Genomic DNA, 139286 nt, shown 5'->3' on the forward strand with positions numbered 1-139286 from the left:
CCCCACACACACATACCAGTCAGGGGACTATTATTCTATATCTGACTACAGTGGGGGTTATAAGAATTACTACTGCCTGGCTCTGGTGGCTCACACATGTAATCCTAGTTACTCAGAAGGCTGAGACCTGAGGATCACAGTTGAAAGCCGGACAGGGCAGAAAAGTCTCATGAGATTCTTATGTCCAACTAATCACTCAAAAACTGGAAGTGGAGCTGTGGCTCAAAGTGGTAGAGGCATAGTCTTGAGAAGGAACAGTGCTCAGGCTCTGAGTTCAAGTCTTACAACAGAAAAAAAAAGCCAAGGAACAGCTTATGTTTTTTCTGGTCATGAAGTGAAGATGAGGAGGATCTTATAAAATGTTCAATATTCATGAGACCATGTCTCAAGCAATAGGGTATGGTGGTATATACCTGTCATTCCAGATACTCTGGGAACCATCGGCAGAAAAATTGGGGTATAAGGGCAGCTAGACAAAACACAAGAAAAGCCGGAGCCAATGGCGCAGGCTTATAATCATAGCTACTCAGGAGGCTGAGATCTGTGGGTGGTAGTTCAAAGCCAGCCTAGGCAGGAAAATCTGTGAGACTCTTCAATTAACCACCAGAAAACTGGAAATGGCAGTGTGGCTCAAATGGTAGAGCACTAGCCTTGAGTTGAACAGCTCAGGGACAGCACCCAGGCCCTGACTTCAAGCCCATGACTGACCAAAAAAAAAAAAACCCCAAACAAACAAGAAAATTAAAAAATTAAAATAAACTGGAAAAAAATTCTAGGAGTATAGTTCAAGTACTAGCCAGTTGAAAGTCCTGCGTTCAAACCCTAGTGCCACCACAGAAAAGAAAAAGCTCTGCCTACACTGAGGTCTGAGTCCTCCATGGGTCACATCCAGGAGCAGTAGCAAGGTGATAGGCATGCTCCCATAGCCCCAGCACACAGGAGGGAGGCTGGAGGAGGCTGAGAGAATGAGAAAAGAGAGGGGAAGAGAGTGGAGGGAAGGACAGGCAGATGGGTGGATATCTGAGGATAGGCTACGTATCCAAGCTCAGAGCCCTGCTCCAGAGCCAGACAGCCTGCTTCAAAGCCTGATCCAGTTTCCCCCAGGGGCTTGGATCTGAGCATGTTAGTTCATCTCATTGTCATCTATGAAAAGTAGATGACCAGGGCTGCGGATGTGGCTTAGTGGTAGAGTGCTCGCCTAGCATGCATGAAGCCCTGGGTTCCATTCCTCAGCACCACATAAGCAGAAAAAGCTGAAAGTGGCGCTGTGGCTCAAGTGGTAGAGTGCTAGCCTTGAGCAAAAGAAGCCAGGGACAGTGCTCAGGCCCTGAGTCCAAGGCCCAGAACTGGCAAAAAAAAAAAAAAAAGTAGATGGTCAAAGCACTGTGACCAGTGAGGAGAGGCCTGCACTGTCCCAGTATACTCTAAATACCCATAATGTACTACATTATTGTTTGCAATAAAGAGATTGATGTGAAAAGAGGCTTAGTTGGGGCTGTGGGACTTTTAGCCCCAACATTTCTTTCTTTCTTCTTTTTCTTTTTTCCAATCCTAGAGCTTGAACTCAGGGCCTGGGCACTGTCCCTCACCATCTTTTGCTCAAAGCTAGCACTCTACCACCTGAGCCACAGCACCACTTCCAGCTCTTTCTGTGTATGTGGTCCTGAGGAATGGAACCCAGGGCCTCATGCATGCTAGGCAAGCACTCTACCACTAAGCCACCTTCCCAGCCCAGCCTCAACATTTCATTATGAACATTTTCAGTCAGAGCAACTTGAATAGTCAGCTGTAACAATGGTGTTGGTGATGGGGCTGGGAATATGGCCTAGTGGCAAGAGCGCTTGCCTCCTACACATGAAGCTCTCCGTTACATTCCCCAGCACCACATATATGGAAAACGGACAGAAGGGGCGCTGTGGCTCAGGTGGCAGCAGAGTGCTAGCCTTGAGCGGGAAGAAGCCAGGGACAGTGCTCAGGCCCTGAGTCCAAGGCCCAGGACTGGCCAAAAAAAAAAAACCAAAAACAAAAACAATGGTGTTGGTGAGATGTAGGCCGCTTGCTCTTTCTGTCTGCATATCTATAGTTTCTATTTCCCTTCCTTTCTTTTTTTTGCTAGAACTGGGATTCGAATTCAAGATCTCTCATTTGCTCAGCTGGTACTCGACTACTTGAGCCATGCTTCTAGCTTTGCCTTTTGAAGGTTACTTTGAGATGGATTCTTGTGAACTTGTCTGCACAAGCTGGCCTCTAACTATGATCCTCTGGGTTTCAACCTCTTCTTGAGTAGCTAGGATGATAGGCATGAGTCGGTAGCACCCATTTTTTTTTTAATTTTTATTTAATTTTTTTTAAATGTAATTTATTTATTAATTGAACACAAATTTTTTTCACAAGGTGTTGTGCAAAAAGGGTACAGTTACATAGTAGGGCAGTGTGTACATTTCTTGAGATATCTTACGCCCTGTTTTTCTATCCCTTCTGTAGGTCAGGTAGACATATATACAATATACAATGTATCAAGAACATATACAGGGGCTGGGAATATGGCCTAGTGGCAAGAGTGCTTGTCTCGTATACATGAAGCCCTGGGTTCAATTCCCCAGCACCACATATATAGAAAATGGCCAGAAGTGGCGCTGTGGCTCAAGTGGCAGAGTGCTAGCCTTGAGCAAAAAGAAGCCAGGGACAGTGCTCAGGCCCTGAGTCCAAGCCCCAGGACTGGCAAAAAAAAAAAAAAGAACATATACAGTAGCCACGTGGCCACGCCCAAGAAAGTCCACCTAGGGCTTTAAATGCAATGTCGATATTAAACAATATGTCGACAGTAGTCTTATATGAACGTACATACATAGCTTTTGAGCTATTGTATTCCACTGAGAGGTCAATTTTTGACCTTTATATGTTGAGTAATTGTTTGGTTTTAGTTACATACTGTTGGGTCGCTGCCCCAATTCTGTGGGGAATACTATTTGACAAGCAGTTTTTGGTTACACAGACTTGGTCTCTACTGTCTCTGTCTCCCTTTGTTAACAGTCATATATCAGGGAGATCATGCCCCTTTGTTTTCTGTGTTCTAGGCTTTTCTCGCTCAACATTATTTGTTCGAGTTCTGACCATTTCCCTGCGAATAACAATATTTCACCATTCCTAATCGCTATGTAGTATTCCATTGTGAATAAGTACCATATTTTTTGGATCCATTTGTCTGTGGAGGGGCATCTGGGTTGTTTCCATATTTTGGCTATTGTGAATTGTGCCATGATAAACATGGAAGTACAAATGTCTTTTTGATATCTTGGGACTTGCTGTTTAGGATAGATGCCTAGGAGTGGTATGGCTGGGTCATAGGGTAGGTCTATATTGAGCTTTTTGAGAAACCTCCATACTGTTCTCCAAAGTGGTTGTACTAATTTGCACTCCCACCAACAATGGAGAAGGGTTCCTCTTTCCCCGCACCCCCTCCAGCATTTATTGTTGCCTGAGTTCAGAGTATAGGCCATTCTAACTGGAGTGAGGTGGTATCTCAGGGTTGTTTTTATTTGCATTTCCTTTACTACCAAGGATGTTGAACATTTCCTCATGTGTTTCTTTGCCATTTTTATTTCTTCTCTTGTGAAGTCTCTCTTCAGCTCCTTTGCCCATTTCCTAATTGGTTTATTGGGCTTGGAGGGGCTTAGTTTTTTGAGTTCTCTGTAAATGACAGATATCAGACCTTTGTCTGTTGCTGTGCTGGTAAATATTCTTTCTATTTTGGTGGCTATGTCCTTAGCTGTGCAGAAACTTTTTAATTTGTAGTAGTCCCATTTGTCAAGTCTTTTCCCTATTTGTTGTGCCCCTGGGACTCTATTCAGGAAGTTCCTTCCTGTGCCTATAAGTTCTAGCATCTTTCCTACTCTGTCCTTCAGTAGTTTCAAGGATTCAGGTCTGATATTGAGGTCCTTGATCCATTTTGAGTTGATCTTGGTGCATGGTGATAGGCTTGGGTCTACTTTGAGTTTTCTGCATATGGCTGCCCAGTTCTCCCAGCACCAGTAGTTGAAGAGGCTATGTTTATTCCATTGTATGTCTTTAGCTCCTTTGTCGAATATCAGCTGACTGTAAGAGCGCGGTTTTATTTCTGGATCTTCAATTCTAATCCATTGGTCTTCCGATCTGTTTTTATACCAATACCAGGCTGTTTTTGTTATGATGGCCCTGTAGTAGAGCTTGAAGTCTGGTATTGTGATACCTCCTGCACTGCTTTTTTTGCCTAGAATTGCATTGGCTATTCTAGGTCTTTTGCTGTTCCATATGAATTTATGGATTGATTTCTCTATTTCAGTGAAGAATGTGGCTGGGATTTTGATAGGGATTGCATTGAATTTGTATAACAATTTGGGCAATATGGCCATTTTCACTATATTGATTCTGCCTACCCATGAGCATGGGAGGTCTTTCCATCTCCTTGTGTCTTCTTTGATTTCCCTTATTAGATTTTTATAGTTTTCATTAAATAGGTTCATCACATCCTTGGTTAAGTTGATCCCTAGGTACTTTATTCATTTTTTGGCTACTGTAAATGGAATTGTTTCCATAATTTCCTATTCTGTTTGTCTATTGCTGGTGTACAGAAAAGCTGCTGACCTTTGTGGCTTGATTTTGTATCCTGCTACTTTGCCAAAATGGTTTATTAGGTGTAGGAGTTTGGGGACTGAGTTTTTTGGGTCCTTCAGATATAAGATCATGTCGTCTGCGAATAGGGATAACTTGATTTCTTCCTTGCCGATGTGGATCCCTTTGATGTCCTCCTCTTGCCTTATTGCTATGGCTAGGGATTCCAACACTATGTTGAAAAGAAGTGGGGAGAGTGGGCATCCTTGTCTTGTTCCTGAGTTTAGGGGGAATGATTTAAGTTTCTCTCCATTTAATATGATATTAGCAGTTGGTCTGTTGTATATGGCTTTTATTGTTTTGAGGAATGTTCCATCTATTCCTGTTCTCCCCAAAGCTTTTAATAAGTATGGATGTTGTATTTTGTCAAAGGCTTTTTGGGCATCGACTGAGATAACAATGTAATTCTTAATTTTAGATCTGTTTATGTGGTGAATTGCGTTGATTGATTTACGGATGTTGAACCATGCTTGTGACTGTGGGATAAAGCCTACTTGGTCATGATGTATGATTTTCTTGATCAGTTTCTGGATCCTGTTAGCTAATATTTTATTGATGAGCTTTGCATCTGTATTCATTAGTGATATTGGTCTGTAGTTCTCTTTTTTTGTTGGGGCTTTGCCTGGTTTGGGAATGAGTATGATATTAGCTTCGTAGAATGAGTTTGGGATTTCTCCCTCTGTTTCTATTTCACGGAAGAGTTTGAGGAGTATTGGTATTAGCTCCTCACTAAAGGTTTTGTAAAATTCATTGATGAATCCATCTGGGCCTGGGCTTTTCTTTGTTGGGCGGTTCTTGATTACCTCCTGTATCTCACTGTAAGTTATTGGTTTATTTAGTTGATTTATTTCTTCTTGGTTCAGTTTGGGCAGTTTGTACTCTAATAATTGATCCATTTCTGTAAAATTATTGTTTTTTGCTGAGTAGAGGTTTTGGAAATAGCTCCTTATGATTGTTTGAATATCGTGTGTACTTATTGTAATTTTTCCGGTGGAGTCCCTGATTTTACGTATATGAGTCTCTTCTCTTCTTTTTTTTTGTAAGTCTTGCGAGGGGTCTGTCAATTTTATTTATTTTCTCAAAGAACCAGCTTTTAGTCTTATTTATTTGTGGAATGGTCTTTCTATTTTCAATCAGATTTATCTCTTCTTTAATCTTTGTGATCTCTCTCCTCCTAGTCGTTTTAGATTCTGTCATTTCTTGTTTCTCCAGTTGTTTTAGTTTCATCATGAGGTTATTCACCTGCTCTGCTTCCATTCTTTTAATGTGAGTGCTGAGGGTGATGATCTTGCTCCTCAGTACTGCCTTAGCTGTGTCCCATAGGTTTCTTTGTGATGTATTTTCATTGTCGTTGTGGCTTATGAATTCATTGATTTCATCTTTAATTTGGTCTGTGGCCCAAGTGTAGGATAACAGTGTGGGGTTTAGCCTTCAAGAATGTGTATAGCGTCTGTGGTAACCATTATTATTGTAGGTTACCTTTAATCCACTGTGATCGGATATAATACATGGGATAACGTCAATACTCTTGTATTTGCTGAGGTTCTTTGTGTGGGCTATGACATGGTCTATTTTGGAGTATGATCCATGGGCTGCTGAGAAGAAGGTGTATTGGGTCTCTGTAGGGTGGAAGATTCTGTATAGGTCTGTCAGATCCATTTGGGATATGGTGTTACTTAGGACCTCAGCTCCCTTGCTGATCCTCTGGGTGTTGGATCTGTCTCTTGGAGAGAGTGGGGTATTAAAGTCACCCACTATGATTGTGTTTGCGTCTATCTTGTTCTGTAATTCTGTGAGAATCTGCTTGACATATGTAGAGCCTCTTTTATTCGGTGAGTATACATTTATCACCGTGATATCTTGATTCTGGATTTTTCCTTGTATTAAAATGTAGTGACCTTCTTTGTCTTTTTGAGTTGATTTTAATGAAAAGTCCAGCTTGTCTGAGATCAGAATGGCTACACCTGCTGTTTTGGTAGGTGCGTTTGCTTGGTAGATCTTGCTCCATCCTTTCATTCGGAGCCTGTTTTTGTCCCTTGTTGTAAGGTGGGTCTCTTGTAGACAGCAGATGTCAACTTTTTGTTTGTGAATCTATTCTGCCAGTCTGCTCCTCTTTATCGGAGAGTTTAAACCATTTATATTTAAAGAGATCAAGGATAAGGGTGTTTTTTCTCCTTCCATTTTCTTGTTGGGCTGTTTTTTCCTCTTTTTTTTTTCTTGTCTTTAGTGAGCTGTTCTTTCTGTTGGGCTTTGGCTATTGTAGTTTCTTTCTGTTTCTGTCTGTGTGTCTTGTACGTTCTCTGTTGGATGGGGCTCCGCTCTTAGAATTCGCTGTAGGGCTGTTTTTTTATTCACATACTCCTTTAGCTCCTCTCTGGTGTGGAAAGATCTGGTTGTCCCTTCGAATGTGAACTGCAATTTCACTGGATATTTGATCCGAGGTTGCATATTGTTAGCCTGAAGTACTTGGATGGTGTTCTTCCACTCACTTCGTGCTTGGTAAGTTTGTGTGGAGAGGTCTGCTGTTATTCGAATCCTCTTCCCATTGTAGAAAATTCCTTTCTTCGCTTTGGCTGAATTCAGAATTTGCTCTTTAATCTTGAGATCTGAAGTCTTGAATATTATGTGCCTTGGGGTGGCTTTTCTGGGGTCTGGCCTGCCAAGTGTCCTATAGGCTTCGGTTACCTGGATGGGGTCCCTTGTGAGATTGGGGAAGTTTTCTGCAATAATTTTATTGAAAACATGATTGAGCCCTCTGCTCTGGTATTCGGCTCCTTCTTCTATTCCAATTATGCGCAGATTATATCTCTTGTCTTTGTCCATTAGTTCCTGGATTAGTCTGCCCTGAAGCTTCGCCGTTTCTTGGAGTGTGGTCATTTTCTGGTTGTTGTCAGCTGCTTTATCGTCCAGGCGAGAGATTCTGGATTCCATATGGTCAATTCTTTGTGTTGTGGATTCAATTGTGGAGCTTATGGATGTCAGAGAGCTATTTATGGTTGTCAGATCAGCTCTGATCGTGGAAATTTCTTCCTTTAAAGAGTTGTATTTTAAATCTATTTTTTCATGCATTTCAATTCTCAGGATGTTAAGGTCTTCTTTAAAGGAAGCTTGCATTGTATCCATTTTTGCTTCCATTTCTTTCTTTTTTTTTTTTTTTTTTTTTTGGCCAGTCCTGGGCCTTGCACTCAGGGCCTGAGCACTGTCCCTGGCTTCTTCCCGCTCAAGGCTAGCACTCTGCCACTTGAGCCACAGCGCCGCTTCTGGCCGTTTTTCTGTATATGTGGTGCTGGGGAATCGAACCTAGGGCCTCGTGTATCCGAGGCAGGCACTCTTGCCACTAGGCTATATCCCCAGCCCCCATTTCTTTCTTGGCTTCCTGGATGTCCTTCAAGATTTCCACTCTAAACTCCTGGAATTGTTTTCTGATTTCATTTCTGACGCTTTCCATCATTTCTGTTAACATGGCCTCGTTAGCTTTTTTATTCTCCACCTCCTCTTCAGTCGTGCTGCTTTTTTGGAGCTGGCGAGTTGGCTTGCTCTTTGATGAACTGTGTTATATTTCTTTGTGATTTGTGCATCTGGAGATCTGTGGGTGGCTTCTCTGGTTTGGTTTTGTGTTGGTTCCCGCTGGTCCGCCGGTGGGAGCCTTGTGTCCTGGTGTCCTGGCTCTGGGTTTGGGTTTGGCTTTGAACCTTGCTTCCCAATGGGTGAGCGTGACCTTCTTGGTTGTTGCTGAGGTGGTCACTCTCCCTGCACTTGGGGGCTGGTAGGTTCTGTGTCTTTCTCTGCGGGACAGTGTCCTGCCGCTGTGCTGTGCTGACCCTAGCGTGCCCCTGTTGGGGGCTTGCTGGTCGCTGATTCAGCGTGGCGTGGAGGCTTATCTCTTCTTTGGTTCTTTTTTCTACTCTGTATCTTGGTCAGAGGAGCTCACCTCTCAGGCAGTTCGCTTTCCTGTGTGGACCACTCCGGGGCCGGTGTTGTTGGGGGACAGCCCACCCACTTGTGTGAAATGCGCCAAACTGAGTGGGCATGGGCCTATGGATAGCTCTGCCCTTCCTCCTGTGTAGGTGCGCCTACCAGAGCAGGTGCTGCCACTGTGGCCCCGCCCACCTGAGCGGGGTACGCCTACCAGAGCGGGCACTGTCGCCGGGGGTCCCACCCACCTGTGCGCTGTGTGCCCGCTATAACAGGCGTGGCGCTGTGGCCCCGTCCACCTTAGCGGGGTACACCTCCCAGAGCAAGCCCCGGGTTGTTGGGTTGTGTTTGTGCCCTCCCGTGAGTCCGTTGTGGGGGGTGGTACGTGTGGGGCCCAGTGGGATCAACTGTCCGGGCGTGGGTTAGCGGCCTCAGACTGTGCCTCCACTTCGGGGGGGGGGGGGCACGTGATCAGGCCCAGGTGTCCCTGCTGTGTTGGTATTGCCCACCAGCGCCTGTGATTTTAATTGTAAAGGTCCTCGAGGTCCAGGCACCTCGGGTGGGGCTTGCACTGCCAGCCATCCCTGGGCGCTGTTGGGAGGGGGGCAGGGCTGATTCGGCCAGTTCAGGATCCTGTGCGGCCTTGGGACTGCTCTTCCCTTCCCCTGCTAAACTCCTGTGACTTCCCAGCGCCTGATGGGAGCTCCCGCCTGATTTGGGGATTCTTTGTTCCCTCAGGGTGGGGAGGGGAGGGAGGGAGCTCTAGCTTCTTTGTAGGGTTTGGGTCTCAGCTGGTCTCCCGTTGGGGGAGGGGGTAATGGGGGACTCACTGGTCCTGGATTGTGTGTGTGTCCTGTGCCACCATTGGTCCTTCAGGGTTGGCGAAGTGTCGTGGTGGCATCCCCGGCTCTCCCCTTCTGCCGCGCTGGATTCCCCAGCCGCTTGCATCCATCTGTTCCCGGTGTGGACCCGAACTTCCCATCGCCGCCGTCACCGTATGTCTTGATCCGCACTCTCCCTAGTGTCTGTGGAGTCCCGCTGTCTGGACTCTGTGCTCCCGGCAGTCGGTCTGCTGATCACCGGGTCCCCTTTGCCAGCCTGGCCCTGTTCGGGCCAGGGTCGGCTGGTGGGGGGAGGGTGCCCCGGAGATTCTCCAGCTCCGTGTTGGTTTTCGGCTCTTCTTTTTTACTCCTTTGTGTTTTCCTGCGTTTCTCCACTGCTTCTGGCTGCTGGTTTTGCTGGGTTCTTGATGGGGTGTTGGGTACTGGAGTTCCCAGCTCACTATTCAGTTGGAGCGAGTCAGGGTGCCTCCCTACTATGGCGGCGCCATCTTCCTTCAGTAGCACCCATTTATGGTTTATATTTCTCCAGAGAAGACACACATTACTTGAATAATTAAAAATAAGTGGGCTGGGGGCTGGGGATATAGCCTAGTGGCAAGAGTGCCTGCCTCAGATACACGAGGCCCTAGGTTCGATTCCCCAGCACCACATATACAGAAAACGGCCAGAAGTGGCGCTGTGGCTCAAGTGGCAGAGTGCTAGCCTTGAGCGGGAAGAAGCCAGGGACAGTGCTCAGGCCCTGAGTCCAAGGCCCAGGACTGGCCAAAAAATAAATAAATAAATAAATAAGTGGGCTGGGAATATGGCCTAGTGGCAAGAGTGCTTGCCTCCTACACATGAAGGTCTCAGTTCGATTCCCCAGCACCACATATATGGAAACTGGCAAGAGGGGGCGCTGTGGCTCAGGTGGCAGAGTGCTAGCCTTGAGCAGGAAGAAGCCAGGGACAGTGCTCAGGCCCTGAGTCCAAGGCCCAGGACTGGCCAAAAAAATAAATAAATAAAATAAAAATAAGTAGGGGGGGCTGGGAATATGGCCTAGTGGCAAGAGTGCTTGCCTCGTATACATGAAGCCCTGGGTTCAATTCCCTAGCACCACATATATAGAAAACGGCCAGAAGTGGTGCTGTGACTCAAGTGGCAGAGTGCTAGCCTTGAGCAAAAAGAAGCCAGGGACAGTGCTCAGGCCCTGAGTCCATGGCCCAGAACTGGCCAAAAAATTAAAAAAAAAAATAAGTGGGGGGGGGGCAAGAAGAAAAAATAAAGCTGAACAGAATAGCCTAAGGATAAAACCCCATGATGGCTGGCCACCACCTGCCACTTGGCTCAGTCCTGGACTATCTTTACCTGGCCCTCAACTAGTTAGGCCTTCTTCCAGCCTGCCAGCCATTTCCCCACACCTCACCCACTCCACAGAGTGTCAGAAGAGATTTTGCTGTGGGCCTTGTTTAAGTCCAGACCCAAGACTGTGCAGCTCCCCACTTCCAGCCCAGTCATTCCATCAGCACCAAAAATCACACCAACGCAAGGTGAGCCATCTAAGTTGTGTCAGAGCATTTCTTTCTTTCCTTTTGGGTACATTTGTATTAACATACATTGGGGTAGGGGGTGGTCCCTGTGGTGTTCCCATCCAAGTGTATATGCGGTATCCTGATCAACCTCATCATCTCTATCATCTTCCTTTCCCATACACCTACAAACATAAGGTAGTAGAAAGGATTCTAGAGTCTGACTGCTCTGAGTTTGAATTCCCCAAGTGTGACTTAGGGAAAGTCGCATGCTCTGCCTGGCCTCTCCTCCCTGGAGGGTTCCATTTGGTCCCTAGCTCCCCAGGTTCCAAGTCAGCCGCCATGCCTGCCCCGTGGCCTTTGGCAGAGGGAGGATGAACTCATCTTCTTGATCCATAGCAGCTTCATTAGTTCCAAAGCGATTAGTTGTGACTCCACCTGAGCCATCCATCAGAGAGGGTGTGGAGGTGACAGCAGAGAGAAAAACAAGAAAATGACCTGCCTCCCACCCCCCTGCCCCCTCACTGAGAAGGAGGTGGGCCAGCTGAGCAGAAACCAGGGCCTAGGACACCGGGCCTGCAGCTGGCTCCACGGCTCAACTCCTGAGACCATCTGGCTGCTACCCCAGCGGCCCAGCTGGCTGCACCTCTGCGGGCCTCCGCTGCTCTCCCTGGCCCAGCAGTCCTCTGGGGTCCTGGGGACCCACAGGCCCATCTCCCGGCACCTCTTCCTCCTTAGAGTCCATGCTCCACAGTTGCGGGGCTTCAGGGAAAGCTCTGGGAAAATGCTGCAGGAGCCTGGAGCGTGCAGGGCGTGGCCTCTACACCCTAGTTCTTAAATGGGGTCTTCAGTACTACGCAAGAGCCAGGGGTGGGCAGGCTGGGGCTCTCGCCCCCCCTTTCCCAACCCTCGTGATCCCTGCCACACAGCCTCACCACCCCCCAAGCGGGTCCATCCTTGCCTGTGGCACCCTGAGCCCAAGGTCCCAGCTCAGGGGATGTGACAGGACACTGTGGTGGTGGGGGGGAGGGGACGCAAAGAGCTCACTGACCAGGCTGGATCAAGGCCAGCAAATTACCAGTTTGGAGTCCTGGACACTCGGGGTAGGTGGGTACACTCTTTGGTTCCTCCTGGTTGTCCCTACTATCTGCTCTTCCCACTACATTAGTCAGATAGCCTATGACTTATCTGTATGACAATAGCCATACAGAATTTTTTATTTTTATTTTATTTATTTATTTAGTCGGTGTGGGGCTTGAACTCAGGGCCTGGGCACTATCCCTGAGCCTCTTTGTGCTCTTCCATTTGAGCCATAGCACCACTTCCCATACAGAATTTAAAAAAAAAATCACACTCCTCAGTCTCTTGTAAGATTAAATATATGACTATATATTTTTATTTTTATAAAACATAATATATACATATATTTTTTTTCTTTTTTCTTTTTTTTTTTTTTTGCCAGTCTTGGGCCTTGGACTTAGAATCTGAGCACTGACCCTGGCTTCTTTTTGCCCAAGGCTAGCACCTCTTGAGCCACAGCGCCACTTCTGGTTTTCTCTGTTTATATGGTGCTGAAGAATCAAACCTAGGGCTTCATGCATGCTAGGCAAGCACTCTACCACTAAGCCACATTCCCAACCAATACTTATATATTTTGTATATTAAATTATAGATAAACATATAAATACTATTTACATATAAATAGATAAATGTTTCTATATTTCATTAAAATATTTAATCATATACATGTATTCATATTTATTTGTATATTTTTATGTATGATTAAATTCTAGCCAATGAATTGCAATTGGAAATAACATTTATCATTTCTATGAAGTGTCCCTAAAGAGGATACCTTTAAGGCACATCTTTACGGTACACTTTCCTTCTGTCCCTTTTTTTTGTCTACAGGAATTAATCCTTCATGGCTGAGCTCAAGAAGCCATTTTGTCCCAGGAGATAAGGGCCATACCTTTGATAATTAGAATTTTTTTAAAAAACAAAGCTTTAAGGATCTTAGGTTCCTCATAATTCACTCCCAAACCAGCCCTCATCTGCCAACCTCTTTGTTTCACAAGCCCTGCTGAGCCTGAGCCTGCTCATAGTGGAGAACTGGATTAAGGGTTTAAGAGCATTGTTACTTTGTGTTTCTCTTCTCGCATGGCTGAACCAACCCTCTCTGATACATGGGTCGGGACCAGGCACTGTGCTTTGGGATATAGCATCTTTGTGGGGGAGGGGGGAGGGGCGTAATTTAAAGTACAAGCTTTTTGCTGGCTAACTGGAGATAAGAATGTCTCAAAGTTGTCTGTCTAGGTTGGCTTCAAACCATGATCTTGATTAGCTAGGACATCTATCCTGCTAAAGAAAGACCTTTTTTTTTGGTCATTCTTGGGGCTTGAACTCAGGGCCTGAGGCATTGTCCCTGAGCTCTTTTGCTCAAGGCTACTGCTCTACCATTTTGAGCCACTGCTCTACTTCTAGTTTCCTGGACTTCCTGCTAGAGTTGACTTTGAATTGTTATTCTCAGATCTCAGCGAGTAACTAGGATTACAGGTGTGAGCCACTAGTGCCTGGCTAAGAAAGTACTACTTAACAACAACAACAAAAATTTATATATTAGCTGGTGGTTCACACCTATAATCCTGGCTACTCAAAAGGCTGAGATCTGAGGATTGTGGTTCAAAGCCAACACCGTGCAGGAAAATCTGCGAGACTCTTAATCTCCCCTTAACCACCAGAAAACTAGAAGCAGCACTGTGGCTTGACCTGGTAGAGTGCTAGCCTTGAGCAAAAAAAAGCTGAGGAACAGCACCCAGGCACTGAGTTCAAGCCCCCTAGCTGACCAAAAAAAAAATTCTTCTTATCTATTAGAATACAATTTGCATAATCTGAGCAGCCAGAAGCAGGTTGGGGGAGGGGGAGGGGGAGATGGAGACATGGACAGCTGGCTGAGGCCCAGAATAGACAAAGGGGAAGGGAGGAGGGATCATAAGGCCAAGAGTTAAATTGGTAGCATACAGCTTAAGCTCATCCAAATGGTGGCTCCATAAATGTTTTAGTTTTTTTTTTTCAACTTTTTATGGAAGACCAGCACACATCCATTAAAGTCTACAGGTTGTAACTGTTCAGTTCAGTGGATTTTCACAAACCAAACACATCTGTGTCACCAGCACACTGCGTAGGAGACAGATGACATTAGGAATCCCTGAAACACCCCAGGCACTGCCCACTCACCGGCCTCCAGCTTTCTATCCTCAGCTGTAACGTAAATGGAGTTAAATATGGTATTATTTTTTTTCAGGTCCAGCTTCTTCTGCCTAGCTTTATATTGGTGAAATCTATCTGTATCGTTATATTGTAGTTATAATTTGCTCATTCTGTCTAGAATATAATATTCTGTGGTGTGAACATATTGCAGCCCATCTAGCCATGCTATTGTTGCTGGTCACTTGGGTAGTTTTAGATTAGGGGTATTATCATGACAGTGTCTATGATATTCTTGGAAGTGTCTACAGGCAGGCCTGTATATATTTTTCTGTCTACGTTTAAGATAGGAATTGTGGGTTATGGAGATGGTTGTGTTAAGTTTTAGTTACGTTTCCCCAAGTGATTTATCGATTTCCACTTTTCCCCCAGAGGGGGATGACAGTTCTAGTTGCTCCACATCCTTGCTAACACTTGATATTATCTATCTTTTTCATTTTAACCATTCTGATGGGTGGGTAGCAATAATCACATTCTGGTTTTAACTTGCATTTGCCTACTAAATTAGTGATCAGATCAACTTTTCATTTGTTTATTTTATTTATTTATTTATTTTTGACAGTCCTGGGGCTTGAACTCAGGGCCTGACCACTGTCCCTAGCTTCTTTTTGCTCAAGGCTAGCACCCTACCTCTTGAGCCACAGTACAACTTCTGGCTTTTTCTATATATGTGGTGCTGAGGAATCAAAGCCAAGGCTTCATGTATACGAGGTGAGCACTTTACCACTAGGCCATATTCCCAGCCCTCATTTGTTTATTGACTGATGGACTTTTTCATGAATTCTCTATCAAGTCTCTTGCCCATTTTTCTATTGAATTGTCTACCATTTTCTTATTGATTTGTAAAAGTGGTTTATATATGTTTATATGTATATTATATATATATATATGACATAAATCCCTTACAAATATCCTTTCCCCTGTGAGGCACTGGTGGCTTGTCATTGTAGCTACCCAAGAGGCTGGGATCTGAGGATCATGGTTGAAAGCCAGCCCAGGCAGACAAATTCAAGAGACTTTTTGATGGGAATTTGCTTTGTTCTCATAACTCAATGATGTTCCATGGCATGGCCCACTGACCAGGAATTCTCCTCCCCCGAGGAACCTTATCAGAATCACTATCCCTGAGCTAATGCCATCAAAGCCTCATCCCAGGTCTTACCTGAATGTGCAAAGCAGTCCAGGACAGTCTACTACTACAAAGACATTCCAGAAACACTCATCCCTGATATTTATTTATTTTTGGCCACTCCTGGGCTTTGGACTCAGGGCCTGAGCACTGTCCCTGGCTTGTTTTTGCTCAAGGCTAGGACTCTGCCACTTGAGCCACAGTGCCACTTCTGACCATTTTCTGTATATGTGGTGCTGGGGAATTGAACCTAGGACCTCCTGTATACAAGGCGAGCACTCTTGCCACTAGGCCATATAGCCAGCCCCTCATCCCTGATATTTAAACCCTGTAACCCCTGCGCTCCTAACTCCTTGCTCCTCAAACTCTGCTTGGAGTCCCTCTGCGGGAATCTGCAGCAATGACTATAGCCTGTTCTGATCTGTTGAGCTTTCTGTCTTCTTTATTTCCTTTCATCCACTTGATCTTTCCTAACACTCTTATCTCCAATGAACCCCATAAAGCCAAAAGCAGAGGTATACTTCTAGCCTTTGGTGAAAAAAGCTAAGCAAGAACATGAGGCCCTCGGTTCAAGCCAAAGGATGGGCACAAAACCAAACAAAACAAAATCTCCAACTTGCTGGTTTCCCTTCCAAATTTTGATGGGTTGATCAGTACCATCTGACATGTCCGACATGTCCATTTCCAAACCTTTTTTTTGCTGGTCTAGGACTTGAACTCAAGGCCTGGGTGCTGTCCCTGTGCTTTTTTGTGCTCAAAGCTACCACTCTACCACTTGAGCTACCGCTTCCACTTCCATCTTTTTTTAGTAGTTAATTGGAGACAACAGTCTCAAAGACTTTCTTTCTGAGGCTGGCTTTGAACCACAATTCTCAGATCTCAGTCTCTTGAATAGCTAGGATTACCGGCATGAGCCATGGGTGCCAGGTTCTAAAATAATAATAATAATAATAATAATAAATTATTTTAAGTCAGCGACCATCACTTATGTAACAGGATCTAGGAAAGATGATGAGACGTTGGTCAAGTCTAAGGCTGGGCCAAGCTGGGCCCCGTGCCCAGCAGTTCTGTGCCAACAGGCTCTGTAGTGTGGAGACAGCAGCTCGTTTTGTGCCCACTTCAGGTGCTTTTCGGTGAGGGAGGTCTAAGGAGAAGAGGGTTCGGGGGTCGTGAAGGCTGCTGCATTAGGAGGCAGAGCGGAAAGGGGGTACGCTGCTCTCCAGGGGCCTGCTGCTCCCCGTGTCCCTGCCGGGCACAGGTGAAGTCACCAACCCCTGGGAGCTGTTCAGTGCCCCACTCACCCCGTTATTCAGATATAGCCAGGCTGAGGCCACACACCGGGGAGGGAGACACGGCCCGGCTGGAGGGGACATTGCGGGGTGGGGGGAGTGAGGGCTGTGTCTGCGCCCTCCTTGGGCTCTGGGGTCCGCCTCACAGGGACCCATCGCCCCTGGGATCCCCGCTCCGACTCAGCCCAGCCCCCTGCAGAGTCCCTTGGGCGTCACCCCAGGCTGTTTGCGCAGCTAAGTGGTGTCTGTGTACCCAGGCTTCTGTCCACAAACCGCCCCGCGCCGGAACCCGCGCCTGGCCCGGCCTCCATTAGCCCCCGGAACCCCAGCCGCGGCTCAGCGCCTTATCAGCCCATTGCTGATAAGGACCGGAAAAGTGATGGGGTCACTGCCAAGGGCCCCCCACCCTGAGGAAGCTGGGAGCCTTTCCAGCACCTCCCCTGTGACTATTGACTGTGTCCCTGACCCCATGGACAGGCTTGGGGCCTGGGCCCGGCTGAGCTGTGTGCGCCTGCCCGCCTGTGCCCCCCACTCCCCCACTCCCCCACACCCCCACCCCGCCGCTGCTGCCACCACCACACCACACAGCCACGGCCCCACCCTCCCCAGCCAGGCTGGAGCCCCCCACCAGCCTGCCTTCCTCACCAACACTAACAGCGATGGTGTGTCGCTGTCGCTGGGGTCAAGATGCCAAACAAGAGTTCCCACCATCTGATTCCTTCTCCCACCCTGTTAGGGGGTCGGTTGAGATCTCCAGGGCGCGGCCTCCAGCAGCCAAGCGGGCATTTGACGCTGGCTGTCTGAACCCAGAGCCTGCACCTCCCTTGTGCTAAGAAGCCCAGCCAGGGACTGGTGGCTCACGCCTGTAATCTTAGCTAATCAGGAGGCTGAGAGCTAAGGGGTTGTGGTTTCAAAGCCAACCCAGGCAGGGAAGTCTGTGAGACTCTTATCTCCACTTCACCAGCAAAAAGCCACAAGCGGGGTGATGGCTCAAGTGGAACCACATTAGCTTTGAGTAAAAAAGCTGAGGGACAGAGGGCTGGGGATATGCCTCGTATACATGAGGCCCTAGGTTCGATTCCCCAGCACCACATATACAGAAAAACGGCCAGAAGTGGCGCTGTGGCTCAAGTGGCAGAGTGCTAGCCTTGAGCAAAAAGGAAGCCAGAAGGCTGGGGATATAGCCTAGTGGCAAGAGTGCCTGCCTCGGTATACCCAAGGCCCTAGGTTCGATTCCCCAGCACCACATATACAGAAAACGGCCAGAAGCGGCGCTGTGGCTCAAGTGGCAGAGTGCTAGCCTTGAGCAAAAAGGAAGCCAGGGACAGTGCTCAGGCCCTGAGTCCAAGGCCCAGGACTGGCCAAAAAAAAAAAAAAAAGCTGAGGGACAGCACCCAGGCCTTGAGTTCAAGCCTCAGGACCAACACACATTTTAAAAAAACGACAAAAACAGCAGCCTATGGCTCCAAGCTCCACCCTTTCAGGTGGAGAAACTGAGGTAGACATCCCCAGGGCAGATCTCAGGCCATCCTCCACATGCCCACTCCCTCCTCTCCTGGGGTGAGGCACATAGCGCACCCCGAGGCTGCTGAAATTGATGGTCTCAGTCTAGACCATGGCCTGCAGTCTCATTAAATCTCAATTTCGCTCTTAATTAAATCCTGTCTGGCTGCATGAGTGGGTGGAGCTTCCCAAAACTTTGTTTCCTCTCCAAACTTGGAGAAAAGTGCTTATGACTTTTATCATGAAAAGAAAAGGGAGAGGGCTGGGGATATAGTCTAGTGGCAAGAGTGCCTGCCTCGGATACACGAGGCCCTAGGTTCGATTCCCCAGCACCACATATACAGAAAACGGCCAGAAGCGGCGCTGTGGCTCAAGTGGCAGAGTGCTAGCCTTGAGCAAAAAGAAGCCAGGGACAGTGCTCAGGCCCTGAGTCCAAGGCCCAGGACTGGCAAAAAAAAAAAAGAAAAGGGAGAGGTCCTTAAACATTACATGAAAATAATGTTTACAGGGGCTGGGGATATGGCCTAGTGGCAAGAGTGCTTGCCTTGTATACATGAAAAAAAAAGAAAAGAATGTTTACAAATAAATATATTTTGTAAGTTGATATCAAAATCTAAAACTAAGCCAGGTACCAGTGGCTCACACCTATAATCCCAGATACTCTCAAGGCTGGGATCTGAAGATTGCAACTAGCCCAGACAGGAAAGTCCACAAGATTCTCTCCAATTAGCCACCCAAAAAGCCGGAAGTGGAAGTGTGGTTCAAGTGGTAAAGCACCAGCCTTGAGCAAAAGAAAATTAAGGAACTGGTTCCTAGGTTCCCTGGTTCCCAGACCCTGAGTTCAGCCTCCAGTATTGATACACTGAATGAATGAATGAATGAATGAATGAATGAATGAATGAAATGCTTGCACCAGGTCTCAGGCCATGGGCCATCATCTGGCAGCCCGAATATTTATCCCTCTGCCTATTCACCTGCTCACAGGTGGAACCTCAGACCTGGCTGCCACAATTTTTTCTTTCTTTTTTTTGTGTGTGATACTGAGATTTAAGCTCAACATATCACACTTGCCAGGTAGTCTCCCTCTTAAGCCACATCCTAGCCCTTTTTGCTTTAGGTCATTTTTCAGATAGTCTCCAACTTTTGTCTGCGGCTGACCTTGGACTAAGATCCTACTACTTCTGCCTGTAATGGAGCTGGGATTACAGGAGTGAGTGAACCATCACACCTGTCTTGTTTTTTTGAGATGGAATATTGTTAACTTTGTGGGGTTTTTTTGGGGGGGGATGGTTGGTGGAGAGGAGACTGGGCTAGCTTCAGACTACAGTCTTCCTGATTTCTGCCACCCAAGTATCTGGGATTAGGGGCAGAGCCCACCATACCAAACCTAGCGACACGTTTCTGAAGGCTAGCGCTTCGTGTCTGCTGTGGCTAGGCACACTGCTCAGCATCTTACATTGGATACCCACAGTGAGCCGACATGGTCCACGTGATTCAGTCCATGCTACTGATAAAGAAGGCAGCTCAGAGACGTCAAGTAGCCTGTCTAATGTCAAAGAGCAGGAAAAGGACAATGCTCAGGGTCAGGACAGTCTGGCCCCAGCCTTGCAAAGCTAGGCTGCCACGAGGCCCTCAGGAATCCAGATGGCAGCACAGTCCTCCCGGCCACTGTGCGCAGCCCTCCTCTGGTGATCAGCACAGATGTGGGAGACGGTGAGCCTGCCGTCACGACTCCATTGCCACTGTGCCCAGAGGAGGCAGGGCCTTCCTCCCTGCCTTCTTAATCACACCCGGAGCCTCCAGAGGGAAGCCGCTCTGGCCTTAATTACTGCTCCTGTAATGAACTGCTGTGAAGCCCTGAGAGGCAACGCACGCGTCCCCATCCTCCAGCTCGGCCTCCCTGATCCTGGTTTCTTTCTGTCCGGATCCTGTCTCTGTCTGTCCCAGATCCAGACCCTCGTCCAGCAACCTGCCTCAGGGCTTTGGAGCAGACAGGTCAGAGTGGCCGAGAGCTCCTGCCACCGCCACTGCTGTCTCTCCTGGTGGGACTATGAGGAAGCCACCGTGCGGTTTTCATTGTTTGCTTCTCACCCCCTCTCCCCCCTGCCGGTCTAGTGGGGAACACAGCTCCATTCAAGCAAAAGAACAGATCAACCATCCTACTTGTCACCCTAGCTACTCAGGAGGCTGAGATCTGAGGATTGTGGTTCAAAGCCAGCCCTGGCAGGAAAGTCTGTGAAACTCTTTTTTTTTTAAGTTTATTTTTTATTGTCAAAGTATGTACAGAAGGGTTATAGTTACATCCATAAGGCAGTGAGTACATTTCTTATCAAACTTTTTACCTCTTCCTTCGTTCTTCTCCCACCCCAGTTCCTTCTCCACCCTCCCCTGTGATCTACAGTTGATTTACAGTATATTGTCTTGTAAGTATTGCTATTGCATTGGTTCACCTTTTACCTTTGTCTCTCCATTTTGGTGTTCCCCTTCCCTAGATCTGATAGACGTACATACAATAGCCACTGTACCAAATGCAGTTAGAGTGACAACAGGGGCAAAAGCATGGGGAAGAAAGACAAATGAAAAAGGCATAATTTCATAGGGTACATTGGAAATAACAACGTCAAAGATAAACCACTTATTTCCAAATCTTTTTTTTTTTTTTTTTTTTTTTGGCCAGTCCTGGGGCTTGGACTCAGGGCCTGAGCACTGTCCCTGGCTTCTTTTTGCTCAAGGCTAGCACTCTGCCACTTGAGCCACAGTGCCACTTCTGGCCGTTTTCTGTATATGTGGTGCTGGGGAATTGAACCCAGGGCCTCATGAATATGAGGCAGGCACTCTAGCCACTAGGCCATCTCCCCAACCCCTTATTTCCAAATCTTGTAGTTCATTGTAGTTCATCTTGTAGTTCTGTGAGACTCATAGCTCCAATTAACCAGCAAAAAGCCAGATGTGGAGCTGTGACTCAAGTGGTAGAGTGCTAGCATTGAGGAGAAAAGTTGGTCAAGAGTGTAAGATCCTGAGTTCAAGTCCCAGTTTGAGTATGCGTGTACACACACACACACACACACACACACACACACAAACAGGTCAATCAATTTTGTTTTGTTTTGTTTTTTGCCAGTCCTGGGCCTTGGACTCAGGGCCTGAGCACTGTCCCTGGCTTCTTTTTGCTCAAGGCTAGCACTCTGCCACTTGAGCCACAGCGCCACTTCTGGCCGTCTTCTATATATCTGGTGCCGAGGAATCAAACCCAGAGCTTCATGTATACGAGCGAGCACTTTACCACTAGGCCATATTCCCAGCCCTCAATTGTATTTTTATAAAAAGGAAGAAAGAGGACTCTGAGAGTCACGGCTGGGGTTGGAAAGGATGAACAGGAAGACAGGCCCCGGATCTTCTAGCCCAGCCTGCCACGTGCACAGGCTGAAGTCCTGGCAAAGTCTGCTCTGCGGCTCCCATGCTTCCAGGCTACCATGTTCCAATGGATCTTCAACTCCAATCATCAAGACTTTGGGCCGCACACCCCCTCCCCACTCGTTACCTATCCCACCACAGGGAGAGGAGAGGGCGAGGTGGGGGGGGGCGGCTCTGGCACTTTGGGAAGGAGGGAAACAGGAGGAAGCCACAAGGCTCTGTGTGGAGACCCCAGCCCCAGCGCTCCCCAGTACAGCTCCCAGGGAGCAAGAGTTAACTGTGGAAGGAAAGCAAGCCATGGGAAAACAGGAAGACATAGAACTACCAGCTCTGTTTTGGGAAGAGATCTTTATGAGCATAAAAGCCTCGGGAAGAAATCACAGGGAAAGGTCAACAGCCTTGCTCAGGAAGCATTAAACAGAAGCGGAACCGAAATGACAGATGGGAACCAACTTTGCCAGGCCAGCTTCTAATGCGTCCTCAGTTCCCAGGCTTCCCTGACCTCCCTACCCGCAGCCCTTGCACGCTCCTTGGGGAATCACTGGTTGGAACACCCCGGGGACTCCGAGGCTGACCAGTCTTTCTCTGCTATGATGGCCACTGTGTATTTAAATACATACCAGGGGCACTGTGACTTTTCTTTTTTTGCCAGTCCTGGGGCTTGAACTCAGGGCCTGGACACTATCCCTGAGCTTCTTTGGCTCAAGGCTGGCACTCTACCACTTGAGCCATAGCGCCACTTCAGACTTTTTCTGTTTATGTGGTGCTGAGGAATCGAACCCAGGGCTTCATGCATGCTAGGCAAGCACTCTACCACTAACCCACATTCCTACCCCTGGCACTATGACATTTTATTGTTTTTCTAATCTCCAGGACAGCAAACATATTTGATACAATGCAAAACTCAACATTTTTTTCTCCTTTTTGGTGAATATACATTTTTTCTGTTTTATTTATGTTTTAAAACCAATTATCTTTATTTTTCAGAAATAGATTAATTTCAATGCTGGGAATTGAACTTACAACCCTGTGCATGCTATGTAAGAGTTTTAAGCCATGCGCCAGTGGCTCACACTTGTAATCCTAGCTACTCAGGAGGCTGAGCTCTGAGCATCGCTGTTTGAAGCAGCATGAGCAAGAAAGTCCATGAGACTCTCATCTCCAATTAACTACCAGAAAACTAGAAATGGTGCTGTGGCTGAAGGTGATACAGCACCTAGCCTTGAGCAAAAAAAAAGCTCAAGGACAGTGCCCAGGCCCTGAGATCCAACCCCACAACTGACAAAAAGGAAAAATGGAAAAATATTCTGGAAATCGAGCTGTAACTCAAGTATTAAAGCACTAGATTTGAGCAAAATAAGCTCAGGAACAGCACCTAGTTTCTGAGTTCAAGCTCCAAACTGGGACCAAAGATAGATGGATGGATGGATGGATGATAGGTAGATGAGTTCTACCATTGAGCTATACCCTCACCCTATATAGTATTCTCTTATTTCTATGATCAAATTGGTCTATTCAAGTAATTTAATTGATGTATTCATTTATTTGATTTTAGAATTTCTTGTTTATTAAGTTTGTATGTGAGTGTGTATATGTGTCTGTGTGTTGTATATGGATGTATGTGAGATTGTTTTTTGGAGACAAGAACTTTCTACATAACTCAGGCTAGCCTGAAATTTGAGATTGTCCTGACTCAACTTTCCAATGCTGGGATTACAGCCAGAAGTGGAGCTATTGCTCAAGTGGTAGAACACTATTCTTGAGAAAAGAAGCTAAGGGAGGTGCCCAGGTTCTGAGTTCAAGCTCCAGGAACGGAGCCAATAAATAAATAAATAGTATAAAAGAGAGCTTAAGGCATAGCTCAAGTGGTAGAGCTTGACCTGAACAACCACAGTTCTGAGTTCAAATTCCAGTACTGGGCATGAGTGACTCAGACTTAGCTACTCAGGAGTCTGAGATCTGAGGATTGTGGTTCAAAGCCAGATTCAGCCTCAGTGCAGATGTGGAGGGGAGAGGGAAATAGAAATATGGAAGATAAAGAATTAATGATCCATTTTAACTATGTAGAAAGAGAGCATAAAGGATCTTAGTGAGGGCTGGGAATGTGGCTTAGTGGTAGAGTGCTTGCCTAGCATGCATGAAGCCCTGGGTTCAGTTCCTCAGTACCACATAAACAGAAAACACTGGAAGTGGTGCTGTGGATCAAGTAGTGGTCTTGAGCTGAGGAGCTGAGTTCAAGCCCCAGGACTGGCAAAAGAAAAATGCATTTCTGAAATACCATGGTGAAAACCTTTAGTACAATTACTACACTTTAAAAGACAAAAAAAAAAAAAGAATGGCAGGAAAATAAGTCAGGCTTTATTGGGGAGGCACCAGGATAAGGGTTGAGGGCTAATGAAGAAGGTAAATAAAGATAAATATGGTCCAGTTTATTTGCATGTATGAAAATGGAACAATGAAACCTGTAGAAATTGCTTGAAGATGGGGAAGGCAGGATAAGGACAGGTGTGGGGAGGGGGGGAGGCGCTAAGGAATATATTATATGCATATATGGAAATGTCACAATGAAAACTCCCTGTATACAACCTCTGTATACTAATAAAACAGAAAAGTCCACCCTGGTACGCAGCCGCCTTTCTGCCCCTCCCACTGCCATGGTGGGTCAGTGGACCCCTGCTCTCACCCCATAAACCCCCGCTGCTCTCGTCAGAGCCTTTGCCACCGACCACCCCTTAGGTGGCACCTTGATGCCTCAGCACAAGGTGCTTTTTCCCCTGGAATAGGTTAGGGTCCCTGGGTAGGGGTCTGAGGTGGACTGGAGGAGGCCAGGGCCCTGGGCAGTGGTGGTAAGCCCAGGCGCCAGGCCCCATGAGCTGTCCTCCCGTCCCTGACCCAACACGCTAGCCTGCTTCCCCTACATTCGCTTCTGCAAGGGGAGGCAGAGCAGCAGGTGTCCATCGCCCCCTCGTGGCAACCCTTTGTAATAACAACCTGGGAACTGCAGGTATTTGAGCTGTGGGTCCCAACATGGAAATCCAAGTCTAGGAAGCTGAAATTCTCTTGTTTATCTTTATTTACTCATTTTTTTTGGACAGTACTGGAGTTTGAACTCAGGGCATCAGATTTGCTTGGCTGGCACTCTACCCCTTGAGCTATGCCTCCATGCCCCCAGCTTTTTGCTGTTTGTTTTGGAGAGAGAAACTAGTGAACTTTTCTGACAGGGCTGGCCTCCGACCTTGATCCCCTGGACCACAGCTTCCTGAGTAAGATTACAAACTCCAGCCACTAGCTAGATTTTCACATGAAGGATATTTTCACACACGAACTCTTTCTCCACCTTCCACACACACCAGCACCCTGGAGCACACACAGACTTGTGACACTCCACACACTCCTGTCATAGGGGACACACAGATGGATGCCCGCTCCCCAGGGACATGTTAGCCATAAATGATGGAGAGGACTCCTGGCATTATACAACCTTAGCCAGGAGTCCCACACAACTCCCCAACCCCACACAGCCATGAGCACCCACCATAGCCCTGAGCTACATCCCTCCACTTCTTCACCTCCCTCTGCCAGCTCCGCCATGTCTACAGAGGAGCCATGCCCATCTCTTCCATGCTGCCTCTCACACTTCCACACATATAAGAACCCCCTCGCAGCTGGGGACAAGGCAGACTCTGCCTCATAGGCTGGGCCCTGTGTTCCTTGTTTTTATTGCTGGAGATCCAAACTTGCCACGTACAACCCCCAGCTCAGCCTGCATTTCTAACCAGCTCCGGTTGGTGCCACAGACCCTACTTTAACGATAAAGACTTGGAGCCAAGCACAGTGATGCTTGTAGGAGGCTCCTACGAATCCAGAAGCTGAAGACCAACTTGGGCAACAGTGAGATTGTATCTTAAATCTAACAAATAGGAGCTGGGAATGAGGCTTAGCATGCAGGAAGCGATGGGTTCAATTCCTCAGCACCACATATACAGAAAATGGCCAGAAGTGGCGCTGTGGCTCAAGTGGCAGAGTGCTAGCCTTGAGCAAAAGGAAGCCAGGGACAGTGCTCAGGCCCTGAGTCCAAGGCCCAGGACTGGCAAAAATAAATAAATAAACAAAATAAAGGGCTGGGAATATGGCCTAGTGGTAGAGTGCTCGCCTCACAAACATGAAGCCCTGGGTTCAATTCCTCAGCACCACATATATAGATAAAAAGCCGGAAGTGGTGCTGTGGCTCAAGTGGCAGAGTGCTAGCCTTAATCAAAAAGAAGCCAGGGACAGTGCTTAAGCCCTGAGTCCAAGCCCTAGGACTGGCAAAATAAATAAACAAACAAAATTGTTTGCTTCTCCAGATACAGCTTCTCCAGGAATTCTATACTGCAGTCCCACCCTAAACTCCTCCCCTCTTCTCTCCGACGCCACTGAATGTCATGAAAAGATGTCAAGCCCTTCTCCTTACATTGTGAGCTGCCCTTCCCCCACCCCTCCTTTTTTTGTGCTGGTATGGAGGCTTCAACTCAGAGCCTGGGACCTGTCGGTTTGGTGGTTAACAGGAGATAGAGTGGCATAGACTTTCCTGCCTGGGCTGGCTTTGAACCATGATCCTCAGGTCTTAGCCTCTTGAGTAGTTAGGTTTACAGGCTTGAGCCACCAATGCCCAGCTTGCCCTTTCCTTGTTGAGATGCCCTACCGGTGGATTGTGGGCTACTCCAGATTGGCCTCCTTCCTCTGAGCTCCTTCCAATCTCTCTTCCACCATTGTAATATGGAGGTCAGATCTGGCCAGCGCCATCATTGGCCACATGGAGAGTTGCACTACCTGTCTTGAAGGGTGTGCCTGAATTCCTGGAGGAGGGGAAGTCCCAACCCCAGGTGATAGGTGTTCCTGAATCCCTAGAGACAGGGGTGAGCACTTGACCTATAGGTTACTGAACCTATCAGTCAAGTGCCTGGGACTGGGAGCTTCCTGTGATCTTGCCCCCTGACCTGACCCCATTTAGGGTCAGGCCAGCTCAGGCACCATTATGCCATGCCACACATCTCCATGTTCACGTCCTGTCTCCTGGCTTATCTCCAGTCACCGTGGTGTCCCACGTCAGCTCCCCATTGGAGCTGAATTGGTATGTTGGTATGGTTTTTGTTCTTTCTTCCCTCTCAGGCTTGTGTCCTGATAGTGTTAAGTGTATTTGTGGGCTGTGGGCCTTTGTAACAACTGGCCGCAGGCAGATTGCTAATGCTCTAATAAAGATTCCAAGATTCCATCCTTCAATATGTGGCTTCTGGGATAATTTACCATATAACACCCTGGGATCCTCTTTCTATAGTCTCTCCTGGCAGCCCATGCTCGCCCCGGGGACACGCTGAGGGGGTTCACTCTGAGGCTTTGTCCGCTGTTGAGGGGTGTCAGACTGATTCCATCTCAGATTAGTTAAAGAGAGCAGAAGCTGACTCCATCTTCATGATGATCTCCCCTGCCCCTGAGCTTCAGGGTTGAGGGCCGCGCCCTGTCTTCTCAGAATCCAGGGAAGGTCCCCCTCGCTGTGATAAGAAACTGCTTGAACACCTGTGTTGTGGAACTTTCAAGGTTAACAATAGTACTCCCGCCGCCATGAGTAAGCTATCCACCTGCATTGTGTGGGGTTCAAACAGATATTATGTGGCAGGTTGTAATTCCATTGGCCACCTGCGTGTGGCCAGGCTTGACCATGTGGTATTTGCCTTTATAAACCCAATTTGAGCACCGCTCGTGGTACACCGTGTCCCTGGCTGCTCAGCCCGCTTCTCACTGGCGTAGTTTCAGCTCCTGAGTTTGTGCTGCGTCCCTGGCCGGCCAGTTCACTTTTTGCTTTCCCAGTAAATTCATCTTTTTGCTTGAGACTGTCTCTGAGTGGTGGACTCTTGGAGGGATGGGGACTCCCCTCCCTTGAACCCCATAACATCTGCCACCTCTTCAGACCACCCCAGGCCCCTTTTCCAGCTGCTTGCATAACTTCACCTGTGCCCTGAAAACACATCACCACATATCTAAAACCATCCTTCTGGGATCTCTGGAAGGACTACTTCATGAAATTCGTGTGGAACTTGTAAAATCAGAGAAAAGACAGACGTCTTAGGGCCAATTATTGGAGGCAGAGCTTCCTTGTAAGGAGAAATTCTAGGCCAGTCATTAAAGGGAAATTTCTAAGAGTCCGTTAGGAGATAAACACCAGGTTATTGGAATTCAGAAAATGACAGTGAAGCTTAGGAAAAGCCTGGGAACCTCTTTGGATTGCAAATATGTCATGAGTGGTAGGGCTCCAGGAAGCTCATGTTCCCCAGAGATAACTGGGGTCCAGATTGTCCCTTATTGTTCCCCTAGATAGTTCATTTAGTTTACGTATAACCACTTTTGTTAGGAATAAGTAGTTCACTTTGCTTATGTATAACCACTTTGGTTAGGAAGTGCCCTAATCAGTTTCACTGTTTCCTGTTATTACTAACTGCTACCTCTGCTTATGTAAATCTGCTTGCTTCCATGTAAACCACCTGTATATAGTTTTTACCTATACAAACCCTGCTGAAAGGCTCACCACTGTACTCTGCTACTCGACTAGTGGCGTGTGGGCCCACATGGTAATAAAGGCTCCTTGCCGTTTTTCTGAGTCAGTGGTTGTATTTACAGGAATTGGGGATACATCAAAACTTAAGTTAAAACAGTATCCTCGGGGCTAGGGATATGGCCTAGTGGCAAGAGTGCTCGCCTTGTATACATGAAGCCCTGGGTTCGATTCCCCAGCACCACATATACAGAAAATGGCCAGAAGTGGCGCTGTGGCTCAAGTGGCAGAATGCTAGCCTTGAGCAAAAAGGAAGACAGGGACAGTGCTCAGGCCCTGAGACCAAGGCCCAGGACTGGCCAAAAAAAAAAAAAAAAAAGTATCCTCAGGGGCTGGGAATGTGGCTTAGTGGTAGAGTGCTTGCCTTACATGCATGAAGCCCTGAGTTCGATTCCACAGCAGCACATAAACAGAAAAAAATGGAAGTGGCGCTGTGGCTCAAGTGGTAGAGTGCTAGCCTTGAGCAAAAAGAAGCCAGGGACAGTGCTCAGGCCCTGAGCTCAAGCCCTAGGATTGGCAAAAACAAAAACAGTATCTTCTGTCTTTCAGGCAGCAGAAACTTGTCATGGGGTTGTGGCAAATTCTTTTATTCCCTCTTCCCCCTAACTTTTTTTCAAGCAGGTCTTTGTCAAGTACTACTTTGCAGCATTTTTCTTACACAGCTGATAATATTTCTCTGTCTACAAACCCTCCCATCAGCAACTGGAGAGAGAAAAGGCAAAGTCTAGGGCGCCCCCTGCTGGACAGAGTCTGGTGGGACTCTTGAAGCTGAATTGCATTTTTATTTTTGGGCGCACTGGGGATTGAGTTTAGGGCCTCTTGCTTGCTAGGCAAGGGCTCTACTACTTGAGCCACACCCCTAAAATTTGCCAATCTATAAATCCAGGAGCTTCTTCCTCTTCCTTGTACTAGGTATTTCCAGAGTGCTTTGTATTTTACACACTCAAGCTTTAGAGGAAAACTAGGTCTGGAGAAAAGAAACTAGCATTTATTGCATGTTAACTTAATGTCAGACTGGGAACTGGTACATTGCAGATCACACGGAATCTTTTCTAGGTTGGAAAAATCCAAGCACAGGTAAAAGCAGAGGGGTAGTATAATAAGACCTTCTTCTTCCTGTTAGGAAAATGGAGGAGAAAGGAAGGAAACAGGCTGGACTCCATCTTCCACAGGTGAGGACTGTTTACTGAAGAACAGTGAGGGGCAGCAACTTTCCCATGCATTCGGAGATTGTTCAAGGAGGTGGGGTTGGAGTTGGGCTTTTGTAGGGTCTGAGGGAGGAGACAGAGGTTACTTGCTTTCAGTAGAGAGAGGGTGACTTCAGGTGCAGGCAGAGAATAAATAGGGTTAGTGACCATTACTGAAAGTCTCAAGTTCTATTTTGTTTTGTTGTTCTTTTGTTTTTGGCCAGTCCTGAGGGCTTGGAACTCAGGACCTGTGGGCACTGACCCTGGCTTCTTTTTGCTCAAGGCTAGCACTCTACCACTTGAGCCACAGCGCCACTTCTGGCTTTTTCTGTGTAGTGCTGAGGAATGGAACCCAGGCCTTCATGCATGCAAGGCAAGCACTCTACCACTAAGCCACATTCGCAGCCCAACGACCTCAAGCTTTTTAATGTTCAAACAGTTCTACATCTGTCTTGCCTTGACAGTTTGACCTTCTCAGGGTCCAGTTCTCAGTCCAGTTCAATCACTTAACCCTTTCGGGGGTCTCAGCGTGGCCTCAGAGTTCCCCACAGTTTAGGCCCATAATGCAATGTTTACAGCCAGGCTTAGGTCAGATTGCCCTGCCTGAGACAAGCATATCAGCACATACCTGGGGCTTCACCTCACTATCTGTGCACCTGAGATAATGGGGGGGGGGGAGTCAATCCTTCATATTCCATCTTTAGATACATAAAGAGATTGGGCCAAGAGGGGAGAAATAAGTCCTTCACTACCCACCAATCCAGCTTCAAGGACGAGCTAACCCAACAGAGTGAGGTATGGAAGAGAGGGGGGATAAACCCTAAGCAAGAGCCAGAGACCCTGGGTTTAAAACCCCAGTGCTGGCTCAGACACATGACAACAAACAGAAGAAACTGGGGGGCAACGTTGTTCACCATTTCCAAGGGGTTTGAATGTAAATGGAGCGAAGAAATGGGGACTACTCCCATTGATGAGGGGGATGCAGTTAGGGGCTAAAGCCAAGAAGTTTTGTTCTGTTGTGTGCTGATGGCCCACACCTATAATCCTAGCTACTCAGAAGGCTGAGATCTGAAGATGGCAGTTCAAAGCCAGCCCAGGCAGACAAATCCCAGAGACACTCTTATCTCCAATTAACTAGCAAAAAGCTGGCAATGAAGATATGGCTCTGGTGATAAGAGTGCCATCCTTGAGCAAAAAAGCCAAGTAAGAACATGAGGCCTTGAGTTCAAGCCCCAGTACTGGCAAAGAAAAAAATAAATCAAGCTGGGACCACAGAGCAGCTTGGGTCCTATGGGCCTCACCTGGCCTGGTGGGTTCTGGCCACAGGGCCTATGTATCACTGTCCTCTCCAGAGGCAGGGCTAGCCATTCCCTCTTGGAGAGGCCAAGGGGACACAGTGGCCCCAGGTCAATGAGCCTAGAGTTAATCATTCACCAGGGGTACTCCGGGGTCCCATTGGCTGCCGGGGACACAGCCCTCTGGGATGATGCCCAAAGGGATTGGACACAGCTTCCAAACTAGTATCTGGCCCACAGCAGGTGCAGAGGACTCCCACAGGGTGGGTGGGCACTCGGGAAGCCCCCATTCTGAGGAGGGAGGCAGCAGCCCTGGGCAGCAGTCTAAGACAAGGAAGGCTGAGAGACTTTGGGGAGAATCTGAGGGCAGTCTGATGGGCTGGAAGGGGGAGCACCTTTGTAGTTGGGTTTCCTCAGGGTGAGGAGAGCTGTGAAGGAAAAACTACTAGGCCTCAGGGGCTAGGCCCTCTCTGGGGATTCTGGGAAATGTATGTGGGTGGGGCTTGGCAGTGGTGAGAGGAGACCCTCCCAGCCTAGAGAACGGAAATGTCAACACCGAGGTCGCTGGGGTCGGCTTCCCCTCCCCCTCCAGACTCCAGCTGTGCAGGTAGTTGGAGAGGGACACCCCCAGCAATCTCCGCATTGTTTTTCTGGGGCTGGAGATGGAACGTGGGGCCTCGCCCCTGCAAAGCACACACTCTCCCACCCAGCTGCCCCCAGCCCTCCGCCATACTCTGGAGGGAGGTGGCCCAAGTGACAGCTCCTATTGAAGCAGAAGACCTGAGTCCCAGACTGGGGAGCAGAAGACCACACGAAGAAAAGCAAAGACCAGAAATGGAACTTAGGGTCTGACCATGACACTGACAAGCTGTGTGACCTTGGCCAGGTCATGTCCCCTGTACAATATCCAATGTCGGAAGTCCTATCCCCCCTCTCTCTCACAGGGAGTGGGACGGGGCCAAGTGCAACTGTGTGGAGGAACGGGATGATGTAACCGATCCAGCCGATCGCTCAGGCAGGCGCCTTCAGGCAGCACTTGGGCCTGGTGGCAGGTGACACTGACTCACTTCCTCTGAGAGCGGGGACACTCTAGTTCTTTCCAAGCCCCGAGTCTGAGTAAGATCTACTTTGCTTCAAAGACCAGCATGCCTGCTATGAGCAGAATGGCCCTCAGCTATTTCTGTGCCTCCATTTCCTCATCTGTAAAATGAGGGTGATTATATGGGGATGAGACGAGTCAGGATTTAGGGAAGGGTTTTCCACAGTGCCTGGCATTCTGTATGGAAGGAAACTGAGTCAGGAGAGTATCAGGATAAAGAAAGGACAGAAACAAATCAACAGACTTTTATTTGGGGCAAAAGACTAAGGGGGAAGCCAGAGTCATTCACCCAGAGAGATGAGGGCAAGACAATCTTACCACTGAGGTCTCTACCTCTACCTCTAAAGTCAGGCAGGGTGGTGTGTGTGTGTGTGTGTGTGTGTGTGTGTGTGTGTGTGTGTGTGTGTGTGTGACAGTTGGTCAAGGGAGGAGAGGCAGGATGGGGGGGCTTTTTGTGCAGAGATGGAATCTTGAGCTCTAGGGAAACATCTGTTTTTAGCAGACGTGTCAACAAACAGTAGGGCCCACTCTTCTCAGGTTATCTCTTTTACAGCCACAGGGTATGTCTGAGGAGGGGAGTGAGGAAGAGAAACACCATGCAAAGCCTGCGGCCAAGAGGGAAAGGTGTTTTTAGTTTCAGTCATTTTCCATTACTACACGTGAAAGGCCTTCCATAGGCCTCCCTATTCAGCTGGAACTTAACATTGGTTTTTCTCTCATTTTATGGCTAAGGCTATCTATCGCCTGTTTCACTCACTGGCCTCCCACTCGAAGTCCAGAGATAAATGGATTTTAAGTTGACATAGTTTAAAGAAAGAAAACAGTTCCTGGGGTAGGCCTTTTAGAGTAATCTGGCCAGGGGTTCCCGTCCTCCACCCAGCCTAATCGTTCAGGTCGGCCAGTCCCTCCCCTCCTCCCTCGGCACCTGCGCGTCATCCCCAGACCTCTCCCAGGTCCCGGGTCCTTCCGGGAAGGCGCCCTGGCAGCTGATTAAAGAGCTCACCTGCCCCCCCTCACCCCACCTTTATCTCGGCCTGGCGGTGAGTCCCGTCCACACCCCCCCCCCTCCAGAGGCGGGGGTTCCTGGCGGCCCCGCCCCCTGACCCATGGACTGACCCTCTCCAAAGGCACCCAGAAGTAATTCCAGAGCCCGGGTCCTGACCCGCCTCGGCCTGCTCCAGCCCCACCCAGGGACAGGTTAAGAGCCCCTCAGCGCGGGGTGTAGCAGACAGACTTCCATCCCTGGGGGGAGGGGGGGCGCGGAGAGGGCTGGCCGTCGTCATGGCGACGGCCTGGGTAGCCACGACCCTGCGGACCGCAGCTGCGGGCGGCGGGAGGCTGAGGGGCACTCGGGGCGCCCGGAGGCTGAGCGGTAGCACGGGGCGGCGGGCGGCTGCGAGCGGCAGCCCGGGACGCCGGCTCAGCACCGCCTGGGCGCGGGCCCAGCCCCCGAGGGAGGAGACGCAGGGCGCGGAAGACGGTGCCCAGTCGCCGGCCACCGAGCAGCCGTTCTGGACGCCGCCTCCTCCGCCCCCCGAAAGCCCCGCGCCCCCCGCGGGCCGCTCGCTGGTGCAGCGGGACATCCAGGCCTTCCTGAGCCAGTGCGGGGCCAGCCCTGGGGAGGCCCGGCACTGGCTCACGCAGTTCCAGACCTGCCAGTACTCCGCGGACAAGCCCTTCGCGGTCATCGAGGTGAGCGAGCGGCGACGGCCACCGGACAGGGGTGGTGCGGGCGACGCGGGGTCGGGCACGGCAGGACCGGCGGCGGACCCGGGAACCGCAGCACGAGGGCCCTGGCCCGCCACTGGGGATGCGTGAGGCCGTGCGCTCTTCTGACACCCACCCGGCGCCAAGGCTGGAAGTCGGGCGCCAGCCTTCGGGGGTGAAGTCTGAGGAAGCCCCCTCCCCGTGGGCGCCCCGGCAGGGTTTCAGAAGGCAGAGCCGCCACCTCCCCTCCCCCCAAGGTATCCCAGAGTCCAAGGTCGCAGGCAGGAGGCAGGATCACGGGTGTAAGGGAGTGGCAAGACCCAATGGGCAAAGGGCGGAGCAGACACGTGCAGGTGGCCAGAAATGGGGTCTTGCAGGGGAGCAGAGGGCCCTCACTGAGGGTCCCCAGGGCCAGACAGTAGGAGCATGTGGCTCAGTGCCAGTGCTGCTCCCCCCACCCCCAACACCCACTCCTCCATTCCACAGGTGGACGAGGAGGTGCTCAGGTACCCACAAGCGGTATCCAGCCTCGCCTTCGCCCTGGCCTTCCTGCAGCGCATGGACATGAAGCCGCTGGTGGTCCTGGGGCTGCCGGCCCCCACGGCGCCCTCGGGATGTCTTTCCTTCTGGGAGGCCAAAACACAGCTTGCCCAGAGCTGCAAGGTGTTGGTGGACGAGCTGCGGCATAACGCCGCCACCGCCGTGCCGTTTTTTGGTGGCGGGTCTGTGCTGAGCGCGGCGGAGCCCGCCCCCCATGCCAGGTTAGTGCCGGCCCTGCCCGTCCCTGCGTCCTCAGGGCAGGCTACTGTGCTCGCCCCGCCTCGAGGGGACTTCTCCAGCGCCTGGTCTGGCCCACAGCTATGGCGGCATCGTCTCAGTGGAGACGGACCTGCTGCAGTGGTGCCTGGAGTCCAACAGCATCCCCATCCTGTGCCCCATCGGGGAGACGGCCGCGCGCCGATCTGTGCTCCTCGATTCGCTGGAGGTGACCGCGTCGCTGGCCAAAGCGCTGCAGCCCACCAAAATCGTCTTCCTCAATAACTCAGGCGGCCTGCGCAACGCCAGTCGGAAGGTGCGCCCCTCCTCGCGTGCCCACCCCCACCCGGTGGCTCTAGGGGGGGGGGGCTGAGGCCCTCAAGCCGGGTTTGGCCCCTGGTGCCCCCAGATCTGACCAGCCCTGCCTGGCCTGCAACTCCAGGAGAAAAGTAGGGCGAAGGAGGAGAGGTCCTCCGGGCAGGAGTGCCATGGGGGCGGGGACGCATCGTGGCCCGGGCTGGAGGCTCATCTTGCCCCGACGCAGGTCCTGAGCAACGTGAACCTGCCCGCCGACTTGGACCTGGTGGCCAACGCTGAGTGGTTAAGCACCAAGGAGCGGCAGCAGATACGGCTCATCGTGGACGTGCTCAGCCGCCTGCCCCACTACTGCTCCGCGGTCATCACTGCCGCCAGCACGCTGCTCACCGAGCTCTTCAGCAACAAGGGTGAGCGCCACGGGAGGGCGGGCCGGACCCAGCCGGAGCCGGAGCCGGGGCTTCCCCGCCAGCCCCTGCCGAAACTCGGGGAGGTGAGAAAGGCCAGAGACCCAAGGGTGACGCAACCCGGGTGAGACCCGGGCTTTGGGCGGACTGGAGCCCTAGAAGGACTGGGGTGAAAGAATGGCAGGTGGGCGGGGCTTGCAGGAGAGGAACGACGAATTGGAGATGCCCGTGTGGGCGGGGCTCCGTTGGGAGGGTTGGAGGAGTGGGATTGGACGGGACTGGGAGAGGTAGGCGGGATTTAGGTGGTGGGCGGGACGAGGGGGCTGGAGAGAAATTTAGGGCGGGAAGCCGCACTGAGAAAAACAGGAGGGAATACTGGCTAGGTAGAATCCAGTCGTTTCACTGAGGGTCCCCCAAGAGATATTGTCCCCCAACCTTTGCCCCGCCTGCAGCCAAAAACGGGCCACACACTGAGAGGGACGGACTCTGGGCCATCCTGAGGCCTCCCCGGCTTGTTGTTTGCCCCAGGCTGCGGCACCCTGTTCAAGAATGCCGAGAGAATGCTGCGAGTGTTTAACTTGCAAAACCTGGACCAGGACCGCCTGGTGAATCTAGTCAACACCAGTTTTCGCAAAAAGCTCCGAGAGGACTACCTAGACTCGCTGCGCCCGCGACTGCACTCCATCTATGTGTCCGAGGGGTGAGCCTGGGGGCTCCCAGGGGGCAGGGACAGAGCTGGGCAGCTTCGGGCTGGCCAAGGAGTGGTCCCAGCCTGCCTCTCCCACTGTGCCAGGTACAATGCCGCCGCCATTCTGACAGTAGAGCCGGTTCTGGGGGGCACCCCATACCTGGACAAATTCGTGGTAGGCTCCAGCCGCCAGGGCCAAGGCTCTGGTCAGATGCTGTGGGAGTGCCTGCGGCAGGACCTGCAAACTCTGTTCTGGCGCTCCAGAGTCACTAACCCCATCAATCCCTGGTAAGTCCCGCACTCCTCCCCTGAGCCCCACTCATCCCTGCCCTGAGGTTCTCTAGCCAGTTTCCACTCACTAGTCTCCTTTCTGAGAGGGTAAGTCCCACCCAGGGTTGGGTCACCTAGTGAAAAGACTCAAGACTACAGGGCTGTGCTGGGAATATGGCCTAGTGGCAAGAGTGCTTGCCTGGTATACATGAAGCCCTGGGTTCAATTCCCCAGCACCACATATATAGAAAAAGCCAGAAGTAGTAGCGCTGTGGCTCAAGTGGCAAAGTGCTAGCCTTGAGCAGAAAGGAGCTAGGGACAGTGCTCAGGCCCTGAGTCCAAGCCCCAGGACTGGAAAAAGAAGAAAAAAAGACTACACTTCTGCTTACCTCCGGACCACACAGCCTGCCTCTCCTCAGGTGCTCTGAAATCCTGACTCTTCCCAGCTCTTTTCAGGCCCAATGGCCAGCCCTCTGACTCCAGGCTACCCAGCCTCCAGCAGCCTTCCCTCAGCAGCCAGACCCTTTCCCTGTCCCCCTTTACCCTCCCCCCATACACACTAAGAAGTGGCCAAGCAGTGGAGAGCCAGCGACACACTCATGCTGACCTTCCTAGCTGTCACCCTAACAAGTGCCCTAACTTCTCTGAGCCTTGGCTGCTTCTTCACCAAATGACAATACAGCCTGAAATGACAGGCTCAGCCTGCTGCTATGAGGATAAAATAAGACAGAGTTCAAGTGGAGTGTTTTCACATGTAATAAACACATAATAGTCATGAAAACCTAAGTTGTGACTAGTGATCACCAGCCTTGCCCTAAAAGCTGCCCTTTGCCTTCCCCAATCTAGGTACTTCAAGCACTGTGATGGCAGCTTCTCCAACAAACAGTGGATCTTCTTCTGGTTTGGCCTGGCTGATATCCGGGACTCTTATGAACTTGTTAACCATGCCAAGGGGTTGCCGGACTCCTTCTGCAAGCCAGCTTCTGACCCCGGCAGCTGACCCATGCTATGGGCCCTACAGGCCCTGGGACATCCAGGGCAGACCAAAAGCCATGCCTGCTGGGGGTGAGCCCAGGCTGCCACAGGCTGGATGGGGCTTGTTGGCTGAGTGGCCTACAGAGAAAGCAGCCCCTGCTCTGACTCAAGGGGTACCCAAGTGGGACAAGCTCAAGGAGGGAAGCCAGCCTAAGACTCAGACTTGTTCCAAAGTCGCAACCAGGTGGCCTTCTATTTTCAGCCTGGGGATGGGCAGAGAGGGATAACTGGGGGGGATGGGTCAGTTTCTATGGGCTCTGTACTACATTTTGAGGCTCCTTTGTCCAAAATAGCACCTCCCCCACACAGACCTGCCTGGTCTCCTAAATTCCTTTGGGACTTATAATTTTTCAGAAGGCTTGATTAAAATACTAATATGTGTCTGAATCAGCTCACACTTGAGAGGAAGTTAGCAGTGATCATCTAGGAGCAAGAGCTCATCTGGGGAGACAGGGTCCTCAAGGGAACACAGGAGCTCAAAGTGGGGCCCCACTAATGAACACAGCCATGTCTCCTCACCTAGAGGGGCTGCTCTATGCCATGTCAGAAGCATCCTCCATTTCTCCACTCAACCACAAAGCAGTTCCACTCCTCTTTTGGTAGGAGGACTCCACTTAAACCTCCCTTCTGAGTCTAGCTTCTGAGTCTAGCCCAGACAGCAGCAGCTAGCTCATCTTTTACTGCCAAGAGCCCAAAGAAGCCATGAGATGGCTTGACTTAGGAGCTCAGACTTGGTTACTCTGTCTGGTCACACTGGTGATCACACCATCTCTACAAGACCAGCACATGGCAGCTAAGCAACAATCTAGAGCCCAGAAGTCTGTCAACTTTTTTTTTTTTTGAACCTCCATGCTGTAGTTGGAGCTTTTTTTTTTTTTGGCTAGACCTGAGGCTTGGACTCAGGGCCTGAGCACTGTCCCTGGCTTCTTTTTGCTCAAGGTTAGCACTCTGCCAACTTGAGCACAGCGCCACTTCTGGCCTTTTCTTTTTTTTAAATTTAATTTATTTATTAATTGAACACAAATCTTTTTGACAAGGTGTTGTGCAAAAAGGGTACAGTTACATAGTAGGGCAGTGTGTACATTTCTTGTGATATCTTACGCCCTGTTTTTCTTTCCCTTCTCTAGGTCAGGTAGACATATATACAATATACAATGTATCAAGAACATATACAGTACTGGCCTTTTCTATATATGTAGTGCTGAGGAATTGAACCCAGGGCTTTATGTATATGGGGCAAACACTACCACTAGGCCATATTCCCAGCTGGGGAGCTTGAGCTTTTGCAAGCTGGTTGTTTTGCAGTTCCAGAGCTGGAATCTAGGAACAAGGGCATGGTAGACAAGTGCTGTACCACTGAGGTTCATCTATAGGTCAGATTTAGAGATTATTTTTCTTTTTACATGGCAGTTGTGGGGCTTCAACTCAGGGCCTGAGTTTTTATGCTCAGGGCTAGTGCTCTACCATTTGAGCTACAGCTCCACCTCCAGCATTTTGGGTGCTTAATTGGAGATAAGAGTCTCATGGACTTTCCTGCCTGGGTTGGTTTCGAATCCTGATCTTCAGATCTCACCCTCCTGACTAGGATTACAGGTGTGAGCTGATGGCACCCAGCCAGAAAGCCAAAGTACTATACAAATTCTCAGAACGGGAATAATTATGGGAGAATCAAAGTTCTCCAATGGTTAAATCCCATAGATTTAACCAGATAGCTATCAAGACTACCAAGCACAGAGACTCTAGCCTGTGATCCTAAGTGCTTGAGAGGCAGAGATCAGCAAGTAGGGGTTCACAGCCACCCTGGGCATAAGTGTTCATGAAACCACTGGGGCTGCAGAAATGGCTCAATGGTAGAGTGAATGCCTAGCAAACATGAGGCCCTGAGTTCAATCCCCAATACAAAATAAAAGCAAGGCAAAATCAATCCGCGGCGATGGCAAAGCATCCCATAGAAAAAACATCAACAAGGCTGAATGTGTATAGAAAAAAGTTTATTTTGGAGGACTGTGTGTCTGGTGTTCGGGTAGGCACTCGACTCCACCAGGCCAACCATAAAGTTGCAGAGACAATGGCAGCAGGTGGGCCACTGGCCACTACCTGCTCCACCCTGCCTGTGCCCGAGCAGACTAGAGCCTGCTCTGCATTCAAGGTGAGTGACAACCGCTACAAGTTTGCTCTGGCATACCCTGAGAATCCAAGTAGCTTCTAGAGTACCAGGCTCCACTGCTCCTCAGGAGGGGGACCTGGTCCATGTCCATGTGTCCACACCACTCTCCCACCCCCATGCTGTCTCTGAAAAGCACCACAGAGCTTAACTGCATCTGCCACGTCCAAAGGGGACTTTCCACATTTGTTCACTTGCAGAGCTTTCTGTCTCCCACTCCCAGTACTTGCATCCCAACCCTGCCTTATTTCCTTCTCAGGGACTCTTCTCCCCAAGATACTCTGAGAGCAACTCCTCTGAACAAACAGAAAAAAAAAAAAGAAGCAGCAGCAGCAGCAACAACCTGAAGTGTTAGCATCAGGGCTCCTACCCTCCCATGGGCCCAGCCACAAATTAGGAAAAGAGACTTGCCTCTTAACTATAAAAAGAAAAGTATGAAACACTAAGAACCATGAATAAACAGCAGTGGGTCAGCAAGGTGGAAGGCAGGGTTGGTCCTCAATGGCTTCCTGTGCCTATCTCAGGCGCTCACTGTGAAGCTCAGCCATCAGTAGCCAAAATGACAGCGGCCCCAAAGATGCCCACGCTCTCACCGAGGAGCTTCATCTGGTTCCAGAACTCAACACGCCGTGAGTTGTGCCAGTAGGCCACATTGCCATCGATGAGGAGCATGATGGGGGGCAGCAGTACAGCCAGGATCTGAGCAGCCAGGGTCACATAGTAGCCTGATAGGAAGGCCAGGGCCAGAACACCATACAGCACAAAGAACAGCTGGATCATCAGCTCCCCTCCTGGAAGGTGGTTCAGGTATGCCAGACGATCCTCCTTGCTGTGCTGCAGCGAGTAGGCCTGGGGAAAACATCATCCTTTAAGCCTCTCCAGAAGGCAGAAATGCCCATCTGGGGAAGGACCATACAAGTCAGCCCTTGCTTAGTGGGCTTCTGAGTCACCTGTAAGGATGGGGACTCTAAAAGTCAGGCTGACTATAAGGCCCCCAAGAAGCTCTGCTGTATCACCACTCCCCTGGGGCTCCTACCTCTGAATACTCCATGGAAGCCCACACAGAACTCTGCACATGGGACATGAACCTAGTCACTAAGATGACGCCAGGTGCCTGTAGCCTGTCTACACCCTCACCTTAGCACCAGGAAGTGCCAAAACTGTCTACCTTGGGTAGCTCCTATCAGCTCTAGATGGCAGAGTCCTAGCTTGGGCTGGAAGCACACTACATCTCCCTACCAGTGGCTGGAGCCACAAGGGAACTAGTTTGTTTTCCTCTCAGGTTTAATATAATATAAATGGTCTCTACTTGATGGCAATATAAGTGGGAGAAGGGACTCTTGCTCAGAGTTCAGGTGCATGGATAGCTCAAGGCCCACAAGGTGTCCAGGCTAGCCCCTGGGAGCCAAGCCATCAGGAACGATATACAGGCCTTCTGCTCCCTTTTCCTGGGTTCTGCCAGGTCTGAGCTAACCCCATTTCACATCTAGCCAGTCACCTCCAACCAACAGGACCTCAACTTACCACACAGATGAGGTAGATACCCAGGAACACCTGGCCGGTAGACTGTAGTGAGCGGCTACGAGGTTTCCTTCGGTACAGTTCCCCAGCCCCACTAGCCAGCACCAGGAAGCCGCCGATGATGGCAACTGTACGTGAGTACATTCGGACCTAAGCAGGGACAAGGGGACCCAACTCAGGAACTGCAGCACCTACATATCTCCTGGCAGCCCATCTCTATATCTCCCATTCCATCTGATGAACCCTCTTACCTATTCCAAGTGCGATGGACACGTACAGCAGAGATAGATAATTCTTTTTTTTACAGAAGTAGAAACTGAGGCCCAGAGGGATTAAGAAAAATGTCCATGGTCCTACAGAAAGTAAGTGGCATAACCCAGACACCACACATTACCCCTCCCCCGACCCTAAGTTTGAAGACTAAGCCCCACGTTCATTCTTTTTTCTTGTCTTTCTTCTATGTAGTAGAATCTATTCCACCTAAAACCCCCACTGATCCCATAGTTGTTCACATAAGTGCCTCCTCTAGTGAATGGACAGTCCCGGGGTCTAACCTTATCTCCAAGCCCGCGTGCCTGGCACAGGTTCTGGCATGTATTGTCTTAGTTACAGTTCCTGAAATCAGATCTGTAGATCAGGTAGTCTCCAAAATCCCTTCTGCCCTATCAGTCTGGGATTATTACCAAAGTAATGGTGTATAGGATTCTAGGTACTAGGGAACCTGGGTTCTGGTCCTACCAGTGTGGTAACTGTGGGATGACCTTAGGAAAGTCTGTTCTAGATTGGACGCGCTCACCTTCAGCCAGTCCCCATAGTGGACGTAGCCCCCGATGTAGGCCGCATAGGTGCTAATGGCCAGCTGGAGTGCAGCCCCCAGAGCGAACCACCGCCGCTTCACTCCGAAGGACATGAAGCTGGCACACAGCACGGCTGCTCCCATGTCGAAGTACAAGTACGGCACCGGGATGTCCGGCTTCCTGTGAGCCGAGAGTGGGGAAGCAGGTCAGAATGAAGCAACAAAGAACCTGAGATCCCGGTAGTGCCCACAAACTGTACTGTTTCCCCAAACTGTAGACCTCTCCGGTATCTAAGACTGCAGCATCAGATCTGGCCAGATCCCTTCCCAATTCCTCAGTCCAAGGGTCCCAATGTCTGAGCCCCAACTTGCCCACATCACCGTACCCCAGCTCTGGTGACAGGCCGTACCGCCCCCCGCCGCGCGGACTAAACGGGCACGCTCACCGACGCGCCTCGGCCCTTTCAGCGTAGAGCATGAGCTGGCTGAAGCAACCCCAAAAGGGGCAGCGTGTGAGCAGCACCGAGCCCAACTGCATGATCAACTGCAGCATCCAGCGTCTCGAACCTATCTTCGAAGCCATCTTGGGAAAGGGCAGTCCGCTGCAGCCTCAACCGGGTCTGGACAGCCAGTGCAGGCACCATAAAACACGAACTTCCGGTCCTTTGACTGCCTCCTTCCCCCTCCGCCCGGAAACAATGCTCTCGCCCTTTAGTTCCGGAGGGAAGGATGCATTCCAGTTGCGGGAATTCAGCCCAACCTCCTACCTATGGAGACTTCAGGGCTTCTTGTAACCTTCAGAATTGAACACTATTGGAAGCAACATGGGGTCAGAACATCAGAAGTCTTGGATCATCGCTGGATATACAGCCTGGATACAACCAGACCTGAACTCTAAACTGAAATCTAGTAGGTGATTTGGGCCACTTTACCTCAGCTGAGACTCATCTGTGAGATGGGATGACATCCTACAGATAGACTGAAGATCTAGGAATCGCAGTTTGAAACCAGCCTGGGGAGGAAAGTCTATGAGGCTCTCCAATCAGTTAACTGCCCCCCCCCCAAAAAAGCCACCAAAACCCAGGATACACACATACAAAGGTACTGCCATTATGTCTAGTCAACAGCAGGTGGTCAGTATATAAAGGTTTCTAAAACAAAGCTGCCCTATCTTTGGGAACACACACACGATATACATACCCTTTAATACATAAATTCACTCTCCAATATTTTATTTCACCAGTCATGGGGCTTGAACTCGGGGCCTGGGCACTGCCCCTGAGCTTCTTTTGCTCAAGGCCACTTGACTCCCAGCACCACTTCCAGCTGATTATGTGGTACTGAGGAATTGAAGCCAGGGCTTCATGCATGCGAGGCAAGCACTCTACAAGTAAGCCATATTCCCAGCCCTCCAATATTTTAGTAAGATCCAGTCAGCACTCTCCCTCCCCAGCAAATGATCTAATTCAGGACTGCTTCCCATCCCTGGAAGGTGCTTTTCTATGTGAATTAAAAAAAAAAATCTCAATTTGCCAGTGAAAACCAGACAATGAAACTCCTTTTTACTTTTTTTTTTCTTTTTACTTTTTTTGGTCAGTCTTTGGGTCTTGAACTCAGAGCCTGAGTGCTGTCCTTGAGTTTTTATGGTTAAAGCCACTGCTCCACTTCTGTTTTCCAGGTGGTTAATTAGGGGAAAAAGTCTCACACTTTTCTGCCCAGAGTAGCTTCAAACTGTGATCCTCAGATTTCAGCCTTCTGAGTTGCTAGGATAACAGGTGTGAGCCGCCAGTGCCTAGCAGTCAGATTTTACTTTTAACAGAAATACTTGGGGGGCGGGGGAAGGCTGGGAATGTGGCTTAGTGGTAGTGTTTGTCTAGTATGCAAAGCCCTGGGGTTCATTCCTCAGCAGGCTCACGAGATAGAGTGCTAGCCTTGAGCAAAAAGAAGCCAGGGACAGTGCTCAAGCCCTGAGTCCACACCCCAGGACTGGCAAAACAAAACAAAAAACTAGGACAGGGCTCAGGGCTGGGAATGTGCCTTAGTGGTAGAGTGCTTGCCTAGAATACATGAAGGCCTGGGTTCCATTCCTCAGCACCACATAAACAGAAAAACTCAGAAGTCTAGCCTTAAGCAAAAGAAGTTAGGCACAGTGCCCAGGTCCTGAGTTGAAGCCCCAGGATGGGAGGTAGAGGGGAGGACGGGAGACCAACCTCGGACAAAATCCGAGTATATTAGAAACATAACAATAAACATATGCAAAGAACTAGGGGCTGGGCTGGGCACTGGTGGCTCATGCCTGTAATCCTAGCTACTCAAGAGACTGGGACCTGAGGTCCAATTAACCAAAAAGCCAGAGGTGCTGTGGCTCGTGGTAGTGCACTAGCTTTGAGCAAAAGAACCAAGGGACAGTGTCCAGGCCCTGAGTTCAAGCCCCAGTACTGGAAAAATACAAAACAAAAAACTATAGGATGGTACTGTATATGTATGAGGGTGAGATTTCGATTCAAGGTGAAAATCCAAACTACGGGTAATTTTTTATTCGCCCCACTGCTCAGTGACAGCCACATGAGTTATTTTCTTCGCAATACAGACACATAGCACAGAACTTTTCCAATTGGTTTGTTTTTCCAGTCTCTTCATCCATCTCTGATTCAAATGGGATGGATGCACAGCTCTAAGGTGTTCAGGGCCACTACTGGAACTATGTGTTATAAAACAATCCTATGAAGCCTATCTGGCCTGCTCCTTCTTGCCACCCCCCCCCCACACCCATATTTCCTAAGCAATCAACCCACCATCTCTTCTGGGTCTGCATCCTGTCACTTGACAGGACTGGCAGTCACACAGGGTAACTGGCTATACCTTAAATGCTTGAGCACCACTTCCAAAGGTACTGAACAGTCTTACCATCTGTCCGTTGTCTGTTCACCAAACCACTAGACAGTTGTTTTGTTGTTGTTCATTCTTTTTTGCCAGTTCTCGAGCTTGAACTCAGGGCCTGGGCAGTGTCCCCAGGGTTCTTTGGCTCAAGGCTAGCACTCATTTGAGTCACAGCAACATTTCTGGCCTTTTCTGTGTATATGATACTGAGGAATCAAACCCAGGGTTTCCTGTATGCTAGGCAAGCACTCTACCACTAAGTCACATTCCCAGCCTTAGACAGAACTACTTTTTTTTGGTTAATCATGGGGCTTGAACTCGGCCAGGGCGCTGTCTCTGAGCTCTTCAGCTCAAGGCTAGAGCTCCACAACTTGAGCCACAGCACTTCCATTTTTCTGGTGGTTAACTGGAGATGAGTCTCATGGACCTTCCTGCCCGAGCTGGCTTTGAACCACAATCCTCAGATCTCAGCCTCCTCAGAAGCTAGGATTACAGGCATGAGCCACGGGCACTGGCTTTAGACAGAACTTCTTACCCACACCAATCTGGTCTAACCATCTCAGATTGAATCTGTAGATTCAATCAACTACAGATAAAAATATTGTGAGAAAAAATATGTCTGCATAACAACTATTTACATTCCCATTACACTGTATTACGTATTGCAGGATGAATATGCCTTATCTGAAATGCTTGGAACCAGAGATGTAAGATTTTAGGTTTTATCAGACTGGAAAATTTCATATATATGAGATATCTTGGGGTCAGGACACATGTCTAAACATGACATTCATTTATATTTTATAGATACCTCATACAGATGGCCTAAAGCTACTTTTCTACATTTTCAGCGCATTTGCCTTGATTGCTACCAACCATATGAGATCAGATTGAAATTTTGTGTCTTTTTTTTTTTCTTTTTGCCAGTCCTGGGGCTTGAATTCAGGGCCTGAGCACTGTCTCTGGCTTCTTTTTGCTCAAGGCTAGCACTCTACCACTTCAGCCATAATGCCACTTCTGGCCTTTTCTGTTTATGTAGTGCTGAGGAATTCAACCCAGGGCTTTGTGCATGCTAGGCAAGCACTCTACCACTAAATCTGAATAAGCAATAGAGAGATGATTCATATGTGACAAGTTGGGTGTTGATGACTAACATCTGTAATCCTAGCTATTCAGGAAGCTGAGATCTGAGGATCATGGTTTGAAGCCAGCCTGGGCAGAAAATCAGTGATATTCTTCTCTCCAAATAGTCACCAAAAAAAAAAAAAAAAAAAAGCCAACTGTGGAACTGTGGCTAAGTGGTAGAAAAGCTACTGAAATCAGAAGACTGAGGTTCAAAACTAGCTCAAGCAAATTCACGTGAATCTTATTCCCAATGAATGGGCAAAATGCTGGAAGTAGAGCTGTGGCTTTAGTGGATGCTAGGCAAGAAGTCAGTAGGAATATGCCTTTGCTTTGCTCTACCCTGCCAATTCAAAAAGGAAGTTAGTTCTACCTCAGACTTCAACAAAACTAGCAATTTTAAAAAGGCAAGAGGGATGGGAACACAATATGACAAAATTTGACCCCAATGCCTGCTCCAGAGAAATCAGAAAGCCAGAGGTGGATGGCACAGCTTTAATCCAAACACTCCGGAGGCTGAGGCAGGAATATCACAAGCTAAAAGCCAGTCTAGGAAAAAACAGTGGCTCAAATATCAAGCAAACAAAAAAACACCCTGGATCACTGTCATCTTGGTCAAGCAACAAATCTAATCATACTGATGACTACTGAATCTGTTTTATGTCATCAGGTAGGTATGAGAGAGTAACACAAATGTGAGTACAAGGTATTTTTTTCTCTTCCTCCTCCTCCTCCTTTTGCCAGTCCTAGGGCTTAGACTCAGGACCTGGACGCTGTCCCTCAGCCTCTTCATGCTCAAGGCTAGAGCTCTACTGCTTGAGCCACAATGCCATATATATATATATGCTTATATATATTTATATATAAAAATTTTTGGTAGCTTTTTTGAGTAGTGGAGATACGAGTCTGACAGGGACTTTTCTGCCCAGGCTGGCTTCCAATCACGATCATCAGATCTCAGCCTCCAGAGTAGCTAGAATTACAGTCATCAGCCCCTGGCACCCAGCAAAGGTGAGTATTTATCCAAAACAGGTTTGGCCACTTAGGGAACTGAAATCAGAGGATGGTTGTTTAAAGCAAACCCAGTTGATGAAAACACTTAATCTAGCAAAAAGAACCACAAGTGGAGGCACAGCTCAAGGGGTAGAGATCAAGGCCCTGAGTTCAAGCCTCAGTACTAGGACACATAAACAAGAACAAAAAGACACATCCGAGGCTTCCAGCAATGGGAAATTAAGCCATCTTATAACCAGCTTCCACACTATCTCCTGCTAATATTCCTTCGGCACTTGGGCCTCCAATATTAATTACATTGCTACCAGTATCCTCAGGCAGGACAGGATTATGTATGACCAAAAAGCCTTATTTGGGGGAGGGGTTGCTGTCCCTGAGCTTTTTTTTTTGTTCAAGGATAGCACCCTACTATTTGAGCCACACCTCCACTTCTGGGTTTTTTTTTTTTTTTTTTTTTTTTTTTTTTATGGTTAACTAGAGATTAGGAGTCTCATGGACTTTCCTGCCCTGGTTGGCTTCAAACCTCCTAGAGGATGACAGGTGTGAACCACCTGGTGATACATGCATTCTTAACTCCAAAAACGTTAGGAAGCCAGGTGCTGGTAGCGCATGCCTGTGATGCTAGCTACACAGGAGGCTGAGATCTGAGGATCACAGTTCAAAGCCAGCTCAGGCAGGAAAGTCTGTGATTTGGGGTGATTAGATGGAGGTAAGAGTCTTATACTTTCTTGCCTGGGCTGGCTTAGAACCGTGATCCTCAGATCTCAGCCTCCTGAGTAACTAGGATTATAGGCATGAACCGCTGACACCCAAAATTCCATGGGACCTCTCTCCAATTAAGCACCAAAAAGAGGAAAGTGGAGCTGAGGCTCAAGTGGTAGAGTGCTAGCCATAAGCAAAAAAGTTCAGGCACTGGTGGCACTAGCCTGTAAATGTAGCTACTCAGGAGGCTGAGCTCTGAGGATCATGGTTCAAAGCCAGCTTGGGCAAAAAAGTCCCCGGGAGAATCTTATCTCTGATTAACCACCAGAAAACTGGAAGTAGAGCTGTGGCTCAAAATGATAGAGCATTAGACTTGAGCAAGAGTTCAGGGACAGGGGCTGGGAATATGGCCTAGTGGTAAAGTGCTTGTCTTACATACATGAAGGCCTGGGTTCGATTCCTCAGCACCACATATATAGAAAAAGCCAGAAATGGTGTTGTGGCTTAAGTGGTAGAGTGCCAGCCTTTGAGCAAAATGAAGCCAGGGACAGTGCTCAGGCCGAGTTCAAGCCCCAGGACTGGCAAAAAAAAAACTTCAGGGACAACACTCGGGTCCTGAGCTCAAGCCCCACAACCACCATCACCAACAACAAAGTTCAGGGACAGTGCCTAGCCCCCGAGTTTAAGCCCTAGGACCAGCACAGTCAGGAGAGTCAAGAGGTTCACAGGCAAGAAACTTGAACTAATATTGAAATGGTTAAGAAATTTCCAAAATTTTAAAACACCAAATCAACAGCAGGTTCAGTATTAATCCCTGTGGCAAGGCTGTTTATATAACAGCAACTGGACATTCTGAACAGCAGAAACCCTCAACAAATTGTGCAGCAGCAGGTGAACAGATGCTGGGGGGGTGAGGTATACACAGGAAAAATGACCTATAGCAAGAAAGATATTACAAAACTGTTTGTGTATGTTTTGTCACAGATGGGATCTTTCTGTACCATGCTCTTCCAAGCTTCAATGTCCTTCCAATCCTGGGGGCATCTTCTCTCAACAGTCCTGTGTTCCATCCTTAACTTGGCAAAGGGAAGTAAGGAGTATATAGGATGTAGACTTGCATTAAGAGCCCGTGAATGAAGCTGGGCAACACTGACTCACACTTGTAATCCTAGCTACTCAGGAGGCAGAGATCTGAGAATTAAGGCTCAAAGACAGACCAGAGCCCAGAGCCAGTAGCTCACACCTGTAATCCTACTCAGGAGGCTAAGATCAAAGCCAGCCCAGGCAGGAAAGTCCATGAGACCATCTCTAGCCACCAGAAAACCAGAAGTGGCCCTGTGGCTCTAAGTAGTAGAGCACTAGCCTTGAGTATAAAAGTTCAGGGACAGTGCCCAGGCCCTGAGTTCAAGCCCCATGACTGACCAAAAACAACAATAACAACAACAACAACAACAACAAAAGCACCAGACCAGGCAAGAAAAGTCAGTGCGACTCTTTTCTCCAATGGAACACCAATAAAGCAGGAAGTAGAGCTGTGGCTCAAATGGTGGAGTGCTAGGCTTGACCAAAAAGAAAAAAAAACTCAGGGACAGCACCCAGGCCCTGAATTTAAGCCCTGGTATTGGCATGCCCAGGAACGCATGCACACGCACGCCCATGAATGGCAAGGCCTGGGTTTGTTTTTGTTTTTTTTTAACTCTGCCATCCCAAGGAATCAGGGGGGACTCTGATCAAGTTACTGACCTCAGTGCAACTTTTACCCTAAAGGAAAGTGGTTGTCAAATGATAGAGACATTTTGTAGGGGCTGGGGATATAGCCTAGTGGCAAGAGTGCCTGCCTCGGATACACGAGGCCCTAGGTTCGATTCCCCAGCACCACATATACAGAAAACGGCCAGAAGCGGCGCTGTGGCTCAAGTGGCAGAGTGCTAGCCTTGAGCGGGAAGAAGCCAGGGACAGTGCTCAGGCCCTGAGTCCAAGGCCCAGGACTGGCCCAAAAAAAAAAAAAAAAAAAAAAAAATGATAGAGACATTTTGTAGAGACTTCAGAAAGAGATAGATATCCATGAAAAATCGAGGGCAGAGATCTGGGCCCCCTACCTTTGCCTGAATGCTTTCCATCAGCCTCACTTCAAATACCCTCAAAAGACTTCTCCTCACATCTGCTCAGGACCCATGTACTCACTTGGCTTTTACACTCAAGGATGGTCCTCTACCAACTGAGCCATACCACCACTTTCACAGGGTAACAGGGTCTTATGTAGCCCAGGATAGCTTTGAATTTTGTGTGTATGAATACCTGGGCCTAACTTGGGGCCTGGGTGTTGTGTCTAGGCTTCTTTTGCTCAAGGCCAGCACTCTACCATTTGAGCCACAGCTCTACTTCCAGCTGTTTTGATAATTTACTAGAGATACAGAATCTCAGATTTTTCTTGCCTAGACTGGCTTTGAACTGTGATTCTTCAATCTCAGCCTCCTGAATAGTTAGGACTATAGGTATCAGTCATCAGCACCCATCAGTTTTTCTTTTTTTGGTGTTCAATTGGATAAGTCTCAGGGTCTTTCCTGCCCCAGCTGCCTTCGATCTGCAACTGTGATCCTCAGAGCTCAGCCTTCTGAGTAAGTAGGGTTATTGGTGTGAGCTACCGGCACCCAGCAGGACTTGAATTCTTGATCCTCCTGCCTAAGCCCCAAGTGCTAGGATCGCATGCATGTATCATCTCACTTAGCTCTAAACAAAGATTTTTCAAGCAAAGTTAGAACTCTGGAAATCACCTAATCCACTCCTGATTGAATCCTCTTAGGAATAAACTAATACAGGATTGGCAAAAAAAAAAAAAAAAAAAAAAGGAATAGAGAGCACCTTTTAAGCATTAGATACCTTAAATACCTTTAGCCCATCACATCAGTTCTAAGTGATGGGTGCTATTTCCATGTTTACAGTTGGGAAAATGAAGACTCAGGCAGGAGAAATGATTTAACAAGACACAAAATGAGAAATGGAATTGTGAGGATTTGAACCCCATTCCTATCTCCAAAGGCTCTTCCTCCTGTGCCTCACTGATTGTCTTTCAGCCATACTAACTCCATCTCTTGAGCTACTTCAAGTTTCCTCATTTAATTTTTTAAATTTATTTTGCCAGTCCTCAGGGCCTGGGCTTCTTTTGCTCAAGGCTAGCACGCTACCACTTGAGCCGTAACACCACTTCTGGCTTTTTCTGTTTATGTGGTACTGAGGAACCGAATGCAGGGCTTCACATACTAAGCAAGCACTCTACCACTAAGCCACATTCCCAGCCCAAGTTCTTTCATTTTAGAATGCCCAAATCAGCTAACACTCATGACAGTGGATTCACAGCCCTACACACTACCGGGAGGGAACTGAAGACACAGTGCATGTAACAAATTTCCTCTAGGCTCGTGATTACCCAGTGATTATTACAATACCTTCATTACTTTTACTGAATCTCAAGTTTCCCAGGAGTGACAAGGTTTCTTTTCATTTTCCTGTTTAATCTTTTCTCAGTGGCCAAGTGCTTGCCTAGCAAGTGCAATGTCCTGGGTTCAATCCCCAGTACCAAAAAAGAAAAAAAAAAGACTAAATCAAAAGCACGGTTCTTTAAATTGAATTCAGATCAATAACAGGTGGATTTAAAGATTTACTTCTCGCCTTCTATCCTTTGTGATGGAGCAGGAGGTTCATATCTTTTGCTCCCACATCCATTTCCACAAAACTTGGTACTCTGAGGCACTTTCTTAAATCACCTAATTTGCACATTTCTGAATGAGTTCTCAGAGGATGAGAAAAGGAATAAAAAGAGGAAGCAGGAAACTCAAAGGCATAGGTCAAACAAGCACACATGCCCTCTTTGGTTACCTTGGATTCCCTCCTCAAAGCGTTCTAAAGCACGCACAAACCCGAGACATGAATGATGGTTAAAAAAATTTGGGTTTTATTGTTTTTGCTAAACAATACTAAAAAAAAAATTTTTTTTCATTTTGAAGGCAGGGCTTGAATTATTTAATTTTGATCCATTTATTTAATTAAAAAAAAAGGAAGGGGAAAGAGATCATGGCCAAAAAAAAAAAAAAAAAAGAGCCCATACTCCACCCCCAAAGCTCTAGCCAGTCACATGAGCATCACCCATGTCCCACTCAGTGCCTGATAGTCAGCTGGAGGCACACTCTGCCCATGAGACTGCCCTGAAGGCACAAAGGCAGTGAGTGCCAGTCTCAGCTCTCAGCAGGTTAGTCAAACCAGACAAACTGGTGGGCTAAAGTCCAGAAATTCTTTTCAGGTTTTCTGCCCATTGGCTGAGCGTATACAAACCATCATTAGCTTGTAAGATTTCAGGGGGTGGAAGAAGGAGCCAGAGGATGGCAGAAGAGAAACTTCTATAGAAGCTCTGAATATAGGACTTAAGAGAGTAGATGGATTCCAGGTTTCTTAGAAGAAAAAATCAGCCCCAGAGAAGGATGAGCTGAGATGTGCCATGCAAGAAAGTTCTTCCTGCAGAGGCACGGGGGAAAAGGCAGCTGTTTCCTGCGTGGAGAGTGGTAAGAGGTTCTTCTAGTACCATCAAGTGAGACAAAAGGAGAATCCTGAGGCTGGGGCCAAATGCAAGACTGGTACATACAGTTAAAGACTAAAAGGCCATCAGGACCCTCAAAGCAAATCCCACCTGCACACACTGGCTCTACAAGTGCTGCAGGAGATCCTGCTGTGAACGAAACCGAGTTGGCTGTCTTGGTATGAGTGGTAGAAAGGGCAACACAGTTCTTTTCTCAGAGGTATGAAGTGGAAAGAGTGGCCATGATCTAGTAAAAAGAGACCTGCAAGAAGCAGAAAATATTTAGAGAACATTTTAATATATATTTTCATATATATATTTAAAGTTAAGAAAAATAAAACTAATTCAAGCCATGCCCTGTGCAAAAAAAAAAAAAAAAAAAAGAAAAGAAAAAAAGTTAAAAAAAAAAAAGGAAAAATTTAAAGTGAGACCCCAGCTGCTCTGATCTCAACTTAAGAATCACAGTCAGCTTGTTACTTTTATTTTGGAAGAAGAGATGTAAAAGTTTCTTTCAGTCATTCAGAAGGCAAGTGTAACCACTTATAAAAAACAGAATTGCAGGAACAGATTAGGAAAGTCAGAGATGAAGGGGCAAAGTGGGAAAGGACTTTTCAAAAATAAAATTAACAAGATGACTGTTCCATAGGGGGCTGTGAAAAGGACATGGTGGACCGAAGTCTGTTAGTCAAGTAATGGTTTAACTTTTAAATTATTCTCTTGTTCTTTTTTTTTTGTTGTTGGGTGTTTTGTTTGTTCAAGTCTAAGATTTGGAAATGCTGACCCTTTGTTCACAAGAGCCAACAAGAAATATAGGATCCCTTCCCTCCCCCGGCCTGCCTCCGTTGAAGCCACCACCACCGCCTTCTTGGCTGGATGCTGGAAGAGTCCTCCATGTGTGTGGACTCAGGATGACAAAGCAGCCTCCTTCTGTGGTTGTTGGGCTTGTGAACGCTGCAGTATCTTTTGGCTTTCCACATCTCTAAAATGTTTTTCAACCTGCAAGAGATCAAGCAGCTAAGTTAGAAAATGAGGTGGGCAAGCAAGAGCTCCTAAACAAATGAGTCCAGGCTTTACCAACCCTGGCCTGGCTGTTCTGGCTGTATAGGTACCTTTGGCACAGTCTACCAGCCTTCCCAACAAAGTAGGCAAGAGCCTTTTATTTCAACCACATTTTTGGCAGATTAGCTAAAATTAGCTTTGAGGAAGCTAAATTTGTAAGCTGAAATATGAAATAAAACTAGGGGAGATTATTACAAACAAAATTCCTCCTCCCTTCTTGATATAGGTATAAAGTGAAAAGCTAAGGGAGAGAGGAATTAGTCTCATACTTTTAAATCCATGAGAGTGGTCTTTCAGTATTCTTCTAAGACCAAAAAAACAGAAGGATTTTTTTTTCCAGTTTATTACAAATGTTGTGTCTCAGTCTCGAAGTCAGGTAAGATGCAAAGGACCAGAAATGTTCATGGCAACAGATTTGCAGCAACCATTCCTTCCTTGAAGAGCACCAACACCTGAGAAAAACCCAGCCTGGACTGAGAAGAACTGTTCAGGCATCTTATGGAATGGCCTGGCTAAAGCCATATGTAAAGAACATAGAGTTTGTTCCTCACTTTATTCCACATTGCTCACTCCAGGGCAGTAGACTGGAATGGAGAATACAAGCCACAGCTACAGAGCCCCATAGTAAAGAAGGTCAGGCAGAAATGCTAGAGAAGCATTGTAGATACAAAAGCATAGCATCTACTCTGATGCTGGAGGGTAAAGGCCAAGGGGAAGGTGGCTCTCCCTAAGCTTCTCAGCACCTTTACTTACTATTTTGCGTACATGGCTCAGTGCACTCCCCTCTTTGCCTTTACAGTTTTCCACTTGATATGGAGGTGTAATTACAACTTCTTCCATGACTACAATGTTTTTTTCTTGCCATTTACAGTCTTTAATGCTAGAAGGAGAAGACAGAAGGTGAAATGTCACCTCTTAACCAATAGGAGTGGTGGCAAATGCAAATAATCCCAGCACAGGAGACTGCGGCAGGAGGGCAGGAAGTTCAAGTTCCAAGCCAGTCTGGGCTATGAAGTGAGTTTGAGACTAGTCTGAGCTACTACAAAGTAAAAGATCCCACCATCTCAAAGAAGTTTTCTCTTTGAAATAGTGCACATCTCCTGCCTGATAAAGAACTTCAGCAGACAGACCCCAAGCTCCTAAGCTTACTATTCAGCTAACAGCTAGATGGCAGCAACCCAGGGAGAAGAACCAAGAAATATTCTCTGGGTGCCACTGGCTGGAAACTGATGCCTATTTAACCCAAGCAAAGGCTGGAATTGTTACTCTGAAGCAGCTGGGATCAAATCCAACCTCTGCCCAGTGTCCAGGGTCATAGAAAACCTATTTTAGGCTCTCTAGGCCATATGGGCTCTGTCACAATGACTGAACATTGCCACTGTGGGGCAAATGCAGCCACCACAGACAACGTACATGGAAATGAGCAGATCTGGACCACTGGGATAGATTGCCTATCCTTGACCAGGAGAAACACCACTTAAGACAGGCAAACTTCCCTTCTTAAAGTTATCTGTACTCTTCCCTTACTACACCCCATGGGGTGGCCCCTCTCAATTACCAGACAGCTGGACACTTGCCAGACAGAGAAAAACATTTGAGTTCACACTTGGGGAATCCCAGGGCAGCTGATACTACCAAGAGAGTTCCTTCACATACCTGTAAATGCTCAGATACACATGGCCTCAGACAGCTCGGGTGCCAGCTGCCATCTGTGCACCAGACCCTGGGTGGTTAAATAGAGTAACAGAAGGCAGCAGGGGGGAGGGGAAGTGTCAAATGTTCCAGTTTACAGCAGCTAGGGAAGCTAGTGGAGAGTCAAATGACTTCTACTGTGACAAAATGCCTTTGGAAGTGGTAAGAGGTAGCCTTCTGTACTCTCTAACTCCCTACTGTACATCCCAGTGTACACATGCTAAAGTGATATTGATAACTTTCCCTTAGTAAGACAGCATCAAGTTGGGCACTGGTAGCTTGGCTCTTGCCTGTAAACCTAGCTACACAGGAGACCTGAGGATTGCAGTTCAAAGCCAGCCTGGGCAGGAAAAGTCCTTGAGACTCTTATCTCCAAGCACCAAAAAAAGCCAGCAGTGGAGCTGTGGGTCGAGTGGTAGAGCTCTAGCCTTGAGCAAAAAAGCTCAGGGACAGCGCCCACTACCTGAGTTCAAGCCCAAGCTGTAGGACCAACACAAACAAACAAGTAACATCAGCTTTCTAAAGAAAGGTTTGATAACAAGAAAATACTGAGAAAGAAATCACTATTTCAGAATCTGAACTACTAGGTCTAGAAGGGACCCAAAGTTTTAGAGACAAGAAATGGAAGCCCAGAGATAACTGGTATGAGCACACTATTGTGTGGAAAGAAGCAACAAGCACCACATCCCTTGATGCCAGTGTGCTTCCAACACAATACTCATCGTCCCCCACACAACACAAACAGGCAACATCACTCCTAGGACAAGAGACCCCTTACCCTTCCCCAACTCACGTCTTGTGAATGGTCTGGAAGAGCTGCTGGCCCTCTAGGGAGACACCAGCGCTGATTGCATAGGCCTGGCTCAGCTTCTCCTCCTTCTCTGTCCGCGCTTTGCTGGCAAGCTAGGGTGGGAGAGATGAAAGAGGCTCAGAAAAGTATTCACTTCACCCTTCCCAACAGTCAGGACCTAAATTGAGGAGAGGTCAGAAAAGACTGGTCTGGAGAGATTCAGTTTTATCAGATAGCCAAAGTGAAACATACCCCACAGTATAATACCTCAATAGTTACTGCTAGTCTTAACAAACACACCTTCCTTTCTTCTTTCTTCCTGAGGACCTCCCAAGTGCCAAATATGTACTATATTTTGAAGGGGGGATGGGGGTGAAAAGACAGACTATATATACATGTAAACAAAAAACTTACAGACAACTAGCTGGAGGAGTGACTCAGGTGGTATACCGAGCACCTGCCCAGCAAGTGTGAAAGCCCAGGACCATTAAAAAAAAAAAAACCACACACACACACACCAATTTCAGACAGTAGTAAAAGCTAGAAGGAAAACAAAGCAGAGTAACATCATACAATATGCCTAGAAGGCTATGTGATAAGTGATGGTTAGAGATAAAAGGTGATGCATATGTATATATTTCTAGCTAAAGAGGAAAATAATGTGTATTGCTGCTGGTTAAAGACTCAGGTTTAGAAATTAACTCACATAACAACCTCACAGATCAAATTCTGAGGCTGAGGCTCTGCCTGTCCAGCACCATTATCTGCTCACACAAAGACTAGATCTCAACCATGGATGCTGAATACATTCCAATGCAGGTAACCCTGCTCTGCTGTTCAGTAAAAGGAAATGTCTGCACTCTACATTGTCTGTTCCTTCACTGCCCTCTGGTGGAACAATGACAAAATGATCAAAAGCAAGTCTAGCAAAACCTTTTTTTACTTATTTATTTTCTTTTTTGTAATAGACCTGGGGACTGAATTCAGGGCCTGGGCATTGCCCCTGAACTTTTGTGCTCAAGGCTAACACTCAATCACTTGAGCCTCAGCTCCACTACAGGCTTTTCAGGTGATTAGAGTCTCACAGACTTTCCTGCCTAGGCTGACTTTGAACCATGATCCTACGATCTCAGCCTCCTGAGTAGCTAGGATTACAGGCATGAGCCACCAGGGCCTGCATGGTAGTCCACTAAAACCTAGGAAATCTCACAATTTAAAATAACTCCATATTACTGGTTATTAAGAGACTTCAGAGTACAAATTTGAGTGTGAAACAAATATGCTGGACAAGACAGTTAAGACAAAGACAGACAATGCATTTGAAAACCAAATGAATGATCTGGAGATTGTTCAGCCTCAAGAGTAAAGAAGCTACACCACAGTAAACACATGCACAAACATACAATTTTTCACCAAACATCAGCTCTATAAGTACAAAAAGAGATTATACTCTCCAGCATGTTCCAACAGTACCTAGATGCTTGGAATCCTTAAATATTTTATATTCTGCTTCTATAGTGACCCTTTAAACGAAAAGCAACAGTTCTATAGGAAGGAAAAGTAAACAGCAGAAAGGAAGGGGTTATAGAAAAGTGAGTAGTCTCATCTTTTAAGTTTCAGAGTGTCTGAAGGAGAAAGGAGAGGATGTGAATACATAAGGACTATACGTAAGGACTAGTCCATAGCCCCATACATACTGTTATTTCCAGTTTCCCAGGGAAGAGCAGAAAGCAAGGCAAAACTGTAGTACTAGGAAGCCAGAGTTCACCCGGTCTCTAGGATATGGACAGACTCAAAAACAATAGCAGCACATAAAATAATCTTTCCTTGTTCAAGCCTGGCTGCCATTTAGTCTCATCAGGCTACAATTTTACAGAGAATTTTTCTTTTAATGAGTCGTAACACTTCCAACTGTGGCAAGAAAGCCTTGTTGGCTTGAAAGCACTCAGTTTCTATGGAAAGAGAACTGCTGACAGCGTATTTTAAGCAACAAGCAAAGCAATACTTAGGAACCAAGAAAACCTTGGTAACAAGGAAGTTTCCTTGAGTCGTGCTTTCTAAATAACGCCTTAGAAAACCTAAAGTCACCAAGGAAAAAAAGAAGCTGGAGGGCAGCAGAGATCCTAGAAGCAGCCAGTGGACAGTCAGGTGTTCATATCATAAGCCAGGACTTTGAAAACATGTTTTTCCCTGGAAAACCAAATCTAATGCTGGGTCAGACTAAGCTACTTCTTTCTATAAAGCCTGTGGTGACTAGACAGCCTGAGTGTTCTGAGTAAAATGTTCTTGTCACCTACATAATAGTTTTAAAATGTAACATCACTTCATTCAGTAAGAGATGAGTTGGCTCAGGAAACCAGTTTAAGAATGGAACTGACAAATTAAGCTGGAAGGAGTAGGGGAGACTGAGATAGGAGCCACGTTTGGATCTTTACCAGAGAGAGAATAAAACGAACATAAATCTCAGCCAAAGTGATTATTTAGATAGCCAAATGTGTCACTGTTACACAGGCTATTTCAAAATACACCCTCTTTGTCCCCCCAAACACCAGTTGCACAATCTCTTTTGAAGGTTCTGAAAGCAAAGGAAAATGGATGAGGTGATTCTCTACTTCAATTCTAGTGTGAACAGATTTCAAATGCTGAAAGAGCATAAGGGACACTTGGAACAATCAGCAGAAATGCGTGCAAGCTGGCTGGATTGCTTATTTCTTTTTTCCCTTTTGCTGTTTTGGTGGTGCTAGGGATCGAACTCAAAGTTTTATACACATTTGGCAAGAGCTCTAAACACAGCTTTAGGGGCACTATATCCCTTAGCTGTATCTTATTTCAGCTCCAGATCTTCATGTACTTTTTAGCTCTATCTATACAATTAGTCTTTGCAGATCTGAACTCTGCAAACCCTGAAGCCTCCAACATACAGTTCACAGACTGTATTTTCATGCATTCTGAAAAATGTTTCAACATGACACTGAGCTGCAAGAATCTACTTTCACCAAAGTTGTACAAATAGAGTGAAGATCTCCCACAGTGGGCCCAACCAATTAGGCAAGGAGAGACTGTTTCCACAAAAAGAATCTAGAAGTTATTTCTTCACCTCAAAACTGAGATGAGGGGCTGGGGATATGGCCTAGTGGCAAGAGCACTTGCCTCGTATACTTGAAGCCCTGGGTTCGATTCCCCAGCACCACATATACAGAAAATGGCCAGAAGTGGCGCTGTGACTCAAGTGGCAGAGTGCTAGCCTTGAGCAAAGAGAAGCCAGGGACAGTGCTCAGCCCTGAGTCCAAGGCCCAGGACTGGCAAAAAAAAAAAAACTGAGATGAGGTCACCTTGCTTTTTCCTAGCACAAAAACTCATGTAAAATGTGGACAAGCCTTCTTTTGAAGAGCAAGTGATCATCTTAGCTGTTATACAAATCTAAATGTTTTTACATTTGGGAGGTATTAGTTCTGGGACTTGAACTCAAGACCTGGGGCTCTGTCTTTGAGCTTTTTGCTCAAGTTAGTGCTTTACCACTTAAGCCACAGCTCCATTTCCAAATTTTTGGTGGTTAGAGAAAAGAGTTTCACAGACTTCCCTACCCAGGCTATCTTTGAACCATGACCCTCGATCACAGCCTTCTGAGTAGCTTAGGTTTACAGGTGTAAGCCCATTGTTACCCAGCTTCCCCCTCCTTTTTTTTTTTTTTTGTAAATGTGTATCTATGAATGGTCTAGTTATTCCAAGCTAGTATGCTCATGATTATTGTCAGAAGGTCAAAAAGAACTGATAATAGCAATGACCTAAATAGCAAAGGTATAGGGTACACTTGTTAGGCTTCAGGTCATTGGGATTACAATTTATCACCCACACAAAACCCATTTTCAATGGCAACGTACTAGCTGCTGGCCTCACTACCAATCAAAACCAAGGCACTAATTAGCATCTAAAATAAAAGGCACCAAGTTTAAGAACACACTGGGCTCAGGCAAATAAAAAAGCGTAAACCTACAAACATGTGTTATTAATGTGCATGTGGCTTAACTGAAATGACTGCACATGACAACCTGCACTTACCTGCCTCTCCTTTCATTTTGTATGATTCCCAGTGAAAACAAAGTCATTCCTTGTTACTAACCAGTGCTTCCTCCTGGGGCCATTTTATATATAGCACCTTGATGTGGGCAAAGGAGAAAAGCACATGAACTTGATACCAAAGCACCATCAATATTAAAAGGCTTCTAATCATGCCTGCTGAGTAACCCTTAAGGGAGTGACTGAATGAACACCAAGGGCACACATCTCTCATGCATTCAGTGACTCAGACAGGAAGAAAAGATAGTAAGCCAGGCACTGGTGGCTCAGGCCTGTAATCCTAGCTACCCTCAGGAGGCTGAGATCTGAGGATCGCTGTTTGAAGTCAGCCTAAGCAGGAAATTCTGTGAGATTCTCATCTCCAATAAGCTACTCAGGCTAGAAGTGGCATTGTGGCTCAAGTGGTAGAGTGCTAGCCTTAAGCAGAAGCTCAAGGACAGCATCCAGACCCTGTCTAACAACAACAACAACAACAAAATCCAAACACTACACACACCACCTTGTTAGTTAGCAGCTGGGCAATAGTATTTGCATATAACCAGACCATAAAAGCACAGGATTCCTACTGCTAGCATTTAAGAGGCAAAGACAGCTGATACAAAGGAAGCAGAGAGAAACCTGCTGGTGTGACTGACTTCAAGGAACCACTCTCAGCCTACCTGTGTATTTGCCCTCATAGGGGTTAGGAAGTAATGCAGCTGCTACCTAAAAGCTTTGTGGGGGCTCCCAAGGGGTGGTAGACCAGAAGACAACTTTTACCCCAAGAAACCTAGTTGCTCTTGCATAGCCCTCACTGTGTGGGGGGGCGTGAGGGGGGGAGTACTGGGGTTTGAACTGCCAGCCTTTTTCCTAGGTAGGCACTCTGCCACTTTAGCCGCCCCCCCCCCCCCCGCAACCCCCCAGCCTTTTCTTTGCCTCAGCCTCCTGAGTGCTGGGCACCACTACTAGCTAAAAAGCTCTCATTGTTAGTTTGCAAGAGACAGGCTCTCATCTTCCAAATGGGTACATATTGAGGAGCTTGAGTTCAAGGCTAGGCCAGGCTAGGCTACACAGAGAGACCTTGTATCAAAACAAAAAAGATTTCTTCCAATTATCAATCCCCAAGTCTCCCTGTTCTTCGCTATAAGTTTCTACCTCAAAGTTTCTAATATAATACTGTTCTACCTAGCAAAGCCTAAGGCCCTAAATTCAATCTCCAATACAGAAAACAGGGCACTGGTGGCTCATGCCTGTAATCCCAGAAATAACGGAAAGCCTAAAGTAGCCAGATTACAGCCCCAGAGTAGGCACAGATAGGAAGCAAAAACCTATGTTGAAAATATCCACCAGCAAATAGAACTGGGGGTTTCAATCAGGTGGCAGAGTGCTAAGCCTAGCAAATACAAGTCCCTTTGTTCAAAACTCAGTAACACACACACTGCTTGAGCCAGATGTGATGGCATGCACAGTTATAGTCCTTGCTTCTTAGGAGGCTAAGGCTGGGAGAAGCACTTGAGTCCAAGGCCAGCCAGTATACATAGTATAACCTATCTTTTAAAAAAAGCTAAAATAAAAAACCAGTCAGATGCTGGTGACTCATGCCTATAAACCTAGCCACACAGGAGGCTGAGATCTGAGGATTAACGCTTGAAGCAACCTGAACAGACAAATCCAAGAAACTTTTTTTTCCAATTAGCCACCAAAAAGCCAGAAGTGGAGGTGTGGCTCAACTGGTAGAGTGCCAGCCTTAATTAAGCAAAAGAGTCAACTAAAAGCACAAGTCTTGAGTTCAAGCCCCGATAACAGCAAAAATTGATATATATTATATGATAGGAAAATGATGCTTAGTATGAAGAACTGGTAGAGACTTGACCCTAAAGACTGATTTGTCTTACATTCCAAGATTTTTTCAACTACAGACCCTGCCCCTGATCATATAACATTGATGATGCTTTTCTGCTCTTAAGAACATTTATTAGTAATACAGATGTTTGAGTGTTTGTTTCATTTAGACAAATCTTAAGTTACTTAGGCTATACACAGAGTTAGGAAAAATAGGAGACTTTGCAATTAAAATTTAAAGTAAGCCAGGCACCAGCAGCTTACATATACAATCCTAGCTACTAAGAAAGCTGAGATCTGAAGATTGGGGTTTGAATCCAGCCCAGGCAGGAAAGTCTATGAAATTCTCACCTCAAATTAATACCACAAAGCCAGAAGTGTGGCTGTGGCTTAAGTGGTAGAGTACTATCCTTGAGCAAAAAAGCTCAGGGTCAGTGACCAGACCCGGAGTTCAAGCCCCAGGACCAGCACAAACTTAAAAAAAAATTTTTTTTTAAGTGAACTCAAATTCCCATAACCATAAGATCTTTTCAAATCCATGCACAGTAACATAGACAGAGGATGTAACTTAATGGTAATATTTGTTTAGCATGCATAAGGCCCCAAGTTCAATCTCCAACCCAAGAACAAAAATAATGAATAAGATGTCCATCTATTGGTAGTTAAGAGCATGACACATAAAAAGAGTCCCAAGCCGGGCGCTGGTGGCTCACACCTGTAAATCCTAGCTACTCAGGAGGCTGAGATCTGAGGATCCCAATTCAAAGCCAGTCTGGGCAGGAAAAGACTGTGAGACTCTTATCTCCAATTAACCACAAGAAAACGGGAAGTGGCACTGTGGCTCAAGTGGTAGAGCACTAGCCTTGAGTTGAAGAGTTTGGGGACAGTGCCCAGGCCCAGAGTTCAAGCCCTATGACCAACAACAATAACAACAAAAAGTCCCCACTCTTCAAGAAGGCACTTAATAAGCTCATTTATTTCAGCTGTTTAACTAAAAGAAGGGGGGAAGGGAAGAAGGCAGTTTAAAGATCATATAGAGGGGCTGGGAATATGGCCTACTTGAACAAGGCACTGGTGGCTCAGGCCTGTAAACCTAGCAACTCAGGAGGCTGAGATCTAAGGACTGTGGTTCAAAGCCAACCCAGGCAGGAAGTCTGTGAGACTCTTAGCTCCAATAAACTACCAGAAAACTGGAAGTGGAGCTGTGACTCAAAGTGGTAGGAACCATAGCCTTGGACACAAAGAGGCTCGGTGAGTGTCCAGGCCATGAGTTCAAGGCCTGCAATCCACCAAAAACAAACAAAAAAGAGCTCAGGGACAGTGCCCCCTTGACCAATGCAAAAAGCAAAACAAAACAAAAATCTGGTAAATTCGGACATATTCAAAACCATTTCCTAGGAACACTACTAAATCTTGGGTAATTTTTTATTCCCGGAGTATAAAATACTGTCAATTTGGCTGGGAATGTGGCTTTGTAGTACAGTGTTTGCCTAGCATACATGAAGGCCTAGGTTCGATTCCTCAGTACCACATAAACAGAAAAAGCCAGCCAGGCACTGGTGGCTCACACCTACAATCCTAGCTACTCAGGAGGCTGAGATCTGAGGATAGTGGTTCTAAGCCAGCCCAGACAGGAAAGTCCATGCAAACCTTATCTCCAATTAGTCACAGAACAAGCTAGAATGAAGCTGTGGCTCAAGTGGTAAGTGGGCTTAACCAAAATGAGCTCAAGGACAGCATCTACACCCACAGTTCAAGCCCCAGGACCAGGGGGAAAAAAAAAATCCTACTTCACTCTACCAGGAGGTTTCTAGGGCTCTTGCTTCCAGGCAGGATTTAAGCCTTCTTGGTTTGAAATAGCAAACTAAGAAAGCCCTATAGTTGAAGTAGTAGTATATGACTTGTTACTAGCACTCAGGAGGCTGACGTAGGAGGAAGCTAGAGTTTGAGACCAGCCTGAGCTACCTAACAAGGTCCTGTCTCAAACAACAATAAAATAAAATAGCCACCATTATTATGATTAGCCAGGACCTCACTTACAATGGATTTGGGTATGTTCTTGTACATTTATTTGAATACTTCTATAAATTTGGGAGGGGGGAAATGAAGGAGGAGGTAGCAAGTTGGATAAGAAATGTACTCACTGCCTTACATATGAAACTGTAACCCCTCTCTCTACATCACTTTGACAATAAAGAAATGAAAAAAAGAAAGTAAAATTTGAAAAAAATGTGGAACATTTTAACTGGCAATAGATATCAAATGATATCAGAGGAGCTGGAAGTACATCTTAGTGATAGAACATTTGGCTAGCAAGCCATGCTCTTGGGCCTTGGGCTCAATCGGCCCTATCTCAGTTATACATGAGTAGATATTCAAGACTTCCCCCTTCTGTAGGGGGGAGTACTGGTGTGTGTCTTCTCCCAAGCTCCCATTCCACTGTTAGGGATAGACATTAGACTTCCTAGCCTACAGTGACCTGCCAACTGGAAGCAAAACAGGCTGATTTCCAAGAAGCTGCTAGTTTATACCTTCTCTAGTTGAGTCATTACTAAGTATTTCCTTTAAAAGTCCTTCTCTTAGAGGGAGGGGGGAGGGGAGGAAATGGAGGAGGCAACCAATCATACAAGAAATGTACCCACTGCCTTATGTATGAAACTGTAACCCCTCTGTACATCACTTTGATAATAATTATTCAGAAGAAAAAGAATACAACCAAAATACACGCTAGAAATGGGAAAAAAAAGTCCTTCTCTTCCATTCCTGCTGGGTTGGATTAGACAAATATCCAGTTTATATGAACAGGTTTGATTAGGCAAAGTCCTTTCTATGTCAATAAGAAGAGCCAACACGTGATGGCATCTTCACTGGCAAGTTTTGAGTACAAACTGCTCCACCAGACAGTGAGCATCTGAAGCACTACACTGCACCTCCAAGTATTTTAGTTCCCTTCCATGTAATTAAGTAATCCTTCATCTTAAGAAAACCCTCATCCATGCTCTCAACAATGGAGACTTTTCCATGTTACTCAAGGAAGACATAAATATCTATTCAGATTTAAGTGTTATAAAGAACAGTCCAGGAGGCACATGAATTCCAAATCACTCTACAAGGAAGAATAACAAAGCATCTTGAAAGGGTTTTCTTGGTGGCAATCCAGATGTTTGAATTCAGGGCCTAAACACTGTCCCTAAACTGTTTTGCTCAGAGCTAGTGATCTACCACTTATGCCATAACTCCACTTTCAGCTTTTTTGGTGCTTAAGAGAAGTCTCAGGGACTTTTTCTGCCCAGGCTGGCTTCAAACTGCAATCCTCAGATCTCTGCCTCCTGAGTGGCACAGACTATAGGCATAAGCCACAGGCACTTGGCATGGCAGTTTACTAAAAGGTGTTTTTTTTTGGTTTTTGTTTTTTTGTCAGTTGTGGGGCTTGAACTCAGGGCCTGGGTGCCGTTCCTGAGTTCTTTTGAACTGAGTTCTGCACCATTCCAATTTTCTGGTGGTTAATTGGAGATGAGTTTCATAGACTTTCTTTCCTGCCCAGGCTGGCTTTGAACCTCAATCCTCACATCTGAACCTACTGATTAGGTAGGATTACAGGCATGAGCCACCAGTGCCTGCATAAAAGGTTGATTTTTTTTTTGGCCAGTCCTGGGGCTTGGACTCAGGGCCTGAGCACTGTCCCTAAAAAGTTGATTTTTAAGGGACAGCAAATACAGCTTACTCATAAACACATCTGACAAAGCAAAGATTAGCAAAATCCAAAGATAATCAACTTTCATCTAATTTTAGTTTTTACTTTCTGGTTTTTTGGGGGGTTTTTTTGTTTTGTTTTTTTTTTTGCCAGTCATAGGGCTTGGACTCAGGGCCTGAGCACTGTCCCTGGCTTCTTTTTGCTCAAGGGTAGCACTCTACCATTTGAGCCACAGCGCCATTTCTGGCTTTTTCTGTTTATGTGGTGCTGAGGAATTGAACCCAGGGCTTCATGCATGCTAGGCAAGCACTCTACCGCTAAGCCACATTCCCAGCCCTAAGTTTTTACTTTCTGACTACTCTTCCCAGTAACTTTTTTTCAACATTTTGCAAGAGAACTATTCAATAAGAAAAGTAAAGATTTCTGATATTCACTGCTATTACTTCCTAAAGTTTTCGTGTGAAAGTGGCTAAACAACTACTTTGCAAAATAGTAGTAAGCAAAACTGACCGGCAGAAAGCAAAGCACTAAAAACAAAGATAATTCGCCAACTAAATAAACAATATCTATTGCTATTTAAGGTCAAATATAATAAGAAAATTGCAGTAGGGCACTAGTGGCTCACAATTGTAATCCTATCCACTCAGGAGAATGATGTGATCGAGGATCACAGTTCAAAGCCAGTGACTCTTTTATCTCCACTTAACCATCCCCAAACCAGAAGCTGTGGCTCAAAGTGGTAGAGTGCTAGCCTTGAGCACAAAAATCTATAGAGTGCCCAAGCCCGAGTGCGAGCACCATGGCTGCCAAAAATAAAAGAAAAAGAAAGGGCTGGGAATGTGGCTTAGTGGTAGAGTGCTTGCCTAGCATGCACAAAGCCCTGGGCTCCATTCCTCAGTACCAAATAAACAGAAAAAGCAGGAAGTGGCACATTGGCTCAAGTGGTAGAGTGCTAACCTTGAGCAAAAGAAGCTCAGGAACAATGCCTAGGCCGAGTTCAAGCCCCAGGACTGGCAAAAAAAAAAAAGTCTATATGCTTCAAAGAATGGACCTCCTATATTGCATAACTTTCAAATGCGAAACCCAAGATCCTTAAAAATCTGACCTTGGCTATCACTAAAAAGTGTGGCATTTCCCTGAAATCTGACAAGGGAGCTGCAGATCTGAGGCAACTTCATTCAGTAGCCTCTATTGTTGCAGCTGCCTAAGTGTTTTCTTGCTTTGCTGAACTGTAGAGAACATGCCACATTCCCAAGGGAATACCCATTACAAGATTCCCCTGCAGGGAAAAACTAACCAACTCAAGAGATTTCAGGAAAGGCAGCTACTACTGAAAACTGAAGGCATAACTTGAACATCCAACAAATACTTATTAGACAGCTACTCTGTGCAAGGCTGTATAAATTAAATAGTGAAACTAACAGGTATGGTATGTATTCTCACAGAATAATAATATTAAAAGCCAGACATTAGAAAAGTAAGCAAATAATACATAATTATAATTACAAAAAGGCTATGCACTTGGTAACTTTAGGGTCCAATTTGCCCAGGACACACCTGTGCCTCTGTCCCAGTGTAAAAATAAAAGCAGCCCCTTTTACTCTCAAAACTTCCTGGGTTGTGCTCTAAGTGATATAGTCACTCAAGCTATGAATGACAAGGTATTATGATAATACTGGAAGCAAATTACTTTAGCTTTGATGATAAGAGAAGACTTCTTGGAAGAGATGCCATTTACTAAGACTTTAAGGATAGGATTCAATTTTTCTGGCAGGAAGTATTCCAAGAAGAGGAGACTTTAAAACAGTAACAAGTCCAGGTGCAGGTGGCTCACACCTGTAATCCTAACTACTCAGGAGGCTGAGATCTGAGGACTGAGGTTCAAAGCCAGCCTGGGCAGGAAAATCTTTGAGACTGTTATCTCCAATTAATCAAAGAAAAAGCTGGAAGTAGCGCTGTGGCTCAAGTGATAGAGCACTATGCTTAAGCAAAAAAGCTAAGTTCAAGCCCAAGGACCGGCAACAACAAAAAGTGACTTAAGGCTCCCTAAGCTCAATCTGTATATGTAAGATTAAAATATTCTAAACAGCTACTGAGGTGTTAGACCTCAAAATTCAAATATAAAGTAAAAAATGAAACTATAAAGCAGTGCCTTTTAAACTTTTATTGCTGGAATCCCTTAGAACCTGAAAATTACTCCAATCATATATGCACACAGTCATATCATACAATTTTAGGAGGTTAATAGGCAATACTCTATCTAATCCTACTACCACCAGAAGTTCACGCACAGACTCCAGGATTAAAAAAAAAAAATCCCTCCATATAGAGGGCAAATCTAGCTTTCACCTAGCTAGGCGCTAATGGCTCATGCCTGTAATCCTAGCTACCTAGGAGGCTGAGATCTTAGGATCATAGTTCAAAGTCAGCCTGGGTAGATAAGTCCCCATGAGACTCTTGTCTCCAATAAACCACTCACAAACAGGAAATGGAGCTGTAGCTCAAAGTGGTAGAGTAACAGCCTTGAGCAAAAGAGCTCAGGAACAGCACCCAGGCCCTGAGTTCAAGACCCACAAACCAACCAAAAAAAAAAAAAACCAGATGGAGAAAAGGTGCAATCCAGAGCCTGGCATTGGATAGGCAAGTACTCCACCACTGAACCAGACCCCCCAGCCCAAAATATTTCTTTTTTTTTTTTTTTTTGCCAGTACTGGGCCTTGAACTCAGGTACTGAGCACTGTCCCTGGCTTCCTTTTGCTCAAGACTAGCACTCTGCCACTTGAGTCATAGCGCCACTTCTGGCCATTTTCTATATATGTGGTGCTGGGGAATTGAACCCAGGGCTTCATGTATATGAGGCAAGCTCTCTTGCCACTAGGCCATATTCCCAGCCCTCCAAAATATTTCTTAAGATCTGAAGATATCCAGAAATAAAGAGGAAAAAAATATGTAAAAAATATCAGAACAAGCAATTTTAAGTCAATATAAAATAGACAATGTATTGGTATCACCAAGAGTTAATCAGATTCATCTTTCCCATCACTTTGGAGAGCCAAACCTGTCCCTCAATTCTTACCTTACTAACATTGAGTGAAGCTAGAGGAGGAGGGGTTTCTGTTCGGTCATTAATTATTTCCACTTCTGAAACATACTGTAAGTTTATGAGCAAGATATCTGCATGGTTGGGCTTTCCACTGGAAGAGGGACATTCTGGTGAGAAAATAAAGTTAAGGAAAATAGACAAGCAGAGATATACCCCAAACGAAGCATAAAAAACAATTCACACAAGGCAAGTGTACAAGGTACTCTTTATATCACCTGTCCTGTCACTTTCCTCGTGCTCAAACCCATGACCAAAAGATCTCTCCACATTTGACCTGAAACCGAAAGTCTCTAAGATGTTTCTGTCACTTTCCCTAAGGATTTTATGGAGGCATGAGTTTCAATACCTCACATGCACCATTTGTCTTAAACCTATGAACCTGGTACAATAGTCCCTGACTCTACATAGGATTTTTTTTTCCTTTAGTTTTGAAATTTCTCATTTTGCTGAGGAGAAAACTAGAGCAATTGGAAAGGAACACCAAGGGTGACTCGCCTAGTTAATCCATTCATCCATCTATTCATTCATTCTTCAATCATTTACTAAGACCTTGCTCTACTACTACAATTAAAAGTAGAATAAGTCCTCTTCCTAAGACCCTTACAAATTAAACCACTTAGTGGAGGTATGACCTCTTGGATTTGTTTTGTGTTCTTTATAAAAAGAAAGAGCAAGTAGACAATCATTCCTACATTAGTTTAAGAAGACATATTCCTAAACTAGAAAGCTACAACTGGTGGTTAAATGAATTAAAATGCTTGCCACTAAGGCAGCAGACTTGGTAGGAAACTTCATTTGGAAGAATGCCATAAAGGATTACTTCTCAAAAAGAAAAAAAATAAAGTAAATAAAAATCCAAGTAAACCCACCTGTAGCTCAAATAAAAGGGGAAGCAGTTTTATTCCAACCAGGAAGCGTTTTGTTTCCAAGAGTGAGTTTGCTGGAGTAATTCAGAAATCATTTCCACCCCAAAGGAGCAGGCCACCTCTTCCATTCAGTTTAACACTGGTACTTTCAAAAAGGAGGCCACTACTATGGAAGTCAGGACTCCATGTGCTGGACTAAGCAAGAGAAAATGAGAACTTACTCTGTCACCTGTAACCCACATTCATACATAAACCCATGGGGGAAAAAAAAACGTGGCAAGCCCTGTCTAGACCAATTTACCAATCAAACTCCCCCCAACAATTATTCCAAATGATTTAGAGACCTAAAAGTCAGAGCTCAAGCAAAGTACACACACACATACACACACACACACACACACACACCTGCACCACACATATAAATCAGCAATACAAGCCAGCACTTCAGAGCCAAACTCTGTCCTGCAGTTAGTCTCCCCTGATAAGGGCAAGGACCATTTGGTCACCATCCCACCGCCCTTTCTCATACCAGATCCCACCAAGAGATACCCACACACACCCAAATTCCCTAACCCTGCCCTACTAGCAGTTCCTTACCCTACACATCCCCTCCCCATAAGATTTTACCGACCTGACCCGACCTGACCCTCCATCCGGAATCAATCCACCAGCTCCCTCCCACCACCAGCCCTTCTACTAATCAGTATGTCCCCTCTCATAACGTCCCTCACCCCCGAAAAGCCACCCGCGTGTCAAGCGTCCTCCACCCACCAACCCTGGGTTGAGGGCCAGCTCCCGCAGGGATGGGAGACAGGGTCCCTAAAGTGCCCCGAAGGGCCCGCGGGAGGGGGAGGGGAACTCAGGGCCGTGCGCATGCGCTCCCGGCGCCGCGGTAGCCGGTCGCCCCAAGGCCCGGAGAGGGCCCTAGCCGCCGCTGTCGTCCCCCGCCCCCCCCCCCCACCGCACCTACACGCCGGCCTGGCCTCGGGTTCCAGGCAGGGAAGGATACTTAAAGCCAGCATTTTGGACTGGTAGTCGAAGGCTACAACCTCGCCCTGCAGCCGCTGCTCCTGGCACGTCCGGCACGACACCTGGCTCCCAACGCTGAAGTACTCGCCCGGAGGAGCCGCCATCTTGGGAGAGCAGCCGCGGCCGGCGGCGGCGGCGGCAGCAGCGGGCGAAAGCCGGGCCCCCAGTAAGCGCCGCGCCGCGACGCACAGGGCGTGTTGACGTCACACGCCGGGGCGTGGTCTGCCCCTGGGTGGGGCGAGAGGCTAGGTGGAAAAGAGAAAAGGAAATAAAAGAGAATCTGAATACAAGTGGTGTTTGTGCTGTTGGGCCCGGTGTGTTGAGTGCTTGTGAAGCCCCTTTCAGAGTTAAGGATAAATGGCCTACGCGGAGAGAAAAGCGGGAAAAGGAAGGAACTATAGTATCTACTTAGGTGCACACCTTGCACAAAAGAGTTTAATGAAAAAAACTACACAAATCAGCTAGGCGCTGATTGCTCACAACTGTAATCCTAGCCACTCAAGAAGCTGAGATCTGAGGATCGAGGTTCAAAGCCAGCCAGGGCAGGGAAGTCTGTGAAATTGTGATCTAAGATAAACTTCTAAAAAGCTGACAGTGGAGCTGTGGCTCAAGTGGTAGAGCGCTAGCTTTTTTTTTTTTGGCTTGCACTGGGGCCGGAGCACTGTCCCTGACTTCTTTTTGCTCATGGCTAGCACTCTACCACTTGAGCCACAGCGCCACTTCTGGCTTTTTCTATATATGTGGTGCTGAGGAATTGAACCCAGGGCCTCATGTATATAAGGCAAGCACTCTACCACTACACTAGGCCATATCCCCAGCCCAGAGCTCTAGCTTTGAGCAAAATCGTTCAGGAACAGTACCCAGGCCCCTAATTCAAGCCTTGGGACAGGCACAGAAATAAATAACGTTTTATCCTTATTTACATATGAGGAATCACAGGCCCAGACCACTTAACAGACTCACTGCAGATGATTATAATTAATTATAAAGTGGTTATTTAAAGAACATAATGTGGCTTAGAGGTATAGTGCTTGTCTAGCATGCATGAAGCCCTAGGTTCGATTCCTCAGTACCACATAAACAGAAAAAGCTGGAACTGGCACTGTGGCTCAAGTGGTTCAATGCAAACCTTTAGCAAAAGAAGCTCAGAGAGCTGGGGATATAGCCTAGTGGCAAGAGTGCCTGCCTCGGATACATGAGGCCCTAGGTTCGATTCCCCAGCACCACATATACAGAAAACGGCCAGAAGCGGCGCTGTGGCTCCAGTGGCAGAGTGCTGGCCTTGAGTAGGAAGAAGCCAGGGACAGTGCTCAGGCCCTGAGTCCAAGGCCCAGGACTGGCCAAAAAAAAAAAAAAAAAGAAGCTCAGAAGCAGTGCCAGCCCCTGAGTTAAAGCCTCAGGACAGGAAAGAAAAAAAAAAACTAGATAAGTATTAGATAAACTGGAAACTGAAGCTTAGGTCTGCCTGCAGTTTATTAAGCTATATGACTCAGCCAGCCACAGGCAACAGTGGCTCACACCTATAATCCTTACTACTCCAGAGACCAGGGTCTGAGAATTAAGGTTCAAAGCAAGCCTGACCCATGAGACTATTATCTCCAATTAACCTCCAGAAAATTGGAAGTGGAGCTATGGCTCAGTATGGTAGAGCACTATCCTTGAGCAAAGGGGCTCAGGGACAGAATCCAGGCACTGAGTTCAAGCCCCATGTCCAAGAAAAAGGAAAAAAAAATTACCTATCATGATCATGTTTCTTCATTGGCATCTAAATATTGCTTATGGAATGTTATTCAACCAACCTTTGAGATTGTTATCCATTTTACAAATGAATAAACTAAATTTTAATTAAACTTGCCTTAGGGACACACAACTGGCATGGTCTTGCCAATTCCCAAAAGAATGTATTTTCTTTTTCTTTCTTTTTTTTTTTTTTTTTTTTTTGCCAGTCCAAGGCTTGGACTCAGGGCCTGAGCACGGTCGGTCCCTGGCTTCTTTTTGCTCAAGGCTAGCTCTCTACCACTTGAGCCACAGCGCCACTTCTGGCCTTTTCTATATATGTGGTGCTGGGGAATTAAACCCAGGGCTTCATGTATACAATGTAAGCACTCTTGCCACTAGGCCTTATTCCCAGCCCTGTATTTTTTTTATACTAGATAGTACTGCCTGCTTCAGCCAAATGCTGCTTGCTCACACCCATAATCTTCTCAAGAGACTAAGGCAAGAGGAACTCAAGTTTGAGGCCACTATCTCGAAAACAAACAAAAGCCAGAAACTGGTGGCTTAAGTCTGTAATCTTAGTTGCTCATGAGGCTGTGATCTGACAATCTTGGTTCAGTGCTAGCCAAGGCAGACAAATCCTTGCAGTGCTTATCTCCAACTAACCAGCAAAAAGCCAGAAGTAGTAAAGCACTAGCTTGAGGCCCTGGGTTTAGGCCCCAGTACCAGCATTAAATAAATAAGGTAAAAGTAAAATTCTACCCCGTCATTTTTTTTTTGGCCAGTCCTGGGCCTTGGACTCAGGGCCTGAGCACTGTCCCTGGCTTCTTCCCGCTCAAGGCTAGCACTCTGCCACCTGAGCCACAGCGCCCCTTCTGGACGTTTTCCATATATGTGGTGCTGGGGAATCAAACCGAGAGCTTCATGTATATGAGGCAAGCACTCTTGCCACTAGGCCATATTCCCAGCCCTCATTTTGTTTTTGTTGGTTCATTTTCAGAGAATTTTCATGTTTCTCATCCTTGTTCTGCCCCATTACAAGTCAAAATGTACCTCCACTCCACTTTTTATATGGCATTGTGATTACAGAAATTTCCCTCCTTATCATCCAGTGGACTCCTGAATCTCTGAGTTCTAATCACTATGTATACTGTTATTTCCTACACATATGTGCCTATCATAAAGTTTATGTTTACTACAGTAAGCTAACAACTAATAAAAATAGAATTATAACAATATGCTGGGCTGGGAATATGGCCTAATGGCAAGAGTGCTTGCCTTGTATACATAAAGCCCTGGGTTGATTGCCTAGCACCACATATATAAAAAACGACCAGAAGTGGCGCTGTGGCTCAAGTGGCAGAGTGCTAGCCTTGAGCAAAAAGAAGCCAGGGACAGTGCTCAGGCCGAGTCCAAGGCCCAGGACTGGCAAAAAACAAACTAACAAAAAACAACAATATGCTGTGATAAGAGCTTTGTGAACATAGTCTCAAAATCTTACTGTACTTTTCAGCCTCTTCACTTAAAGGAAACATGTACGGCTCTTATTTGGCATATATGAATTGCCAACATCACTATCATGGGGTTTTAGACCATTATTAAACAAAATAAGAATTACTGGAACACAAACACTGAGATACCAAGACTGTTGATATGATAATCAAGACACACTAAGTGACTAGTGGGTATGTAGCATAGGCAGCATCGATATGCAGGACAAAACAATAATTCACATCCCAAAGTAGAGAGAGCAGGACAGCTTCTTAGAACTGCATACAATCTGAATCTTAAAAATTAGTTCTGAGGAGCTGGGAATATGGCTTAGCGGTAGCGTGCTCGCCTTGCATGCATGAAGCCCTGAGTTCGATTCATCAGCACCACATAAACAGCAAAGGCCAGAAGTGGAGCTGTGGCTCAAATGATAGAGTGCTAGCCTTGAGCAAAACGGAAGCCTGGGACAGAGGTCAGGTCCTGAGTCCAAGCCCCAGGACTGGCAAAAAAGAATTAGTTCTGAATTTTTTTTAGTATTTTTTTTCTTGTCTAAGACTGAGACTCAAACGTAGTACCTGTCTTTTCATACTATTGTCTACTGCAGGTAAGTAAAATTCTGGAACACAATACCACAAATAGGGAGGGGAGGGGGAACTATGATGAAAACCTGAGGGATCATCAGGGAAAGAGAGTGGCTGTATACTAGGTAGAGAGAATTGTATGTGCCAGGATCTCTAGAACAGGGGTTGGCATCTTCAACAAATATAAGATTAAAAAACATTATAAAATAGAGATTGAAGGTGTAGCAGCTTAGTAGCAGAGAGCTTACCAGGCTCTGGGTTCCATCATCAGCACCTCAGGGGGGGGAGAAAAAGTGTGTGAAGGAATGCTGGTGAATGTTGAAGCCAGGGCATAAGTTCAAAGGCAAGGTAAGAAGAGGGCAATGGTGGTGCAAGCCTATAATCTCAATACCTGGGAGGCTGAAACAGGAGGATTGCAAACTCAAGGCAGCCTGGAGCTATCCAAAGACATCTTGTCTCAAAAGAAAAAAGAAAGAAAAAGAAAGATTTTGGTAGTCAATTCAGGCTTTCCCTTGGAAAGCAATTAAAATTCAAGGGCAATGAGTGAAGTGAATCCCTGTCTTTCTAAGAACACACATTTACATCCTCATTTTCATCCACTCAACAGAAAATGCCAGGCACAAAGTTGCTCAGGGTAGGGAGAAACTCAGGAGCCCCTTCGACAGTCTCCCCATGGGACCTCAGCTCTGGGAGCTGCTTGGGGGTGTGGTGGGTGCTCCTCCCTTGCCCAGACCCAAGCCATTTCTCTCTAGGTGTGTCTGCCCAGAGGGGCTTGGGGGGGGGGGGGGACTGACACTCGGGGTTGTGGGGTAAGCCCCGTGCGAGTTCGCCTTCTTTGGGGAAGACCTCTGGAAATGGAGAGGCTGCTTGCTCAGTCAGCCGCCACACCGACAGTGGATAAAAAAGGCCTTTAAAAAAAAATGTTTTCGTGAATAGATTAGGAGTTTAAATTCAGGGTCCATTCCCTCCAGGAGACTGATCGGAGAGACAGAAGGAAGCGAGGTCGGACGTGGAAGGACCCCAGGCCCTGGAGATGACACATCGGCCTTCGCGGCCACTGAGCCCGCTCGGCGCCGGGGAGTCCGCCCCTGACCCGGAACCGCAGCGGGCTCCTCTACTCGGCCGGCGGCCCACGTGCCGGCCACCGCGGCCACGTGGGGGCCCAGAGGAAACGCCTCCGCAGAGGTTTGTCCCCTCCGCCGCCCAGTAGCCCGGAGAGTCGGGAAGGGCGCGAGAGGAAACAGTGCCGCCTCGGGCCCGACACGCGCGCGCAGCGGCCGGCCGGGGGCGGGGCGGGGCGGGACTCGGGTCCGACCTCTCCCCTCGGGTCGGGTCGGGGCTCGGTAGGGTGGGATTTAGAGGGCCGCCGGTAGGCAGCCGCTTGGCCGGGCTGTCAGGCTTCCTCGGCTTCCTCCGGAGAACAGGCCCTGGGCCTTGCCAGCCGCTGGATCGCTATGGAGCCCGCGATGAGCGCGGGGATCGCCATGGCCGAGGCGCTGCAGAACCGGCTGCCCGGGCTGGAGAACGTGTGGCTCTGGGTCTCCTTTCTGGGCGATCCCAAGAACCTCTTTCTGTTCTACTTCCCGGTGGCCTACTACGCCTCCCGCCGCGTAGGCATCTCCGTACTCTGGATCAGCTTCATCACTGAGTGGCTCAACCTTGTCTTCAAGTGGTGAGACAGCGAAGCCCTCGGGCATCCTGGTCCCCTACCACTGAAGGCCCCGATCTCTCTCGGGAGATGGCTCCAAGACCATTCTTCCTTTACCCCGTTTCTCCATCTGAGACCCAGACTTCACCCATCCCACGCTTTGGACCAGTGCTTCTCACACTGGCCTCATAAGAGAAATCACCTAAGGGGGTGTGTTTAAACTGCAAATCTCCCATCTCCCCTCAGACCTACTGACTTAGAAACTCAAGCCACGGGGTTGGCAGTTGTTTTTGGTGTTGTTTTTTCCCTGTCAGTCCTGAGGCTTGGAACTCATGGCCTGAGCACTGTCCCTGGCTTCTTTTGCTCAAGGCTAGCACTCTTCCTATTCAGCCACAGCTCCACTTCCGGCTCTCTCTCTCTCTCTGTGTGTGTGTGTGTGTGTGTGTGTGTGTGTGTGTGTGTGTCGCTGAGGAATCAAACCCAGGGTTTCATGCATGCTAGGCAAGCATTCTACCGCTAAGCCACATTCCCAGCCCCTGGCAGTTAGATTTTTAACAAGTATCTGTAATGATTTAAGTGGCAGAAGATCCCACTTCTCAATTCGGTTTTTCATTCTTCTGTTCTTTTTGCTTGGCATCATTGTTAAGAAGCACGCTTTGAGCCAGTCATCACACAGACAGACGGCCACCCAAGTTAAGATGTGCTCCCCTGATCCATGCCCCAGAATAGGCTGCACTTAAAAGCTTGCTAAATCAGAATCTGTACTTGGTCCTCAGGTGATTTTCTGTACACAGTGAAGTTTGAAAAACTGTGTGGAGGGGAAACACTGCTTTCCAGGGAACACTTTTTCCCCCATTTCCCCTCCAGTCATTCACAAGTAGGCTCTTCATTCTGAGTCTTAAAAGCCTGGCATCTCAGGCAGATGGGTGGAGGCCCTGCAGTCCTTGAGGTTTATCACTTAGTACCACCTGTTTTCTCTCTTGTGGGTACAGAAGAGAGCCACTAAGTAGGCAACTTCACCTCCCTTCACTTCAGTCTCTGTTGTCAAGTCCCCAACCTGGGGGAAGGAAGGGAGGTTCATAGGAGACAATGAATGGGCTACAATGAGTTGTTGAAAAATAAGCTGGGGGGGGGGGAAGGGGCTGGGAAATTGGCTTAGTGGTAGAGTGCTTACCTTGGATGCATGAAGCCCTGGGTTCAATTCCCCAGCACCACATAAACAGAAAAATATTGGAAGTGGCACTGTGGCTTAAGTGGTAAAGTGCTAGCCTTGAGCAAAAGAAGCTCAAAGACAGAGCCCAGGCCCTAAGTTCAAGCCCCAGGACTGGCAAAAAAAAAAAAAAAAAAAGAAAGAAAAGAAAAATAAGCGAGGACTTCCTTTCCCCTCCTGATTTCTCCACAAGGGCTTTATCCCTATTATAAACGGAAAAGCAACCAATCATTTCCTTTTTGCCTAATTGCTGTTTGCTTTGTGCTCCGTGCCTTAGAGACTATAAAAGCCCCCCCCCCCCCCCCGCCCCAAGGGTTGGGCACACCTTAGTGGACACTTTTAATCACACACTCTATATGTCCCCAGTGTTAAATCCCTTATTCATTTTCTATCATTTTTCCTTTCTTTCTCCTACTGGTACTAGGGCTTGAACTGGACCCTGTCTTCTCCCTTGGCTATTTTGCTCAAGGCTGGCCCTCTACCAATTGAGCTACATATGTCTACTTTCTCCAATTCATTTTCATTATCTGTTTTGTTTTGTTGTTGTTGTTTTTAAATGTTGTTATTGTTTTGCTGGTACTGGAGTCAGGGCCTCACACTTGGCTAATGCTCTACCACTTGAGCTACAGCTCCACTTCTGGCTTTTTGCTGGTTAATTGCTGGTAAGAGTCTCATGGACTTTCCTGCCCTGGCTGGCTCTGAACCATTATCCTCAGATCTCAGCCTAGGATTATAGACAGTCTTTCTGGTTTTACCCCTCAAGACCTCATCTCTAGTACAGTTCTACTGTCCTTCTGTACCCTCCATTGTCCTGGAAAGGGGTGTGTGTGTGTCATGTCATCTTGCATCTTTTCTCTTCCAGGATTCTGTTTGGCGAGAGGCCCTTTTGGTGGGTCCACGAGTCTGGATATTACAACCAGGCTCCAGTCAAAGTTCACCAGTTCCCTTCTTCTTGTGAAACTGGTCCAGGTGGGAACTCCCCAAGCTCCTCCCTTTATTAGGGTGGTTAGGAGTTTGGGTGAGGGTTTCAAAACACTTCATTCAGGCTGGGAATGTGGCTTAGTGGTAGCATGCATGAAGCCCTGGATTTGATTCCTCAGCACCACACAAACAGAAAAAGCCAAAGTGGTGCTGTGGCTCAAATGGTAGAGCACTAGCCTTGAGCAAAAGAAGCTCAGGGACAGTGCCTAGGCCCTGACTTCAAGCCTTAGGACTGGCAAAAACAAAAAAATACTTTATCCAGGGTGGTCCAACCAGCGGCCCAGCCTCTCAGTTACTGGCCTCGAGAATAAAGCAACTCCAGAAAGACCAGGTTGAGTTATGGGAGGAGGACGCTCATACCAGGGACTGGCCACCCACCTAGTATAGAGCTAGAGAATGGGCTAGGCAGAAGCCTGAAAGCAGTGGTCTCAGATGGGAGAGAAAAAAGCCTCAAGCCAGAGGGAGCAATGGATGGATTCGGGTTGGGCAAGGCTTTCCTCCTCAGCCTTGGGGAGGCAGTCACGTCAAGTGATCACTAGCGACACTTGGCTTCTGCCCTTCTCACCTCAAGCTTCTGGGTTTCTGGACAGGCAGCCCCTCTGGACACTGCATGATCACAGGAGCAGCCCTCTGGCCCATGATGACAGCCCTCTCTTCCCAGGTGGCCTCTCGGGCCCACAGGTATGCCTTTGGCATTGCTTACCAATAGGAGCAAAAGAGCCTTCAGCACAGCAGCCTGGGAGCTGGGGTGCCTGGGGTGTTTGGTCAAACCATAACATACTTGGGTGCTGAGGAAAACCAAGCTATAACTGGACCTCCCTGTAGCACTTATCTCTCTTCTTTCTAGCCGCTGGTTTCGGGTGATACCTAGCCTGGTTTATTGCACCTTCCTATTGGCCATTGGCATGTCCCGGGTCTTCCTCTTAGCACACTTCCCTCATCAAGTGTTGTTCGGCCTACTAACTGGTGAGCAGCTAGGGCAACAGGATGGGCCTTTGGTAGTGGGAGAACCAGTCTAAAACTTTCCTGTTTCTTCCAGCTTCTGTAAAGCCAACTCCAAGGCCCCATCATGTCTTAATCTGTTCTCCTGCCAAGCTGCACTGCAGCTTGGAGCAGAAGGTGGGGGTATCATTTTCTCAAACTTCTTGAAGCTGTTCCTACCTCATTCTCCTAGGTGCTGTCCTAGGCTGGCTGATGGCCCCCCGGGTGCCCATGGAACGAGAACTAAGCTTTTATGGGCTGACTGCCTTAAGTCTCATGCTAGGGGCCAGCCTCATCTATTGGACCCTCTTTACACTGGGCTTGGATCTTTCTTGGTAAGTCCCGCTTTGAAACCTGGGCAGACTTGGGCCTGTCCTACCAATTCTGTACCTAGTTGGTGGATCTCATTCATTAGGACTAAAAGAAGAATATATTATCACATAGACCCTCTTGGGGTTGCAGCACAACATGGGCAGATGACTAAGAGCTGTGGCCCTCTGGGTTCCAGCATCTCCTGGCAAGGACTTTCCTTCCCTACAGGTCCATCAACCTAGCATCCAAGTGGTGTGAGCGGCCTGAGTGGGTGCTTTTGGACAGCCGGCCCTTTGCTTCCTTGAGTCGTGACTCAGGAACTGCCTTGGGTCTGGGCATCGCCCTGCACTCTCCCTGCTATGCCCAGATACGACGGGTACACCTGAGAATTGGCCAGAAGATAGCCTGTCTTGTGTTGGCCATGGTACTGCTGGCCCTCCTGAACTGGCTGGGTCACCCCCCTCAGGTCAGCCTCTTCTACATCTTCAACTTCCTCAAGTTCACACTCTGGCCGTGCCTGGTCCTCGCCCTCGTGCCCTGGGTGGTGCACACCTTCAGTGCTCAGGATGCACCGCCCATCCGCTCTTCCTGACTTCCTGTGCCTCCTCCTGCCACTTTCATTCCCTGAGAGCAAATACGCCACCACCTTCACACTCCAGGAGACAGCTGCAACCCCAGGCAGGCCTCCAGCCACTCCAACCACTTGGTCTTGGCCCAAAGAAAGGTATCTCTCAAGGGGACTCAGTCTCCTGCCTTTCCTCCAAACATGTCAAAGAGTAAAGGCAATAGCAAGACCTGCAGGTTCCTGCAGTACTATGAAGGGTGGGTCAAGAAGGCCCCAATAAAGTCCTTGAAACTTCTGGATTTCTTGTCTACGTATATATATATATATATATATGTCTCTACTGACCTTGTCTATGTGTGTACAAGTGGCGTTCCTCTGTAGTGCTTCTATAGGAGGCAGGACTGGCTGTAAACTTACTGAGACCTCTCAGCACGGTCCCCTCCTCACACCCCATGACCATTGAGGCCTCTGGGGAGGTCCCATGAGATGCTGCAGATACATTCAGTAGAACTGAGGGTTTGTTTTTTTTTGTTGTTGTTGCTGTTTTGTTTTTTTGTGCCCATCCTGGTGCCTGAACTCAGAGCCTGAGCACTGTCCCTGAGCTTTTGTGCTTAAGGCTAACTGCTCTAGCCCTTCGAGCCACAGTACCATTTCTGGTGTTTTGGTAGTTAATTGGAGCTAAGTCTTACAGACTTTCCTTCCTGGGCTGGCTTTGAACCTTGACCCTCAGATTTCAGCTTCCAGCTTAGATGCTGGGTGCCCTGTGGCTCACACCTGTAATCCTAGCTACTCAGGACGCTGAGATCTGAGGACAGTGGATCAAAGCCAGCCTAGGCAGCAAAGGCTGTGAGATTATTATCTCCAGTGAACCACTAGAAAAACATGTGCTGTGGCTCAAGTGGTAGAGTGTTAGCCTTGAGCTAAAGGGCTCAGGGACAGTGCCCAGGGCCAGAGTTCAAGCCCTGACAAAACAAAACAGAAAGCAGTAGCTAGGATTACTAAAGGTGTGAGCCACGGATGCCTGGCTTCCGCAGAATTTTAGCTTTCACCTACAAGCCTGAGATCTCCCAGTTGGCTTCTGGTGTACCAAGTTGCTTTCTAGTCCAAGGCTGAAAAAAAGGCAGGTATTTTGTTTTGGGCTAGGAAGAGGATAAGGACCTATTCCATTTGGGAACCCAGAGAATAGAGACATTAGCCCCAGGGGGCTGGGAATATGGCCTAGTAGCAAGAGTGCTTGCCTCGTATACATGAAGCCCTGGGTTCAATTCCTCAGTACCACATATATAGAAAACGGCCAGAAGTGGTGCTGTGGCTCAGGTGGCAGAGTGCTAGCCTTGAGCAAAGAAGCCAGGGACAGTGCTCAGGCCCTGAGTTCAAGGCCCAGGACTGGCCAAAAAAAAAAGAGAGAGAGAGAGAGACATTAGCCCCAGAAGGCACTGCAAGAAACAAGTTTATTTACACAAAGACACACAGTGTAATGGGTTACAAAATACTTAACTGAGACAAAGCAAGGAATGAGTTTACAGGAGAACCAGACCAGCCACAGATAGAGGGGCCAGAGCCTGGGGCTCAGTGCAGGGAGGCCTGATACACTGGCCTAGCCCCATCTCCAACCCCCATAGAGAATTCAGAACACAACACGCAAGCACACAATGAATCAATGGTGGTGGGACTCCTGCCCCTCCCCTGGCTCCCACAACCCTGCTCAGGCCCCCATCTGGATAATAACTATGTAAACAGATTGGTGGGGCCCTGGGGATGGGAGATTACGGTTGTGACATCAAGGAGGAGTTGGGCCCCTAGGAGCTACTTCACATCTTTGGTTTCCTACAGGCTAGACAGCATTCACTGAAAGCCTGTGGCTCCCTGCCCTGAACACAGGGCTACTAGAAAAAAGGAGAGACAGCACCCAGCCTCTCCTGGTCTTGGACCTCTTGGCCTAGTGGCTAACAAAGACAACCCAGGAGGAAGGGAATCTTTTAGTCAGGGCCAGTTCCTGGGTTCTTGGGGTTTGGTTCTGCCTGTTCTAAACTCATCTCTTGCCATCCTCAGGCTACAAAGCAAAAGGATCCAGGAAGGGAGTAACCCCGACCCTTCTGCTTGCAGCATGCTGGACAGCTAGGAGAAATCTGGTCCTAAACAGCAAGGGGGCTCTCACCAGCCTGGAGCCCTCCTGAAGGAACCAACTTCTCCATCCCAGGTTGCGCCAGCAGAGGGCAGGGAGGTCAAAACTGAAGTGAGAGAGCAGGCCTGCCTCTGGAGCTCCTTCTAGACCCTCAGAACCCAGGAGCCTAAAATCCATCCCCTCATCCTCTCAGCTGCTGGGAGTGTGAGGCAAGACAACTGGTCAAAGACTCAAGGCCCTCATCCTTAGCATAGCCTTTGGTGGGTGCTGAGGCCAGAGAGGAAAGGAGTCTGCAGAGATGGTAGGGACAACAGGTGGGAAGGATTGCAGAGTGCAGTGTAGGAGCCCACCTCCCTACCACTGCAGCTTAGGCAAAGGATCCTCCCCTGAGGCTGGGGAGGGGAGGGGGTGAAATTAAGGCATTCCCCCCAAAAGTCTGCTTAAGCCAAGGCACCAACCTACTGTTCCCACCTCACTCGGGGGGGGGGAGCCCAGAATTGGAGGGTACTGTTTGGGCCCCGTGCTTATCTTGAGCTGGCCCAGACTCCAGGGTGGAAAAGGACAGAATGTGAGGAAGTGGCATGGGGTAGAACATGGGGAGGGGCTGGGCTGTGTACCCCCACCTCCTACAGAGGGAGCAACTTATAGAACTGAGATGTGGTTCATATAGTTGGGGGCCTGAGGCAGCTTAGAGGAGCAGGAGGGGCGAGGCTGAGAGACCCACACAGCACACGTTGTTGAATGTGTGACTTTTTGTTTTTAATAGAAAAAATAAACAAAATCACAATGATGAAGCCCAGGATGGGGGCCAGAGTGTCAGAGGGCAGGCTCTTGCTCCATGGGCTCCTCTGCCGGCCTGTGGGGACAAGCACAGGGAGGACACTAAGTGGGAGAGACCAGGGTGGGCCAGAGACAGGAGTGGGAGGTGAGGCACTTACCTGGGGCTGTGTTCTCGGGCTGCAGCAGCCTGGGCTTGCTCAGCCCCCACGGACAGCAAGGCCATGGCGCTCACAGTCTCGGCCTCCTCGGTCTCACCTGCCTGAGCCTCCCGCAGAGAGCGGCCCAAACCAGCAGCAAACCTCTGCACACAGCTCCAGTGTTTGCCTGTGGAAAAAGGACCGGCAGCGAGTCAGAGGGGTACAGACAGCCCCAGGTGGATCTTCCAGCCCAGGCGCTCCCACAAGGCAACTGGAGGTCTGGGCCCATTGGCTTGTTCCCACGCACTCTGGATCTCGATGACTTTCTCAAGTGTGGTCACTGCGTTGATGTTGGGCTTTTGCTGTAAGACTGCCTCGTCCAAAGGCTGAAGCTGGCAGGAGAGAGAAGACCAGGCTTAGGGTGGGGATATGGGGGGGTGGGGGTGGGGTGATGCCTGCCCCTCCAATGACCCTTCTTCAGTCAGACATCCCTGCGGGTGGGCAAGTACAGCCTTTTGAGGGGATCCCTATTCAGGAAGCCCTTCCTACCAACTGTTCTCAGGGCCCAGGCAAATCTTCCCCAAGGGTCCTTAGAGTAGCTTGGCCCTTATGAACCTTTACTCCACCTCCCTGCCATCCCACCTGTCCTACTGCTGCCCTCACCTCCACGCTGAGCAGAGCTGAAACACAGGCCTCAGAGGCATCACAGATGGCGGTCAAGTCATGGCCTCCCTCCAGGGCCAGCACCACCCGGCCCCCAGCCAGCTTCATCAGCTGCCTGGTCAAGTGGCCAAAACCTTTGCACATGGGTGAAGAAAGGAGGATAAGATGGTAAATGGTATCAATTTTAGAGATGGTTAGAAAGGAGACAAAAAGAAACAAAATAGGATGGCATATTTAAAGCCAAATATATACACAATAAAACATAACGTCAGTAGACTAAATGCTCGAACCAAGCATAAGACAGACAAAGAAATCCAATCACATGCTATTCTTTCAAAAGCATCTCTGGAACATCAGGGATCAGCAAACTGCCTCCTGGGCTCCAGCAGAAGATTATGCTGTGCTATATCACTTCTGCCTGCTGGCTCATGGGCCAAGGTTGGCAGAAGAGTGGGGGGAAGCTGCAGGGGGATTCCAGGTCCAAGATCTGCCCACGCTGTCCCCTTCAGTGTCAAGTCTACCCCCTGCCCCACATCCCCGCTGCCTCTAGCCTGGCTGTTGCACACCTCCCTCAAATGCCCAGCAGACTCACATCGGGCGGTGACAGAATAGCCACCCAGTGGAGACAGATGCCCTTCAACAGCATCAAAGCCAGCAGAGACTAGGACCACGTCAGGTGAGAACTCATGGGCAATGGGCATCACCACTGTCCTGCAAAGGGATGGCCCAAGCTGACACAGATAGATAGATGGCAAGGCCAGCCTCAGCCCGCTCTGCTCTCCTTTCAGAGATTTTACCCCCTTCTCCTACCCCTCCCCTGGCCTTTCTCAGTCCCCACCTGAAGGCTGTCAGATACTCCACATCTCCGATGGGGGGGTCCACACCTCCTGTCCATGCCACGTTCACATTGTACCCCACACCTGGCCCTCCACCGACCTGGCACCAAGGTAGGGGAGGAGGTTATTCTCACTGGTTGGGGGTTCCCAGACATTGCCCTACCTCCACCCTCACCTCCAGGGCCCCACTCCACTGACCTCTGCTCTGCCTGAAGGGCAGTCAGACCTGTGAGGTCCTCCCACTAGGAGCCCTCAGACGCCCCAGGGACCAGCACCACATGAGCTTTCATGGCTTCCTGACGGGCCCCAGTCAGCTACCTCCCGGAAGGGCCCAAGTGTAGGCCCTTGAGCTGTACCTCTTCAGGAGCCCCAGAGCCTGGAAAGAAGTTCCCGTTGTCATAGCGATGCAGAGAGATGTAGAGCACAGAGGGGTCGTTGTAGAACGCTTGCTGGGTGCCATTGCCATGGTGAATGTCCTGGCAGAGAGAGGTAGAAACTTTGGGAAAATGGTCCAAGCTCTAACCCAAAGGGCAAAACGCCACTTGTCAGGCTGGGCATCAGTGGCTCATGCCTGTATTCCTTGCTATTGCTATTCAGGAGGCTAAGATCGGAGAAGGATCATGGTTCAAAGCCATCTCTCAGACAGGAACGTCTGTGAGATTTTTTTTTTTTTTTTTGGCCAGTCCTGGGCTTGGACTCAGGGCCTGAGCACTGTCCCTGGCTTCTTTTTGCTCAAGGCTAGCACTCTGCCACTTGAGCCACAGCGCCACTTCTGGCCATTTTCTGTATATGTGGTGTTGGGGAATCGAACCCAGGGCCTCATGTATATGAGGCAGGCACTCTTGCCACTAGGCCATATCCCCAGCCCAGTCTGTGAGATTCTTACTTCCAATTAAGCAACCAAAAAAGCCAGAAGTAAAGCAATGGCTCAAGTGGTAGAGCACTAGCTTTGAGCGAAAAAGCTCAGGGACAGCACCTAGGCCCTGAGTTCAAGCCCCAGGACAATCAGACACAGACAAAGACACATACACACAAGGCACCTGCCTACCACCCACTCTATGCTGAGCTTTGAGGGTGAGCCCACCACTAGCTTCAGGAACCTGTACTCCATTCCCAACAGGAATGCCTGGCCTCACTTCTCTAACTGGGATTTCACATCTAAGGTGTCACACTGAGTACAGGACATGCAAAGTTATGAAATAAGGTGTTTATCTCTCTGTAGAACATACTCCACTGGTGTTTAAGGAACCGTTAAGACCTTTAAAACAGACAGACATATTCTAAAGAAGGCTCCAACAGGGCTTGGAATATGGCTTAGTGGTAGAGTGCTTGCCTTGCATACATGAAGCCCTGGATTCGAGTCCTCAGCACCACATAAACAGAAAAAGCCAGAAGTGGCACTGTGGCTCAAGTGGTAGAGTGCTAGCCTTGAGCAAAAAGAAGCCAGGGACAGTGCTCAGGCCCTGAGTCCAAGCCCCGGGACTGGCAAAAAACAGAAGGCTCCAACATTTACCTGATCTTGTTTGCCTACTTGCTTTTTTTTTGACAGGGTCTTTCTATGTACTCTAGGATGGCCCCAAATTCACCATTCTCCTGCCTCAGCCTCCTAACTGAAGCTGAGATTACAAGCAAGCAACACCATACTCAGCTTGGCTTGTTTTTGACAGAGTCTTGCTATATAGCCAGGCTAGCCTCAAACTTGAGATCCTCCTGCCTTAGCCTCCTGAGTACTAGTATTACAGGCATGAGTTACTATGTTCACATGAATTTTTAAGCCAAAATTGAACTTTAAAGATTCCACCCTTAGCCAGGCACTGATGGGTCATGCCTGTTATCCTAGCTACTCAGGAGGCTTAGATCTGAGGACCAAGGTTCCAAGCCAGCCTAGACAAACAAATCTGAGAATTTTTCTTATCTCCAACTAACAAAAAACTGAGAGTAGAGATGTGGCCCAAGTGATAGAGCACCAAACCTGAGCAAAAAAGCTAAGCAAGAGCACAAGGCTCTAAGTTCAAGTCCTAGTACCAGAGCATGTGCAAATGCACGCATGCATGTGTGCACACACGTGCACACACACACACACACACAGATTCCACCTGGCAACAGTGAGTTCCCTGAACAAAGTGAGCAGTATGTGCTTTTCTCTCACCATTAAGGCAGGACAGAAGTATGACATCCTCAGCTGAGAGACCTTGGCTAAGTCACCTAATATTGCTTTCACTTACAGAAATGGACCTCTAGACCTTTCTATTTAAGGTGGCTGTAAGCAACACCATGTGTCAAGTAGTAGTCAGATTTCTGGCACATTTTAGTCCCAGATTATAAGGGGAGGCAAAGAAGCCCTGGGTTCAATTCCTCAACAGCACATAAACAGAAAAAGCCGGAAGTGGCACTGTGGCTCAAGTGGTAGAGTGCTAGCCTTGAGCAAAAGGAAGCCAGTAGAGTGCTCAGGCCTTGAGCCCAAGCCCCAGGACTAGCAATAATAATGATAATGATGATGATGATAATAATAATAATAATAATAGGAGACAAGTGGCTTCTGGCAGTGGTAGTGGCACCCTTGTGGCACTACCATTCAAGGTAGGAAACCCCTTGGATGCTATGCTTGAGGATGCTGGGGACAAACTAAGTGGACAGGGGCTAAAAGCACTCTGGTGTCTCTCAGGAAAAGGAAGGAGACATATTAGAATGTGAGAACTGAGCTAATGGTTCAGAAGGTGAAACTGAGGCTAACCCATCATCAGCATGGAAAACCAAGAAATTAATCCTGGAGCTGGTCCAGCCCCATTCTGCCCACCTCTGCCCAGCAACCCCAGCCCACTACCTACCCAGTCCACGATGAGAACCTTGCCCACATTCAACTTCTGCTGCAAGAGTTTAGCTGTGATGGCTACGGAGTTGAAGAAGCAGAATCCCCTGAGGGGGGTGGGGGGAGAAGAGGGCAGGGAGGTCAGCTTCAGAGTATGTGGGGAAGGGCTGGACAACAGAGCAGAGGACAGGAAGGCTGAGGGCAGAGGGCCAGGGATAGGACAAGGCGGTACTCACATGGCTGTGGACTCTTCAGCATGGTGTCCTGGGGGTCGGATGATGGCAAATCCATTCTGAAGAAGCGTAGAGAGAGGGACAGAGATGAGATGGGAAACAGAGATGGCCAAGGATGTGGTAGACAGAGAAGGAGAGAAGCACAAGCCAGGCAGGGAAAGGACTACAGATGAGAAACGCATATATATCCAATGAACCATTATGAATGCCAATGGGCCTCTCAGGCAAGTAGTTATCTTCAGGACACCATTACTGTTGAATGCTCCCTCGTGCTTCCCAACCTCTAGGTGTCCCTAGAGCTTCCACCTTCTTCACTCTGGCATCTGAGCTAAGAGAAGCCAGGACTGCTCCCATCCTCTACTTCTAAGGCCATAGGACCAAGCCAAGGTGTGCCATAAGCACACCCTCACCTTGAGCTCTCCTGCAGCCACCTTGAAGGCCAGCTCCACCAGGCAGCCCACTGCCATACGCACAGCACTGGAGGAGTGCATCTCGTTCCACACGGTGTCACTGTCCACCTGCCGGGACAGGAAAGCAGGCTTCAGCGAGCCCCCTGCAGGGGGAGGGCAAGAGCAGAGGTAGGCACCAGACAACAGGCTAGCGGCCATGATGGTCAGGAAAGAAGGAGCTAGAGGTAGGAAAGCCATCCACCCACTTCCTCTGGAATATACCCTACTCACCCCAATACCCCCACAAGGCAGCATGGCATACATCTTCTGGCTGATGGGGCCTGTAAGGAAAAGGGACAGAGTGACTCTGGAAGGCGTGAGGTCAGTGAACTCAGTCACAGAAAACAAATCCTCAGATCAAAGACCAGGTAAGGCCTTTGTGACCCACTCCAGCTGGAAGCTGAGGATGACAGGGACATGACCTTCTGGGGAGAGGCAAAGAACACCCACCAGGATCACTTCCACCCTCCAGCATGGTGCCCTCCAGCTTGCTCAGGCTGCATCCACATAAATGACACTCTCTGGTTGGGTATTAGCTCTGCTAAAGGGATGACCCTTGGCTATCATCAGGACAACTGCTAACCCTGGCCAGGCTGTCTTCTGACAGCCCATTCCACCCAGACATCAGTCCTGTCAGCTCACCAAGCAGTTTCTTGCTGTCAAGCTTCTGTCGGTTGAGGGGGCTGGTCCCATAAAGCAGGGTGTGGTATTCAGAGTGAACTGTCTGGATCTCATCCAGGGTGGCCTTGCGACCCCGAATCCGCTGCCAGAGGAGGGCAGGAGAGACAAGCAAGGGAAGTGACACTGACTGCTCACCTCTCCTGATACCCATAGCCTAGGTAGGCCCATCATCTTTCAGGAGATCCAAAGGATTCTGAGCACCTGCCATGGACCCCCAGGGACCCCCCTCCAGGCCTCTCTTGAGTCCACTGGGAACCGTAAAGGAAACAGGTCTCAAGGAATGAACTTGGAGGTGGTGATTAACTAGAGGATTGGGGTACGAGAGAGGCTTTCACTCCAGGGGGAAGGAGGCTCTGCTCAGACTGAAGCTGGGCTGAAGAAAGGGGACTCCCTCACCTCGCACTTGCTGAGCAGGCCGGTCTCCTGCAGCCGGGACCAGATACTCTGGATGCGGCCAGCGTGCTCGGGGTGCACGTGTGTGTTCCCGCACATGCACTGGTGCTTCAGCATGAACGTGTCATAGACCACGCCTGGACCACAGACCTTCGTGTCAGCCAGCCCTGTTCTGGGCTGGGAATCACAGCCTGGCCACCATACCCAGCCCAAACACCTGCCCATGGCCACTTCTATATACACCTGTCTTTGCTCCTGAAATTCCTTTCTTCATACTCCTGTCTGAAGCCTCTGGCTCTCAGGCCCAACCAGACTGCCCATGACACCTCCCACTGGTCTTCATCTTTGCCAACTTCATAGTCTACTTCTCCCCCCACAGATTCCCTCTTCCCTACCCATCTCAGCCCTGTGTGTGGCGCCCCACTGGTGAGATGGGACCATCCTCAGGTAAGCCTATTCCCACCCAGAGCTCAGTATGTGGCAGAGGAGAGAAAGCTAGAAGGGCAGAATCCAAAAGAGACAATGAAGCTCTCTCCACCCAGGGCTCCAGAGCTTGTAAGGGTAATAGTGCAAAAACAGGTACCCTGGGAGGAGGGGAGTGAAGGCACAGAAACCAGTGCTTCCTCACTGGGTAGAGGCAGGACTGCCCACACTCCTGACTGGAGCAAAAGGCTGTTACATTACCATGACTAGCCATGAGCACCAAGATGAAAGGCCACTTCCCTTCCTTCAGTGTGGCTACACACAGGTCCCCGCTATCTGGTGGAAAGATGTAATAAGCGGCGATAGGGCTCACCAGTGGTGAAAAGGTGCTTGGTGGGCTGATCTGGGGGGCTCTTCATGCCCCCAGGAGCAGCAGGTGAGGACTGGGTGCGGCCCAGGGCTTGGTGGGGCACAGTGGCCAAGCTGAGGGGCGCCTGGTACACCTGTAGGGACTGCAGCTGCTGGGCATCTGGGAACAGCTGGGAAGAAATGGGAGGGGGCCCGGGTGAGGCTCAATCAGCCTGGACAAGAAGGAGGAGAGGTGCTCCCTGAGGCCTCTAGGGGGCCCCCAACCCAGCTCTCGCTTCCAAGTCTCCTCTATCCTCCCTCTCCCAATTGTTCCCTCCAAGGACAGGAGACACTCCAGCCTCCGCCAGTTCCAGCAAGAAGGGAAAGGATGGTGGATGTGATGAGTCACACTGAAGAGTAGCATTGAGGTAAGAGGCTGAGAGGGGCGGGGGTGGAGGCGAGGGAGGGATGAGTCAGGCCTGGAGGGCTCAGCTGTGTCCGCAATGAATGGAGAGTGCCAGGCACAAGGCAGACTGTAGTAACAGTGGGGGCGTGTGTGTACACACGCACACAAGCACGCAGAGACCGACGCACAACCAGCGGACGCAGGCACAAAAGCAGATACACACAGGCCACGTGCGCGCACGCAAGTACACGCAGAAAGGCAGATGCGAGGGGGCAGGCAGACAAGCAGAGGCACAGCTCAGGGACCCACACAGCAGCCCCTTCAACTCCCTCCTGGCTTCTCTCCTCCCCTCCCCTCCCGCTCTTCAGAAAGCTGTTGCACTGACAACTGAGCTGCTGGGGATGGAGACAAGCAAGTGGGGGGGAGGAGGGAGAGGATGATGGGGTGGGGCCTAAGGGCTAGGACCAGGACAGGGTGGCACCTTTTTGTAACTGGCACTGGACTCCTCCAAGTCGGGGCCCTCCTCAGGGCCACTCTCGCCCTCCTCATCCTTGACCTGGATACAGTCCTCTTCTTCTTCCTCGTCTTCCTCCTCCTCTTCTTCCAGGTCTTCCTGAGTGCTCTCACTCTCTGTGGAGCCTTCCCGGGGCATGGTAACAGCTCCCTCCCCTAGCAAGGCCTCCTGCTGCTCTGTTAGTTCCTCTTCTGTCTCCTCAGGGTGGGTAGTGGGCTGCCTGGGCAGCTCCCCGGTCTTGGTAAGAATCTGGAGGCAGAATGGTGGGGGCCTATCAGCTGGGAGGGAGGATGGCTGCGCAGGCCTATAGCCCTGGTCATTCCATCCTTCCCTCCCTTCTCCCAGGTAGCTGCTAGCCCATATGGAGCTTCTTTATAAATCAGAAAATAGGAAGACAGCTCTCCTGAGCAGGCACATACCCCTAGTGGGGCCTGGGCTCAGCCCCCTGCCCAGCCCCACTGCCTCCTGTGCCTTCCCTACCAAGCCTGGGTCTCTTGCTGTGTCAGCCCCCCAATTTTTGCCTCTCCAGGCACACCTTGCCCAGCTGTAGCTGCTGCTGCTGTTGCTTCTGCTTCTCTAGAAACTGCTGGTGTTGCTGCTGCATGACCAGCTGCTGCAGGGCCTGGGGACTCTGTGGCAGTGGTGAGGACTGGGTGCGGCTCAGGGGCCGGTGCCTCGGAAGCTTGCCCACTGTCCGCATGCTGGTGGCCACACGTTCGCCAGTCACCAACGGGGACTGCCCATGCAGTGGCACTGTGGAGGCAGGAGAGGAGTCAGCTCCATTGTCAGGGTACCAGGCTCGCCCCCATCATCCCCTGCAATGTTCCCCCCTTCTGGACCACCACCTACATACTGAGGAAAAACCTTAGAGGAGCCTGAGGCACCCCACCTCAAGGCTGGGTCCCATTCTTCCTCCTCTCCTCCTCCTCCTTTTCCTCTTCAGAAATGAGCAGTTTCAGCTCAGAGGTACAAACAGGCTTCTCCAAATTCACCATTTTCTCCCTTCAGTTTCCTCAACTTAAGTGCACAGGTAGTACTGGACCAGCCAGGTAGCAGGGCCAGTCAGGCACCAGACAAGGCTTCCCACAAGGCCAAGAAGCCCTGATCCATGGTCTTGTATGTTTCCTGCAGGATCTCTCCTGATACCAACACATCCAACACCAAAGCCATTGGCCATCTATGAATACTGAGTTCTTCCTTATGCTACCAGTGTGTGACACACAAACAAAAATGGAACTTTGGAGCTGGGAATGTGGCTTAGCAATAGAATGCTTGCCTAGCATGCATGAATCCTGGGTTTGATTCCTCAGCACCACATAAACAGAAAAAAGTAGAGTATTAGCCTTGGGCAAAAAGAAGCCAGGGACAGTGCTCAGGCTCTGAGTCCAAGCCCCAGGACTGACCAAAAAAAAAAAAAAAGTGAACCTCTTTGTGGTTAACATTCACGTTGCAAGACTGGGAATATGGCCTAGTGGTAAAAGTGCATGCCTCATATACATGAAGCCCTGGGTTCGATTCCTCAGCACCACATATATAGAAAAAAGCCAGAAGTGGCGCTGTGGCTCAAGTGTAGAGTGCAAGCCTTGAGCAAAATGAAGCCAGGGACAGTGCTCAGGCCCTAAGTCCACGCCCCAGGACTGGCAACAAAAACAAAACAAATAAACATTCACGTTGCATGTTGAAATAATATTCTGGATACAAAATAAAATATGTTATCATAAATTCCACTTTGTGTGTGTGTGTGTGTGCGTGCACGTACACACGCACACGCGCGCACGTACACGTGCGCACGCGCGCGCGTGCACGTACACACGCACACGCGCGCACGTACACGTGCGCACGCGCGCATGCACGTGGTACTGGGGCTTGAATTCAGGGCCATGCCTCTAGTTCCAGCTTTGTGCCTGTTAACTAGAGATAAGTCTCCAAGATTTGTCTACCTAGGCTAGCTTTGAACCTTGATCCCCAAATCTCAGCCAGTTCACTGGAATGAACCACCAGTGGCTAGCCCTATTTATTTTTAAACTTTGAAACGTGGCTACTAGAAAACTTCATGTCTGTGGTTTATATTATGTTGCTACTACTGGACAGCACTGCTCTGGAATAGGAACTGGGTAATGGCAGCAAGTTCTGTCAAGAATAGTTCCTGGCACGCTGTAGGTACTTGATATTTCCAGAATGTGGAAGAAATCAGTGATGTTTCTCCCTCACAGTTGGTCCTAACCTGAGACTCCCATCGTGCCTAATTTTCCCTCCCTGGCACAACTGCCTACCGACTCACCAGCGATAAGGGTGCTCTGCTGCCGGGCCTGCTCCAGCAGCAGCACATGCTGCAGCAATGAGGCGTGTCCATGGGGGCTTGTGTCGCCCTCCAGCGCCACACCCAGCAGGCAGCCAGGGATGGAAGATGTGCTCATGAACTTGCCCGTTAGTGTGCCCCCAGTTAGCGTGGTGCTCTGGCGCAGGGATTGAAGGGCCTGCCTCTCCGCCTCTTGCTGTGTTGACAGCTTTGGGGAGGCCTGCATAGGGTGGAGAGAGATAAGAGATAAGGTGGGGGGGGGTCCTACTGCATTGTCTCGCCAACTCTAGACCAGCATCCCTTATCTACCCTCTGCCCTCCCACCATCTTTGATAGGGCCATCTGACCTCCCATGGGGCCTGGGGAAGGCAGAAGTCCCAGGTGGGAGCATGCAAGACCAGTAACCTGCACATTGGGTAGGAAGGGCTATGCACCCTACACTTACAGTAAGGTGCGAGTTGGTGACAGTGACCGTGGCCTGCAGCCCTAAGGAGATGTTGGGCAGAGAGGGAGACGTGTAGAGGCTGAACTGGTTGGGGGAGTTGTCCAGAGGGAGGGCCCGGTGCTGGGGAAGCATCTGGGGAGCAGTCAGGAGATACAGGCATGAAAGCAGGAAAAGGGGAGATGACAAAGGATGGCAACCTGGGGCTGAGGCCACTAAGTCTGGATAGTCCCCACTCTTCCCACCCTGAGCCAAAACTGGGAGTGGCTTTTAGAGATCTCAGCCCTTCATGGGCCTGTGAGACCTTTGAGGCAACATATATAGGCAAGGACCCTCCAGGTCCTTCAGAAAGGTCTGTGCTGGGCACTCTCAGCCCGACCAGAAGGAGCTGCACTCTTCCATTCAAGGGAAAGAAAGCAGCTCTGGGTTCTCCGCACCCCCCAACTGTGCCAGCCTGAGCCAGGCCTGTACCTCGGTAGGGATGTTGGGGACTGAGCCAGTAAAGCCGTTTTCAGCGATGGTGTTGTGGGAGCTGTTGGGAGAGCTGGGGCCGGAGCCGGGCGCACTGTTACACACGGACGACACTACAGGAGAAGTGGCTGTCACCTGAGCCTGCTCTGAGCCCCCCACATCCCCAATCCCAGGCTCTCAGAATGGAGACACATGATGAGGCCTTACCCCCAGGTCCAGTGCCCGTGATCTCAACTGCTCTCTTCTTAAAGGTGCTAATAACAGTTCCATCTTTGCGACGCAGAAGGGGGCTGCTTCTCCGCTCAGCCACCTTCTGTTTTAGCCTCGAACGCACTTTCAAATTGGGTTCGGAGGCTGTGGAGAAAGGTGTAGGAACTCAGATATATCCATCCATACCTACAGCCCAGCCCTCCATGCTCAAGGCCAACTCACAGCACTTCCCCTTACCCATCCCCACCCTGCCCCAGGAGTCACACTTAGGGAGATGAGGCTGGGCTCTCACGCACCTGTTTTACGGAGGGGGAAGTCATCACGGCTGTCATAGGGCCCAAGCAAAGGCAGTTTATAGGAGGGAGGCGTCCCAGGGGGGCCGCTCTGGGGAGGGGAACTCTGGTCCAAAGAAGCATGGTGGGCTCCCCTGGGGGGTGGGTAGAAGCAGACTTAGATTACCACCCAGGCCTGGGATCTGCCACCTGGCCATCTGCAGCTATGAAAAGGCCACCATATGTCACAGAGGGATGGGAAATGGATCCTGAGGAGGGGAGTGAGAGGATGAACAAGGGGTGGGAGTCTCATCCCCAAGGAGAAGTTACAGAACCCAAATATGGCCATAAAACAGGAGAGTCCAGCTAGCCTGTAGTCAAGCAGACCCTGAGGAGGACCCAGGGCCCTTCTGCCCACTCTACATGCACAGGACTATTACCAGCATTTAGAGTGCTGTGGGAGGGAATGGTTGAGGCCGCCTGGCGTGGGCTCCTTTGACTTTGACAAGAGGAATTCCTGGAGCCTGAGCTTCACCTCGGTGCTGGCGATGGCACCTGCAGAACAGAACACCGCTGATCTGGCTGCTTGGTGCCAGGACCCACAGCTGGGACCAGGCAGGCAGGAGCCCTGCCTGCCTTGCCCCACTGGCCTTACTCTCTTTGCTCTTTTCCTTGTTGCGCAGGATGAGCAGCTGCTGCTCCAGCCGCTGCTTCTCCAGCTCCTCCTGCCGCTGCTGCTCCCGTTGCCGCTGCTGCTCCAGTTCCTGTTGCCTCTTGGCTGCCAGCATCTCCTGCTGCTGCTGCAGGGGCATAAAGGGAGCAATGAGCTGGGCCCTGAGGGGGGCAGGTACAGCTCTGGGTGACCCCAAGCCCTGCTTGCTCACCTTGAGGTGCTTCTGTAGTTGGACCTCATGCTGCCGTGTCAGGTGGTCGTGCTGCTTCTGGAACTCAGCAAACAGGAGCTGCTTCTGCAGCTGCTGCTGCTGTTTGAGCACCAGAAGCTCCTGCTGCAATTGCTGCTCCCGGAGCACAGGGTCCACAGGGCCAGCCAGAGCCCCCCGCAACTCCACAGGGCTGGGGCTGCCTCCACCCCCGCCCCCCATGGGGCTGGGCATGGCTCCTGGTAGTACTGGCTTCACCTCCACTGTGGGCACAAGACATATGGGGCATCAATGGGCCCAATCTCAGACCCCACTAGGCCCTGTGGCTCAAGAGGCCACAGGACAGGGTTATTAGACCCAAGAGGTCAAAGAGGAGGATTAAAGCCCTCCATCCATCAGGCCACCTTTCACCTTCTTCAAAAGAGGCCAAAGCCATGAAAAATAAGAAAATATGTATTAGGGCTGGACGCTGGTGACTCATGCTTATAATCCTAGCTACTCAGGAAGCTGAGACTGAGGATCATGGTCTGAAGCCAGACAGGTCAGGAAAGTCTGTGAGACTTGTATCTCCAATTAACCACCAAAAAGCCTTAAGTGGAGTGTGCCTCAAGTGAGAAGAGTGCTAGTCTTGGGCAAAAAAGTACAAGGATAGTGCCCAGGCTCTGAGTTCATGCCCCAGGACTGGCACAAAAACCGAAAATATGCAGCAGAGCTGTGGTGGAGCTCAGTGGGAGAGGATTTGCCTAGTGTGCATGAGGACTTGGGTTCCATCCCCACCACTACCACAAAAACAATGTGCAAGCAAACATGAGCATGAAGAGTGGTAACGGTGGAGTGTGAGTAACTGACACATAATACTGTCACTGATACCACTGGGCCTTTGACATGAATGACTCATTTAAATGGCACAGTTGTCTATGACTCAAATGATGGTTACCCCATTTTACAGACAAGGAAACTGAGGTTGTAAGAGGTTTGAATAAATTGACCAGACCCAGCCAGCTGACTGAATATCCAGGATGAGAATGCAAATCTTGTCCTGTACCTTCTCCTCACGTCTCAACACCAAGCCCCCACTATAGCCCATACGAAAAGAAAAACTGAGGTACAGAGAGGTTGGTTCTAGAACTGTTGGTGCTGCTAGCCAGGGCTCATGAAAAGCACAGGTTTGTGGAGACTGTCTGGACACTCTGTCCTATGCCCTGCTCTCTGGCTTATACCAGTTGGGGCCAATGGGGCAGAAGGGAAGTTAAGGAGTAGGGAGGGACAGGAGGCCTCAGTGAAAGGGGGTGCAGGGCTGCACCAAGCCAGGGACAGGAGGGGGCTGACAGTCAGCCTAGCTTCCTTTGCTGGATTATCTCCTTTCAACAGTTTTATTGTAATTACCCTGAAAATGCCGCTATATATAGAGTGAGCCAAACAGCAGCTGTGTTGGGGGGAGGGGGCTGAGAGAATGGGCGGGCAGGGAGGAGGTGGGAGGAGGAGACAGGAAAGGAAAGGGAATCAGACAGGAAGAAGGATGATGGCAGGAGAGGGCTGGGGCTGCTGCAGGGACCTCAGACTCCTGTCCCAAGGAAGACAGGACACATTGGGAAGGGCAAAGCAAAGCAGTGGTGGGATCTACTGAGTGGTCCCAGGGCTTGGGTCCAGAGTTCCCATATAGACAGTGGGCTGAGGAACCTTAGAGTGTAAAGGTTCCAGTGAACTTATGGGAGGGATGGGTGTCGACCTCTGATCCCACTGCACTGTCCTCCCGGTCACTGGATGTCACTCCCTATCACTGCTCTATAGTTGCCAAGGCAACTGGGCAAACAACACACCATCAGGGAGCCCCAAGCCCAGCCCACACCCCACAAAGCCTTTTGCTGCCAGCAGGAAAGGGAAGGCAGGATATGGCTGCCTGGGAAGGAGGAAGTAAGAGAGGCAGGGCCAGCCCATCTTGTTTCTTTTCTACTTTTTTCTCCAAAGAAAGCCCCCATTTTCCTTGAGCCCAGGAAGACCACAAGGGGCTAGAAAGGCATTTCTGCATCCAAGTAGCCCACTACAGCCCAGGCCAGGAAAATAAGAACCTAACTTTCTGATAGGTGCAAGGAACAAGCCTTCTTCAGATCCCTACCTTCCACCTTTGGAGGTGGCTAAAAGAGGCCCCTACATCCTGTCCACGGACCTGGATTTCTCCAGGGAACCCAGGAACAAGCTACAGAAGGCCCAAGTTATACCATCCTCATGCCTAAACATGCCTCTGGAAGCCAATAGAAGCAGAGGTCTGGTGGAGAGGCACAGCCTGAGCAGGATGTCTTTCTGTGCCACCACCCCTCCTTCCCCAACACCCCAGGCACATTCCTCTGTGGCTTCCCCATCAGCCGCACTGACGACTTTGTGGCCACCAGGCCAGAGCCACAACTACAGGAGTGTCCAGATGTGGCCAAGAGGGTGGAGTTAAACACACACACACACACACACACACACACACACACACACACACACTCTTTCACCAACTCATCCCCTCCCCAGCACTAGGAGAAAAGGTGCTATAAACCCCAGAGAGTCTTTCTAGCAGAAACAGCCCTGGACCAAGGTGAAAGCAGGATGGGAGCCTTGTACCTCTCTAACCTGTGACATTCAGCAAGGCCCCAATATGACCAGAGGGTTATTACTCTGATCCCTCAACCAAGGTTGGACAGGCATCAATCTGCTGCTCCCAGCCCTGCTGAGACTATGGGAGCTGGATTCCAGCCAGCTTGTCCAGGAAAGGAAAGGGGTCCAAGCCCTCCTGGTTCTCAGCAGATAACCCTGCCTCAGGCTGGCACTATGGCCAGCAGGGCTGGTGGTGCTTACAAGAGCCCCACAGAGAGCACAAGGCTAAGACCAGGTAATCTCCCACCATTACCATCATTGAGATGTTCAGGCCAGTGCTGCAGTGAGAACGGGCGCCCATTGGTATGCAGGTGGCAGGGCAGCCAGAGGGCTCTGCCACAGCTCTGCTTCCATGCAAGCAGGAAACACAGACGACTGGAGAATGTTAATTTGCAGCAGCATGCGGCACTCCAGGGGTCTACCAAGGAGCAACCTGGCTGTGTCCAAAATGGAAGTCAGGGAAGGGCAGAGGATGGAGTCCCAAAATGTAATGACTGGGACGGAATCTAAAAGCCTGGCTGGCCTGGCACTCCCTTGAAGATCCATGTCCCCTGCCAATTTGGCATGCACAGAGCAGGTAGCAGCAGCTTAAGCACATGAAAGGGGAAGTGGGTGTGTCATGACCGGAAGAAACTCTTGGCCTCCTGGTGGATCAGGAGAGTAGGTAGAGAGAGGGACTGTTCCCTAAAGGGATGGGTTAGGAATTTTAGGCAGTAAAGAGCCCCCTGAAAGGCCAGGAATAGGGTCACATGGGAAAGCAGGGCCCGGGGTCCTTCCCTCTTCAGTCAGGTCTGACTCAGAGCCATAGACTGGGTGGCCAGTACCAACACCACTATCTCCTGTGGGGAAAGCAGCAAGGCTCCAGGAGTAGGCCCTGACCACCCCCACTGCTCTACACATGGCTCGTCCCAGTGGGCTCAGACCCTTCTTCATACTAGGAGTAGTGACCTCAGGAACAAGCCACAATCCTGTCCTGTGGCCTTCTGCAGGGATGACCCACTCTGCCTCCATGGAACAGCCCAGCTTGAGCAGTTGGGTTGGCAGGCCTGTGTGTCTCCAAGCCACCAGAACAGCCCTACAGATACCAAGCTCTGGCTCACATGTGGCTGTCTGGCCATATACAGCAGCCCCCACCCCTGCCCCCACAGGTGAAACAAAGCAGGGATCTGAACCCAGGTAGCAAGACTGCCCACACAGGCAGGATCCTGCCGAGCAACAGCTTGGCTTCATTCTAGGACATCTTTCTGGAGAGCACAGACAGGTAGCCAGGCAAGGCTAGGGGTAGCATCTTCACCAACACCCCGGCCCTCTAGACCTCCCTTGCCAAGCAAGGCAATCTGCAGCTTCCTTCAATGTCTTCATTACCTTTTTTTCTTTCCCTGGAGAATAGGCAAAGTTTCTTGTTCCTTGGCCTTGAGGGAATCTGGAAGGAGGTGAGGAAGAGTACTCCACACTCCTCAGCCAGTGACGCCGATGACCCCTCCCCACCAAGGCCAGTTTCCCATGATCTATTTCTGTGCTCTTACGTGACTGGCAAGGCTGATTTAGGATCAACAGGTTCTACCACAATTCAGACAGAATTTCCACATGTGCGGGCTTGGCATGACTCTCACCTAGCAATTTGCACAACTTGTCAAGCAACGTAATTGAATGTATATCACGTAATGGTTAAGAGCGAGAGCTCTGGAGTAAGACATGGCGAGGGTTCAAGGCAGTGTACTTGCTAGGCAAGGCATAGGGTGTCTCCTCCTCTGTGAAGGCATCTGCAAGATAGCAGCAGAGCACTTACCTCCTAGGTTGCCAGGCCCAAGAGAATGCACGCCTAGAGCTTGGCAAAGGGCCTGGGAAGATCTCAGGAGGTGTTAGCCAGGGCTATTATTAATGGCTCCTGACTTTTTTTTTTGAGTCCTGGACCCCATTGGCCTTGGCAATCTAGGGAAGTCTATGGACTACTTCTCAGGTTGTTTCTATGTGTGGTAGAGTGTCTGCCTAGTATGTATCAACTATACACACACACACAGACACACACACACACAATCGTTTCTAAAATACACAAAGAAGTCAGATGTAGTGGTCTGTAATCTCAACACTCAGGAGGCTGAGGCAGGAGGATCACTGGTTCAAAGGCAGCCTGAGATATACAGTGAGGCCCTGTCTTGAAAAAAAAAAAAAAAAAACGAGATAGCCAGAAGCTGGTGGCTCATACCTGTAATCCTACCTACTAAGGAGGCTGAGATATGAGGATTGAGGTTCAGGCAGGAAAGTCCATAAGACCATTATTTCCAATTAATTAGCAAAAAAACTGGAAGTGGAACTGTGGCTCAAGTGGTAAAGTGTCAGCCCTGAGTGAAAAAACTAAGGAGTAGCACTGAGGCCCTGAGTTCAAGCCCCAGTACTGGCATAAAAAATTAAACATGCCAGGCACCAGAGGCTCACACCTGTAATCCTCAGGAAGTTGAGATCTCAGGATGGGGGTTCAAAGCCAGCCAAGGCAGGAAAGTCCATAAGACTCATCTCCAATTAACCATCAAAAAACTGGAAGTGGCACTGTGGCTCAAGTGGTAGAGCACTGGCCTTGAGCTGAAGAGCTCAGGGGCAGCACCTAGGCTCAGAGTTCAAGCCTAATGACTGATCCCAAAAAAATTTAAACTTAAAAAATGTTAATATACAAAATAAAATGCTTAGAATTATGTGGGGCTCATTTCAAAGATCATCTGAGGATGTCAACCTCAAACTTCTGCCACATGAAGATCTTATTCATTTCAGATGTCAGATGTGGTCCATTTCTATCAGAGAACTTCTTCTAGCCCCACACAACACAGCCAGAGTAGTCAGAAGCTGGGTGCCAATGACAGAGAGGAATTTCAAGGAGCAGCCTCCTTCTAGTTCCAGCTGCCTGCCTACTCTGTCCTCTGCAGCTCAGGTCTCAACAGTGGGATTCCTTCTGTCTCTCCAAAACACCTAGCACAAATGAGCACAAGTTCTCAAACAGCCAGTGCTTAATCCTGACTCTGCTGGCTCTCTGATAAAAAACAGAAAAGGAAAACATGAAGGCTGCTCCTGAACTTAATGAGAGATGTAACACTCTGTATATGGTTCAGGAATCTAAACTAGGGTATCTGGTTGGCTCCCAGAATGCCAGAGCACAGGAATACAAAGGGGGGGAGGGGCAAATGGAGGGAAGCCCTAGAAATCTGGAAGCAGATGGCCACTTTGAAGGCTCTGACAGGGGATTCGGAACCCTGGTGAAAAGTACACGACATCTGTCACTGCTGAGGATGAAGTTAGTGGTGGATCTTAGGACGCTATCTGGAGACATCTCCTATCTCACAGCCATTTCCAGGACGTACTTGGATACGAAGCTGCAGACAATTAAAGGGTACACTAAACATGCAAAATCTGGAGCTATTGCTGGGATTGTTCACTCCCCACCTGGGGTGGGATGGTAGGAGGCCCAGGGCAAATCTGCCTCCACTCTCCACCACATATGGGCCCTGAGCATCCATCAAGCAACCCTGCCCACCTGGCCACTTGCCACAATCCCCACCCCGCTGGGGTTTAGACACCTGCTCCTGGCATCTCAAAACATCCTCTCTCTCCAGACTGCCAGGCTGCTGGGAATTGGATTGCCTGTCTGGGGCAACAGCCGCCTCCCTCTACATATGCGTAGAAACCTCTCCCAGAAGTCCCAAAGCCCACTAGGGCCTTCCATGAATACTGGAGATACCACTGGCCGGATGCAGGGTCCCCTGAACTCTGTCCTCACAGTTGCTACTCTAAAAGCACGTGCTCAATATCCTCACCTCCACTCCACCAGTGTTTAAAACGTTGGTTCCTTCAGGAATATGGGAACCTGTGTTTGAATACAGTCCCTTGGTGAGGTTTGAGAGCCACTCTCACTGTGTCCCCAGCCTGGCTGCATTCAGTTCTGCTGCCAATCTGACAGCTGTTACAGCTGTGTGTGTGGACACAGTTAATCTGATTTCCTGTCTGGCAGCTGTACAGTGGGAAAGGGACAGCTGAGGGTCTCAAAAACAAGAGGGGATGAGGTAGGAGGGGGTTGGGCAGCAGGGCTCCAAGTATTTATATAAAACAAAGAAAGACTCAGAAACTTAGGGAGCTCCCAGAGGCCAAAATGGTCTCTTCTCCAGAAGCACAAAATTTGGAGGCATACAGGGAGACCCACCACATAAGGCTATACAGGCTGTTCCCTGCCTTTGGGCACCTGTGGGACAGTTGGCGCTGAAATCTAGCTCACGTGCCAATTGCTAAGCCATATACATTGGCATGAAGAAGTATCCAACACAAAGAACTACCTGGGCCTTGGTCTCAGGGCCTGAGCACTGTCCCTGGCTTCTTTTTGCTCAAGGCTAGCACTCTACCACTTGAGCCACAGCACCACCTCTGGCTTTTTCTGTTTATGTGTAACTGAGGAATCAAACCCAGGGCTTTAGGCATGCTAGGCAAGCATTCTACCACTAAGCCACATTTCCAGTCCCCACAGCTCCAAAAAGTTTTGACTTTTTTGTTTAGCGGAGGAGATAGTCACAGATTTTCCTGCCCAGGCTGGCTTCAAACAGTGATCCTCAGATCTCAGCCTCTTGAGTAGTTAGGATTACAGGTGTGAATCACCAATATTTGTCTCAAGAACTGCCTTTTTAAAAATGACAGAAGGAATTTTTGTGTGGATTAACAATGTTCCACCCATCCCCAGACCTGAGTTCGAGCTGCAGCTTGAACTATGACCTTGAGTGAGTTTCTTAACCAGTCTGTTCCCTCTCAATTGTCACATATTTTATTAATAACCTTCCTTAAAGAGATAAGGTAAGGAAAGTCCCGGCTACCTCTGTTACCTAGTATATTATTAGCTCTCTTCCTACTCTAGTCTTGCCCTTCCTACCTTCCCAGCATCCCTCCACCTACACACCCCAGAGTCATGCTCGGAATGGTCTGAAGAGCATGAATAAGAGGATCCAGGGAAAGTCCCAGTGCCAAACCTGATTCCCTTGAGACTTCCCAACATCCAGAGTATCCTTTCCTGGCACAAGGATTCATACCCTCCTTGGGAGGGGGGAGAGACTCCTCCTAGGCCTTCTCCGTACACTACCTTCTTCTGTACACTATCCAGTGCCAGCTCTACCCAGAACTGGATGGAGGGGAATCCAGGGCCTTCAGAAGGGGGTCAGGGAATTCCCCAGTCTGCCTTCTGCACTCCCACAGTGGAGTTCCGATCCCTAGGCTTCCTATACAAAGAGCAGGCCTGGGTGATGGTGGAAGCTTCTGTGTGCAGGGTCATGGCATGGTAGCCAGGCAGACCCCAGCCAGCAAGAGAGACCTCCAATCACCCCTAGAAGCTAAGATTGTCCCATCTTCTCCGCCAGCAGGAACAGCAAAGAGTACCCCTATCCCCATCCCTTATGGTGCTGAGGCTCTGGCTCACCCCTGGAGGTACCCAGCTGTAACTGTCTCTATTCACCCGGAGGGCCAAACCTCAGAATAGAGCCCAGGAATCCTGCCAAGCAATCTTGGACTCTGCCCTCTCATGAAACATTCATTCATCCAAGTGCCAGGCACTGTGCTAGGGGTGGATCAATGGCAGCCAACAAGACAGTCCAGAGAGCAAAGGTTGCCCCCAAATCGAGTCCCCAAGACTTGCTCCTGGAGGAGGGAGGCAAGGCACCACCCTGGAAGGCCCCTTTCTCCAACCCTTTGGGCTGGGGAGGCCAGTGCAACACACAGCACTCAACCAAGTGGCCCTGGACACCTGCTTTCTCAGTCAGAGGCTTTTCTCTCCTGTCTGGAGACTGATCAATCAATGGTGGCAGGAGGTGGGAAGGGGAGAGGAGGCGGACAGGGGAAGGAGGAAAACACTGGGCAGCCTGGAACTTCATAGCCATGTTTATCTGAGGTGGATTTTTTTTTAACTTAAAGGTTAAAGTGTTTCTATTTGAAACATCTATTTACATTCCAGAGTCCAAAAAAAAAAAAAGGCAGCCAAGCTCCAGGCCTATATCTGTCCCCAGCCGCGTCACAGACACAGCATCAGAGCTGCTCAGGGGGAACATTCTTAGCCCTCTCCCTGAGCCGTGGGGGTGACTCACACCTCACTCCTGCCAGCAAGGACTGAGCCAGGCTCGGAAGACCAGGCAGTGTAGGGGGGGGGAGGGATAGAGAAAGGGGCTAGTTGGGGTCTGTCCAGGAGCAGACAGGCCTAGAGAAGGGGTGAGGAAGTGGGGTCCCAGTGTGCAAAGTAGGATCTAACTTGAAAGGAGTAAATAAACAAAGCTGATGGTTGTTTGCTGCAGGTAGGCAAGGGCTGGTAGGGCCAGGGCAGCAAACAGGCAGCAAATACCTCTTCTGCACAATCTGGAGCCCACCTTGAGACCCAGAGGCTGGGGCTGGGAGTAGAGGACAGAGCCTTTGGCTTTAGTGAAGTTAATTAGCCTAGAGCTACTATTGAAGGCAAGACCCAGCAAATCTGTTTCCACCCCATTCCAAGGGCCTGGTGGGCACCTTGCAGGGCTAGTCTCCAGAGATCTGCTCCTAGACCAGTATCTCCCTGTGCAGGAAAATGGCAAGCCATGTTCAAAACATTGTCCAAATCTTCCCAAAACATTCCTCTGACACATGCCAGTCCTACTGAAACTTTATCCCTGGACAGCTCAGACCACACCACAGGTACCCACCTTCTAATTTAAACGTTGGGATCCACACCCACGTATCCAGAGTCAAGGATTCCCAAACACACACACACACACACACACACACACACACACACACACACACACCCCACTCTTACAAATGCCAAGCTACTGCCAGGAGGGGCCAAGTGGGCATGGCTCCAGCAGGCCCCTCCCTAGAGGAAGCATCTTGTGGTGCCGGCCTGGTGGGGAAGCTGTGCCAGAAGGGCCTGGTGCTGCCAACAGGTTCCTGGGAGCGAATGAAGGAGTGGCCCAGCTAGGTGGGAAGGGAGCACCCTACTCCCAGTGAGGGCCAAAGAAGTTCCTGCCAAGAAGGTGGCAAGCTTAGGGTCCTCAAGCCCATCTAAGCCAAAGTAGGACCTCTCTATTCTTGGATATAAATGAAGTCTAGGGAGAGGAGAGTTACAGAGGTGCTAGGAGCTACGGCAACTAAGACCACATACCATCTCAGCTGCTGGTCTCTACCTAACACTACCATGACTATATTGAACCTCTCCAGACAGGTCTATTCTCAGGGGACTCCAGGTCAGCGGTTTACCAGTTCACTGCACTTGATGTTCTACTACCAAACCAAGCCAGAGAAGCTAAGGTAACTTTTATTCTTGTGGACAGCCTAGCTAAGACTTCTTCCACTACCCAAACCTGGGGGGCAGGCAATGCGGACAGAGGTCACTGACCCACTTCCTCCCCTCTGACCACAGTGCCAACTAGGCCAGAATCCTGTAGCAGGATCCCCAGCCCCCAGCAGCTGAGGCCAATCCTACCTGAGGCTAAAAGAACTGGAAGGATGCAGCAGGGAAATGGTGGCAGAGAGGTACAGTGGGAAGGCAACTATGGGCTAGGAGGGCAAGGGCATGGGCAGAGAGGCCCACCACAAGGGCACAGCTTCCCAGTCCTATGGATGCCCAGCAAAGCTCTCAATAAAGGTCAAAACAGGACTCCATCTGGGCAAGGCTAGAGCAAGATGCTCAGCTCAGACACAAGGATGCTCAAGAACAGAGGGCAGGTGAGGGCCCAGAGACACTTACCTGCCACAGGGATGCTGTGCAGAGAAGTCCGTGGCAAGATTTCCAAGGATGGTTCCCGGCCTAACATGCCATCTGCTGAGAAACAGGACTCGGTCTCATAGATGGTCTGCAGCATCTCCACGAGCCCCTGCGCCTTGGGCACCAGCAGCATGCCCGGAATGGGCCGCCAGAGGCGGGAGCCAGCTAGAAGACGGTGGTCCGGCAGGCCAGCTGCTCTGGGACTCCCTCAGGCCACTGCTGCTGGAACCCACAAGGTAGGGAGGTGCCTCATCCGGCCTGGGCACTCCGGGAGGCCTGGGAAGCCCTGAGGCTACAGGCCTGCCTTCATCTACAGGAGCATCCACCTCAACCTGTCCTCAGATTCCAGGAGCCGGGGTAGGTGGCTGAGCGCTCCAGGGACAGGAAGGGGATCTCAGTAGGCAGGCAGGCGGGCTCTCAGTGTTCCCTCCCAGCGCCACCGGGTGACAGCTCTGGGCCTGGCTCCCTGCTCCTCCTTCCCGAATGAGCCGCCGGCAGCTGGCAGGAGACTGAAATAGCAGTTGGGGGAGGGCCCTGTCTATAAATAGGTGGAGCATGCTCAGGGAGCCGCCGGCTGGCTGCCAGGAGCCCAGGCCTGGCGGAGGCCCCATGGGGGGAGGCGGCGTTCCACCCCAGGAGGAAGCGCCAGGCAGGGAAGGGGGTGGGGAAGGGCCTGTACTCAGGGCCAAGGCCACAGAGCTGGGTGGCCAAAGGCTGCACAGGGTAAGGAGGCAGGCAGGGGTACCCAAGTGTCTAAGAGCCACTCTGACTACTGTTGTTGGCAGGCAATGGACTACAGACCAAGAAGCCAGGCTCATCCTCTTCTCTATCCTTGCTCTAGCTATACACAATAGGTAAAGGTAGCAGAAAGATAGGGGAGAGGTGACAGACACAGCCACCTGTGCCTTCCCTGGAGTCCTGACAACCCTGTAGGGGTTAATTTCTGCCTTCCTCCAGGGATGGGGAATGCCTCCCCTCCCCCTTTACTAGAAAGGAGACCCTCAACAGCAGTTAAGTGGCAGCTCCCTCTCACCCATTCTGGAGTTGGCAGCCAGAGACAGCTCAGCTTTTTTCCAGGGGGCAGGGAGACTTCCTGGGCAGACCTCACGCAACCCAAGCAAGGGACTGGGTGGCACCTGCTCATTCTCAGCACGGCAGTTCATCTTTGGCAGTATGCCAGGTGTGATACTAAGAGCATCATAGTACCATATTCATTCATTCTGCATGATGACCTCAGGAGAAAGGTTATAGCTGTAGAAACTGAGGCACAGAGACCTTAAGGTTACATGCCCTAGGTCATACAGCTGTTCATACAGTAGAGCTGGGAGGTCTGGGGCTCAAATCCCAGCCTTAACCATTGTACCCCACTACCTCACATGCAGGGAAACACACAAGACTACTGCAGGGTTTCCCTTAACAGGTACAATGACCCCACTGCCCAAGAAGGAACGGACTGAAGGTTGGAGCCTCTCCAGGAAGTCATGAGGATGTCAGCATCCAGGCCTGACAGAGCATCCCCAGCTCCTGAATTCCTGCTGGGATCTGGGGCCAGTGCACCGCTGCTAGCCTGTCCCTCTGCCCCAGGTTAGGCCTCCCGTTGGTACAAAGATCCCACTTGGCCCCCTGACCTCACTGGAGCCTTTTAATAGCCCTGTTATTCCTGGGTCTGTATCCCCCTCCCCCTTCCTGATGTCACAGTTGCTATTTTGGAGCCCCTCTTGCCCCCCACTCCAGGCAGGGAGCCAGGGACACCTGTCCTCTCTCTGGACTGGATGACCTCACCCTCCTGTCAAAAGCCTGGGAGAAGCTGGCCAACCGAGGACACAGTGGCTGTGGCTCCTAGAGCCCATCTTCCCAGCTATGGTTCCGCCAGCCAAGGATAGCCAAGGGGCCTCCTTTCCTCAGGGGAGATGGCAGAGGCAGGCTTTCCCAGAGCCCTAGCCTGATGATACATAGATGATGTGAGGGGGCTAGGGGTAAGAGGTGCCCAGGAAACAAACAGGGCCTGGAAGTACAGCTTCTAAGCCAGAGAAGATTCCAGAAGAAAGGCAATGAAGCGATGCTTACCCCAGGGGCTTGCTACTGTGAGTACCCCCTATCTCAGGGCAGCAACTTTGTTTACCAGCCCCTGCCCCAATCTCATCCTGGCTACTCAGGACCTGTTAAGGTGAAAGGAAGGGAAAATCAAGGGCCCCATCAATGGGGTGATGGGTAGCAGACACAAGGGAACCCAGAAAGCCTGGAGAGGCAGGAGGGGGGGGGGGCATCAGCCACCCCTCCCAGACTAGGACTCCACCTACCCACGCTGGGAGCAACCAGAAGGGCTGGCTAGCCCTGTCCTGGCTCTCTCTGATTGCCCCAGGCACAGGAGAATGGCAAGAGAGCCCTTCTCTGGAAAGGGGAAGTCATCAGCTAAAACTGAAAAGGAGGGGCCCCAGACCCCAAAACAGCCAGATGCCTAAGGATAGAAGACTCCATGCTTAGGAAACATCCAGCACATGGGCATCCAGAGGTAGCTAGAGCCAGGGACATGGGACCAACTCCCAATTCCATCATGACTTCCATCAAATAATAAGTGAAGAGTCAAACCCAGCCAGACAATTGGCCATGCAAGCCCGAAATCCTCTAGAGAAATAAAGGGAAGGGTCTAGGGAGGAAGTGGAACAAGTATCTTTTTTCTTCTGAGATTCACAGGTACAACAAAGTTTTCCTAATATTGAACCTCAATCTCACTGGTAAGGCCACCTCCTTCCCTTCTCCATCCCTACCTGTCCAGCACTTACAAGGCAGCCACTAAAGATGGAGTACATGAGCAATATCCAGTGCCAGTATCATTCTCCCCAAATTAGTGGCTCAGTCCACCAAGGCTATACATATACTCGGGCCTTTAAACCCACTAAAGCTGGATGAGAGAAGAGCCCAGGGCTGGTCCCTTGAGCTCTTCTAGACTCTCATTTCCTGGGTCCAAATGTTGATAGAGCAGGATCTATATGGTACAGCACCAGCCTTGAGTGATAAAGCTCAGGCCATGAGATTCAAACAAAAAAGGGGGAAGGGGGCTTGCCAGGCGCTAGTGACTCACACCTTTAATCCTAGCTACTCAGGAGGCTGAGATCGGGGCTGGGATGTGGCCTAGTGGTAGAGTGCTTGCCCAGCATGCATGAAGCCCTGGGTTTGATTCCTCAGCACCGCATATACTGAAAAAGCCAGATGTGGCGCTGTGGCTCAAGTAGCAGAGTGCTAGAGCCTTGAGACAGTGCTCAGGCCCTGAGTTCAAGCCCCAGGACTGGCACAAAAATAAAAAAAAGGAGGCTAAGACCTAAAGTTTGAAGCCAGCCATGAGACTTTCATCTCCAATTAACTACCAGAAAACCAAAAGTGGTACTGTGGCTCAAAGTGGTACAGCACTAGCCTTGAGTGAAAAAGTTCAGGGACAGCACCCAGGCCCTGATTTCAAGTCCCATAATCAACAAAAAAGAAAGGAGGGGTGGGGGGCTGGCCAAGACACTCTGGATTGGGAGATGCCAGCAGCCCTGGGGTCCTGGAGATATTTGGCAGGCCCTCTCTCCAGGTATCCATGCCCTTTATAAGCCCATTAGCATGGCCTAGAAGCTGCCATGTACCAGGTCTACTGTGGGTGCTGGCTGAGCCCTCTCATTTGAAACCAACTCCAAGAACCATGTAAACTCCTGTTTGGGTTTCTTCCAGTTCCCCTCAGGGTTGAAGCTGCCTCCTTCTCACCATCCCATCCCTGTGGAATGAAGGAACAGAGAAGAAAGGGGGAGGAGATCCTAGTCTACAATGAACAGTATGCCATGGCACACTGTAACAAAGGGGAGCCAGGGTTCCCCTCAGACCCTGGCCCACGCCACACTGACCCACTTTCTTCTCCTTGGACTGGTTGCCTGCCTTCCCAGGGGCTTAGAGGCAGAGCCTGAGGCAGGGAGACAGGACGCCTAGGTTCCTGGCTCCACCCCATACCAATGCCCCAGTTTCCCTGATCACCCAGAAGGGAGGGGGTACAGCTGCCCTCCCTCCTGGGAAAGGGAAGGAGAGAAAGTGTGGAGGGTGCTGGGAGGTGCTGGGCAGACAGGTGTTGTCAGAAGCGTGCCTCCCTCCCACGCAGGGGATAGGGAACCTGGCTGCCTCCTCTCCGTCCTACCACCACCCAGACAAGCTCCTGAGGCAGGCAGTACTCTTGTCCTCTCCTCTGGGCAATGGCAAAGAGAACAGGATATGGATGACCAAGGCAGTCCAAGTCCAAAACCACTCCTTCAGCCCGGCTAGACTGAACTTGGGCTATGACAGATTCTGCCATGGAGCCCCATGGAGAACATGCAGGTGAGACCCGATCCAGTAAAATAGAGAATGCCCCTCCTCCAGCCTCCCTGGGCCTAAAGAGAAGCAAAGCTCAGGGAATGGCCTCATCAAGGGAGTGGGCAGCCTCAGCAATGGTCTCAACACAGCCAAAGAAGTAGATGAGGTCAAGTGTTGGCACACAGCCCAGCCCAGACATACGTGGGTGAGTGCCCACTCCCCAGGACAGTGGGCCCAAAAGCAAATCTCTCAGTCTCCATCTGCCAGTCCTCACCCGAAACATGCTCACTGACTTGCTTGCTAAGAGAGCAGGAATGGACCTTCTCTCCCCTTCCTGTTCCCACAGTTGGTGTTGCTCAGCAAGGACCTACTGAAAAGCGCCTGTGTTTAGAGGCATTGAGAGCAACCAGAGGAATAGCAGAAAACTCCTTGCCATTCATTACCCAGCCCCGCTGCTCTGGGGCCTAGTGAAAGAGAAGTATTTGGGGGTATAGGGATAGGTGAGAGATGTTCAGAAGCTACCCCCACCTCCACCCCTGGGCCCTGAGGACTAACCACATTCATCATCAGCCTCTGTTGTCTGCCCTATAACTTTATACCTTTCCTACTTGGAGATCTCTGCAAGGGAACCACAGAAAAGCAGACCCCACATGCTCTGGCTACAATTCATGATTTATTTTACTTCTGTGGGGTCTCAAGACATTGAAGGGTCTCAGGCTCTTGCATTGGGCACATGCAGCCCCAGTCCAAATGCTAACTTGAATTCTAACAACAGCTGACACTGAACCACTCCTCTCAAAGAGGAAGAGCTAGCTAGAACCTCACAATTCAAGCTGCTCCCACAACCCCAGTAAAACTCTATGGGAAGGGCCTCAGCAGGCTAACCTCAAGTAATGACCCCAGTCTTTTTTTTTTCAGTGCCAGTCCTGCAGCTTGAACCCAGAGCCTGGGTACTATCACTAAGTTTTTTTCTCTCAAGGCTTGTGTTCTACCACTCTGAGCTACAGCTCTACTTCCAGCTTTGGGGTGGTTAATTAGAGATAAGAGACTTACGGACTTTCCTGTCCCATCTGGCTTGGAACCATAATCCTCATATCTCAGCATCCTGAGAAGCTAGGATTGCAGACATAAACCACAGGCTCCAAGTAACCCCAGTTTTGAAGCCTCTCAACAACCCAAAACAAGGTCCCAGATCCTTAGACCCCTTGTACTCTACCTTCTGTGTTCCCTCCCTCCCAAACATAGGGAAGACAGCATCTCCCCCTGCTGGGGGGAGTTGGAAGGCCAGCGTAGAAGCAAAGCCAATGACACAGGCCTGTTCAGGAGGCCACCCTACCAGGGCTGGGCAGCAGATCCCAAGCTAGTGGACACCTTCAGAAACCACCACACTCCTGCTGGCTGCAAGCTGGGCAATGGTGGCTCTCACATATAACTCTAGAGCTATTCAGGAGACTGAGGTCCAGAGAACAGTGATTTGAGGCCAGCCTGGGCAGGCTCTTATCTCCAAAATAACTAGCATAAAAGTAGGGCTGGGGCTGGGAATATGGCCTAGTGACAAGAGCGCTTGCCTCGAATACATGAAGCCCTGGGTTCGATTCCTCAGCATCACATATATAGAAAAGGCCAGAAGTGGCACTGTGGCTCAAGTGGCAGAGTGCTAGCCTTGAGCAAAAAGAAGCTAGGGACAATGTTCAGGCCCTGAGTCCAAGTGCCAAGACTGGCAAAAAAAAAAAAAAAAAAAAAAAAAAAAAAAAGGTAGGGCTGCCTGGCACCAGTGGCTCATGCCTATAATCCTAGCTACTCAGGAGGCAATGATTTAAGTATTGTAGTTCAAAGCCAGCCTAGACAAGTCCATTAGGCTCTTATCTCCAATAAAACACCAGAAAACCAGAAGGGGTGCTGTGGCTCAAAGTGGTAGAACAATAGCTTTGAGCGAAAGAGCTCAGGAACAGCTTCCAGTCCCTGAGTTCAAGCCCCACAACTGACAAAAAAGCAAGGCTGGAGGCATGACTCAAGTAGCAACAGCTCAGCAGCAAGATGAGTGAGTACAAAGGCCCTGAGTTCAAATCCAGCCAAAAAAGGTGCCTACAAAGAAAAGAGATCACCAGCATCAGCATCTAACACAGTAACTCAATAACATCATCAATCTTGAGTAGATTTTTACAACTTTCACTGTAAGGAAATCAAACCCCACAAGTAGCAAATATCCTCCCTAAGCCAACAACAAATACATAATGAGCAGTCTCTGTGCCCCTGGCCAAGGGTCAGATCCTAGCCCCAACGTGAAGCAAGCCTGGAAAGGGCTCCTGGGAAGGGCAGTATCATAGCTCAGAAGAGAGCAGCCAGCACTACTTCTATCACAACTGACCAGAGGAGCAGTGTCTGACTGCCACAGGAGAGGGACTGATGAACATCTATCTACCCGGCCTCTCCTGTCTTTTCCATTTGGCCTACGAGGATAAAGAGGAAGCCAGCATTTGAGACAGCACCTGACATAGCTCCTACAGATCAGATGAAAGGAAGAACACAGGTAGGACCTGAGGGAAACCACACACCCTGAAGACCATGGGGAGTAAAGTGGGGTTGGCCTGTCTGGATTCCTCCCTGTTGCTGCTTCTGGACCATTCAGAAGATGAGTTTTCATCCCAGCCTCCAATTTCCCTGTCTCTAAATGAAGGGAAAAAGTCCATCCAGACACTCCTAGAGAAAAACATGCAGGGAGATGATGGGCTGTGGAGGGTTAAAGTTGAGCAAGATGGACTCAGCTTCTCAGACTGGGCAGAAGGAGACAGCTGAGGAAAGAAGGCAGTTATTACCCTGACCACACTGACCTGTGACCCTCCTGGGAAAGTCCTGAGGGTCCAGCTCAGGCTAGTTGGACACATCCTCATGGGCACACGTCCAGTCCCACCCATATACAAAGCAGCCTGAAGTCCCACCCTAGACTATTTCTGGCAAGACCAGGCAGCATCCTAGCAGAGGGGAATGGGAAATCTCAGAGTAAAAGACCTCAGATGAGGAATCCCTATGCTCAGTGCCCAAAAGAAAGAGGGCAAGTCTACCTAGACTCCATAGAGTACATCACATCCCTCTACTTCTACCATAGTACCACACGCTCGAGCACAGAAATTAAGGCCCAGAGCTCTGAAAACCTCCACCAAGAAAAAAGTATATAAAGTTGGGTGTGGTGGTACATGCCTATAATTTATGCCTCTACTTGGGAGGTGGAAATCAGAAGGATGGTAGTTCAAGCACAGACTGGGGAAAAAAAGTTGGGAGACCACATCTCAACCAATAAGCTGGACGTGGTGGTTTATACCTATAATCTAAGCTACACCTATACAAGAGATATAGGTAGGTGAATAACTGCCAAAAATTTGTCCTGGGCAAAATGAGAGACCCTATTCTAAAAATAAATAAAGCAAAAAAGGGCTAGAAGTGTGTCTCAGTGCTAAAGCACCTGTCTAGTAAGTGCAGGCCCTAAGTTCAAACCCCAGTACAACCAAAAATAAAAATAAAATAAAACCAGTATGGATCTCAGCAGAAACACTCTACATTCTAGCTACCATAAGAAGGAAGATGGGTATTTAGCTATAGTAAGATGTTACTAACACTACCATAGACTGTCCAGAGATTCTGGAACACATACCTCTCAGGCCTGCATGGTCTGAACCACAGAGCAGGGTGCAGTAGGAACCAAAGGCTCTGAAACTGAGGGCCAACATGGAGCAGCAATGGACCCAAGCCCTGCCAGGCTGTCAATTCCCAGCCAACCTTATGGCTGGCCTCTGTCCATTCCTTGCAATGCTTCTCCACTCCTGATGGCCCTGGTTCCCTGACAGCTCAGACACTGGCAGTCAGCTGGCCTGGGCAGGAAACCCACATAGCCCATTCCATCCAAATCTGCCCCAGGGGGCTCGTCCATCCTCCCAGCTCTTACCCGACTCGTTGGGAGAGTTCATGCCGGCTCTGGGCCTGCAGGAAGCTGGCGCTGGGGGCTGGGACAGGAGGGGGTGAAGCTGCGATGATGTCAAGAGAGACAGACGATGATAACAGACAGACGAACGGGACAGGAGCCCGGGTCCCCGTGCCTCTAATACCCATCCAAGGCCATCCTTCGGGGCGAGGCAGTCAGGCACTCAGAACAGCGACCCTGGGGAGAGATGGAGCAGGGTTAGAGGCACCCAACTCAGAAATCCACCAAAGGGAACCTTGGAGCAGTCAGTTGACATCTGGGGACATCAGGGAAGGGACACCTGCTCTAGAGCACAGAAGGAAGTAGTGGAACTAGACCAGACTTTAGTCTCTCCTCTTCCTAACTGGTGAAGCTCCGAGTGCTCCAACGATAGAAAATGACTACAGAGTCCACAGTCAAACCAACTCCTTTGCAGGCATCGATGCCCACTGCCAGGTGAGGAGAATTTACAGACTCCTAGAGTGCCCAATGTGAAGCAGGAGTTATCAAAGAAGCTCAGGTAGGTTGCTTCCAGCCACTATACACCGCAGTGGGAAACACAAGGATGATCTGAAGACCATGGCAGAAGTTTAAGGAGAGACTAGAACCCAGCTCTAGTTTAGCCTAAACTGGGACTCACGGTGTGGGGGGGGGGGGGCAGTCATCTTTTCCAGGCCTCCTGAGCTTTTACCACTCACCTCTGGAAATGCAGACGTGCTCTGTCTCTGTCCCCATCCCATCCCCATCATCCAACTTAACAACAGATCAATGCACAAGAATGTGTTTCCAGGAACTAGGAAAGTCAGAGACATCCATCCTAGATCTAGTACCCCAGCCTGGGGGATGGGGGGGGTGGGGGGGTGCAGAATGTAAGCCCAGGGATTTATGTACAGCTTGTGTTCTGCCTGCTAAGCCATAACCTGACACATGCTGAGCCCACCAGAACAAGGGACACCTTTTAACAATTTATACAAGGCACTCATGGCAGCCAAGGACAGAATAGTAATGGAGGCTATATTAAAGGACCAAGAGGGGCTGGGAAGGTGGCCTAGCGGTAGAGTGCTTACCTAGCATGCATGAAGCCCTGGGTTCCATTCCTCAGTACCACATAAACAGAAAAGCCAGAAGGATGGGGCTGGGGATATGGCCTAGTGGCAAGAGCGCTTGCCTCGTGTACATGAGGCCCTGGGTTCAATTCCCCAGCACCACATATACAGAAAATGGCCAGAAGTGGCGCTGTGGCTCAAACGGCACAGTGCTAGCCTTGAGCAAAAAGAAGCCAAGGACAGTGCTCAGGCCCTGAGTCCAAGCCCCAGGACTGGCCAAAAAAAAAAAAAAAAGAAGAAAAGCCAGAAGGAGCATTGTGGCTCAAATAGTAGAGCTCTAGTCTTGAGTACAAAGAGATTCAGGGACAGAGTCCAGGCCCTGAGTTCAAGGCCCAGGACTAGCAAAGGAAAAAAAAAAAATGACTAAGGGTTTGCTAAACTGTCCCCAGCCCCAGAGTTAGTCCTTAAACCTCATACACTAGGCATGCGCCCACCTGGGCCCTTCCCTAAGCGGCTCATGATCCACCCAGACATGATCTCATTCATACACTTCCAAATGAAGGCAGGCCCACCAATAGAGGATGCCCAGAGCTGCTAGATGTTTAAGTCCTAACCTGACAGCTCCCCAAGCCTCCAGTAGGCATCAGCTCTGCCTCCTGGAGAGCCCCACCTCCTGGCAGGATTAATTCTCAGTAAGCCTCGAATTCTCATCAAGGATTCTCAAGGGTAGGGTTCAGGTGGTGCCCACAAACCCAGAAATCAGCTATGGCAGGGACCTAAAAACATGCTCACAACATGCACAGAGAAGACCCAGAGGTCCTGGGCCTGCTGCTTTCTGTTCCCACCCACAGGATTTGGACTCTATAGCTACAGGAAGGTTCATTCAGAATGAGGGGTCAGGGCTGAAGGGGCCAGGTGGCTCCAACAGGCACAGGTGTGGGGTAAGGACAAAGGAGGTTAAGCAGGGCTGGGGCCAACTTCAGGAATGCAGCAGGTGGGGCTGTTAGTGCCCTGGCAGGGCCCGTGTGGGCAGGTAGCTCAGTCAGTGCCCACACCAGGGCTGGCGCCCAGTCCTGCTCACACCCTTTCCCGTGGGCTGGGGAACACAGGTTCAGAAGTTCCCACGACTGACAGGAGCTTGGGCAGTCCAACCCATCTCCTTAGTGAGAGGCAACTTTGGGGGGGAGGGGGGCACTCAGAAGGGTCGGATGGCAACAGAACAAAAATTACACTCAGACCCTATCCCCCTCCCATTCCTAGCTTCACTCTGGGTCTTAAAGGTGCTGATTCTCATTAACTGGGAAGAAAAGGCAGGGGGCCGCTCCTTCAACTCACAATGATCTTAAAACCCAGCTAGGCCCTACTTCTCCCCACTCTATAAGACCCAGAAGTACCCCTGGGCCCCTACCGACCAGCAGAGAATCTGCCTGGATCTAAGATGGTGAGTTTAAGGCCATCCTGGGCTATATAGTGAGACTGTCTCGAAAACATAAAATAAACAGCCAGGTGCTGGTGGCTCACGCATGTAATCCTAGCTACTCAGGAGGCCGAGATCTGATAATGGTGGTTCTAAGGCAGCCCAGGCAGAAAGGAAAGTCTATGTGTCTCTTATCTCCAATTAATCACAGGAAAGTCCAAAACTGGAGCTGTGGCTCAACTGGTAGCCTTGAGCAAAAAGAGCACTCAGGTCCAGAGTTCAAGCCCCAGTACTGGCAAAAATTAATTAATTAATGCCTCCCAAATGAACGAGAGAGTCACAGGCTAGGGCTTCTTGGGAAACAAAGCCATGTTCATGGCCTGTCCCTGATCAGGACAGGCACAGATTCTTGTCTGGGGTGGGGCACAAAGGGGAAAGAGGGCAACCTCATGTTCAAAACCTGAGCTGCAGACCAGGAACTATGTGGCTCCTGGACCAAACCAGTGAGGAGCCCAGCTTCTAAGACCTCAAAGTAGGTAGACCTTCAGGCAGACCCTGCTCCCCTCACTCTGGTGGGACAACTTTCTTCCAGACAGATCTCTACATCACTACAGGAGGCAAACCCACCTTCCAAGCCAAGACAGCAGAGTAAGAAGAATGCAGTAAGGGCAGGATCTTATCCTATAGGCTTTGGCTAAGCTATAGGAGGTAGGGCAGAAAACCCAGGGAAACCCTCCTACTCTATCTGTGAGCAAGAAAAACTGCCAGGGTGGAGAAGCACAGCCCAGTGAGGCAGGCTAGAGCCATGCAATGTCCCAAAGGCCACAGGTTCACGATGCTACCCTGCAGGGATCTTGTCCCTCAAACAATTCCCTCTAAATTCCAGGTGTCAGGCTGGCCTTGGAAGGCCTCTCCAGTGCCTGGACTCTAGTACCTCCATGCCACCCAAACAACAAACAGCTCTGGCCCTGCAAAAGGCAGGCCCACGACCTGAGATCCTAGGCCAGGGCCACTGCCCAGTCCATAGGCAGCAGGGTCAAGCAGTCCTGTGAGTCTGATATTAGCTTCGCTTGCCCCAATGATTGCAAGAGAAAGCACCAAACCCAGACAATCCCATCCAAAGGCACCAAGTGCTCCTCATCTTGACTCCTGATCATAGCCATAGGAGCCCACTTTCTCCAGCCTCTGAGAGCTTCTATTGCCTTGTGTCTCTCCCAAACTGAGCCAACAGAAAACCGGGAGGATAAGAGCCATGCAGGGTGCTGACTTACATGTCCAAGCCCCAACCTAGGGAAAGGAGGAAGACAACAAGAGAGGAAAAAAGGCACCGGGCTGACAAATTCATTTTTGCAATCGGCCCATTTCTGTTTGTCTGCTCAGACGCAGCTCCAGGCATCTGCACAAGCCAGATGGAGGAGGCTTCTATTTCTAGAAAAAAAAAGGGGGGGAGGGGAAGAGGCGGAGGCAGAGGGCAGAGGAAGGGGTCTGTTTGCCCTAAAACCTCAGACAGAATGATACCCACTCCCCAGCACTACCAGACAGGGTTCCCATTCAAGAAAGGGCTGGGCTGAGGTGGGGTGGGGGAAGAAGAAAGGCATAGAAAGTTTAATTAGCCTAAGTCGGCTACAATAGGCCCCCTCACTGGCTGCATCAGGTTTTCATTCATGAGCAAAAGACAGTGCTCCAAAAATGCCAAGAACGGCCCCCACTCCCTGTCTTTCCCTCACCCCCCTCCAACCACCACCAACAGAAGTGCATCCTCTAGCAGGCTGGCTGAGCCTGATGCCGTGTTCCAGACATCCCTCCTCAAAGGGATGTGAGTAGGAAGAATTAATTATTAAAGAGCAGCTGGTACTTCAGCATTGACTGCACTACCCCCAGCTCCCGTGGCTGATCCCCCTCCCCCGCTGTGCAGAAACACAAATGACCCCCCACACACACCATTTCCAGGCCCCATTTGTAAGCACACAGTTAAGATGCCACCCCGAGGAAAGGGAAAGCAAACCTTTGTTTCTGCATCTACATGAGGTGGGTGGAGCATGGGATACTGTTGTCCCCCACTCCAGATTACACATCCAGCAAAAGTAGAAAGCTATACAGGGACCGGGAAAGCTTGCCCACAGCAAACACTTTCTCTTCCCCAGCTCCCAGGTAACTTGCACCTGGGATCTGTCTCTCTGGCCACGAAGATGTACACAATCCCAAGGCAGAGTGGAGGTGCTGGGGGCTTCTAACTCAGAGAGACCCCCGCCCCCACCTGCCTCATCAAGATGTAGTGCAAATCCAAGTTCAAGTGGGAAGAGGAAAAGAGAGTATTTAAGAAAAGAGAAAGGAGGCAAACCAAGATCTCCCCCCAAGCTTTGTGCTGAGGGAGGGAAAGGAAGGAGGGAAGTCTGGAATGAAGAAACAGGCAGCCCCCAAGATGGCTCATCCACATCCCAGCCCAGCCCAACATCTCAACAAGCAGCATAGGCTCGGGAAACTGAGGATTCTCTCTGCCAACACCTTCAAAATCTAAGAGGAGATCCAAGGTAGGACCTAGCCCCCAGAACCAGTCCTTCAGGGAACAGGGCCAGGGGTCCTCTGGCCAAGACCCTAACATCTCCCGCCTCCTTTTGTTTCTATGATCTAGCTCCAACTTCCTCTCCCCATGGACCCTGAACCTAACCACAACCCCACCACCACTACCACCACAGGCTCCAAAACTAATTCCATGTCCCAGAAGCATAGCAGTCACTGTCAGAGTGGTGGGTCCCTTTCACAACCCCCCTTTCTAAAGAAACTGCAGCTGCTACCCTTCCTCTTTAGGGACACAACTCCTCTCAGAAGACCAAAGACAGGAATATCAGGTGGTCACCTCCACTCCCAAAAGAAGCACTCTCATTTCCCCTCACTGCCCCCCTCCCATTCCCAGATTAATTACATATCATCCAGCCAGTTCTCATCTTCCCCAGGGCCCCAGGGAAGGGTGGGGTAGAGGAGCTGCCTCCCCCCCCCACCCCCAAGTTAACAAGGCACAGTCAACCAGTGCGCCTACCACCGTGAGACACAGACCTAGGATGAAAAATGGGGGGGGGGGGGGCCCGCAGGCATCCACCCCGACAAGGAGGGGGAAGCTCCAAATTATCTCCCTAGCTCCAGGGTGTCAGACAGAAGAGAGCAGGAACAAACGCAGTAACACCTCCCAGGCGAGGGAGTGAGAATAATAGGAGAGGGAAGTAAGGTGGGACACCCCCCCAGTCCCCCTCCTCCTGCACGGAAGTCAAGGACATAAACCAAGATGCGTTCGTAGCGACGGGGCGAAGCTCTGTGGGTGGGCAGCGCCCTTCACCTCAGAGTACCGAGAAAAAGGGTGTCCGGCGAAGAGGGGGGGGGGAATCTACCCAGAATCCGGGTGCAGGGCTGAAATCATTCTGCAGCGCCACACGCGCCGCTGGGGAGGGGACAAATCAGACGTCCCCGCCGGTCTCGGGGCGATTCGGGGGCGCGGGAAGATCGCCCCTCCCTTACCTGCAGAGAAGGCGCCCTGCACCGGAGGGAGGGCTGGGGAGGGGCGCGCGCAGCAAGCCCGAGGCCCGGCTCCGAGGCTGGCGACGCTCCCGAGGGGAGGGCGCCCGCCGGCTGGCACCGGGCGAGCGCCAGGAGGAAGGCAAGGGGGGCGCGGAGCGCGGCGCGAGCGCGGGGAGCCCGCGGGCAGCGACGGCGGGCGAAGGGGGAGCCGCCTGGAGTCCCGGGTCCCCCCCCGCCCCACGAGAAGGTTGGATCCCAGTGGGTGCGACGCGCTCACCCGCTGCGGCTCGAGCTCCGGCTTCGCGGGCGGCGGCGGCAGCAGCGGCGGCGGCAGCAGCGGCAGCGCCTCCTCGACGGCTCCTCCATCTTTGCGGCGGCTCCTCCGGCTCCGCTCGCCGCCGCCACCAACAACAACATTCGGAGACGTCACTCCCGTCACGTGACCCGGTCCCGAGCTAAAAATAGACCCAGCTTCACCCCCCCCAACCTCCCCCCCCCCCCCCGCTTCAACCACCGCGAACCCTCCCCTCCCCGTCTGCCCCTCCCCTTGCTGGGCGGGGCTAGCAGCGCCACCGTGACAGCTTCTTAAAGGGCCAGAGTCCTGTAGAAGGTTGGGCTGCAGAGGGGCTGGAAGGGAAGGGATTGGAGTCCCAGGCTTCCTAATGGAAGAAGAGCTACGGGCATGGGGAACTGGCTCTTGGGGCTTTGGCCTTTGGGAAGCAGACTTTGTTCTCCCCGCTTCCTCCACATCTTTTTCAAACCCCTGGATGGTGCAATCTTTGCCTGCCTAAGCTGCTTCCTAACACGCCCTCCAGGGAGAGATGATGGGGTGGGGACTGGGATAGATTCATAGGGGCTGCAGACCACAAGCCTCTGTTGGAGGATGAAGCTAGAAATGCATTCCTTGGCTAGGTCTCTGACTTGCCATTTCTGATCTGGTACTTTACATCCATGCCAGTGAAGAAAGAAAAGCCTGGAGAAAGCCAGGATATGGTGGTGACAGACCAGGGCCTTCAAATAAGGGCAGGCCCAGGAACCTGAAAGACTGCCAGTCCCTGTGGTGCCAGCCTTCCTCACTACACCACCCCTTGAGACACAACAAGAGTATATGTGATTAAACCTGAACAGTTTGTCAAACCCAGCAATTCCACTAGCAAAAATGTATTATCAGCAAATAAATATTATTGGGCTCCAAAATGAGCATAGGAGATTGTTTATAATAAAATGAAATGTTGTTAAAAAATCAATTAAATCCACAGTTGCTGGTGGCTTACACCTGTAATCCAAGCTCCTCAGGGGGCTGAGATCTGAGGATTTGTGGTTCAAAGCCAGCCCTGGCAGAAAAGTCTGTGAAACTCTTATCTCCAATTAACCACCAGAAAACCGGAAGTGGCACTGTGGCTCAAAGTGGCAGAGTGCTAGCCTTGAGCAAAAGAGCTCAGGGACAGCACCCAGGCCCCAAGTCCAAGCCCCACAGCCAACAACAACAACAAAAAAAAAAAAATTAAGAGAGAGAAAAAAGTTAAGTCCAGGGCTAGAGTGTGTAGTTGAGAATTAAAGCATGTACTCAGAATGTGAGAGGCTCTGGCTTCAAAACCACACAAAAAAGAAAACAAAATGTATAGTTCTACAAATGACAAGGTGCTCATGATATATTATTTTCTTGAAAAGCAATAATCCAATAAACATTATTGAATTGCTTTGTTGTAATTAATAACAAACTAGATTCATGAGAATATGTATGTATTGATAGGCAGGCGCCAGTGGCCCACACCTATACTCCTAGCTACTCAGGATGCTGAAGTCTGAGGATCACAGCTCCAAGCCAGCCAGAGAAGAAAACTTCTGATTCCTATCCCCAATTAACTATTTTTTAAAAAGAAAAAAAAAAAAGCTGGAACTGGAGCTGTGGCTCATGTGGTAGAGTGCTAGCCTTGAACAAGAAAGCTAAGAACAGCACCCAGTTCTGAGTTCAAGCCCCAGGACCAGCACAAGAGGGGTAGGGGAGAAAGAGAGCAAGGAAGAAGGAAAGGGAGGGAGAGGAAGGAGAGAGAGAATAGAGAGAGATAATGTGTGTGTCTATATACATATATACATACCTTGTTTTTGTTTTGTTTATTTTGCCAGTCCTGCAGCTTAGACTCAGGGTCTGAGCACTGTCCCTGGCTTCTTTTTGCTCAAAACTAGCACTCTACCACTTGAGCCACAGCGCCACTTCTGGCTTTTTTGGTGGTTAACTGAAGATAAGAGTCTCAAGAGGGGCTGGGAATATGGTCTAGTGGCAAGAGTGCTTGCCTCGTTTACATGAAGCCCTGGGTTCGATTCCTCAGCACCACATATATAGAAAATGGCCAGAAGTGGCACTGTGGCTCAAGTGGCAGAGTGCTAGCCTTGAGAAAAAAGAAGCCAGGGACAGTGCTCAGGCCCTGAGTTCAGGTCTCAGGACTGGCAACAACAACAAAAACAAACAAACAAACAAACAGACTTTTCTGCCCAGGCTGGCTTTGAACCATGATCCTCAGAACTCAGCCTCCTGAGTAGCTAGGATGACAGGCATGAGCCACCAGCACCAGGCAGTGTGTGTGTGTGTGTGTGTGTGTGTATGTGTGTGTGTGTGTCTGTCTGTATACATACATATATATGTGTATGTAGGTATATATATATTTTTTAATCCTAGAAGAATATGTATTACAATGCTTACTAGGTGTGTGTATATATATGTATGTATGTATATATTTTTTAATCCTAGAAGAATATGTATTACAATGCTTACTAGGTGCTGGTGGCTCATGCCTATCATCCTAGCTACTCAGGAGGTTGAGATCAGGCAGAAGAAGATCATGGTTTAAAGCCAGCCCTGTCAGAAAAGTCAGTGAGACTCTTATCTACAATTAACCACCAAAAAACCCACATATGGAGCTGTGTCTCAACGACTAGAACATTAGCCATGAGCGGTCAGGGTGGGGAGGTGGGGGGAAGCTCAGGGACAGTGCCCAAGCCCCAAGTTCAAGCCCTAGGGCAAGCACAAAAAAAAAAAAAGAAAAAAGATTTACTTTCTCCTTTGGTGTTTGTTTGTTTTTTCTGTTATCTTGTTTTGCAATAATTATGAGTTACCTACCTAGTCAAAGAAAGTAAAAGATGTTGCATAAAACTTTTTGTAATAAATAATAAAGTTTTTTTTCCTACAGAGTATTTCATGAATCTGTCCATCACCACCCCTTGTTCTATGCCAAAGACCCTTCACTTGAGGCAGTACTGGCCCATCCCCAATTCATCTACTCACTGCATCTACCCCAGCCTCCTCCAAAAACCAGAATAAAAATCTAAACAAGGAAGTTTTTGGGGTTTTTTTGCCAGTCCTGGGTCCCATCCCCAAGCTTCTTTTTGCTCCAGGCTAGCACTCTACTACTTGAGCCACAGCACCACCTCTGGCTTTTTCTGTGTCTGTGGTATTGAGGAATCAAACCCAGGGCTTCACACATGCCAGGCAAGAGCTCTACCACTAAGCCACATTCCCAGCCTTCAAGGAAGGGATTTGCAACTAACACCTACTATGTGGTCTAGAACAGTGATTTTCAAACTTACCATTGTAACAAATCACTTGAGGAACTTGTTCAAAATGCTAACTCTTCACCTAAGTGCTGGTGCCTCATACCTGAAATTATAGCTATTCAAGAGGCTGAGATCTGAGGATCAGAGTACAATACCAGCCAAACCAGGCAGACAAATCTGAGCGACTCTTAGCTGCAATTAACCAGGAAAAAGCCTGAAATAGAGAGCTGTGGTTCAAGTGGTAGAGTGCTATCTTTGAGCTCAAGGACAGTACCCAAGCCCTGAGCTCAAGCTCTAGTATTGTTACACATGTGCACATGCACATGTTTTTAAACTCATACTCAGGAGATTTTGCTGCAGCTAATCCTTTACTGGAATCGAAAGGGCAAATTTACTGAGTTCTGGAATGGAAAAATACCAGCCTCAACCAACAACTCCTCAGCTTTCTATATTCCAGCCTGTGGCTTTCTCTCTTGTCCCTCAATAGTGGGCTCCTTGCTCCTCAGGGCCTTTGCATGGGATTTTTTTTTTCTTTTTCTTTCTCTGTCTTTCTTTCCTTCTCCTTCTTCTTCTTTTCTGGAATGCCTCTCCCCCTTTAGCCCAGGTAGCTCTGTCAGAGATTAATTAAATATCACTTCCCAAAAGAGGCCTTCTGTAGTCCTTTCATTCAACCCTTGTTCCCTTGTTATGCAGGTTTTCATTGACCTGATAATAATTTGTACAAACAACTATTTATGGCATTATTGGTTCACTCTCCATATCCTTGCCCTAAACTATAAGTTTTCCTCTCCTTTCTCTTTTTTCTTTTTTTTTTGGCCAGTCCTGGGCCTTGGACTCAGGGCCTGAGCACTGTCCCTGGCTTCTTCCCGCTCAAGGCTAGCACTCTGCCACTTGAGCCACAGCGCCACTTCTGGCCGTTTTCTGTATATGTGGTGCTGGGGAATTGAACCCAGGGCTTCATGTATGCGAGGCAAGTACTCTTGCCGCTAGGCCATATCCCCAGCCCCTCCTTTCTCTTTTTTCTTATTTTCTTTTTTGGTGCATGTGCCTTGCACATGCTAAGCACATGGTCCATGACAAAGCTAACATCCTTCTGTCCCCTCCCTCCCCACAATGCACACACACTATAAGCAAGTATCTTGAGCATGGAAATCACACATCTTCTACAAGGAAGGCCTGGAAACTGAGAAACTTGAACACAATAAATGAGAATTAAGAGTTAGCAAAGAGCTGAGCACCAGTGGCTCACACCTGTAATCCTAGTTACTCAGGAGGCTAAGATCTGAGGATCGCGGTTCAAAGCCAGCCAGAGCAGGAAAGTCTGTGAGACTCTTACCTCCAATTAACCACCAGAAAAACAGAAGAGGCACTGTGGCTCAAGTGGTAGAGCACTAGCCTTGATTTGAAGAGCTCAGGGACAGCACCCAGGCCCAGAGTTCAAGCCCCACGACTGACAAAAATAAAGAGTAAGCAAAGAGCCAGGTGCCAGTGGCTCATGAGATCTGAGGATCATGGTTCAAAGCCATTCTGGGAAGAAAAGTCCATGAGACTCTTAACTTCAATAAACTAAAAAAAAAAAAAAAAAGCCAAAAGTGGAGCTGTGGCGCAAGTGATAGAGTGCTAGCCTTGAACAAAAGATGCTCAGTCAGGGACAGTGTCCAGGCTCTGAGTTCAAGCCCCAGCGCCAGCACAAAAACGAAGGAAGCCAAGAGCCAAGATGAGTGCTTTCAGAGATAATGGACTGAGCCAAAAAAACACCCTCTAGAGTCACCCCCTCATCACTCTGAGGCCAGTACTCCTGTAATTATGGGGCAATTTGGTGTTCCTTCCCCCCCCCACCTCTCTTTCTCTCTTAGGCAGGGCCTCACTATATATCAAATGCTGGCATTGAACTCAAGTCTCCTGCCTTGACCTCCTCAGCACTGGGAGCTGTCGGGTTGTTGTTGTGTTTTGCTTTTTTTTTAAACCTAGTCCTGGGACTTGAACTCATAGCCTGGGTGCCAACCCTCAGCTTCTATTCTCAAAACTAGTGCTCTACTGCTTAAGCAACAGCTTCACTCTTGGCTTTTTGATAGTTAATTGGAAGAAAGAGTCTTACAGATTTTCCTGCCTGGGCTGGTTTCAAACTGTGATCCTCAGATCTCAGCTTCCCGAGTAGCTAGGATTACAGGCCAGAGCTCCTAGTCCAAATCACAGCTCTTTTTGCCTTTGCAACATCTAGTCCATGGCCTCAAACATAATAGATGTTCAATAAAGGTCTGAGGACATAAAGAAATTTTGAGATTGTCTTCTCTTAAGATCTATCTATCTGACAAAAAATGAGCAGTAATTGTCTCCTAGAGCAGCTAAACTAGACATGTCCTATTCCATAGATCACAGACTGGGGCTCAGAGAAGCTAAAAACTCCATGCAAGAGAGAGCTGAGATTTAAACCCAGGTCTCAGTGGTCCTGAAAAAGGGAAAAGGGGCTGTTGAAGCTGGACTCCCAAACCCAGAATTCTAGTCCTCTTCTCTGGATGTTCTGAAGTGATCACCTCAGGCTCCCAGAAGCCAAGGTCCCCAGAAATCACAAGAATATACCTTGTGGGAGGCTGAGAGTGGTGGTAGAGCACATGTATAAGGCCCTGGGTTTCCTCCCCAGCACAGAAGGAAAAGGAGGAGGAGAAATGATTATTGGAGGAAGAAAAGGAGGAGTTGTTAGAAGAGGAGAAGGAAGAGAAGGAGGAGGAGGGAGGGAGGGAGGAAGGGAGGGAAGGAAGAAGGAAGGAAGGAAAGAAGGAAGGGAGGGAGGGAGGGAGGGAGGGAAGAATTAATACACTATATATAAGCCTTCAGATTTCCCCTCTCAGGTAAGTGGAGATTAAATTAATCTGTATTTTTTATGTTTCTTGGGTCTGTGGTAGGTAGCTTGAAGGACCTTAAAGTTCTGTATAGAATAGAAATCTCTCTCTCTCTCTCTCTCTCTCTCTCTCTCTCTCTCTCTCTCTCTCTCTCTCTCTTTCTCTCTTCCCAGTCCTGGGGCTTGAACACAAGGCCTGGGCACTGTTCCCAAGCTTTTTGCTCAAGGCTAGCCCTCATCACTTGAGCCACAGTGACTCTTCCAGCTATTTGGTAGGTCAGTGGAGATAAGACTGTCACAAACTTTCCTGCCCAGCCCAGTTTTGAACTGCAACCTTCAGATCTCAGCCTCCTGAGTAGCTGGGATTATAGGCATGAACCACCAGCAACACCCCCCCCACCACCACACATACACCCCACACTGAAATCTGTCTCCTTGATTATGAGTCCCTAGCCAGAGACTTCTGCCAGGACCATTCCCTATGGAAAAGGAAGTTGAGTGGCTGTCTCCTTAAACATTACCTTAATTTCTCCATGTAGAGTGACTCTGAAGAGGTGATCCAGTGGCAGATTGGCTCCAGCAGTGACTAGGGAACTTCTGCAGGGGGACCAGTGGTGAAATTGTCCCCTGGTAATAGGAAGTAAGTCTCAGAGGGGAGCTAGGCACTTAACCCCTAGCCTGACAAGTAGTAGCACAATTAGAGACTTTGTAAAGGGGCTTGGAGTGGCACGATGATTGGTACGCAACACTGCTTGGGGCTCTGGGAGTTATGACTCCCATTTGGAATCATGAGCATCTCCTGGCCATGACGTGGGGCAGGAGATAGAAGCCACCTTCCTCCCTGCTTTGGTGGGTAGATGTTGCTGAGCTGACAGTCACTATTTCCTCCATACCCCTTGGATTCCCCAGGGTCTGTGGGGAACCCCTCCAGGGTTAGCAATGCCTGAGATACAGACAGCACACCCCCTTTACAACGTGGCCTCACTTCTAAATTCTGGCCTGTAATTTCTCTAGAGTGGGAGGAGCCTATGGGCAGACGCCAGAGGCTCTGGCAAGAGTGATTCTGAGTTTGCTGGTCCTTGGTGGGGCCATAGGGAATGGTCCTTCTTGCCTCAAGAGAGGAAATAGTCCAATTCTGCCCGAATACAGCCTCGGGCAGATAGCAATAATACAGAATGAGGAAGAATTGAGCTGATAAACTCAAGTAACCACCATTAATTAGATATTTGTCAAAGACAATATGTATTCTAAAGCTATTAGCAATTGCCAAAGATGTCTTGCACCTATGGTATCTTGTCTATGTTGCATTCAGCAAGACTTTATGGAGCCTCTTGAAAAGTGTTGAGGCCAGCACCACACTAGGTACTGTGGGGACTACAAGAGAAGATGACACAAGCATGACCACAGGTTAGGAGGTGAGGAAACCTGGGTCCTCAGGACAACCCCATTCTGGTCTGCTCTTAAATATCATTTCCCTCAGGGCCTTTATAGACTGATCTTCCAGGGAATAGAACTTGGATTCTTTTTTCTTTTGAAATCCCTTTCAGTTCTTACACTCTTGTGAGTTCCAAATTAGATATGATGATAGATGTGACAAAGTCCAGCATAATGATGGTGTGCGTGCGTGTGTGTGTGCGCACGCTAGTATTAGGACTTGAACTCGAACTCAGGGCTTTGTGTTCTCACTTGGCTTTTTCAGTCAAGGCTGGCACTTGAGCCATGACTCTACTTCTGGATTTTTGGTGCTTAATTGAAGATGAGAGTCTCACAGCCCTTCCTGCTTGGGCTGTCTAGGAACCAGAATCCATACATCTCAGCCTTCTGAGTAGCTAGGATTATAGGCATGAGCCACCAGCACCAAGCTAGTGACAGGATAGACCTTCATTCCACTGAGATGCTTATGGCTGATTCCTGCCATTGGGCTGTTCACAATGGGTTCTGGAGCCAGAAGAAAATTGATTTTAAGGCAAATGCCATGTGCATAAAGCAAAAGAACAAAGTAAAAACAGTGTTATCCAGGACTGATGCAATCTAATGAAAACTGCCCTTTGAGCCACCTGCTGATGCAATCTAATGAAAACTGCCCTTTGAGCCAAATGCAGGTGGCTCACATCTGGAATCCTAGCTACTCAGGAGGCTGAGATCTAAGGATCGAAGTTTAAAGCCAGCCAGGATAAGGAACTCTTGAGGGCTGGGGATATAGCCTAGTGGCAAGAGTGCCTGCCTCGGATACACGAGGCCCTAGGTTTGATTCCCCAGCACCACATATACAGAAAACGGCCAGAAGCGGCGCTGTGGCTCAAGTGGCAGAGTGCTAGCCTTGAGCGGGAAGAAGCCAGGGACAGTGCTCAGGCCCGGAGTCCAAGGCCCAGGACTGGCCAAAAAAAAAAAAGAAACTCTTGTTTTGTTTTGGCCAGTCTTGGGCCTTGAACTCCGGGCCTGAGCACTGTCCCTGGCTTATTTTTGCTTAAGGCTAGCACTCTGCCACTTGAGCCACAGTGCCACTTCTGGCCATTTTCTATACATGTGGTGCTGAGGAATCGAACCCAGGGCTTCATGTAAACAAGGCAAGCACTCTTGCCACTAGACCATATTCCCAGCCCCTCTTGAGACTCTTATCTTCAGTTAACCACTAAAAAAGCCAGAAGTGGCGCTGTGGCTCAAGTGATAGAGTGCTAGCCTTGAGCAACAAAGCTCAGCGACAGAGACCAAGTCTTTTGTTCAAGCCCCATTACAGGCATATTTAACAAAAAGGGAAAGCTCCCATTTGGATGCCTAAATTTGAGCTGTGTCTCCCTATTTGACTCTGGACAAATCTTTTCCTCTTTCCAGGCTTCCCTCCCCCCCCCTTTTTTTCTTCCTTCCTTTCTTCTCTTTTCTTTCTTCCTTTCCCTCCCTTCTTTCCTTCCTTCCTTCCTTTCTTCCTTCCTTTCTTTGGTAGCAGCGATGGTATACAGATGAGCCCTTGCTTGTCTATCTGTAGGATGAAAGAGCTGGACAAGACTTCCTTCCATATAGAGACATTTCTGAATGGTCCAACAAAGTGAAGTTGAGAAGGGAGGTTAGAAGAAGCAACTTCTTTCTCCTTTCCTTTTCCTTTGCATCCCCAGGGCACTCCCCTCTGGGCTTGAGGCAGATAACAACCAGTTTCTGGCCTGTGTCCAGCTCCCAGTCACTCACGTTTGACTCTTGGAGATATTTGGAGGAAGAGCAACAAAGAGGAGCCTTGGACAAGCTACCACCCCCTATGGGCTTCAGTTTTCTCATCTGGAAAAAGCATGGTTGTACTGTAATCTCAGCAGGGGCAGGAGCATCCTAAGTGTAAGACTGTTTCAAAAACAAAAGGGAAGGGCATGGTTGGATTGATGACTTCTGACTTTTCCAGCTTTGCAGGCTTTGAGATGTAATTCAAAACAAACAAACAACAAAACAGGGAGGACCTGTCCAGAGGCATGGATCAGAGCCATTCTTCATTTGGGAATTTACCTAATCCTTGAACTCTTTTTTTTTTTCTTCCCAGTCCTGGGGCTTGAACTCAGGGCTTGAGCACTGTCCCTGGCTTCTTTTTGCTCAAGGCTAGTGCTCTGCCACTTGAGCCACAGTACCACTTCTGGCTTTTTCTATATATGTAGCACTGAGGAATTGAATCCGGGGCTTCATGCATGTGAGGCAAGCACTCTACAACTAGGCCATATTCCCAGCCCCTCTTGAACTCTTATATCCTTTCCCAAGCTTCCTGTCTTCTCTAGTCCTGGAGACAGAGAACAAGCTATGATCTCTCTACTCTCAGCAATGGCATCTCCCCGGGAAAGCCAGCATCATGGCACTTAAGACAAGTTGGTTGAATGTGTTTAAAACAAAAGACTATTTTGGGTATAGCTGTTACCATTTGACATGGAGATTTAAAAAGAAACAGGATTTTCTATGTGTGTGTGTATTCCTTCTCCTTCTCCTCCTTTTTCTTCTTCCTCTCCTTCTTTGTATGAATGTGTGTATGAGAGAGAGAAAGAGAGAGAGAGAGTGTACTGGGGCTTGAACTTAGGGTCTGGGCACTGCCTTTTACCTTTTTTGCACAAGGCTGTTGTTCTATCATTTCTGGCTTTTTTGTAGTTAATTGGAAATAAAAGTCTCATAAACTTTTCTTTCCCAGGCTGGCTTCAAACCATGGTCCTCAGATCTCAGCCTCCTGAGTAGATAGACTTATAGGCAGGAGCTACCAGCGCCTGGCTCACAGTGAATCTTCTTAGTCCTCCAGAAGTAAGAAAAGCAGAAGTCCAAGATAGCTGAGAAGAAAGCCTGTCATCCCCTAGCCCAGGATTTCCTGGATTGTCTAGGGTTCCTGCCTGCTAACCCAGGAGTCAAGATCTTACCATCCTGTGGAAACAAGACAGCCATGTTCCCTGTGGGATAGATATTACCTCTGATTGCAGTTCATGCAAATCACTCACCCTCTCTGGGCCTCAGTTTCCCCTCTGTGACTAGATTGGTGAGTCCTGTGATTCCAGAACACTCTCCTGGACCTAATGTTATGAAACAATAGAGAGTAATACATAGTAACAATAGGGAGTAATACATTGGCATTTTACATGGAGGTTTATGAACTACTGACACACAAAACCTGATCCCAAAGCCTTCCTTTCCCTGAAGCAAGAACTCTTCAGCTAATATACACTTTGGATCCCTTTGGGGGAAAATATTTATTTATTAACAGTCTTTTTTTTTTTTTTGCCCAGTCCTGGGCCTTGGACTCAGGGCCTGAGCACTGTCCCTGGCTTCTTCCCGCTCAAGGCTAGCACTCTGCCACTTGAGCCACAGCGCCGCTTCTGGCCATTTTCTGTATATGTGGTGCTGGGGAATCGAACCTAGGGCCTCGTGTATCCGAGGCAGGCACTCTTGCCACTAGGCTATATCCCCAGCTCCCCCTTTTTTTTTTGAGACATATTCTCACTATGAAATTCAGACTATCCTTGAACTCATGATCCTCCTGCTTCATCCTCCCAAGTGCTAGGAGGCTAAAGTCAGAGACTTTTTCATTTTTAGCCAGTCACAGGGTTTGAACTCTGGGCCTGGGCGCTATCCCTGAGCTTCTTTATGCTCAAGATTAGCACTCTACGACTTGAGCCACAGTGCCACTTATGGCTTTTTCTGAGTATTTTACTGGAGATAAAAGTCTCAGGAGGGACTGAGGTTGTAGTTTAATTCCTCAGTACCTCATAATAAAAAATAAGTCAAGGGCTGGGAATATGGCCTAGTAGCAAGAGTGCTTGCCTCATATACATGAAGCCCTGGGTTCGATTCCTCAGCACCACATATATAGAAAAGGCCAGAAGTGGCACCGTGGCTCAAGTGGCAGAGTGCTAGCCTTGAGCAAAAAGAAGGTAAGGATAGTGCTCAGGCCCGGAGTCCAAGCCCCAGGACTGGCAAAAAAAAAAAAAAAAAAAAAAGTCAAATTAATTGTTAAAAATCTAAAAAAACCCAAAAACCAACAATTCTCAAGAACTTTCTTGCCCAGCTGGATTCGAACCTCAATCCTCAGATCTCAGCCTCCTGACTAGCTAGGATTACAGGCGTGTACCACCAACATCCAGCAGAGACTTTCTTGTTTCTTTTTTTCCAGTAATGCAAGTCCAACACAGGAATTTATTTATACATAGTCTGTGAGTGCTCTTCTGAGTTATATCCTCTCCTGTAATCAACTTTCTTTTTTTTTTTTTTAATTTGTGTTAGTACTAGGATTCAAACTCAGAGTCTGGGCACTGTTCCTTAGCTTTTGTTGTTATTGGTGGTGGTTGTGGGGCTTGAACTCAGGCCCTGGGTGCTATCCCTGAGCTCTTTTGTTCAAAGCTATTGTTCTATCTCTTGAAGACATGACTCCACTTCTGGTTTTCTGGGGGTTAATTGGAGACAAGAGTCTCATGGATTTTTCTGCCCAGGCTGCTTTTGAATCATGATCCTCAGATCTCAGCCTCCTGAGTAGCTAGGATTACAGATGTGAGCCACCAGGGCCTGTCTCTCTTACCTTTTTTGCTCAAGGTTGGCTCTGTATTACTTGAGTGACACCTCCACGTTCAGCTTTTTGCTGGTTAGTTAAAGATAAGAGTCTCACATACTTTTCTGCCTGAGTGATGGCTTCAAACCACAATGCTTGCCAGGCACCCATAATTCTAGTTACTCAGGAGGCAAAGATCTGAAGATCGAAGTATCCTTGCATCCCAACCTCCTAAATAGCTAGGATTACAGGTAGATGTGAACCACTAGCACCTGGTTTTTTGTTTTATATTTTTGATTTTTTTTTTGCATTTTTTATTGAGTTTAAGTTACTACATATATTTCACAGTACACTTTTTAACCTTCACAATGATGAAAATCATCATTCTACTCTACAACCATTTCTTCCAGGGCTGGGAATGTGGCTTAGTGGTAGGGTGCCTAGCATGCACGAAGCCCTCAGTACAACATAAACAGAAAAAGCCAGAAGTGGGGCTGTGGCTCAGGAGGTAGAGTGCTAGCCTTGAGCAAAAAAAAAAGCCAGGGACAGTGCTCAGGCCGAGTCCAGGACTGGCAAAAACAAACAAAAAACATTTCTTTCAATTCAGGTGATATGTACATTTCTTTCCTTTTGTTTACTAACATCTGTTCCCTCTTTCTCATTCCTTCCTTCCCATCACTGCCTAAGGGTTGCTTAGTTCACTTTCATCAATGTCTGATGTAGCAGATGGGTCCCTCTGCTATATATATTTTTTTCTTCACCCATTTCCCACCTTTCCCACCCATTCTGTGCTCTATTCTATTTTTTTTTAATGCTGTTGGGGTCTCACACATGCTAGGCAAGTAACTGCCACTGAGCTACCTTTAGTATCTGCCACTGAGTTACCTTTAGTATCTGCCACTGAGCTACCTTTGGCCCCATTCTCACTTCTAGGATAAAGGACCTGAAGCTAAGGAGACTTTAGGAATTTGCTGAAAGCCACAAACCCAGGCAGTAAAGATGCAGGGTCTGACCCTAGATTACCAGAGCCCAGCATTTGACTTAACCACTGGCTTCATCAGCAGACTCTATCTATCTCCCTTTGTGGAAAGTGTCTCAGTCAGCAGATAAAGTTCTCACCCTGCACTGAGGTTCAGGCATTTAACAGCTGTGCGAGCTTCCATGGTAACTTATTCTCCTGGATCCCTTGTCTCCTCATTTGTGAAAATGGATGGCCACCCCCTCCCTGGGTTGCTGAGGGATGATGTGGAATACTCTGTGGTAAAGGGCTGGCATGTAACAAGGCCAAAAGTAAGCTCCAGCCTCAACCTAGCCTGGTTCTCTCCCATTCACTGAGCCTTCCACAGCAGAAATACTCTCTGTTGCTTTGCGGTTTCCACAACTGGGTTCTTCCTCCTCCTGAGAACTGGGCTTTTCCAAACCACTCTGAGTGGGCTGAGGGGCTGTGGTACTTGCTCAGTTATCCACCCTCAATTCTGTCCCAGAGATTCTGCCTGAATAGGGAGGGGCCTGAGGGATTGGAGATGTGGTTCAGTTGGTAGAGCACCAGCCAATGAGTGAAAACATTAGGTACCGAGTTGAAGTCAAGCCCTAGTCTCACAAAAAGAAAGAAAACTGAAGGAAGGCCCTCAGACTTATATTGTTACGGAATTAGTAAATTATTTCACTGGGTACCCCTTCTAGACCTTGGGCTGGTTTGGGGGCTCCTAGGAATACATTGGGCTGGAAAACTGAGCTCAGTGGCAGCAAACAGTTTTTGTTTCTTTCAAAAAAACAAACAACTTTAAGTATAACATACATCACTTAAAATCTACCCATTCTAACCAGATTCAATAGTTTCTAGGAAATTTACCAAATTGTACAATCATCACCAAAATCCAGTTTTAGGACATTTTTATCGTCATAATAAAATATACCTACATTTAATTCCCATTACTACTCCTATAAATGATTTTTTGTGTGTGTGTGAGTCATGGGGCTTGAACTCAGGGCCTATGCACTATTCCTGAGCTCTTTCTGCTCAAGGTTAGTGCTCTACCACTTGAGCCACAGAGCCATTTCTGGTTTGGGGTTGTTATTTTTTTTTGTTTTTTTTGTTTTTTTTTGGTGATTAACGAGAGATAAGAGAGTCATGGGGACTTTTCATCCCGGGCTAGCTTTGAACCCTATCTTAGCCTCCTGAGTAGCTAGGATTATAGGTGTGAGCCACAGGTGTGAGCCACTGGTGCCAGGCTCTTTTATTTCTTTAAAGAAAAGTTGTATTGAGGGCTGGGGATATGGCCTAGTGGCAAGAGTGCTTGCCTCGTATACATGAAGCCCTGGGTTCAATTCCCCAGCACCACATATACAGAAAAAGGCCAGAAGTGGTGCTGTGGCTCAAGTAGCAGAGTGCTAGCCTTGAGCAAAAAGAAGCCAGGGACAGTGCTCAGGCCCTGAGTCCAAGCCCCAGGACTGGCCAAAAAAAAAAAAAAAAAGAAAGAAAAGTTTTATTGCACTATACATAAAAGCCTATACTTTTTTTTTCAGGGGTCGGGGGGGGGGGGTTGAGCCATGTTCTTGCTACTGTCCTTTCCCCAGGCCAACATTGGATTTGAGATACTCTTGCCTCTGCTTCCTGGATATATTCTGGGATTATATGTATGTGTCACTGCATCTGATTTACAATTGGATTTGTGTGTGTGTATGCACATGCTGGTCCTGGGGCTTAGGAAGGATTATAGTCATGAGCCATCTGTGCCCAGATCCTTAGCTTTTTTTTTTTTTTTTTTGGCCAGTCTTGGGGCTTTTAACTTAGGGCCTGGGCCCTGTCCCTGAGCCTCTCTGTGCTCAAGGCTAGTGCTCTACCAGGAGCCACAGCACCATTTCTGTTTTTTTTTTCTGTTTATCTGGTACTGGGGAATCGAACCCAGGGCTTCATGCATGCAAGGCAAGCACTCTACCGCTAAGCCACAACCCCAGCCCAGATCCTTAGTTTTGTTTTTTTTTTTCACTCAAGACTGGCACTCTACCTCGTGAGCCACAGTTCCACTACCATCTTTTGGGTGGCTAAGTGGACATCAGAGTCTCTTGGACCTTCCTGCCCAGGCTGGCTTTGAACTACGATGTCATCTGTTTGTCTTGATGCTCCTGGGGAATAAGCTGGATGGCCAGGTCCCCAGATCAGGCAGCTGCAACCTTCCTTAAGCTCTGCCTTTACCTCACATCCCTGAGCCCCTATACATCCCTGAGCAGGTCAATTTTTACCGTCAAAGCCCCAACCTTGGCAGCCAAGGTCCAACCTCCCTTCCCCCACACTTCCGCACTCCCTTCTGGAAGGAGCCGCTGGGCTAGGGGGCTTGGGGAGGTGGGTGTTAAGATTGTGGCAGCGAGAGAGGAAGGAGGACCTCAAGTCTCCGTCCTCCAGGGAGATCTTGAGATGACTCACAAGTCATTGGAGGGGAGAGAGGGCCTCGGGAATGAATGGATTGCACAGCCGCGGAAGGGGCGGAGGAGATGGAGTTCAGAGCGTGGATTGGCCCGCGTCAATTGCTTCCGAACATCTGCAGTGCGTGGGGCTGCGCATCCCAGCGAGGGGTGGGGGTGGGGGTGGCGCTGCCGGGCGGGCTGACGTTCGCTCCTCGCCTGCTGGGCCGGCCGGGAGCCGTTTTTGAATGAGTCACTTCATTGTCAGGCTGATTCACTGTTCCACTGGGGACTCGAGGGAGGGGGCGAGGCCCCTCTGTGCGTCTCAGTCTCACGCGCGCACTCGTGCGCAGGCACACACACACACACATACACACGCGTGTGTATAGGCGTGGGTGGGGCTCCTTTAGGTACTGGGATCCGGTTGCTGATGGAGTAGGTAAGAGGGAGAGGAATAATACACATCACCTGGTGAGTAGAGTTTTCTGTCTACGGTGTGTGTACCTGTGGCTATTTGCATTTAATTAAAATTAACTGCAATTAAATTCTCAGTTCCTTAGTATCCTCCAGCCACATCTGAGGTGTTCAATAAGTCACTGGGGGCCAGTGTCTACGCTATTGGACGGTGTCAATAGCCTATGCCCAGCCTGGCAGTGGCTCAAGCCTGTAATCTTGTATGCCTGGGAAGCAGAGATCAGTGGATCCCTGTCGGAGGCCAGCCAGGGCATAAAATGTCTGTAGTCCCCATCTCTACCAGTGACAGGGTGTGGTGGTGTGCCCTGCTAACGGGGTGTACAATGGCTGGGCCTAATGATGCAAACTTGTTAGCCCTGGCATCAGGAGGAAGCACAAGTTGGAAGGTCTCAGCCCAGGGTGGGTCTGGCAAAAACTGAGACCTCCCTTGAAAATAATAGAAGCAAAAGGGAATAGAGGTGTGGCTCAAGTGGTAGAGCACCTGTCTTGAATGCAAGAGGCTTTGAATTCAATCCCCGGTACCTACCTCCAACAGAAAGAAACAGGCCTGGGAATGTAGCTTAGTGGTAGAGTGCTTGCCTAGCATGCATGAAGCCCTGGGTTTGATTCCTCAGTACCACATAGATAGAAAAAGCCAGAAGTGGCACTGTGGCTTCTTATGTGGTAGAACACTAGCCTTGAGCAAAAGAGACTCAGGGGCAGGCCCTGAGTCCAAGCCCCAGGACTGGCAAAAACATGAAAGAAAGAAGCCAGGTTCCGGTGGCTTATTCCTGTAATCCTATCTACTCAGGTGGATGAGATCCAAAGATCAGTGTTTGAAGGCAGTCCAGACAGAAATGTCCATGAGACTCTTATCTCCATTAACCAGCAAAATCTAGAAGTGAAGCAGTGGCTCAAGTAGCAGAGGACCAGCCTTGAGCAGAAAATTCAAGCCCCAGTACTGGTAAAGAGAGAAAGAAAGGGAGAAAGGAAGGAAAGGAAGGAAGCAAGCAAGCAAACAAGCAAGCATTTTTGTTAACACAGAGTTCTGGACAGCTGGTTTGCATACAGTGAATACAAACTGATTTGGAATCCACAGCCTTCACACACAGCCACACAAACACAGGCCAGCCCTCCCCCACCCCCATATGCCGTACACAACATACACTGAATTCCATACACTCACTCAACATACAACATACACCCACCAACACAAAACTCTGGGTGTGTGGACACATACAACTGTCTCTAGTAAGGCAAATGTAAATATAAACATGCATCCTGACACAGATTTGCATACAACTACTCCTATGATTAAAAAAAAAACCCACAAAGGGTTTTTCAAATATGCCGAAATAGATACAAACCCAAGCCATGTGGTTCCCATAACAATTCCCAGCACATGTTTGCAAACTCAAGCAAAGGGGGATGGGGAAAGGAAACCCACTACATTTGTTGAGACCTTGCCAATATGCCAGGCTTGGAGTTAGCCATTTCATTGCACTCATTCATTTACTCCTCCAGCAGCCCTGGAAAGAGATTGAAGAATGCTTTTTCCATAGATGAAGCAACTGAAGTTCAGAGAAGTAAAGAAACTTTACTTAAGGTTACCCAGCCACATAGCAGCAGAATCAAATATAAGCCATGATTTGTCTAACTGTACAGCTAAGGCAGCCATCTCTAGGTGTGCTGTTGACTGGGAGACTGAATGAGAAGCAGGATAAGGTGGAGAGGAAGCTAAGCACAGCAGGCCCTGGGGATTTTATATACCATTCTGCCATCCTCTGATGACTGGGGGATGTATTGAAGATTTGGGGCTTTGCAAATGCTAGGCAATTGCTTTACATACTGAGCCACAATTCAGCCTTGAAGGTGTGTGTGTGTGTGTGTGTGTGTCTGTGTGTGTGTGTGTGTGTTGTGTGTATGTTACTGGGGTTTGTATTCAGGGGCTCCAGCTTGCTAGGTGGGAGTCTCTATCTACTACTTGACCCACAGCCTTTTGTTGATTTAGTTTTGTTTTTCAGATAGGGTTTTGGGTTTTGTCCCTACTAGCCTCAGATCTCATTCTTCCTTCTTCTACTACTTCTTGAGTATCTAAGATTACAGGCATGCACCACTACACCCAGAGTCAAGAATGTTTATTACTTTTTAGTTATAATGGGTTTGAACCCAGTTGGGCCATGCCCTCAGTCCTTTTTTTTTTTTGGCCTTATTTTTCAGAAAGGGGCTCACATTTTTTTTTTTAATCAGGCCAGTCCTGGACCACCATCCTGATACCTATGCCTTTGTACCTGAGATCATAAAAATGTACCATCTTATCAAGTTTATTGATGGAGACTGGCAGGAAGGGTCTCACTAACTTTTATCCAGATTGGCCTTGAGCCACAATTCTTCCAATATCTTGCCTCCTAAGTAGCTGGGATTGCAGGTGTTTACTATCACCATGCCCAGATTAAGAATTCTGTGTGTGGGGCTAGGAATATGGCCTAGTGGCAAGAGCACTTGCCTCGTATACATGAAGCCCTGGGTTCGATTCCCCAGCACCACATATATAGAAAATGGCCAGAAGTGGCGCTGTGGCTCAAGTGGCAGAGTGCTAACCTTGAGCAAAAAGAAGCCAGGGACAGTGCTCAGGCCCAGGACTGGCAAAAAAAAAAAAAAAAAAAAAAAAAAAAAGAATTCTGTGTGTGTGTGTGTGTGTGTGTGTGTGTGTGTGTGTGTGTGTGTGTACTGGTATTAGGGCTTGAACTCAGGGTCTGGGTACTGTCTCTTAGCTTTTTTTTTACTCAAGGCCAGTGCTCTACTATAGCTCCACTTCTGTCTTTTTGGTGGTTAATTGAAAGAGTCTCGTGGACTTTCCTGCCTTGTCTGTCTTCATATTTGGATCTTCTTATCTCAGAGTAGCTTGAACCCCCAGATCCTGGAAAGAATGCTAAAGTAGAAAAATAGGATTTCAATTGCATGTTGGGAAGAATGACTAGAGGGCTGATGATATAGCTCAGTAAGTAGCAGAGTCCTTGCTTAGCAACAGAGAGAGAGAGAGAGAGAGAGAGAGAGAGAGAGAGAGAGAGAGAGAGAGAGAGAGAGAGAGAGAGAGAGAGCACCCGTGCATCAGAAGGAAGGAACTTGCACTAGAGGAACCGTGCTAGAGGATTGCGTTAGTCTAAGCAGGAGCTGTAAGGTAAGATCTGATGTGGGAGTCTCAGGCACCAGGAGAACACCAAGGGCTACAGGGAGGAATAAGAGAGAGGAAAATGTCTCCTATCTCTGAGATAGAGCAAAGCAATTGCTTCTGACCCATAAAAAAAATGAAACCTGTGGATTCCCCCATCGAACCAGGTGCATGTGCTCAAGCACATGATGTTTTGCACATCATGCGGGGGACTCAGATTCTCAGAAGCCTAAGGTCTTTAAGAAGTTAGTTCCTTGGAATTCTCGGAGGCAAAATGACATAGTAGGTAAGTGTGTAGATGCTGCAGTCAGACCTCCTGACACATAATCTCAGCTTTCCTGTCTCCTAGGGAGGCAGGACCCTCAACCCTAGAATGGTACCAGGCACACAGTGGCTGCTAGTGGCACAAGTTAAGTTGGAATGTCATTGAGGACCCCCCACACACACTTTCTTTCTCTGTGTCAGTCCTGGGGGCTTGAACTGAGGGACTAGGTACTGTTCCTAAACTTTTGTGCTCAAGGCTAGTCCTCTATTACTTGAGCCACAACTCCACTTTTGGCTTTTTGGTGGTTAATTGGAAATAAGAAACTCATAGACTTTCCTGCCCAGGCTTGGCTTCGAACCACAATCC

At 48.9% G+C, this 139286-nt stretch overlaps 5 protein-coding genes and 1 long non-coding RNA gene across 11 annotated transcripts; 3 read left to right on the forward strand and 3 right to left on the reverse strand.

Moving 5' to 3' along the window:
* The first annotated feature begins 32750 nt into the window (after positions 1–32750).
* On the forward strand, positions 32751–37229 carry Nags (N-acetylglutamate synthase). Its single transcript, XM_048367018.1, has 7 exons — positions 32751–33376; positions 33878–34152; positions 34250–34463; positions 34692–34872; positions 35398–35569; positions 35663–35845; positions 36674–37229. The coding sequence occupies exons 1-7, from the start codon at positions 32966–32968 to the stop codon at positions 36825–36827; spliced, it is 1590 nt and encodes a 529-aa protein (XP_048222975.1). The 5' UTR covers positions 32751–32965; the 3' UTR covers positions 36828–37229.
* A 1613-nt stretch (positions 37230–38842) lies between these two features.
* Tmem101 (transmembrane protein 101) lies at positions 38843–42473 on the reverse strand. The gene is made up of 4 exons (XM_048367049.1): positions 41790–42473; positions 41344–41524; positions 40551–40697; positions 38843–39875 (listed from the first exon to the last, which is right to left on the reverse strand). Exons 1-4 carry the CDS (start codon positions 41924–41926, stop codon positions 39567–39569), a joined length of 774 nt encoding a protein of 257 aa, XP_048223006.1. The 5' UTR covers positions 41927–42473; the 3' UTR covers positions 38843–39566.
* An 8216-nt stretch (positions 42474–50689) lies between these two features.
* Positions 50690–69934, reverse strand: Lsm12 (LSM12 homolog). The gene is made up of 5 exons (XM_048367058.1): positions 69743–69934; positions 67841–67974; positions 55176–55285; positions 53444–53570; positions 50690–52627 (listed from the first exon to the last, which is right to left on the reverse strand). The coding sequence occupies exons 1-5, from the start codon at positions 69864–69866 to the stop codon at positions 52535–52537; spliced, it is 588 nt and encodes a 195-aa protein (XP_048223015.1). The 5' UTR covers positions 69867–69934; the 3' UTR covers positions 50690–52534.
* Positions 69935–74890: 4956 nt separating this feature from the next.
* G6pc3 (glucose-6-phosphatase catalytic subunit 3) lies at positions 74891–79546 on the forward strand. Of its 2 annotated transcripts, XM_048367039.1 has the most exons (6): positions 74891–75222; positions 77271–77377; positions 77980–78070; positions 78237–78355; positions 78564–78705; positions 78911–79546. In XM_048367039.1, the coding sequence occupies exons 1-6, from the start codon at positions 75005–75007 to the stop codon at positions 79272–79274; spliced, it is 1041 nt and encodes a 346-aa protein (XP_048222996.1). In that variant the 5' UTR covers positions 74891–75004; the 3' UTR covers positions 79275–79546. The 2 variants fall into 2 exon arrangements, with proteins under 2 accessions (XP_048222996.1, XP_048222997.1); XM_048367040.1 differs by lacking the exon at positions 78237–78355 and having other exon boundaries at positions 78911–79082.
* Positions 79547–82109: 2563 nt separating this feature from the next.
* Hdac5 (histone deacetylase 5) lies at positions 82110–119679 on the reverse strand. 5 transcript variants are annotated; one of them, XM_048367006.1, is made up of 27 exons: positions 119526–119679; positions 113261–113473; positions 104986–105057; positions 94623–94882; positions 94394–94538; positions 94179–94293; positions 93763–93893; positions 93464–93610; positions 93257–93369; positions 92789–92920; positions 92326–92563; positions 90580–90797; positions 90012–90293; positions 89150–89315; positions 88357–88490; positions 87922–88042; positions 87511–87560; positions 87241–87348; positions 86834–86889; positions 86617–86704; positions 84145–84264; positions 83791–83888; positions 83545–83663; positions 82953–83086; positions 82597–82681; positions 82311–82476; positions 82110–82228 (listed from the first exon to the last, which is right to left on the reverse strand). In XM_048367006.1, the coding sequence occupies exons 2-27, from the start codon at positions 113280–113282 to the stop codon at positions 82189–82191; spliced, it is 3360 nt and encodes a 1119-aa protein (XP_048222963.1). In that variant the 5' UTR covers positions 113283–113473; positions 119526–119679; the 3' UTR covers positions 82110–82188. The 5 variants fall into 5 exon arrangements, with proteins under 5 accessions (XP_048222963.1, XP_048222962.1, XP_048222964.1 ...); XM_048367005.1 differs by having other exon boundaries at positions 104986–105060; XM_048367007.1 differs by lacking the exon at positions 104986–105057.
* LOC125366412 lies at positions 87506–87715 on the forward strand. The gene is made up of 2 exons (XR_007213831.1): positions 87506–87647; positions 87680–87715. It is a non-coding gene; the product is annotated as an uncharacterized LOC125366412 (long non-coding RNA).
* Positions 119680–139286: the final 19607 nt, after the last annotated feature.

Source organism: Perognathus longimembris, chromosome 17, assembly GCF_023159225.1.
Source record: "Perognathus longimembris pacificus isolate PPM17 chromosome 17, ASM2315922v1, whole genome shotgun sequence".
Lineage (NCBI taxonomy): Eukaryota > Metazoa > Chordata > Mammalia > Rodentia > Heteromyidae > Perognathus > Perognathus longimembris.

Bases quoted from the DNA above. Each gene is read 5' to 3' on its own strand.
- Nags (XM_048367018.1), top strand. From the start codon at position 32,966: ATGGCGACGGCCTGGGTAGCCACGACCCTGCGGACCGCAGCTGCGGGC. The intron at 35,570-35,662 runs GTGAGCCTGGGG...CCACTGTGCCAG, and splicing joins TCCATCTATGTGTCCGAGGG to GTACAATGCCGCCGCCATTC. The intron at 35,846-36,673 runs GTAAGTCCCGCA...TCCCCAATCTAG, and splicing joins ACTAACCCCATCAATCCCTG to GTACTTCAAGCACTGTGATG.
- Tmem101 (XM_048367049.1), bottom strand. From the start codon at position 41,926: ATGGCTTCGAAGATAGGTTCGAGACGCTGGATGCTGCAGTTGATCATG. The intron at 40,698-41,343 runs GTGAGCGCGTCC...GTCCCTGCTTAG, and splicing joins ACTATGGGGACTGGCTGAAG to GTCCGAATGTACTCACGTAC. The intron at 39,876-40,550 runs GTAAGTTGAGGT...TGTTTTCCCCAG, and splicing joins GTATCTACCTCATCTGTGTG to GCCTACTCGCTGCAGCACAG.
- Lsm12 (XM_048367058.1), bottom strand. From the start codon at position 69,866: ATGGCGGCTCCTCCGGGCGAGTACTTCAGCGTTGGGAGCCAGGTGTCG. The intron at 67,975-69,742 runs GTATCCTTCCCT...TTTTCTCACCAG, and splicing joins GTCCAAAATGCTGGCTTTAA to AATGTCCCTCTTCCAGTGGA. The intron at 55,286-67,840 runs GTAAGAATTGAG...CTCCCACCCTAG, and splicing joins CTTCACTCAATGTTAGTAAG to CTTGCCAGCAAAGCGCGGAC.
- G6pc3 (XM_048367039.1), top strand. From the start codon at position 75,005: ATGGAGCCCGCGATGAGCGCGGGGATCGCCATGGCCGAGGCGCTGCAG. The intron at 78,071-78,236 runs GTATGCCTTTGG...TCTTCTTTCTAG, and splicing joins GTGGCCTCTCGGGCCCACAG to CCGCTGGTTTCGGGTGATAC. The intron at 78,706-78,910 runs GTAAGTCCCGCT...CCTTCCCTACAG, and splicing joins CTGGGCTTGGATCTTTCTTG to GTCCATCAACCTAGCATCCA.
- Hdac5 (XM_048367004.1), bottom strand. From the start codon at position 105,136: ATGCTGCTGGTGCCCAAGGCGCAGGGGCTCGTGGAGATGCTGCAGACC. The intron at 93,894-94,178 runs GTAATAGTCCTG...CCCACCCCCCAG, and splicing joins CCACAGCACTCTAAATGCTG to GGGAGCCCACCATGCTTCTT. The intron at 87,349-87,510 runs GTGAGTAGGGTA...CTGTCCCGGCAG, and splicing joins TGCCTTGTGGGGGTATTGGG to GTGGACAGTGACACCGTGTG.